This window comes from Rhizophagus irregularis, chromosome 22 (assembly GCF_026210795.1).
Source record: "Rhizophagus irregularis chromosome 22, complete sequence".
Taxonomy (NCBI): domain Eukaryota; kingdom Fungi; phylum Glomeromycota; class Glomeromycetes; order Glomerales; family Glomeraceae; genus Rhizophagus; species Rhizophagus irregularis.
In genome coordinates this window covers 3,103,414-3,247,592 of record NC_089450.1, presented here as the reverse complement: position 1 = coordinate 3,247,592, position 144,179 = coordinate 3,103,414, and the positions used below count along the sequence as shown (strand labels likewise).

Below are 144,179 nucleotides of genomic sequence, written 5' to 3'. Positions count from 1 at the left end.
CAAAAGATTGATTAGTAACTAAATATTTATTATTATAAATTAAAATACTGCTTACAGGACTTACCATCTAGACTACCCAATGGTTTGCCTTTCGAACAAGAAATTCGCAGTAACAAAATATCAATTTTAGCTACTGGACAAAAATGAACCGCAGATCCAGGTATATTTTTGCCACTAAAAAATCGCTCAAATATATCACTTTCATTACTAACGGTCAATGACATTCATCTTTTTCGAACTATAGAACCTATTGAATCAAAAAAGCGATTAAGATCTGTCATTAATCATCATTTAACTCAAGAACTTACTTTAAAATATATATAATACTTTTTAACGAGTTGTCAGATGAAATTTTGATAAATAAGTAATTGTTAATCAATTAATTTTTATTTAAATTTATATTATGATGAACTTAAAGATTTGATTGGGCAAATTGAATCAAAAAGCGATTAAGATCTGTCATTAACTTTGATGAATTTAAAGATTTGATTGCCGACATTAAAAATCATGTTACTATTGCAGAACTTTATCCCAAAACTGCAAAAGATATTGCTGGCCGTTTCTCCAAAGATAGATCCTGCATACCAAAATCAGTGGTGGAAACTTTTCGGACATGCGCTTGGATGAAACAATATCTACTGCAATGGGTTATAGGCTTATTAAATTATTTGAGAGAAAGCTTTCCATCTTCTTTATGCAGTTTCAGTGCTGGAAAGACAAGATCCATTTTCGAAATGGCCATGCACAACAAGATCTTCGTAATATATATGGAGTGTTGAAAATCGATGGATGAAAATAGAGCCTTTTTAGATCCAACACCTGATATTAACTTCGCGGAACTTGGCAAAAGAATAATCGAAATTCTATCCCTGATCCCAGCTAGTTAGAAGTGCAGAATATGACAAACTTGCAGATCAAGCATTGAAGTTTGGTTTTTTTATTCGTGAAAAGTTCTTTGACTGGATTTCATCCATTTCGGCGGAACTTTTATCAACTCAAACTCTCATCAATCTGATATTTCTTACCGAAATCGGGGTATAGGTAATTTGAAATATGAATAACTTTATAGTATAGTTACAGACTTACAGTACATGTATTTTAACAATATGTATGACGATATAAATCTGTCTGTATCCCTACAGGAACTGATGCTACACCTTCAGCTTTGATGACAGAATTAAAAAAAATTTATGATGATTTGCCCACAAGAGCGCATGTGTTTTGTGATACTCTTGCCACCAATGAAGCAAAAGCAGCTTATCTTGTGTCGATTAAAGTCCTTTATATTGTCCTCCTTCTTGAAAGAAATGAAGGTAATCTTACACCACGTGACTATCTTCTTATGCAGATTGACAGTAGACAAACATGCATTGCAATGATTAAAACGTATTAAAGTTCTTTGAAATGAATTAGAATCAGTTTTGAGGATTGCTTTAGAATATTACTTGGTAAATGATTTATTAATGTCTTTGCTTTTGCATTGTAGATATTCCACTAATCATGTTGTTCTCTAGAGTTAATTTCATACCACCTACGCAATATGGACACCAGCTTCCTTGTTGAATACCATTGGGAACAGCTTCCCATCTATGCTTATTTTCGCAAATCCATTCTAGCTTGGCACGCGAGTTATAATGGTAAGGCAATCCCATTTTTTATTTGCAAATATTACGTAATAACTAATTTTCTTAAACCAGAAATTTTATCATTGATTTATCTTGATGCAATCATAATAGTGGTCTATTAGCACCATTGGTAATATTTCTTGACAATTGCCAAGTTCCAATCGTAATTGCTGGCGCTTGAATATGGAAAAAGCATTTATAGTGACATTGGCAAGAGGAAAACTCCTGATTATCTTATTGAAATGTTAACAGATCTTACCTAGAACGTTTTTTAAATTTACCTGATTGTAATCTCAAGGATATTGTAGAGCTTAATACTTTATCGATATTGTATTCTTGCATTTGCGAGATAATAAAGACAATCTGAACGGCAATAAAGCTTCATCTTTTTTTTTCAGACAGTAGCTTGATCGTGACACTTTGTCACAGCCTTTCATAACCTAAAATTTTGTTGATAACACATAAAAAAAATTATTGTGCGCGGGAACAATTCACGCCGGAAAAAAAGATTCATCAATACATGCGAAAAATAAATACAAATGATCAGGACTTTACCCGGGATACATGACGATTTTTTTTTTACTATGCTAGTACTATCTTATTTATCTTCTGTTTTTACCTGCTTCAATGATACCTATCTGGCGATCAAATACCCACTTGATTTGCCCAAACGAATACTTTAAGTTTTTCAAGCATAAGACTTTTGTCGACCACACTCTCGTTGATGGGAAAAGTAAATTGTGTTTGCGAACTCAATAATACCTCAACATTCCCATTATCATTGTCATTGCATTTTGCCAGTAGTGACTAACTTAATTATGACCCACTCACTCGACCCCTGTCAAAACAATACCATACATTACATCTTCACGCAAAGCCTCATTGTATGGAGGCGAAGCTTGTAACTGAATTGCATTCCGGCCAACACCCTGGTTAATATCCTCCACTTTAACCTCGGTAACAAGGATAATCGTATCTCCAATCTTAATAACCCAATCCACTGACCCTTTAAGAGTCTTGTTGCTTCGTTTGCACTAGTAATGTGAATGCAGATCTTGTGCTTCATAGCTATATCTTCCAAAACGATCTCCAATATCTTTCGTAATTGCTGTGTCAGCTAACTCTCCATACCGAACCTGGGAGATCAATATAAATATCAGCTGTTAACCTGAATAACGTCTTTCTTTGGAGAAATGTCCACAACGAAAATGGCTGTTGTGATATAAAATACCCAAATTAATTTTTGTTAGCGGTATGCCACACCTATAGTAATTTATTCTCAAAAAATAGCCAAAAGACGCTTATCAATCATGCCAATGGTATAAGTATTTATGAGGAAATATAATTTCTATGCTAAAATAAAAGAACCATAAGTCAGCGGTCTGTTTGTTATATGATCCAAATAAATATATTATTTTTACACTTTTTATTAAATAAAAAATAATTTGGCATAAACTTAAGTTTATGCCATGAGAAAATTCTATCATCATAATACAGTAGTACAATTCCTTTTTTTATTTTAATTTTTTTCTCGCCGATATTCCTATATTATGCAATAAAGTTACTCGGCACCATAACTCGCTGTTTTGGTGCAACTCAAGACCAGACTTTTTTTATAATCGGAAGTACTTGTAGTGTAACCTTAATACAGCTTAATCAAAGGTCAATATTGTAAAAAAATTTTTTATTTTAAATTGAATACGGAGATAAACAACCTTACCTTCGTTATTTGTTCAATTGATTGTTTATAGTGTGTTTTTACTTGCTCAAAGAATACAATGGTTAGTTTTAATTTTGATTGTTTTCTCCATAATTTCGGCTTAAAAAGAGTAGATTAAGAAAAAAATTTTTATATTATTGACCATTGACGTGAATGATGTGCAAAATTTTTTTTTATAATTTCCGATAATTTCCGGAAAGTTCCGGCATATTTGAAATGAAATCCAACCAGTTCTTGGGAATTAATATCATATTGGTGCTTATCGGACAAGTAGCAGGTAAATTTTAGGGTATCCTAATATAATAATCTGATATATCTTTAATTCTTCGATAAATCAGGGTTTATATATGTACATATCGTATATAGTTGAAGCAGATATTTACATGAAAATTTTGTTTTATTTTATTTTATATACTTATTAATCTGTTTTTTTGTCATTATTACAAATATGCATTACATATACTAAAAATTACAAAAATAAAATTTAAAAGAACGAACAAAATTTTAAAATTAAAAACTGCAAAAAAAAGAAACAGATGTTAATCAACATGCATTTCTTTTAAATACGTTTTAGACTGAAATATGCCATCCAACATTGATCAAAATTAAAACTCTATAAAAGAAAAGAGAAAAGTATTAAGTCAAATAATCCGAAGTTGAATCCTGCAGAAAAAAAAAGGAATGAAATATTAATAGTATCTATTAAAATAAAAAATTTAAAAGTATTGAAACTTGCATACCATTACTCAGTAATCGTTAATGAAAAGCTTTAAATATCAAAACTTACCATATTACTGTTTCATTACCTAAGGTCCAAAGCCTAAAAGACCGAATTCTACAAAAAGAATGAAATATTAATAAGAACGAAACATTAATAAACCTCTCCTAAAAAAAGAGGAAGTATCAAAACTTACCACTATCACCCTAGAAATTAAAACTTTTAAAAAGTAAAAAGTAAATTTTCCTTAAGAATAATTATAAATATTTCCCTAAATAAAATAAAAAAAAAGAAGAAACTTGATATACCCGTGTCATAGAGGTGTCCAAGACACTGAAACCTACAGAAATTAAAAAAAGGAAACGATAGTAACTTCCTAAACTCCATTTTGGAATACTATTCCAAAAAAAAAAAATACTCGTGTCATAAAGTTTGAAATACTATTCCAAAGAAAAACAATATACCTACGTCATAAAAGCCTTAATGCTGAACCTACGAAAATTAAAAAAACATATTTTCTAAAGTCTATTTTGAAACACCGCGCTAAAGAAACAATATGTCTGCATAATAAAGCTGTGCGGAACACCGAAACATACAAAATTTAAAAAAAGGTAATGTTAGTCATTTCTTAAAGCTAATAGTGAACCCTCCTCCAAAAAATAACTTACCATCTGAAAGTTTCAGAAAAAACCTACAAAAATAAGAAAAAAGCATTAATATATTTTTTAAAAGTTAACGTTGAAACCATTTTCAGAAAAATAACCTACCATCCAAAGTTCCTTCTGAAAGTTGGCTATATTGTATGAAAATAACTGAACTATAAACATAAAAAAAACTTTTAAACTGATTTTAAGCAATACATTCAAATATCATGTAAGTTATTGGTAGGATAAATTAAAAAATTAACCGTTAAAAAGAAATATAAATATCAAATGGTGAAGGTAAAATCCATCTTGTCATAGAGAAGATAAAGATTTTTTAGATGATAAACGTTGGTATACGAATTTATTATATAAGAAAAAGAATTATTTACATAGATGGTATGGTTTCCTAGATCTATCTAAAAGTGGAACATTATGAACTTAATAGTTAGGGGTCTAGAAAAATAACAACTGAAGTTGAAAGTTATACGTGGAAATGGAAAATTGATGTTATTAGCAGCGATATTTAAAGATGAAAATAATTCATAAAAGTAATAGAGTTATCATTAAAACAAGAAACAAGTGCAGAATAAATACATTTGGATAGAAGCATAAGACAAATATTATAGATTAAGAAACACAAGAAATAGGAAACTCTGCTGTGGGCCAAGGATATATCGACAAGTGAGAATTCATTAATTAATAGAAGTGAATCTGGTGGGTCAAAGATACTGTAGCTTCAGTTCAATTAAAAAATTGGAGTATTCCTCATGAAGAATGGATAGAAATGGAAAAGAGAGACAATTATTAAAGAATATAATGTAAATTGTTCGTTAAATGTCAAAAAGAATTAAAAGATGGAAAAGATGTGGAAAAATTATTAGATAGAGAAGATAGAGAGAAATTTCAAAGAATAAATATAATATTCTAATGATGGTACTATGTTAATAGATCGCAAAAATCATTTAAAGTTTATTTATAGTTAAAGTTTAATACACGTGGCGTGGCGGAGCGGACGGACATTGCATGCTTTCGAGTAAAATGGAAAGTCCTTCGCTAATGCTTTGGACAATTATAAAAATCTAAATCTAAAATACAAATTTTATTCTCTTAATATACCATTACAATAAAATAATTATGTAATTTTTTTTTTTTTTGAATAAAAAAATCTGTACCACGAAGCACTGTATATTCTTTTTTAAAAAAAATCATGTAAGTCATGCTGTTCATGCTGTTAATAATTTAAATCATATGGACAATCCGTATGATCATATGATATTGAGTGTGATTTGTGCAATAAAAGGTAATTCGAGTTTCACTAACATTTTCTGTATACATATTAGGTTTATTTGAACCTGAAACTGCTGGGACTTACAGGGCTCTTGAGCTATACTTTTTTATATTTCGGGGAGAGGAACCGGATGATCCCCTTGCATTATTTATGCAAAAATTATGGATTATAAATACTAAAAATGGGAGTCGTCTAAAAGCCGTGTTCAGTCACGTGACGTAACATTTTATAAATAAGTCATTTTTTTATGAACTAAGATTAATGTAAATATGAAAGTCATAGAATAAGTGTATTTTGGCCTGCTCTACAAGTTTACTTAGTGAAAAATAGTTGATTTTAAACACTGCTTTTGATTTTAAAAAGTCAAATAAGTCAAAACGGTATTCAAAACCCCATGTTGAACTAAGTAAACTTGCACAGCAGGCTAAACTACACATACTATATGTAACTTGAAAGTTTTATATGTTGGCGAAAAGTTTTATCAAACCCGGCTTTAGACGATCTCTAAAAATGGAAGTTATGTAACATCATTGGCCATGATCTTTGACCCCCGCAATTTTTTAGATCGTAGATCATTTGAATTGCGTATCAGTACTAGTAAGGATGTTTATTATCAAATGTTTTTGCGTGGGCTGAGACTGGGACCTTTGATAAATTTACTATTTAATTTTATTTGTTTTTTTTTTTCTTTCTTTCTTTTTTTAAAAAAAAATAATAAATATCTTTCCTTGAATTTTATTTTTGAACAAGTGATAATGTTGTACAACGATTTCGATGATAACAAGAAAAAAAAAAGAAAGGCTAGTCTAAATTTATAGTTTAAATGGATCAACAAAAAACATTTTCAATTCGGGTTTTGTTAAAGCGATTTTAAATTTTTTAAATTATAATAATTTTACGCTCATTCTAAACTACTATTTTAAATTTTAAAATAAATTATATAAAACCCGTAAATGTAAAAAGCAAAAAAAAAAAAAAAAATTAAGAAATAAACAATAATATTAGGTTCATATCTCTTATGATATCATCCACCTTTATCCAAAGTCATCTCCGTTTCACAAACTAAAAAAATTTTTACTCATTAGTACAAGTGTCAACTCTCGAAGTAACTCCCGATACAACGAAATTTGTTCATCACGTGCTTTGTGCAATTTAACCAATCAAATCCATCAAAAATCCATCAAAAATCCTTGCAAAAAATCCTTGCAAAAAGATTATAACGAATTTGAAGCGCAGGACAACAACTTTGCTATATCGAGAGCATGAGTACATAATTAATTATTCTATTTTATAATTTTTATTTACCAGATTTACTAATTTTGTTTTATGGTTATTAAGATTAATGAAAAGAAAATCCGTTAAAGAATTGAGTAATCAATAAATCGTTCGTAATTTGTTGAGGAAGGTTTTTGATGAGTTTTAATGTGGTTTCATATTTCTTGAATCGAATAATTCTTCTATATGTTCGAATTAAAGTTCTTTGTCTTCTAATTCTTTGTTTTCTACCCCTATAAAAAATAAATGTCCGGAAAATGTCTACGAAAATGTCCGGAAATTGTCCAGAATAAATCTGGCATGTCCAGAAATTGTCCGGAAAATGTCTATTCTTTGCTACAAATTTGATACCTAAAATTTTGACATATCCGGACTTTGTCCAGAATATATCCAGAATTTGTCCAGTATAAAATTTTGGACAAATTCCGGACAGATAAACCTGGACAAATTCCGGACATGAAAAAATTCTGGACAAATTCTGGACGCTACTTCCAAAAAAGGATAAATTAATTTTGTAAAAAATTGCAAAAAGCACAAGACTGACATTCATAACCTTCTTTGTCATACTAATTAAATTTGCTGAGCAGGCAAAAATACTATATATCTATGATAAAAAACTTTAGGTTAAAAGCAATTATAATGATGGTTACCTGTTGATCATCTTTTGTGCCAAATTTTATGAAAAAATATTTCAGGTCAATTTCCGGACAAATTCTGGACAAAATGAGTGTCCGGAAACGAGTGTGTTTTCGGAACAATTTCCGGACATGGTACCTGGCATTTTCTGGACATTTTCTGGACAATTATTTAGACAAATTTTCCGGACAAATTCTGGACAATTTCCGGACACTTATTTTTTATAGGGTACTTTGAGAAGGCATTTTCGTTTGTATAATATATATATTAAAGGAAGATAAAAATAAAAAAAAATGATACAAAAAAAATGACGGTATTTATATATTGTAACGAGATAATAACAGATAGTGTGTATGTAATGTATATATAATCATTTATGTTCTGGTAGTGTCCATTCAAATTTGAAATTACTATCTCCTTTATCTCCTTTCTCCTTTGAAATGTTAAATTGAGTTAAAACAAAGAGAGAGACAAAAAAAAATTCATTATTATACTTTCTACATGATGCAACATAAAGTTCACAATTAAAAAACTGAGATAGATTATACGACTTGGCGTAAATTCGTTATTTAACCATATGATTATTTTTTTTTTTTTGCGTCGTTAACGAATTGAAAATCTTTTAAATTTTTTTTTAATGCATTCATCCTGAATTTGTTCTTTGTTATCTGTTAAAAAGTATTGATACGGGTTTCATAAAGTTATTTAATTTGATAAGCAAATTATTTACTTTTCTACTTCTTCTTTCTTTCCTTTCTTTATATATTTTATACATGATACAGTAGAAGATCGGACACAATCGTATTTAATTAATTTGGAACAATCAATCAGCCATGTTTCCATTTATAAAAAAAAAATTTTCTGTAAACGGACATTTCAGCCGTCGCCAGTTATATGGGATCAAATCATCAATCGTCAACAGCCCACATTTTTGTGATAGAAATTATAAGTGAATAAAAATTCTTTAGTTTTGTAATAAAGAGTTAAATTCTAATTTTTGTACTCAAAATTTCAAATCAAAAATAACATTATTTCTTTTTTACAATTGTATTTATACAATGATAGGACTTGTGTTACACTATTAAAGTGCGTATTCCGATCATCTAAAATTGTCCAATAAGATTACAACACATTTAATAACAGATTTATGTGCAAATTATAAATTCAAATTTATTGCAAATGCTAGAATAAAATGAATTATAATTTATTTATTTATTTTTTGTTTTTTTGAAAAAATAATGATGATTTTGATTAATTTTAGTATTAATACACATAAATATAATTTTCGTTATTAAGTGATATCCTCATAATTTCTCGATTTTCATTAATGTATAATCTCCAATTTCAATATTATATGGGGTTTTATATATCAGAAGGATAAAAAAAGAAATCCTGAAAGGTTTTTTTTTTGTAACTTAAATTGTAAATTGATTTGATGTTCATACTAACAATGATTTCGGTTTTCAGTTAGTTTGATTCCAAAAAAAATCATAGAAGCATATTCTCAGAAGCCACAAAAAACTACCAAACTATTTTTAGTAATCTAATGTTTATTATAATAAAAAAATGATTTTCTTCATTTAGGAACGTGGTTGTAAGTAAAATCCAGGGTCGTACAAATATTGCTGCAGTATACTATAATCGAAGAGATGTGAGAGAGATGTTATTCAAAATACTGATTATAATTAATAGAGCTATATATAATATATACATAAATTACAAGCAAATACATTTAACCAGATAAGTTAAAAGGCTATTTTTTTCCTAAATATTAATAAAATTTTTTTTTTACATTATATATACTGCTATATTGCATATGAGAAAGGTGTGCATAAGAAAGTCGTTCAATGTAAAGAGATTTTTGGCGAATTAACATATTTTCGTTTCATTTAAAAAAGTTCGGACTGCTCGAGCATTTATTTATAAATTTACCTAGATACTTTAATTAAAAGTCAAAAATTATTTAAACGTATTTATATTCATATGATCTCCCATTCTTGAAATCTACCAATAATGTTAACGTTTTACTAATTTTGCATAACAGTGCTATTTGTAATTCCGGCCGGTATTATGCCTTTACGACTCTGGTAAAATTACGGTCGTTTCGGCCCACGTGCCAAAAATAGAATAGACTTGTGCTTAAAAAAAAGTCCTGCAGAAGGAAAGATACATAGTTACATACATAACATCATATCACACGAATTCTTCGTTCACTTGTCAAATTATTTCATTTAATCGGTTATAATTGATATTGAAAGAAAATCCGTTTAAAATTGATCATGATCATTGAAGTTCACAGTGCGTTTCAATATGCCTTCATTAACTGGTATATATCCTACCTGTCTTTTTATTTTGAAAGGCATTTTGTTTGTGTAATATGTGCATATTAATGGAGGAGGAAAAAAGGATACAAAAAAATAGCTTCCTAAAAAATATTTTATGTTGAAAAATGGCGCCCTTATTCGAACAAATTCTTATAAAAAATATAAATTACTTTATTTAATACGGTTAAAAATAACATACAACAACAGATTCAAGAATAAATAAAATTAAACAAAAAATAACATATTTAAACAAGAAAGAATTTCAAGTTAATGTTGAGATCGAGTTAGTTATTGAATGATTCAAGTCTAATATTAATATCTGGATTGGTTGCTGGAATAATAAAAATGTTAATTTGAGGCGAATTAATAGTTATGTTAAGTGAATTAAGCGAAAGAATGGTATTGGATTGAGGCGGATTTTGTGGATTTTGATTAATATACTGTGGATAGAATTGCGGAAGCGATGAGTTATTGGTCATAGATGGTTGACAGTTATGACGAGGAATATTGTTTGATGCGTCATATTGTCGATGATTATGATCGGGAGAAATAGCGGAGTTAGCATAGTTAGCATAGTTGTTGTTTGAAGTGACATTGGGCATGAGTTGTTGATCAGAAATCGTAACGTTATTGCTATGCGCGACTGATGTAAATGTTTTATTCTCTATTTGCGATAGATTAGTATTGTCGTAAATATGATTACGAAAATTATTTTGTGAAGTATTATTATTATTCATAACTTTATCTTGAGTAACGTAACGTATTTATGAATTTATAATTTATTAAATTGATGTTAGAATTGTGAATATTTTTTCTGGTGTAGGGAAATTTCAGAGGTTTTTATAAGAAAAAAAATTCTCACACGGCGTATTCATTTCATTTTAGAGTAATACAAAAAGTCTGCAGCATTTTTATTTGTCATGAAATTCTTATGAATGTACCAATATTATTTCGCACATTTTCCCTGCATTTAGCGTGGTTTGTTTTAAAATTTTTACAGAAAAGATTGTTTAAATAATGTTTGCATGTATACAGCTGTATCACGTGCGCTATTTTCGATGAAAAAAATTTATTATTACTGAATCAAAATGTCATGATTATTCCCAACTCGTTATAAGATTAATAACGTATACAAATTTAAATTTTAAATTTCGTGGGCTCGCAAATATTCAAAATCCTTACCATAAAAACAAGAATATATTAAAATTTTTTTGAGATAATTACTGTATATCTTTCTCAAGCGTACTTTTCTTTTATAAAATAATGCATAACAATAATTTTGTTCACGATGACAATAAAATTTTCATTCTTTCAAGTTTAAAGCTCCTCTGAAAAAAAATGGGTGAGTGAAATACATATTTTTATCAGAACAAGATTGCAATCGAACGGAGCAAAATAACTAAAAATATCGGTTATTATGACAATCATGATTGTATTAAACTTATAACAGAAGATGAACGTGCGAAATATTTTTTTTTTTGAGAGAATGGAAAGAACCATTTTTAAATATAATATTCGATATCTTTCAAACTCTTTTTCGACTTGGCATATATTCGCCGAGGTTTCAATATTGGCAGCTCAATTATGCATTTTTGATAGAAATTTTAAAAATTATCTCCGCCGGTAACAAAAAATTATCTCTGGTAACAAAAGGATAATATTTTTTTTTTTCTGAATATACTGTATAGTATATAATGTTTTTTGTTTTTTCCCCTTTTTTTTAAAAAAATTTATGAAAGCGATGGCATTTTTATAAGCTTTTTTTCATTTACTCAGAATAAAGGTTTTGTTACAAATACATTTTACGAACGTCTAAGTGTGTAACAAATTTATTCCATTTTAGAGTTAAATTTTGAAAGAAGGATCATTTTTGCATAATATGTACTACTACTTTGAATGTTCTTTCTAAAAATATTACACAAAAAGTATCGTCCGTTAGTAATAGAAAGGTGTAATTCGTTCATATTATATACATATACGTATTCTATTGTAATTCAATAATTGATCCATATTTGTACAATAAATGCTTTTATTTACTTATTTATATCTGATATTTTTGAATGTGAGTGCACAATTTTGTTATTTATATTATTATTACAAAATACAGTATATGACCCCAAGAATCTAAATAACGCGATTAATAAAGAACAATAAATGTATATGAAGGTATAAAATAAAAATTCAGTTGTGTAGTAAGTAGTATAGTAGGACAACGAAATCACGTGCTCGTACATGTTTCAAATGCAAGTCTCGCATTTTAAGTCGTCATCACTAAAATTAACAAAATTTCGCCCAAATTATGAACAATTTTAGTCCATGTAATCCAATTTGAAACTTTCACCTTCTTTTTATTACTAATAAATCCGGAGATTTCACCTTTTTTTTCCTATTTCAAAGATACTATATTTAGTGTCAATCAGAGAAAATCTGTTTCTTTGTTCAAATACATTTAAAACAAATGATTGCGATTTTGGTGTGAATGAAATCTTTTTTGTGGATATTTTCTATTCAAATCATTACTACAAAAGTTTATTTTATTTTTTATTCAGTTAGAGAGGGGTCTGTGTCATCATTTTTCTATAAAGCGTAAATTATCCATTCATTTCATGCAGTGTGGCGGCATTATGTCATTTCATGCACACATAACCAATACTGCGCCACGATATTGTGTTATTTTCGGGCACATTTGCCATATTTTTTTTTCTTTTTTTTTCTCTTTTTAATTTAGTAATTTTTAAAAATTCAAGAATAATAATTACCGTATATAATTTTAAAAATGAACGGTTTTAATTGACTACCATCATGTAAGAAATAAAGAAATAAAATAAATAATGGATAAAATACTAGCGAAGGAAAATGTATGTAACGGAAATATTCAAGTAGATTTTTATAAAATATAAAGTATCGTTTTTATTTGAAGATCTCTACCGTCATAACTGTTAGTAGAATCATCATTAAAATTATTCTGTATTTCATATTTTTATCGAATAAAGTAATAATATACTGGTGAATTAATTGATAAGGTTTAACAATTCAATAGTTTAACTCCGCGAACAACTTTTTACTCATAAATGATATACTGTACATACACTACTCATATATAACAATATATAACAACCGGCAATCTAATCACTACACTTCGAACAATATTCCTCGCTATACTAACTATATCAGCAACCTAGCTATACCTATGTTGTTTCAAACAATAATGATATCGCTTCATCATAATTATCAACAATCTGTATCAAATAATAAGGCTTCCCTTCCCCTACACAATTTTACTTCGCAACATACTGTGATAATCAAAAACCATTTCAGTCTAACAAAATTCATAAAAATTTAAATAAACCCGTGTTTAATATTTCAACGTGTTTATGGAATTTATAACCTCAAATAATGGAAATTATTAAGCAGATTTATATCTCCAAACTAATTGCTTGTTATCAAAATAGAAAACATGCAAGTAAATATGTGGGTTATCAGACGTATATTCTTATTCTCAATTTCTTTACTAATAAAAAGTATTAGTACTGTAAGCATATTATATAAATTTTCCATGAATAATCCAAGGAAACCTGAGATTAAAATAAATCTGGTTTGAAACACTAAGTCTGACTCATTAATCCGTCAAGAGGTAATTCTGGCCAAATTCACATTACCAGTCAAAATTACAAATAAAATTTGTCACATGATTAATTTCATAATTTCCGGCCGAATTCAATAATGCCGGTCAAAGTCATGTGGATGAAAATTCAGGAATTTCAAAAGAAAATCCAAAAAAGGTTTCATTTTTCTATCAAGAAATAGTATCCATCCTATGCAACGTATATATTGATGTATAAGTAGTCTGATAATTCATTAGCTCAGATTAGAAAATAAGACAGATTGTTTAGGTTGGTTTAATAGATATTTTATATATAAGATACGAATCTTGGAATGTCCATTTAGAGAAGGGAAAACAATTTAAATCAAAATTATTGAACGGATCATCTATTTATTTTATTTAATTTATTTTATTTTATTACTAAAAGTAAGACTATTAAGACTATTTGAACGGATCATCTGACTGATGAACCGTTAACGGAGATAGATCACATGATTTTCGCCTTGTCACGGGAAACATATGTAGCCTGGGTCATAATATAATTTGGAAGAAGAGTAGGTAGTATAGTCTATGGCGTATAGACAGGTATTTGGAATAACTATTCCTAACTTTTAGCATGAAAGAACTTGTTATAATAAAATAGCCGAAGATAAAGTAGTGGCTCATGGGTTTCCGGTGTGCGTATAAACTCTTTACTGACAATTTTGGAGGGGATTCGTTATTTATTTATCGGTGAATAGCATTAGGATAGTATTAGGATATCCGATTTTGCATTTAATCCGGATAGGTTTTTTATTTTTGTGGAATGCTATCGCCAAAAAAGGAAATGATCGTCTTACCAAGTCATAATTCTGTTGGCCTGAATTATCCCCGCAAAAATATTTGGATATCTGGATAATTTAGGATATTCAGATAAATTTTCCTTAAGATATTGAATAAAATTTAACATTATTCTATAAAATTGGCCCGAATTACAGCTAACGGATAATAGTATCCGTTCTATCCGGGTATCCGGATATCCGTTGATATCCGGATAACGGATACGAACTCTAGTCCAACGAAATTTTTTGTTGGAAAATCTCACGTGATATGTAATTTACGTTACTTGGCCAATCTACGCTACTTACTTTCTATCTATTTACTTAGCTAATAAGTATTTTTTATTGGTAAATATATAATATTTAATGGGGAGTATCACCAACCCGATAAAAATGTTATCGTTCTGGCGCTTTTTGATCATGCATTATTACATCATAGATAATCTTTATTTAGCCTATAAATTAAAATTTAATCTACCTAATAATTTTCATTCAAACTTTTCCTATAAAATTTTCATTACATCGTACTTTTTTACTCTACTTTATTATATCAATTATGCATAATCTTGTGTTATATTAATGTACCGTAACCGTGTTATTGTTATGCTTAATAAAATATTGATCTATGAAAACCTGCATGATCTTTCTTATTTGGCTGAACGATAACACTTTTGGTTGGTATCGGGACATTTTGCTGAAAGCCATTTCGCCGAAAAAAATCTCTGGCCTGAGTTATTTATAATTCTGCATAATGTTGGCCCTATTTTTCGGAGAAACGTCTTTTCGGCGAAATGTACCGTAACCCTTTTGGTCACGTCATTTATCTTTATAAAAGTGTGTGACCTAATTTTTCTCACCCTTATCCAAGATATGTTAATGCCTTTATCATATTGTAAGTAATTAACTTTCATTCATTCTACCTTCGATTACACAATATGCAATTTTAGATGATATTTGATTATATACACTTTTACTTTCAAATTTCTTTTTTGAATCCATTTTGCGAATTTAGTTTTTATTATAAATATATTATTTCGTAAAGTATTTAATCTCGTAACAGTATAAATTTCATCCTTATGAACTCTTTACAAGGCAGTAACAGTAATAATCGCAATAATATGCAACAAGTAACAGATACAACTGCTATTCGAGCAATTGAACATTAATCGTGAACCCTCTTGCAGCTGCAATAATTGCATTTCTGGGATGCACATTAATAACAGCATAATTCCTACAGATACAAGCATTCCCTCTAATCAGAATAACTATGATCATCAAACTATGTTTATTAACACTTCAAACAATGGTGCTATTAATCTTACTGATAATCAGCAGTCAATTTTTAACGATACTTCGAACAATTACGTCAGTATTCAAAACCATCAGCAACAATCCATGTCTAATAACGTTTCGGCTCTACAGGCCAATCTACAATATACTAATCCAAGTCTGTCTCAGTCCGTCTTTCCTTTGCCTAATTCACTTGGCACGATTATTATAAATTCTCCTCAAACAAATATTTATTATTATTCGACAAGATAATAAGTCTGAGAACTGTATGTTCTTCAATTACTTTATCCCTTTTTTTTCTATGATTGTAAATTTATACAATTGCTGTATATTATTAAAACAAAATAAAGTAATTTTTGAATGTTCTAATATAAATTTAGACAATTACATTATAAATTCTTATATGAAATAACCGCAGAAAAAAGATGATAACTGATCACGTGATAAAAAATGCTTACTGCGATTTTTTCTTTTTCACATAATGTGACATATAAATTTTGTGTAACTTTTTTTATTTATTCCATACGTATTTATCTATTTTCTTCATTCCCATAAATGACACCTTAAGATTATCAAACAATGTATCCAAAGTAAATAAAATAATTTTACAATCGGAACATAAATGTTTTTCCGAATCTACGCATTTCCAAATTTGTGTTTCCGTATATTGTGATAATAAACCTTTGTCTTTATAATATAAGTTAATTACAATTGTTTGAGCATTCTCATAATACTTAATATATTCTGAATTATTTTCTATAACAAATAACAAAGCCTCCATAATGATTATACTGCATATCGCTTGCACAATCAGTGATATCAATCATCAGCCCATAAATTTCTTTATTGAAAGGAGAGAAAAAGGATATGTTTACTGTTGTGTTGATATGTTCAAACATTTTACTTTTTGTAGACAAATTATTTGTGATTTTGTAAAATAAAAAAAAAGTGGAAAAAAAATTTTACAATACACGTGAGAAGGTAGGACAAAGCATATGACTTATTGTTGCCACAGAAATTTTTTTACGAAGTTTCTCATTTAAAAATAGATCTATAAAGTAAAATTATGTATGAAGATGTATTATTACCAGTTCTTCAAGTTTACTTAGAGACAAAGGAAGCTTTTTATTTGACTTAAAAACGCTTTTTTTTAAAAAAAAAAAATGCGTCGATCATATATCATTAGTCATTACAGTATAAATTTCTTAATATTGTTTAAAATAGACAATATATGTGAATAATCATCCATTATTTCTAAAATAATATTATTTGTCAAGTAAAGAATCGTTATTACAAAATAAGCAAATATTGGAAAAGAACGCTGTTCCATGTGAAAAATAAGATTTTTCAAACCTCGAGCAGGATCGTATTCTTTGATGTGTATCGTAATATTGTAATAAATATGAGTATTTGTTGATATTCCATCAAATAAAATTAATGTAGCTATGATAATGGCTACTGGGTTATTAATTATTTAACAAATATAAAAAAACATTTAAATACGCCAAATATATTATATAAAACATCTGTAAGCGTGATTTGATATGTATCTGAAATTATAATGCATGACCTGCATACGCCAAAAAAATAATTTAGACAAATTTAAATTGTACGCCGGTAATTTTCTCACGATACATCGATCTACAAAAATTAAAATTTTTTATAAATTTAAAAATGTTTTTTTTAGGTTAATAAACACCCTTGATCGTCACGATTTTATGCAAATGCAGTTTATTGTAGTATACTAGGTAGCAAATTTTATTTATACGTTACCATTAATTATAATTAATTGAGAAAATTTTTCGTTTAATTTATCTATAATATCAAAATTATTTTTCAAGGAAGTTAAAATTTTAATATATAATGCAAATATATAAATAAATATAAGTTGCGATAATATCAATTAATTTCTATAACAGATAATATAATAATGATAATGCAAATGATTTTAATTTAGCAAAGCATTAATATGACATGATTTTGACTACCCATTATATATATTTATATATCATGTTCAATTAGATGTGCAGCTTTAACGATTCCGCATTTTGAGAAAAAAAGCATATAAAGATTGATACGATTTATTAACAAAGTTACGAGGCCATTTCTTGCATTAATAAAAACAAAATCAGACATCAAGATAGGCAAACTATTTAAAGTTCAAATTGAAAAATAACTTAGCTTCATAACTTTGTGAATATGGTTTGGAGAAACTAACAAGTGTCAAAATATTTGAGAAAGAAGAAGAGATCTTTTAGATAGTTGACCGTGCACCCCAATAAATATGTATAGTATACATATATAGTATATATCCTCGTCGGCATCACATATATTATACAATAAGTGTTGGAAATTAAAACGTGCTGCAGTATGGCGCATTATGTCATTTTCACGCACAAATTTTATGACTATCCCAGCGTAACCTGAAAAAAATGTCACGAAATGGCCGCCATTACGCAACTTAACTGAAATTAAGTGTGGCGCACATGTGACGGATAGTGCGTGACGAGTAGGATTTTATTACTAAAAAAATTTCTCTGTCTCCCAGATACTTATTAAAAATGGAAACAAGGAAGGGCGTGACGCCGGTGATGAAAAATCTCACGTAATTTTTCGTGACATTTTTTTCAGGTTAATTAAATTTTATTTACTGCGCCACAAACATTTGATATAAATTTAGTTTGTAGCGTTGTGTTCAAACTTTATTCATTTATGATAGATAAGTTATAGTACCTTGTGAAAAATTTTACCTAATTTAAATTTATAAAAATATTTACGGAAAAAAAATGGAATATAAACATGGATCAACTTTGTGTACAGGGACGTGCAGATATTTTTTAGAATAATATTATCATATGGGGCAGTAAATATGATTTGGTTTATTTATTTATATATCACAATTATTGGGATATGATTTATAATAATAATTTGTTTCTCTGCAGGATAATGATTGTGTATGTGAATACAAAAGTTCATTGATAATTTAAAGAAGATACAGCGCTTTAAGTTTACTCTATACAGTGTGACCGTGATCGACAACGGCTAATAATATTTGTTATACATATAAGGTAATTTTTTTATAACAAAGTAAATTTTGTTTAGTTTTTTTTATTATGTGAATGGCTAATAAATTGATTGTTACTTCATAAGGCTGATTTCCTTTCATTAGATTTCCATTATTTTATTCATTAAAAAAAAATAATCTTTTTTGGTTTAATAGCAGGCAAATCATTGCCATCAATTATTTAATTACGATAGAGATAAAATATAAACAATCTACCATAATAAAATGTTTATTTATTCATTTTAGTTTATTATTTATTTATAATTATTTTTTTATAATTGTATTACACTTAACTTACTATAAACGGCGGAGGGAATAGGCACTACCTATTTATAGATTAATAAAAATTATTAAAAAAAGATAATATCGGGGCCTATTTATACTGTATATCAAGTGATATATCATTTTATTAATGACTGTATGTCTGTATCAGGAGGTGAATTTTCTAATAAACACCTAATCCGCATTAATTGGATTAAGAAACAATTTTTTTCTTAAGTTACGAATTAAAGAACTCTAATTATCAAACGTTAAATAGTAAAAATAGTAACAACAATAATAAATTAAATAGGTTTTAATTCATCATAAAATTTCGCTTTTGAAAATCTTTTAGCAGTAAAAACTGGGTGAACGTGAGATTTTGGATTGATTTTCAACGTATAGCAAGCAGGTGTATAATGGAACACCAAAAAAAAATAAAACTGACATAAATTTTTGCTGGGCCAAATAGCGCAATCCGTATCCGCAAATATTTTGATCTCCGACGGACGATTCGCAGATATCCGACTCGGATTGTAATAATGATAGATATTCGAATCCGCAGATGATAGATATCCGCACTATAAAATAATGTGGAGAGGGGTATGTGGAGAGGGGTAAATGATAAAATGAGGTAAATAAAAAATAGTGTGAAGTAGGTAAGTTCTGTAATTTTTAAATTGATATACAGTTTACCCCTCTATAGTCACCCCAGATATAGTCACATCGCTCACATCCCCTTTAAGCACATTTAAGTTGGGGTCGACTGCATAATAAATTGAGATAAATTATCACGCTATCACCATGATATATGATAAATCATTTAAATCATTTAAATGATAATTTTAATTCACAATTTAAATTTTATATACGACAAATCATTCTAATAATAAAATGGGTGTATTCATTATACAGTAAATTATCAAACGCCTTCTGGTGATAGTACTTTAACTTGGATTTTTATTCCCAAATTAATTACTAATCTGGTATATAAAAGCTTGAGTAAATTTTTAATTTTTTCAGTAGTATGCATAAAAGTGAATACAAACAAAAATGTTGGGTAAATTTACTTTCTATATTCAGCTAACAATATTCTATTATTATAACGTTCCGGGTAAAAATATTTTTGATCTCGTCATTTATCGTTATAAAAATGTGTAACCTAAGATTTTTTCAATATATAACAATGCCGCTTACTAGCAAATATTGTTATTAACTTTTATTCATGTCTACTTTCGGACGAACAAAGTTAAATTTATTAAACAATATCCACGTTGAGTATATGCTTTTTTCTTTCAAAGTTTCCTTTTTGTCCTTCCCTATAAAAAAAAAGTTTATGCTAAATTTGTGCCAAATGGGTTAATCATACGATATTTATTTAGAATTTGTTCGAATTTTATATTATTTTTTAGTACAAATTTCGAATAAATGTTGTATGATTAGCCCGTTTGGCACAAATTTAGCACAAACTTTTTTATAGGGGCTTTAATTCATTGTGCGAATATGCGAATATTTATTATAAATACATGCAATTAAGAATCTAACAACTTTTTACAAGCTGTTCGAGAAATTGGTAAAAAAAATTCTTTTATCAGCAAAAGATACAAAATCCAGCTCATAATGAATTCGCAAGATAATAATAGCGATGCTGTTTACGATACTACTGGATTCACTAATAATAATTACAATAATCTTCCACAAGCGACAACTACAACTGCGAATATTAACTGTGATTATTCTTGCAGCTGCAATTCTGGATTTTCTGGAATGAACGACAATAACAATATGTTTTCGGGCACAAGCATTCCTTCTGACCACAATAACTATCATCAACATATCAACACTTCAAGCAATAGTTTACCTAATAATAATAACAATCAGCAGCCAATTTTTAACGACGCTTCGAACGATAACGCTAACACTCAAAATTATCAGCGACAGTCCATGCCTGGTAACATTTCGACTCCGCAATTCAACTTGCAATATGATAATCCTCAGTCTAATGTTTATCAGCAACAATCTATGCCTGGCAACGGTTCGACCCCAAAGTTCAATAATCCAAATCCGCCCCAGTCTAATGTTGGTGTGATTATTATAAATTCCTCTCAGATAAATATTAATAATAACATCTAATAAAGTTGAAAATTATATGTTGATATTTGAAGGAAGAAAATTATTATATTATTCAAATTTAAATACTTTTATTATCCTATAAAAATTTATTCCATGTTTTATTATTCCATGTTATTTCTGTAAATGCACGGAAGTTTACAGAAATTAGTGATATTATTTTTTACAGGATTATTATTATTTTTCTTGAATTACTATATTCTTATTCTTATTTATTAAAATAAAATACTGTTTTTAAATAATTTTGAATGCTTTAATATCAATATAGATATTACATTATAAACGCTTTAAATGAAATAACCGCAGTAACAATATCAGGTTACATATTTTATTTGTTTACGAAAAGAAAAAAAAATTATTGCCATCCCAAGATGTCTGGCATCATGTCATCATGTGATCATGTGATTCGTCTGCGAGATCATGTTCCGTCGTATATATAAATTTTTATTTTAATTATAATTTCGGATCAATAAAAAATGTTCCTTGTCCTTTTTCCTCTAAATATATCTATAAAAGTACGATGCTATTCATGTATAAATACAATATAAAAATGCATCCCTTTGATAAAAATGAATGTGCTATCACGTAATGTAACATATAAATTTTGCTAATATTTTTTGACTGATTTCTTTCATTCCTTCATTCCCATAATAAATGTCTCAAATCATCAGCTCATAAAAGTTTTTTTGTTGTTCGACTAAAATTGGGATCATTGCAGAAGAATAAAAAAAAAATGAGAAAAAAGATATTTTGATAGATAAATTATTTTGTAAAACCCCTTTTTTTTGCGCATGATTATTTATAAATTCTTATAAAAAATTTTTTCAAAATTTTACAATGGAATGGTCAACTTTATTTACACAAACACTAATATTACATATGAAATATTTCTTTTAAAAAATTATTATAGTAGCTAAATAAAATAATAGATGGGGATGAGAAAGCTTATTTTTGATTTTATGAAATAATTTCTTTCCAGTTCTGATACTATATGTATGTATGTATTATACAGTATAAAGTATTATACATGCATTATGCTTTTTATGCACATGCCAGATGATAATTTGTGTCAAATATGTCATTTCTATACAAAAGTATTTTTTTTTAAGTTTAATTGAATGACAAAGGAGGTTTTTGTTGTGAAATTTGACAGATTTTTTTTTTTAAAAAAAATAAAATTGCAGATATAAAATGGAAATAAATTTGTAAAAGGAAATATAATTTTTAATTTTAAATAAAATATCAAAATATATCATATATTTTGAACAATATAAAAAAAAATCTAATTTGTATTTAATTTATCTGTGATAAAACGAATATAATAACCAATATATGCTGTCATCCAAACATTATTATTTTACAAAATATGCTAGAACTCTCTAGCAGCTGCTGTTTCAAATCCGAAGATAAAAATGTTCTTTTTTTAAAGCCCGTGTGAAAGTAAAAATTTTTCAACTGATAAAAAATTATTTTCTTTGATGTGAAATACTGTAAAAAATTTCTTTGTCAAAAATTCATGTAAGTAAATGTGATTGGTAATTGGGTAGCCATTCCGCAAAAATGGCCAAATAAACGTTATTATTAGTATCCATATTTTGCTAAATTAAAATGATTATGTAAAACAATTACTATGGAGTAATAATAACAAAGTATCTGTGTTAATCAATCTATTTATAGGTCATGGTTCGATTACTGGCTTATTCAATCATTTTTAGATTTAATTAAGCTGTTTTTATTAAAATATCCCCTAATCTACACAAATAAAGTTGGATAAATTGGACGACTAAAATTGTGCATTTACTGTTTAAGTTCATATGATCATCTGTGAAACAAAATTTTACGATTTAAATAGCATAATAGTTTATCCATACTATTCTAATAAATATATTCATTTTTTCGATATGAAATGCACAACGGGTTATAATATAGGTAAATTGTATAGGATCAATATTTTTAGATAAAATTACAAATCTGACTTAAATCATAAATTATTTATTTTAGGAGCATTACATATATCGTATGGGCCGATATGACTCATTACATACATAGTAATGGGAAATCAAACAATATTAAATTATCATACAAACCAGCGCACAAAATCTATTCAAATTTTGCCGGATTTTCCGAAAGGTTTTTGAAAAATCCGGTAAAATCTTTTAAATCTTGAATGATTTTGGACATTTTACTGCAGATTTCAGTATTTTTCAGAAGATTTCCGGAATTTTTCTAAAAACTTTTTGTGCGAACATATCTAGGGATGCCAACGGTCGGTTCGGTTCGGTTTCGGTTTTAAAACTGCAGTTTTCAACCAAAACCGAACCGACCGCAAAACCGACCGATAAAACTGAACTACAAAACCGATTACAAAAATACCGCAAAATCGAATAAAATAATGCCATAAAGTATCAATTATAACTTTTTGAATAATATTCTTTGAATTTATGTAATTATTTACAACAATAACGCCGATGTTGTGATTTTTTCAGAGAAACGAAAAATCACGTGATCAACGCGTAAATTCGATAATTTCAAAAATGAGAATATTATACATAAAAACACTAAAACAATAGTTTTTAATGGTATTCTCAATAAACAAAATCATTTTTTTTTTCCGGAATATATTAAAATTTACAATTAACCGATCGGTTTTTTGATCGGTTTTTTTTTATATATAAAACTGACGGTTAACCGGTCGGTCTTGGACTGAAACCGAACCGATAACCGAACCGGTAAAAACCGGTTATGATCGGTTATAACCGAACTTTTGGCATCCCTACTCCTCATCATACAAGTAAATTATTGCCATTGAATTTTATAACTTCACAGCCATCATCTATCATGAGCTATACGACCATAATATTAATAACACTGAAAGAAAATGTGTTAGTATATCATATCATTAACGATTTTATAAAAAGAGAGAATTTTGTGTCTAATTTACTATTTCCACAATCATTATATGTGGCCGCTATCATGCTAAATGATGTTTTTGTATCAAATAAATGAAAAAATTTTATTAGAAAATTATATTAATATTAAATAGTAACTTACAGTAACATCATGACAAATTGTGAATTAATCAAAAAAATGTTAAGTTTTTTTCTTTCAATACATTGTATTTGTTACTTCATTAACGGTTAATGTAATGCATATTTTGAAGTACGATTTTATTTGTTTTATACTTATATTTGCAAATCCTCAAAACGCTGGCATCGACTCCTCACAATCACATTCGCATTCTCCCATTAATTAATTACGTATTGTGAAAACATTATAAATTATTTCTCATTTTTAAATACAGAAACTTGTAAATTGAGAGAAAAAAAAATCTAAGATACCGATACATGCAATGGAGAAAAAAATTGGAATTTTTTCTCGGTATCGGATTGCCGAAATCTATAAATAAAAAATATATATTTTTCCCCAATATGTGGAAATTCATGGAGCGATAAAAAAGTCTCAATGTTTAAGATTGTTAAACGGGGATGTGTTATCTTGTAGGGTTTACTCGCTTTTAGTCATCAATTATGCGTCTTGATGAAGCATCGTAAATACATCTTTTACTATCTCATACTAATGACATCTACTTAATAAAACAAATCTTTTTAATTATTAATAAGAAACATCATAGCTTATTACATTCCGTATATATGTTGAAAGAGTCTCAACTACAGATTTAATAAAGATTATTATTAATCTATATTAAATGAGTTAGATACTTAAAACTATGTTTTTGTACCAATACAATAATTTCTTCATTACTAAGAATGATGTTCATCAGCATTATTGAATACCGTTTCATTAAAGAAAAAAGATGATACGGATGGTGATGATCTAAAAATATATATATATAAAGAAATTCAAAAATAATAAATAAACAAGTTCTTCAAGCCTCACATGTATGCATTAAAATTAACTGACCATCTAATACAACGACACAAATAAATATCCATAGACTCGGTTTGTGAATGGATTCAGAATTTCTGTCACCAATCGTCATCATCATATAAAGATGCTAAATCTTCGACATCGCTATTTCCAAGATGACTTGCATCTTTGTCAAGACACTATACTTAGTCGTCACCATCTCAAGATACTTTACTCTGATCATCAACACATCATGACACTAAGGAATCGAACCAATGCTTTCATCATCCGTTTCGTCTATATAAAACAATATTGATTAATCAATTAAACAGATTCAAATGATTATTTTGCATTAGAAAGATATCTTACCGTCTAAAAAAACAAAGTTTTCGTAGTGTAAAACATACGATTATAGTTAACGTTAACAATTAATATTAAAGTAATACTATTTCAGTCGATACTGGCGGTTTTATTGGAAATTGATCACGTTGATGAACTCCACTACTTCATCACCACAACCATCATCAGCTGGTAATCTAATTTATTGCGCATCGTGCTATATTCATTATTTCTGAATGAAGTAGTATGTTAGAAGATAATGCGAAACTTACTATAGAAAATTCATGAATTATGATAGCAATTACAGCGTATGCGTATTAAATAATTGTGACATAAGATGGTTTTTTTACTATTACGACATTCAGTATGACATTACGGCAGTACGGCATATGCCATATATAGTTTTTAATCATATCGACAGCACTTACAAAATATATTGCTTAATATCATGAGGTAAAATTCTAACAAATATCTAACCCGATTAATTTAATTAAAAAAAACAATTCCTTCTTAAGTTATGGCATAACGAATTCAATGTAATGATGATAATCGCTTAAATTAGTTAATTCATCAATATAAAATTTCATTTTCGTAAAAAGAATTTTAAAAGTAAAGATTGGGCAGGCGTAGACTTTTGTATTTGTAGCAAACAGTACACTAACAAAAATTTGAAATATAAAAAGACAATATATTTTAAATCTTTATATAACCTTTGATGACGAAAATTACTTGTTTGGTTTTTTTAATTGTTATTTTTTTCTTTCTTAATATATTTGTTTTTCTTCTCATCTAGTTTCTTTTTATAAAACAACCATTTTTCTTCGATCGACCATTCATCACGCCACTCTAGGGCATTTTCTATTAATTCTTTTTCAAAGAATTCTTTATCTAAATCCTCAGATTTTTGATAATTAAAAACTATTCTCTTGTTTTTATAATTCAACAATTGTATTTCTTTGTATATCAAACCTATTATTAAAATTTAACGTCAATAACTTATGATCGAACCTTCTATCGAAGTTTTTGATCTTGGCGTTAATTAATTCTAAAAAAATATTTTCAGATACCCATATATAATCTATTCGTGTCATTGATGAAACGCCTGTAAATGTACATATTTCTCGAGTTTGATCCATATCATGTTCTTCTTTATGTACGTCCCACAAGTTTAGATCTTCTAGTTTTTGAAAGAACATCAAATCTTTTTTTAATAAAAATTCCTTTTTCATTTTTCTTTTTATATTGTGAGTATTGCTTAAAGTATCCAAAACATATGATTTCCATTTTTTTATTTTCGCTTCCTTGATTGCTTTAATTGCTTTAGCGTTAATTCTTTTTTCTCTTCCATAATCTTATTATTGTTCCCTACCACGTTATATATTAAAATGGCGCGCAATTTTTTGTTATTTTTGATTGACACATGTTTTTCAAGGCCTAACTTCATTATCAACATTACGCCTTTTCCTTTACTTTCGTGATAACGTGATTAATGTTATGACTTATAATTGCATACCCGTCTTTATCGACGTCCATATATTTGATTTCTTTATCTGACCTTTGGGTTTCTTTATACTCATACCCTATAAAAAAATTGGATACGTTTTTTATAAAGTTTTTATACGATTTTTTTCCTTAGAAATAACGTATCATAATAGGATACGGAAAAATGCACAATTCCGTATCACTAAAAATATGGTTTGGATACGGAATTTGCACGGAATTCATATGGAATTTACATGATTTGATCACTGATTTTATCACGAAATTTATACGATTTGGTCACTGAATTTACTATTTGTATTACAGTTTACTATAATTATATTTACATAAATCTAATTTTACTTTATTAAATTAAATAAAAAATAAAAAATAAACAAAATACAAATACATTATGAAAATTCCTCCTTATTAAAACCACCTATTGCAACCAAAATTATCTATAAGTTCAGGTTCATTTGGAGTCAAACAACCTAAAAAAACAAAAAAAAGAAACATAAGAACGTCTAACTTAATTGGAAACAAAACCCCCCCTTCATATAGTATCTGCAATCGTCCAAGTCACCAAAGGTCAGCATTCCTACAAAAAAAGAAAGAGAACTCCAGAATGTCTGACCTACATAAATGAAAAGAATTATGAAGCATCTGATGAAAAAGAAACCAAAACAACAAAATAAATCCAAAACTGACCTAAAAAAAAGAAGACTCTGAAGCAACAAAACTGAAACAACCTACAAAAAGAAAAGAATCTGAACCCAACTTACAAAAAAAAAAAAGAAAATTTGAACTGACCTAAAAAAAGAAAAAAAATCCTAAACAATCCTACAAAAAGGAAAGGACTCCCAAACTGATCTACAAAAAAGAAAAAAGAAACTGAATCTTCTCACAAAAAAAAATCTGCTGGCCTATGAAATAAAAAAAGAGATAAATATAAATAAAAAAGAAAGGGGAATAAAGAATAAATCAAAAAAAATATTTTTTTAAAAAGAGAGTAACGAAGTTAGGAAAGTTAAAAAAAATTCTTTTTTTAAAGGGAGGACGTCAAAGTTAGAAAAATAAAAAATTTTTTATAAAGAGGAAATAGAAATAGAAAGAAGAAAATTTTTTTTAAAAAAAAGAAGAGTGGGAATAAAAAAATAAAATCAAAAAAAAAATTTTTTTTTTAAGGGAGTGACGAAAAAAAATTTTTTTTTAAAGGAGTGATGAAAAAAAAAATTTTAGAAAAAAAAAATTCTTTTTTAAAAGGGGGGTGACGAAAAAAGAAGAAAAATTTAGAAAAAATAACAAAAATAAGACAAGAGAAAAGAGAAGGAAGGGAAAGACAGAAAGGAAGATCGGAAAGATCGGAAGATCAAACTCATCAAAGTAAGGGTTTATATATAAAAAACAAAAAACGTATAACAAAACAATAAACAATCACGTGATCTCGTGTTATGATATGAGATTTTTGTAAAATTATTTTCTAAAAATATTAAGTAAAAAAAAAAAACTCTTTCCCCTTTTTTTTTTATTTTGTTAGTTTTCCGCAGTAATTTTGCAAAGTTTGTTTTTTTTTTAGTTTCTATTTGAAACACCAAAGGGGAGGAGGCCCAAGCGGGCGCCTCAGTTGCATATGAGGTTTTGTTCCTTTAATATTACTTATACTTAAAAGGTTATATCATCCTCTTCAAACCAAGTTGAGATAGATTTTTCTTCAGTTTCATACGCATCTCTGAGACCATATTTACAGTTGGACACACGTTCCGATAGCGGCATAAAAATCTCTGAAGGCGGACTTGCTGAAAATATAGTATTAGATATGGATATACAACCACAGGATAATATACTCTCAACCAATATAACCAACTTTCCTTCACTTTTTTCATTACCTTCGTTTTCCTCAACTTTCGAATTTTCGCTCAGTACCAAGAAAATCAACCCATACGAGGTTAGGAACACACGTGGATGTGGCACTTTGTATAACACCAAAAAAGGGAGATATTTCCTTATTGAGTTAGATGATACCCGATATGTAGATCTAAGAAAGAAAATTTTTTCAACGTCTACACCAATGATATCCAAATGCCCGATGATCATCATAGGATCTTCAATTTGAATTGTAAAAAACTCAATCTGAATTACCTTATAGGGACTTACCTGACCTTCGTTTTCACCTTAAATAAACAATTTTCACCTGCTATTGTAGATAGATATTTTAATCGTTTACGCCAATTATTAATAGATAAAATATTGGCAGTTAAAAATAGAACTACTTCCGTATTAGATAAAAATAGGCAAACAAAGACCTTTATTTGATTTTGTTCTGGGCCCCACGTGATTTACCTGGGATACTACTTCGCCTGTGGATTTGTAGGAAATAATAATCGTTGTTGTCAACAACCAGCTGCTGTCGTACTTTCGCACAATTGACGAAAATGTAATAATCATCTCCTGAGTTTCATAATACATGGTAATAAGGGACGTAGAACTGGCAAATTACCTCAAAACCCTAGTTTTTATGTCCATAATCGTAGTTATATCCCTCATAATCACGCAAAAGAAGTTCATTCAACATGATTAGGTATCTCATATGACGTTATTACACGTAGATATAATGAATGGAAAGGAAAACATGATTTTTATCTTAAAAATGTAATGGAACCAACATCTACAAAAACGAAGAAAGGTGTGGCCACCTCGTGCATGTACTACAAAGAATATCATAACTTTGCACCTGATGCTAACCGTACACAACAACAAATTAAATGGTGGAATCGTTTAAAATTTTCAATCTTTAAATCGGAGAGATCCCTCGGTCAAGTCAAACCTTTTTTAATTAATGAGCACTCGTATGTGTACAAAAAAATTCAACATGCAGTTGAACGAAGTTCACAACATATTAAATGCAATTGGGAAATTGAAAACGATAAAACCCTTCGCAAAAGGATCAAAAACTGGAAACGCCGTGTCAAAATGCGCAACAAGAAAAAGAAAAGTTTACCTACTTTACCAGATAACTTTACTGGGAATGCTTTATCCTTTTACTTTAACACATACAATATTAATCTCTTTGCTTATAAAGTGCGACGACGCTTTGATTTATCTGGTATCCCTGATTTCAAACATGGTTACCTTAAAGCGAAAAGACGTTATCTTAAATATCAAAATAGTTTACGCCCACGCTCACCTCCAATAGTTGAGGACAAGGTCATTGAAACTAATAACAATAATCAAGCCACTTTTTTTTCAGATAAACTTATTATGGATTTCCATAGAGCTCATTTTGCTCCTATTACTCCTACTCCTCAACAACACTATCCTTCTACGCCCGAACCTGATTATTTTCAATCGATCAAAGATGGTGACGAAAGACCCATTAGGAAACCAAGAAAATGAAGAATCAATCTTCCACCCACACCTGGGTATGACCAATAAACGGAATATTTTTCCTCATTAGTTCACTCAGTTTTAGTTTTTTTTTTTTTTTTTACTATATGTAAAACAATCACGGATCTATGTAACCTATATTATTTTGTATATGACAGTATTTACATACAATAGCTAGTTTTAGTTAAAAGAAAAATACGAATGATAGATTAGAACTCCCTTTTTAGTTTTGTTCATCCTGGATGTTATTGGTTCCTGTTCTTCTTTCGGTAGTGGAGGGGGATCAGGCTGGTTCCAACGTTTTTAAAGAAGTTCAGGTCCGTCCTGGTGATGGATGATAGCTAGAAGTATGATAACTCACGTTTGGTATATGTCCTGTTTAATAGTCTGTCCGGCTTCACATAAAATAAAAAATAAATACTAAAAATATTAAGTTTAAAAATTCCGTATACATTCCGTGTGATTAATTTTTTCCGTATACATTTCATATACATCAGTTTTTTTAAAAAATGTTCAAAAATGAATTGCTTATTAAATATACGGAATTTGTATACGGAATCTATAGAAACGTACATAAAATGTATACAAAACGTATCCTTTCCGTATACATATTTCTTATAGGGATATCATGTTTTTCATATGATCAAGAATTAAATTAAATTTAATCTCTTTATTTTATTTATTTATTTATTTTATTACTAGAAGAGAAGTACATCCAAAACTATTACAAATAGAAGTGAGAAGACATTTTCATGTTTGACAACTAATATACGTGTATAGAATTTTGGATGTTAATCCCCTACGGGACCTCACCCTTCGGACTATCTATTCAAAAAGCTAGGACTATGCTAACCTTTCAAATGGGAACAAAGAAAAAAAAGAAAAAGAACCCCACCCATCCGAAAGTTAAAAGGAATCTAAAAATTAAAAGTTAATAAAAGTATGTCCTAGCTAAAATTGTACAACAATCTAAAAAAAAAATTAAAGATCCGGATTTTTCTTTCGACCATGGTCGCCACCTGTAAATCCTGTAAGAGGTGGAATGATTCACACTATTTTTAATTGTTTGTAAAATATTATTGTAAAATAAAAGGTAAAATAAAATGTAGATTAAACTACTCGAAAAAGGGTAATTGACTCCAAATATAATAATATATATATAAAATGAATTATTTCGAATTTGAAGGTCCCGCAACTACGGAGTCATTTTCTTCTATTGGTGCAGGATGAGAACGTTTTGATGGTGAGTCATTATTTAAGGACATAAAAATCCTACTGTTATCCATATTACGTTTGTTGGGGCGAGATTCTAGAGTAGCAGTGTCATCCAAGACAACCAAGGGATCATATATAGTGTCGAAAAAATTGAGATGATGTCTGAGGTTGTGGTTTTTGAGAAATTTCTTTAAATTACGATTGATATTTTGCCGTTTTTGACCGGCGTCTTTAAGCAACTTCTTTTTCTTCAAGTGATCAGGGATATAATTGTGGAAATCATTCGATGAATCCGTAAGAGATTTAATACTTTCTTTACGGGCCTTGAGATGTTTAACGCTAGTACCATAGTACATTACCTCTTGTCTTTCCTTTTCTTGCTCCTTTTCTAATAAGGTTATTCTGTTGAGATCATACTGTTTCCATCTCACTCGATTTGCTTCATAACCTGATTTGATTGATTGCGCCACTTCACGTTCAAATCTTTCTAATTTTTCATTTTCTTCTTGTTCAACTTTTTCTCTAATGGATATCTCCAAATTATACATATACGTAAACCATTCACGTGATCCTGGAATAATAAATCGATCATTAACGTAAATGGGGTCTTTGGGTATAATATTACGGTATTTCTCAGGTATAAACATATTAGGAACAGGGTTATAGGGTTCAATCGGTTGAGGAGAATCTATTACAATTGGAGGGGGAGTAGGTTGATTAAGATGTTTTGATAGACGTTTGATATTAGTCCAAATTTTGTTATCATTGGGGTGACGTTTAGCGTAAAAAGGAACCAAAAATGGATAATCTTCAGCATTTGGTTCAGTGAAAGCATGTTTGTAGACTAAATGACGAATAGAATTTTTGACATATTGATTTTTTAAGAATATAAATCGATATTTTCTGGCTATAAATTTAATCTCTGTTAGTCGTACATAATTTTTTTTTGATTATCGCTTAGATCACGTGATTGGTCATTAATTATATTATTCATATCTTTTTTTACTATTCCTTTTTTTCGTTTTTTCCTTTCTTTTTGTTTCCTAAATAATTCATTCTAATCGCTAAAGTTCTATAATGTTTTCCAGTTACATTATTTAGAATAGTTTTGTGATTTTCATTGTAATACTCCTTAGTTTTCATTGTAATTCTCTTTACTATCCATAAAATAAAAATAATAATAAATTAATTAAATTAAGTCAAATTGGAAACAGAGGGAAAAGCAGACTACCCAGTCCTTTTGTGTTTGTTTTTTTTCTACTTTTTCTTCAGTTCGTCATCCGAGGAGTCACAAATTTCATTCATATTCATTCGTGATTGCAGAATATAATGATCAACCGTACTGTACATACAGATTTGCAAAATTCGTACTAGTACTGAATCCCTACTATAAAAAATTTTATCTGTTATTTCTGTAAAAACTCTGTAAAATGAGCCTTTCACGGATCCATTCACAGAAAATGTAAACAATTCGATAAATTCCTTATTAATTCCAGAATTATGAGTCTTTTACGGAAAAAAGAAAAAAGACGGAATATACCTATATTTATAAATTATTTCGGGATTATCTTACGCGGGATTGTCCACCACACAGGATAATCACCTAGTATTTGTTACACCGCATAAATGGTGTGACATTTTATGCAAGTGACAAATAGAGATCAGACCACAAAAAAATTTCTAAAGTCGCTGAGATAAATGACCGCCGGTAAGATTTACAGGTTCACAGATGATTTGCGGACCATATACACTTTCATAATTCATAATTTTTGTCGCGACCATCAGAAAAAGAACTGAAGAATGAATAGAATAAATGCAAATTTTTTTTTTACATGTGGCACTTTTTTATCATTATCAATCAACAATGTAAGACAAAATAAACAAAATAAAAATTATTTGGGAGTGATTAGGACATGAAAATAAATAAATACAGAGAATGATTATGTTATAAAATTCAAGATAAATTCTCATAAACATTATCCTTCTACAAGAACAACTTAAAAACTTCCCATTTCCTTTTCTTTTTCTTTTGCATTCTAATAAAAAGAATATGTTTGCTAAATTGTGTATTTTTTTTTTGATTGCGATCACAACTATGGTCGTAGGAGTACCTCAAGAGGAATCAACAAAGAATGGAACTTTGATTTCCAAAAGAACAACAATTCCCGTCTGTAAAGATCATAACTACAGTGAGCTTGTAAGCGCCTGGTGCGCTACGAAGTCATCAATGACAGTTATATGCGCAAATAAAGATTTTCCAGGCACTTTTACATCAGATACTATTCAATGTAATGGCGCCGAAGTGTGTGTTGATTATTTTTTAACAGAAAAAGACGCACAAGCACAGTGTGCTAGCTCGTACTTGGAATGGAACAATGATAATAGTTACGTTCCCTGTTCAAGTACTTCTTCATTCGGAGGAGGACAAACATTAGATGTATTTGTCGGAGCGGCAACATATGATGTGGATGGGAATCTGATACAAGTAGAAGAATTTGCTATATATCTGAATAATAAAGAAATTGCAGCTACCTCGAATAAACACAATGTAAGCACAATACTCCGGGATTATAAAAGGAATGATGATGGAGATTTTGATTCATGTTTCGCATTTAGCGGTACTGCAAGAGTAACTGGTTATTTTGCTGCTTTTTGGGGCTGCAGCTTCAAAAAATAGTATTTTTTTTTATAGAGATAATATACTTAGTCAATTTCTCTGAGGCTCGTACATATATACATGCTACCCATATTAATGGGATGGCAAACCAATCCCCATTCCCTATCTCATTTCATTTTTCTATTAATATAATTTAATTCCAAATGCATCAAAAAATACAAATATACTAAAGAATTTCTTGGTATTTTTCACAAAATTTTCATCATGTTTTTAATTTTAAAAAAATATTTTATTAGTAAAAATAATATTTATTGGCTAAACTTTTTCAAACGAACAACTGTTATAAAAGAAAGCATGTAACCATTTCATCAACCAACCCATCAAAAAAATCACGATCATATGATATTTTGTGGCATATGTAGTATGTAAGGATCCGTACGAAATACCGAAACTCGAAAACCTGACAGTACATTATTCCGAACTCTAAATCTCGAAATGGTAAATCTCGAAATGCCATAATCCATTTCATAAGCCCGACACTTCATAATCCCGAAATTCAAAATACTGAAATGAAAAATCTTGAAATTTATTACAGCTGATTTCATAATGTGCGGGACACTTAGCAAATTTTAAAGAACTCAGAAGTATTCGGTAAAGCTTGATATAAAATAAAAATTATACGCTAATTTTGGAGTACTATTCCGAGAATGGTGGTATAATTTTATCTTATTTTGAACTTTTACCGAATATTTCTGAGTTCTTTAAATTTTGCCAAGTGTCCCGTACATTATGAAATCAGCTGTAAATATTATGGGGTATCAGGATTATAAAATTCGGGATTATGACAATTTGGGATTTCGACAATTCGGGATTATGGCATTTCGAAATTTTACCATTTCGAGATTTAGAGTTCGGGATAATGTACTATCGGGTTTTCGAGTTTCGGTATTTTGTACGGATTTCAGTATGGAAACCCGTAAACCCTACTAACGTTTTTAATTTAATTTTTTTAAATTTCTTCTTGTTCAACGTATAATCTCATATCATAAAATTGTTTATAAGCACTAATTGCTTAATGTATTTATTCTAAATAAAAAAAACTGAAATACTTAATATTTTAAAATAACACTCTTAACATTAAAATTAGTTATAAAAAATATTATTATTAGTGAAATGATTTTCGGTGAATTATTGATTTCGTTAAAATGATTCCTGTCGGTGAAATGGTTTTCGGTGAATTCTGTCAGTAAGTTGACTGTCGGTGAAATACTATAAACTGAATCCGATCTCTTACATACCCTATAAAAAATTTTTATCCGAATATTTTCATTATTATTTCTCCGTGTGTTCCGTAAAAATTCCGTGAAAATGATACATTCACGGATATCTGTGTTAGCGAGATGAAAATTTCCATGATTTTAAGGCTATTGAAAATGATACATTCACGGAAAAAACATGGAAAGATAAAACACGGAACAGACTTTTTTTACAGAGATAGTTGTAAAATTAAATAGCCATATAAACGAACGTGGTATGAATAATAAAATCGGAATTGTCTTATGCTATGTTGACAATTTGATATTTTTAATGACGTGCCATTGATAAATTTTCTGCGTCTTCTTGCTATATACATGTAATTATTCAGATGTTCTAGCTTGCTACCAGTTTAATGCATAAGAATCAAAGAAAACCAAATTGTCAAATCGATTTTACGAATGTTCTCTATAAAAAAATGTTCATATAAATCAAAGCCGAACACTCACCTATATTAAAAAATTAAGATTTAATATTAGTAGAAGCCCGAACACCCGAACAGGCAGTTCATGAATTTGATGATTGACGTCTTTCGTATTTTTTTTATTGGAGTGTGTCTTTCAGCAATTCAGTTTGAGTCGTCGTTCTCGTCCTTTGTACAACTTCTTAACATTTAGAACTGCCTGGAGAATATACATTAAGGCTTTGCCTGGTTTAGAATAAATAATTGGATGCTTCGTATACATGTCACCCATTTAAAATCCAATCCCATCCCAAATCCCATACCTATTCCAATCCCATATCAGTTCTAAATCCAATAGGACCTCGAGTTATATATATAGGTCAGGGGAGATCGGCACACATATACTATTAGCTCTACGCATTTCTTCAGGGCCGGCCGGCACTATGTAATGCTGGTCGGCATTGCCCAAAAATGGAAACGATCTACATGATTTGAGCAAATAACCAGGGACCTGCCTATCTATGTTTAGTTCGGGGTCCTAATCCCATCCCATTTCATCCCATCCCAAATCCCATTTAATTATATAGAAAATATTTATGGTTTTTGAATTTTTTTATATATAATATTATATTTTTATTCTTTAATATTTTTAGTAATATTTTGTCACTTCTTTACAATTTTTTTTTTTTGCATTAAATATCATTAAATACAGTATATATAATAAAAAATATTTTTTAATGATAATTTAGTCTCATGATCACCATCTCGAATTATCACCAGTAAATAAAATCTCACGTAAAATAAAATCTCACGTAAAAATTTCACGTAATGAAAGAAAAAAAATTTTTTAATATCGAAACGAAGTTCTTTGTTTTAAATGCAAATAAACATATTGTGATACGGATATATAGATTATATATTACGTCAACATATTGTTAAATAAATATGATGATCATCCCTTTTTTTAATTCTGGGCAAGATGCAGATCTAATGCAGGCCAGGTTGTTAAATTTTCTATTACCTTTTTGGTTTTTTAACGAAGAAAGGCAAAGAGATTCCATAAGTTTATTCTAGGATTCTAAAAAGGGAATTATGCAAACCATAAAAAGATAACAAGAGGATCGTCAAAATCGTATGATATGCGACTTATAGAATAATGAAATTCTGCAAAAAGACAAAGAATCAGGGGCAAAAAAACCTATTTTTGTGTCGTTATTATAAAAGTATATGAAATTTTTTTTTTTAAATCTATTTATAGAATTAGAAATAAACAATTATGTCATTTAAATTTAAACATATGTGAAACATGCCAAGAAATGTATTGCATAGTTCTACAAAATTTTTTTTAATACAAAAGAAAGGTGTCATGGGATACTTTGAAATATCTTTTTTTAATCGATTTTAGCTAGTTCAAAAATTACAATCTATTAATAATTTTTTCTTAAAGGAGATTGTTAAAATCGAAAATTCCAATGCATATTGGCGTTTTTTGGAATTAGTCATCCGTCATTCATCTCTTGTTTTTAAATAAATTTTTTTTTTTAAAAAAAAAAAAAATTAGCCCAAATAACCTAAATGAATCATTGAAAAAGTGTATCATTTTTTCTCTTTCCTCAAAAGAAAAGATATTAAAAAAAGAATTTCGGAAATTTCAGAAGTTATATCGCGGAATTTCGAAATTTTTTTCAATAAATTTTACTTTTGTGTGTCGTCATATGTCATAGTAGAAGCAATAAAATTAAAATGCAAACGTCACTGGCCAACTAAATATCGATCGTACTTTAATAAATCCCAAAATAGTATACATTATTATATATAATATTTTTATTTTTTTAATATTTTAGTAATATTTTGTCATTTCTTTACAATTTTTTTTTTTGCATATTTAATTAATAAACAAGAATTCATGTTTAAAAGGGAGTTAGAACTATAAAATGTAAAATATATGAAATGTGATTTATTTTGAATATGTTCATTTCTAATAAGATCATGAGTCATGACATTCGAATTTATAATAAATATTTTAACCATAATTGAGTTAATTATGCAAATTTTAGTATCTTAATTTTATCATACCTTCAGAATTGTTATTTTTTGTGCAGCAGTGAAAGGAGTTGTTTTTTATACGAAAAGTTATATATAAAATTTACATGCACTATTTTATATAATTTTAAGAACCCAATATGGATTTTATGTAAATGTGTAAAATATGTCTATGTAGATTTTTTATTTAAAATTCAAACATATTTCATATAGGTTTAAGTAAGTATTATTTAATATTATAAATTGTAAATTCAGTTCACTTTAGAAAATGTATTTATACAATATTTTATAGTAAAACTGTTTTAAACAAAATACAAATCACATCGGTAATCACATGAAATTATCAATATTATCATCTTGCTGATTTTTTGTTTTTCATTCTTGTATCGCCTAAAATCGGCCCTGCTAATTCTGGCCGAATTAGAGTATTTCGACCAGTGTTAATACCTCGTAATATTTTCAAGGGCTCCAATAATAATTCTTTATGGTCAAATGATTTTAGATATTATTCATTTTAATTCACTTTCTCTACATTTCAAAAAGTTATTAAAAGCCCATTGGGTGATACTAACAATAATTTTGTAAATTCTATTGCATGTTCCTCTTATGATTATAATTCTTTACCAATTAGTTTTTCTTATTCTAATATTTCTACAATTTTCTTATTTTCCTTTATGGAAAAATATTATTATTGAATACAACCTCAGAAAATTTATTACTAATGTTTCTTATGATATTGGTTTGAAAAATTTTGTTTATTTATACAGAAATTCTTGTTACATGAATATGGATGTGGATTGAGGAACTTCCTTTTTTATCCTAAATGATGATGAAAATTCTATTTCAACCTCTTTTTACAGGTAAAAATCCCATTGAACTAAATTCTCATTGGAAGAATTACCTATTGTTGAACATGTGAAACTACATCATCCTGACTTATATGCTGGATGGAATTGCCCTTCATGCAAAAAATAATCAAACTTTCAATCATACCTCTACATCAGGTGTTATTGCTACCATAATTTTCAATCAAAAGAAAGAACTTACATACTTAATTAAACATTTTAGTGATTTACCTAATTTTTTATCATGTAATCTCCATCATCCCACATTATGGACCTGCTGATATATTGATAACAATTTAATTTTATTGATTTAATTAAAGGAATAATTCCCTTTTCTTCTTTATTCATATTAATTCTTTTATTAATAATCCTTCTCTTACTAGACAAATTTTATATGGATGTCAACAAAGAAATTTGGAAACTACATTGCAATTGAATGTTGGTGGATGAATTACATGCAGGGATTAATAAAAAATTGAAATGACAAAAATATACTTCTTCTATTTCTCAATTACCACCAATTTACTTATTTAGGAATTATTAATAGTATAGAATTTGGAGGGAATTGTTTACAATATTATTCTCCAAATTTTTGGTTCGTGATTAACTGTTTCATAGTGTTCCTTTTGAGACCAATGTGAATACTTATGGCAAGGTTGGGTTCGTCTATCTGGGTAGTTTACTATGTATGGTAAATAGGGGAGCCAGTAGTTCTTTTTAGTTAGTATTTTTTATATCAATGGTTTTTGTACTGTTTACTTTTATACTTTAATAAATTGACTTACAATCTTAGCGCAAAAAAAAAAAATTATATTAATATGGAATAGTGTGATCAACAACGGCTTACTAATTAAATAATATTTGTTATACACATAAGGTAATTTTTTTATAACAAAGTAATTTTATAAAACACTTCCTTTGGGCGTACCCTTGCATTAAAGATATTCGGCGATATTAAAATTTTCAAGACCCGTAAATAAAAAGTTTTTTTTCATTATTATGTGTAATAATAATGGCCGATAAATTAATTATCTATAATCCAGATCATCTTAACCATCATCCAAACAAAATATTTTAAATATGTATTCATTATAACTTAATATATATTAAATTATCAAACGCCTTCTAGTTTTTACTAATCTGGTATGCAATAGTTTTTAATTTTTTCAGTAGTATGCATAAAAGTGAAAAATTTTAGGTAAATTTTATAAATATTCTTTCCGAGATCCTATTATAGCAAGTTAAAAAAAAAGTAAAGTACGTGGTTTACGTTACTCACGTCATATTCGGCTTAATAACATTCTATTATTATAACGTCCCGGGTAATAATATTTTTGATCTCGTCATTTATCGTTATAAAAATGTGTAACCTAAGATTTATATCGACGCCGCTTATTGGATAATAAAATATTGTAAATAATTACTTTTATTCATGTCTACTTTCGGACGAACGAAAGTTAAAATTCATTACACAATTATCCGATTTTAGATGACATTGAGTATATACTTTTTTCTTTCGAAGTTTCCTTTTTGTCCTTTTAATTCATTGTGCGAATATTCGAATATTTATTATAAATACATGCAAGAGTGCATAACTAAGAATCTAAGATACAAAATTCAGCTCATTATGAATTCTTCGCAAGCTAACAATAGCAATAATATTTACGAATCCAATATTACTACTACTGGATTTATTAATAATAATTACAATAATCTTCCACAAGCGACAACTACAACTGCGAATATTAACTGTGATCATTCTTGCAGCTGCAATATTGGATTTTCTGGAATGAACGACAATAACAATATTTTTTCTATGGGCACAAGCATTCCTTCTGATCAACATATCCCCAATAACACTCCAAGCAATAGTTTACCTAATAATAATAACAATCAGCAGCCAATTTTTAACGACGCTTCAAACGATAACGCTAACACTCAAAATTATCAGCGACAGTCCATGCCTAGTAACATTTCGACTCCGCAGTTCAACCCGCAATATAATAATCCAAATCCACCTCAGTCTAATGTTTATCAACAACAATCCATGCCTATCAACGGTTCGACTCCACAGGTCAACTCGCAATATAATAATTTTTATCAGCAACAATCCATGCCTAGCAACGGTTCGACTCCACAGTTCAACTCGCAATATAATAATCCAAATCCGCCTCAGTCTAACGTTTTTCCTCCGTCTAATTCTCTTGGTGCGATTATTATAAATTCCTCTCAGACAAATATTTATAATAACGCTTAATAAAGTTGAAAATTATATGTTGATATTAAATTATTATATTACTCAAATTTAAATATTTTTATTATCCTATAAAAATTTTATTCCATGTTTTATTAATGCACAGAAATTACGGATATAATTTTTTATGAATTACTTTATTCTTATTCTTATTTTTTTTTTGAAGATTGTAAATTTATATATAAAGGGTTTATCTTATTATTAAAATAAAATACTATTTTAAAATAATTTTGAATGCTCTAATATCAATATAGATAGTACGTTAACGCAGTAACAATATCAGTTTACATATTTTATTTGTTTACGAAAAGAAAAAAATTATGATCAAAAAAATTATTATTGCTATCCCAGATGTCTGTCATCATGTGCTCATGTGATCATGCATAACATTCGTGTTAACAGTGAGTTTCATGTGATTCGACTGCGAAATCATGTGCACGTTACGTCGTATATACTGTATAAATTTTAATTAAATAAAATAAATAATTTCGGATCAGTAAAAAATTTTCCATGTCCTTTTACCTCTAATATATCCATAAATGTCTCAATATTGATTATTCAATCAAACCTATTAAGGTGTATTCAAAGTAAATAAAATTTTTTGATCAAATAAAAAGATGATTTTACAATCGGAATTCGGAACCATAAAATAGTTTTCCGAGTCTACGCGTTCCCAAATTTGTGCTTTCGTATATTTTAATATTAAGCCTTTATCATTACAATAAAAATGTTAGGAGTATTTAACTAACAAAGTTTCCGTAATGGATTTTTTTTAAAAGGTTTGATTTATAATAAAAAGGCTAATTCTTTTTTGATTATATTGTATAGTCAAATCATCAGCCCATAAAAGTTTCTTTGTTGTTCGACTAAAATTGGGATCATTGCGGCGAAAGGATAAAAGATATTTTTGATAGATAAATTATTTTGTGAAACCTTTTTTTTTTTTGCGCATGATTATTTATAAATTCTTATAAAAATTTTTTTTCAAAATTTTAATTACATATGAAATATTGCTTTTTAAAAATTATTATAGTAGCTAAATAAATGATTTTACGAAACATAATTTCTTTCTGGTTCTGATGCATTTGTTGCATCAATAATAGTATCTGAATTTATATATACATTCATAATATATATATATATATTCTATGTCCATTTATGTCCATTTATGTACACGCTCAGCCACGCTTCTAAATGATGATAATGTGTGTGACAAATATGATAAACTTGACATTTTCTATACAAAAGTCGTTCTTTAAGTTTAATTGTATGACAAGGGAAAAAAAAAATTGCACCCCCGATCATAAAATGTTGTAAAATATAATTTTTAATTTCAAATGCTAATCTTAAATTAACCGGAAGGAATTGCGTTAATCTGGTACAATCCAGTTTTGAAGCTTGACTAGGAATTATGTAATTCTGTCCACCGGTTAATTTCCCCCGGTTAAATGTCTTAAGTGAATATCATAAATACAATATTAATTTTGTATTTAATTTATCCATGACAAAAGAAATATTATTTATAATAACAAATATGCAAGAACGTTCTAACAGCCACTGTTTCAGATTCAGAGATAAAAATGTCAAGCCCATGTGAAAGTAAAACATTTAAACCTCGAGCAGGTGATAAAACGTTGTTTCTTTGATGTGAAATACTGTAATAAATTTTCTTTATTCATGTTAGTAGATCAACTGACAGCCATTTCGCCAATAACGTGAAGATGACGTCATTGGTATAATGCACCCCGGTTTTGTGGGCGCGGCTTTATATGATCACGCGAAATTTATTTATACAGTTTACAGTAGAGATCGGCATCGAAACCGCGCCGACCTGCTCATATTTTGGCTAGTGAAACAATTACTAACTGCTAATGGAGTTATAATAACAAAGTATTGTAGGTCATGGTTCGATTACTGACTTATTCAATAATTTTTAATAAATAAATAAAAAAAAAAATTATGAGTTTTAAGCTGTTTTTATTAAAAATACCTCTTAATATACACACTACGATACAATAATTTATATAAATAGAAATTAATTGGATGACTAAATTGTGCATTAAATAAATGATTATCTAATCGTGGAGTCAAAATTTACCATAAAAGTTTTATTATCTTATTTAGAAGTGATTTTGAATATTCAGACGCCTGAAGCTCTACATAATATAATATTTCGTTTCATCAGGGACAAAAAATTTAATTATAAATATTTTTATAATAAAGCTATCATTTTATGCATACTTTTAGTTTATAGTCATCAATTATTCAATTATGCTAAATTACCTAACGATTTAAAACGATAGCATAATAATTCATTTTTTCGATATTAAATGCACAACTATAGCTAAATTGCATAGGATCAAATCTGACTTAAATTATAAATTATTTTATTTTAAGGGTATTACGAAGTACCCATGTATTAATTACGTTTAAATTTTTATAACTTGTGAATTTCCCCCGGTAATTTTCTTATTTTAGTTTATTTATAGTACAATATTGATCTACGAAAAAAAATATCCGTTCGTAAATTTTAATATATATATATATATAGTGATATTTTTTTTTAGGTTAAACATTTTATATATATTGGATTTAATAATAAAAAACCTGGTATTATCTCACCCCTAAATATTATTATTAAACTTAAGTTAAATAAATCAAAAAAAAATTGTTCTTTCAATATACGAAAAATTATATTTTAATCGCATGTCATATTATTTTCTGCATGGTGAAAATAGAGCGCGTGCCGGTAATTTTTGCTGTCAGATCGTGATTTTAGATGAATAATTCTATTAAACAAAAAAATTCTTGTCAATAATGAACTTATCATAAGCTGTCCATCATATTCATCTAAATTTAAAGATCGATAACCTAGCTTTATTGTATATGTTCTATGTAAGCACTGGACATTTGTCACGTATGTTATTGATCACTTTATAATAGTGATACACAAATTTTGGTCACTTTATAATTAGTGATATACAAAATTTTGATCACATTATTATAAAATAATAAATAAGATACGCGAAAAAGGTCTCAGTTTATTATCAGTCATGTTTATGATAACTGATTTACACTAGGATGCTACTCTATCATGTGGCCTTCGGCCATATGATATACATAGCAATCCTAGTGGTAAATCAGTTATCATCTACAACATGACCGATAACAATTACTTATTATTAAAATTTTATTTAAATGTCATCCAAGCTCCTCATTATACAAGTAAATTACTGCTTTTGAATTTTATAACTTCACATTCATCATCTATCATGAGTTATGAGTTATAAGACCATAATATTAATAACACTGAAAAAGATATCATTAACGATTATTATAAATAAAAAGAGAGAATTTTGTGTCTAATTTACTATTATTATTATATGGGCCGCTATGTTAAATGATGTTTTATATCAAATAAATGTAAATATTTTATTAGAAATTATATTAATATTAAATAGTAACTTACAGTAACAGTCCTGACATGTTGTGAATTAATCAAAAAAATGTTTCTTTCAATACATTGTATTTGTTACCTCATTAACGGTTAATATAATGCATATTTTGAAATATGGTTTTATTTGTTTTATTTGCAAAAATCACACTCGCATTCTATCATTAATTTAATTACTTATTGTAAAAACATTATAAAATATTTCTCATTTTTTAATACAGAAACTTGTAAATTGAGAAAAAATAAAATCTAAGATACTTATACATGCAAATAGAGAAAAAAAATTATAATTTTTTTTTTCTCAGTATCGGATTGCCGAAATCTATTATAAATAAATATAATTCATGGAGAGATATAAAAGTCTCAACATTTCAAGATTGTTAAACGGGTATGTATTATCTTGTAGGGTTCACTCGCTTTTAGTCGTCAATTATGCGTCTTCAGATTATCCAACAAATACATCTTTTTGTTATCTCATATTAATGACATCTAATTAGTAAAACAAATCTTCATTTAGTTATTAATAAGAAACATCATTTCCGTATATATGTTGAAAGATTCTCAACCACAAATTAATAAAGATTATTATAAATCCATATTAAATGAGTTAAATACTTAAAACTATGCTTTTCGTACCAATACAATTTCTTCATTACTAAGAATAATGCCCATCAGCATTATTGAATACCATTTCATCAAAGAAAAAAGATGATGATCTAAATAAATATATATATTTATATAAAGAAATTCAAAAAATAAATAAACAAGTTCTTCAAGCCTCACATGTATTAATGCATTAAATTAACTGACCACCTACTACTGAATATAAAGTAACACCATATTTAAATCTGCAGCGACACAATTAAATATCCATAGACTTGGTTTGTGAATGGTTTCAGAATTTCTGTCACCAATCGTCATCATCATTTCAAGATGCTAAATCTTCAACATTATTATTTCCAAGATGGCTTGCATTTTTGTCAAGTCACTTTTCTTAGCCGTCACCATCTCAAGGTACTTTACTTTGATCATCAACACATCAGGATACTAAGGAATCGAACTAATTCTTTCATCATCCGTTTCGTCTATATAAGACAATATTGATTAATCAATTAAAACAGATTCAAATGATTATGTTGCATTAGAAAGATATCTTATCATCTAAAAAAACAAAGTCTTCGTAGTGTAAAACATAAAATTAATATTAAAATAATACTATTTACTCGATACTGGCGGTTCTATTGGAAATTGATCACGTTGATGAACTCCACTACTTGCATCACCACAACCATCATATATAATATAATTTATTGCGCTTCGTGCTATATTCATTATTTCTGAATGAAGTAGTATGTTAGAAGATAATGCATTAATATGAACGATTAGATAGAAACTTACTATATAAAATTCATGAATTATGGTGGCAATTACAACGTATGCGTATTAAATAATTATAAGGTAAGATAGTTTTTTTTTACTATTACGACATTCAGTATGACATTACGGCATTACGGCATTATGCCATATATAGTTTTCAATCATGTCGACAGCACTTACAAAATATACTGCTTAATATCATGAGGTAAAAATTCTAACAAGGATCTACTGATTAATTTAATTAAAAATCAATTTACGAACTTCATTTTCGTAAAAAGAATTTTAAAAGTAAAGATTGGGCAGGGCGTAGACTTTTGTATTGGTAGCAAGCCTGTGTGTAACAGTACACTAACGAAAAATTTCGGTTCGGCAAAATTTTCCGTCGGTAACGGATTTCGGCTATACCAATTTTCGCCATGTGGAATTTTGTAATGACGGCAGAAGACATGGATCCGGATGATTACAAATGATTACGACCGGTTCACCAGCCAGAATCAATGGAACTAGTGGCAAAAATGGCTTCAGTGAAATGATCTTCGGCGAAATTTCTTCCGGTCGTAAGACGTTAACATACACAAAATTTTAGAATCTCATTGGAAAGTTGAATAAAACCTTTTTTCAATTTGGAGAATAATCCGTAAAAATTAAAATTTTCATGTGACCAGACTTGAATATTTTAGTTTCTTTAGTTATCTGGCATGAATCGTACGATAACCAAATGGTAAAAACCAGCATAATATCAATAAAAAAGTTAAAAAAAGTGAAATTTTTTTTAATGCAAAACTTAATCTATGTGACACAAATGTATGGTGCTGTTCTTATTAAAACCCGTCATTAAACATAATGTGCACATAACATATGGCGGATACTTGACGGGCCCTATAATTAACATCATACAGGAGTAACTCGCAATTAATTACAGCGAGAGCACGTATGTTTAATAAGGTCCTTTAGGACCTCGAAATATAAATAATTTCATAAAAGGTCAAAATTCTTGAAAATCTGGATAATGCCTGATGGAAAGCTATTGCCTTTTTTTGGATACTGCCCGAAATTATCATCTGAAAAAAATCCGGTAAAATATTTTTATAATAATATTTTTATATATATCGGGTCCCAGCCTTTTGACTAGGGCGGCTTTACCATAAATAACCTTGGAAGCGAGCTGAATCGATATGAATTATTAATCTCAAACGTCCGATTTATTTATAGACAATTAAATGTATTTCTCATATATATTTTACGCGTTTTTTTAGTAAATTTTACGATTATAACAAGACAAACAAATGATGATGATGATCATTTTTTTCCCATTAAAATAATTAAAATACGTTATTTCTTCGCTAAATCATTTATTTTTCTTTTTAGGATAATTTATGATGGGATTTCGATAGGGTTTCGTTTTTTTTTTGCTTTTTTTTGAAATTTATATTAACACTTTTCTTTTATGTGACGATCTTTATTTTTATTTGTGACACTTTTGTGACTTCATTTTCTGCTTTTTTTTTCATTTTTATGATTTTTTTTCGTCATTTTGTGGGGTTGTTTTTCTATTGTTATAATTTTTATGGTAGCTTTTTCATGATCGGATTTCTTTTATTATTTTATATGATCTTATTAAAGAATTTAATGATTTGGTTTAAATCCCATTTGGATGAAAATTCGAAATTATAAATATTCTCACTTTTTAAAACATAAATTTATCATTAAAATTGACCAATCAAATTTCAAGATATATCACGTGAATGATGCGTTAACGTCTAAATCAAACCGTAATAAATTTTATTTTATAAAAAAAAGGAATAAAAAAAAATTACAAATAAAAGGAAAATAATTTAAATTTTCATATACAGTCAACTCTGGATATAACGAACCTTCCGTTCCAGGAGGTTTAGTTCGGTATATAGTGAATTCGTTATATAATATACCGAACTAGTTTTCTTTATAGGTAATTTAGGACCCAGAAATATATATAAAAGGGTCAGGTTCGAGTTTGCGTATTTTGTACTAAAAAAATCATGAAAATCTTTCCTTTTTTAGATAATTTTTGATAATGCCGGTCAGAATTTTATTTCCTATTATAGTAGATGGCTAAAATTATCATAATTCCGGCTCTGAAAAAATGCGTACAGCTCATAGTAAAAAAATTTTTTCATCACCTGACCCCTATATACATATTTCTGGGTCCTGGTAATTTAGGCCAAATTTGTAATGCCGGCCAAAATTATAATTTCTTTTAACATAAATTTTCGAAAAAATTACTAGTAATTCTGGCCAGCACTATAAAATTGGCCTGGACTACTATATAGTCACATGACCGTTCGTTATAAAAAGTATAAAGTTATTATATAGCTGATATATAGGGGCTGGTTAAGTTTGGTTCGGATGCATTATATAGTGTTTTATTATAAAAGTTCGTTATATCCAGTGAAATTATTTATAAAAAATCGGTTCTGGAAATTATGATTCGGTATAGCGAGGTTTCGGTACAAACAAGTTCGTTATAACCAGAGTCGACTGTAATCAACAAAATTTTTTGAAATAGATGAAATATCAGAAAAATCAAAATTTCTCATTGAAGGTTCAATAAGTGCTGGAAGCAATATTAAATTAATAATTAGAAATAAGACCCATTTTAAAAATTTTTCAATCATAGTATTCTCATTTTTACTCTTATTACTAATAAATACAACTTCCCATAAGATAAATATTACACCATGAGTCATAAAGAAAAAGAAGTGTTCACCTGTCCAAGTATAAGCATTTGCAATTATAAGATATTCATGTAATGAAGCACTAATACCAAAAGCACTTAATACACCCATAATGTTTGCAATTTTCCTTGAAAATATTGAAACAAATAAATTTTTAACAGGTAAATAACCTAATTCTTTAAAACTTTCGTTAATCAATAATTGCCAACGAGTAGACCAAAAATCACGAGGACTTGATGAAATAAATGGTTCACTAAATAAATGTTTAGTGTTAAATAAGAATGTAATAATCCATTCTTTTATAGAAACATAAACAGAAGGGGTAAGGATACCAGATCAAATTAAAATGGAGTTGTGATCATTTTTCTCTGATGTGGAATGAAAAGATGATCGCGGCAATAATAGTAACAATATCATAATTTAATGAAAGCCATAAATACATTGTTCCAAGGAAATTCAAATATAATATCGTTGAAGAAATTGTAAAAGGAGGAATTCCATTAGTAAAAAATTCTATTAAACGAATTTGATAAGCTTTTTTTTTGGAATTTCTATTTTACAATCGGTGGAAATTAAAAGTGCAAAAATACAAAGATCAGAAATTAAATATTTTGTGATAATAATTAATAAACGATTGATTAATTTCTTGTTAATTTGTGGAGTTGTTGGTGATTTAATAATTGAAGGATTTTCTTTTTTCATCTGAATTTTTTGATACTGGAGGAATTATATAAGGATTAGGACACCAATTAAATAATGTCGAGATGTATGATTTAAATTCTTTCTTTTGATCCAAATTTTTTTGATCTAAATATGATGTTCTATTAAATTTTAAGAATAATAACATTTTTAATCCAAAAAATGTAGTAATAGCTACAAGATTACTTTGAAGTGAAGGAGGATAACCTTTTTCACGGTAAATTATTGGAATTAAAATAACTGAAAGTGTTAAAGATAATAATGTGTAAAAAGCAAAACGTTTCCTTGTTCGAATTGGTTCAAATGTAAGTGATATAAATAATAATAATGGAGTATAAAATACTGAAGAATAAACTGAATTAGATAATTTTGGTGGAAATTCTTTCCATGTTGATAAAGGTGAATTAACGATGAAATTTAATATATGAGCAATTGTTATTGACAATGGTATATAGACCAGATTTGATTTTGTAAAAATGTTTGATTGAGAATCAAATAACATTTTAGTAATTTTATTAATGTTATTTGTATGTGAAGAAAATGAAAGATATATGAGATTTTATATGTGAATTTATTTATCTATTTTAATGAATTTCTTGTTGGAAAAACCTTTATTCTATCGCTCTATATACTTTTTTTTTTACTTATTTTTCAGAGAATACTGTATGTCAAATATGGGATATTGGCGTTCCGCAGAAATCTCTTGGTACAATGTGTAAATAAATTTCTTTGATAGAGCATTATACGTTTACAAATAACGTACTATGATTCACTTGAAGAATCAAAGAATGAAAAAAAATTTCTATATGGAGAGTTTACTACGCAACGAATTTTTAATACAATAAATACAATAAGAATACGTCATATAATTAGAGCTTGCAAGCTGGCTCAAACTTTTCAAGCTAGGCCAAGCCAAGCCAGGATGGCTCACTTGATGATCGGAATGTCGATCATCAAGTGAGTCAAATCCGCCAAAACTCAATCCTAGTCAGCATTAAAATTCGGCCAAGATTAGCATCCGGCCAAAATTAGGCCAGACCAACACTCGAAATCCTGAAGGTACATTATCCTGACACCCTCCATAATACTGATTTTCTTTTATTAATAAATTAGGATTATGATCATTTACTTGGGCATCAAAATAAAGACTTAATAATGAAAAAAATCATACTATCTATAAAAAATCCGTTATTAATTTTTTTAGCTCTGAGATTTAGTAACCAATTTTTACTTAAGTAAAGTTTTGACACTCATTTTATGTATAGTACCTATAAAGGAGATCTCTTGGCTTATTCCTATGATATTTTTAGCAAATATAACTTAGAATGAGCCTTGCATAAATTTGATAATTCAAAACACAATCAAAAATTATGAAAAAATAAAAGGAAAAATATAATATAATTGAAATTTCCCAAATATGTATTTTATTTGGTAAAAAATTTGAGGAAAATGTGTAGTAACTCTTGAAATTAATATGTTCAAAAAAAAAATTTATATATTTAGAAGACTAAGGCGTGAAATAATAAAGGAATGAAAATATGTGTAAAAAAAAATAAAATTTTTGGAGACACAAAATTTACTGATCATCTAACTCCTAAAATATACATCATACAAACTTAATATTTTACACACGATCAAGGTTAGTCCCAAAAAATTTTAGTGGGTGTTATTATTTGATTTCAGAAATTATGAGGGGTGGGGTACTTATGACCACTACTGTAATTTGACGTGATAAGGACCATCCATATCGGTATTGGCGCTTGATCCCTCGATTGGAATCAAATCGAAAATCGCATAAAAAAATCGAATTATTGCAGCATGACTTTTGCAGATCATTGCCATTAGTTTCCTTCTAAACTTAACCATATGATTTTTTATAAAGTATTTATTTTCTTTATATGGATTTCTTTATAACGATTATAATTATTATTGAATTAATTAATGGTATTAATTTTCTTTATTTGATTTGCTTTATAATGAAAATAACCACTATTACACAAAATCATTGTGATACATTAGAATAGATTATGGTACTTCTGAATATTCATTAAAAAAGAGATGGAATTTTTCTTATATATACTCTTCATTAAAATTACAAGAAAATTGCCGCAAAATTGTATTTTGGCCGATAAAGAGTTATAGTAGAAAAATAATAAATAAAATAATAAATAAATAGAAGATATGTGACGACTTACTACGCCACAAATCATATTTTTCATGATTAGAATCGATTAATCGAAACTGAAAATCGAATCTCAGAATCGAATTTTGAGAAATGATTAATCGCGATTAGTCGATTCCAATCCCTACTCTGGGTATGTCTGGAAATTTACCGCATGGATTGAGCCAGTGATCGTGAACTTACGGTACATTTCGCCGAAGCCATTTCGCCGAAAATGATAGAAATGATAGCGATTATAACTTTTATAAAAATATTAATCGAGCAATGAAATTAAAATATTTTTTTTATTTATTTATTAAATTACATCAGGAACCTTAATAGATATTTGACCAATGTATAAAATTAAACTTAGACATTGAATAATATCTTCGATTCTTGATTGAGTACTTTAATATTTTCATTTTTTAGTTTATATTTTACATTCTTTTGCCACGTAACCTATTTTTGCAATAAAAATAAAAATCAAATAAACGTTTAAACAAAAAATTCTTTTTATTTTTAAGTGTCTTTTCTTCTATGAAATTATCACTTTAAAATTCAAGTAACTGATATTAATTGTTAAGCAATAAATAAATAACTTTATTTCCTGAAAACATTTATTCAGTAAAAAATGACTAATATATTATAAACAACAAGACAAATTTAATAAAAATTGGCCAATTCAAAAAAAATTTCTAGTAAAGATTTCTTCATGTATTTAGTATAAAAACAACAAAATAAAAAATGTAATAAATAATGTTTCGACAAATGTCCATTCGGCGAAGCATCCCTTCGGCGAAACATCCCTTCGGCGAAATATACCGTATCCGTTAAAGGTTAATATATATATATATATGTTAAAGGGTTAAAGTTAAAAATAACTGTTGTGCATATATACTTACTGCGCCTTGTTCATATCAAATCGAAAATCGATTCTCCACAAGTCACGTTTCCATGGGACAATATTCCGAATATACAGGCCCTTTTTAATAATAGGAGGAAAAGGGAAAGTCGTTCTCCAACTCAACTGTACAACATTTTATCAACTGAAATCTGCCTTACCCTGTAAAAAATCTGATCCGTGTTTTATCTTTCCATATTTTTTTCCGTGAATGTATCATTTTAATGGAATTTATAGCCTTAAATCATGGAAATTTTCATCTCGCTAACACGGATATCCGTGAATGTATCATTTTCACAGAATTTTTACGGAAGACACGGAGAAATAATGGAAATATTCGGATAAAAATTTTTTATAGGGTTAGCGCCAACATGTTAGCTAGTTTTTATCGACATCAAAAATCACCAAGAACAACTTCTGTGTAGACTGTAGAATGGGTTGAAAAGGAGGAAAATAAGAAATCAGTTAGTTAATATATATATATATTAGTTTTTCCAATAATAGCAATAGTAATAACAGTAGTAGTAGCGGTAACGTTAGCGGTAGTATCAGTGGAAGTAGTAGTGGGAAATAAAACTGATGCTGGGACTATCATTTATGGCCTAGGATCCGAGAACTTCCTCCCCCTTAGAGCGTTTATGACTCTTGTGCATCATTTATTTCAAACGCTATCTTCCTAGCCATTTCTTTTTATACCTCTTAGCCGGCCGGCCTTTTCTCAATTACTTTACAAAATATAATAAAGATTTTATTTTAAATTTTTTTAAACATGTGTATATGTATACCCGTTAGTTGCTTCTAGCAACGTTAAACTGTATTTTACCTGAAGGATATATGAATCTGCATATATTAATTTCCTCGTTTAGAAATAAAGTTTTGCAATTAGGACGATCGTTAAATAAAGATATTCATAATAAGGTTAAGAGTATGAAGATCCTTAATTTCGGGAAAACTTAAAACGAGATTGTGATTCCGAGATTTACACCTATTCAATTTAGTTAAAAAAAGCATAAAATCGGCACTCTTACTAATTTTCACAATCTCGAAACGTGAAAGCACTATTGTCCAAACATGTACATACGTGATCATATGCTTCATTTTTGATGTTCACTTTTTAAATTAAAAAGAAAAGATTGCTTTTTTACGATTAATTCGAGATACGTAATATCCTTATAGGAAGAATAAAGATATAAATGCAGTCAAATTTTTATCATTATCCACTTCATCATTCCATTAAAAAATCAACTTAAATACTTCTCTTGGCAAAAAATTGTCGTATTAAGAAACAGCATCATGAAATTCACAACCACGAAAGTCGCAATCACTATTTTCATGCTTTTGGCATACATTGCCATCGTATCTCAGGCTATTGGTATCAAAAATGGAGGAGGATACGTTCAGGAGTTCCAAGCTAAACATAAGAAACTTATGCACGATTTGAGAAAAACCGTTGACGAGTTGGACCATAGAATGGAGGTATTCAAAAAAAGAATGGAGTTTTATCATGAAGTTGGAGCCACCGTTTGAAGATATTTTATGTAATTTCTTTTATAATAATTTAATTTATCGTTTTACTTTTATTACATTCTTATAATAATATAAATGGTTCATTTTATTTTGACAGAAATCTTATAATTTTATAATTGCTTTTTTTCTTAATAATGATAATTTTTTTTATAATTATTTAATTTATCCATTCGTTTTATTATCGTTTTTTATTACATCCTTGCAATAAGTATTGTTTACAATTGCATTTTTTCTTAATATATTTCTTAGTATAATAGTTTTCATATGTTCGTTTATTGAATTAGTTTTTTTATTTTATTAATAAAGAAATGATATATATGACATAAATTTCGTGGGCCTGAGCATGTTTATAATGTTCTCGATTATATCGTGGTTCCTCCCTTTAAATGTCCACTTTTACTTATAATCGTTTTTTTTTTGCCAATGGCATTTTTTTACAATATATTATAGTTATCAATTACAAAAAAATACAATAAAGTTTCGTTCACATTGGGACTTGTGATTTATAACTCGTGCATATTTATAGACCCCGTGGTCGTTCGGGACCGGTCGTTCGAAGTACTGTAACGGGAAAATAAAAAATAAAGTTTACGTGTACGTATTATGTTAGTTAAGCCATTCTAATATATAAGAATTTGTTTAAACATTTTCATTAGCGATCCACCCAGTCTGGAAGCTTTTCTTGTACTATTTAAAGCTCATCCGGACTATATAGAAAAGTAAGTGCTCGTACAAATTGTTGTACCGTCAAGGATTACGGTACATTTCGCCGAAAATGATAATAGAAATGATAGAGATTATCACTTTTATAAAAACATTAATTGCGCAATGAAAATAAAAGTTTTTTTTATTTATTTACCTTAATAAGATATTAAATCATTTAATATTAATTTACTTTTTTCAGAAAGTTTATATGTTATTATTGTTTATTTATATTAAGATCATAGTTAAATAAAATTACACGGATTTATGATGAAATCCCGACAATCAGAATTAGCAATTGAAATATAATAATGACATAATATAGAAATTCAAAAAATGATTTATTAAAATCTTTAATCAGTATATTGAAAAAATAAAAAAATTATTATATCTTTATGGCGCAATAATTTAAATTTTTATTGAATTTAAAAACAAGATAAAAAAAAAAATCAATCAAAATAAATAAAATTTACAAAAATTTATGTTTTGCATTTTTACAATAAATCATTAATATTTGCGAAGTGATTCTTAATTTTTGCGATGTATTATTAAATATTAATTGCCGATTCGCCACTCAGCGATACAAAATGATCGGCAATCTATAATTAATCTCGTCGGACATTTTTATATTAAATACTATTGCTTCTGAATGGTGTTTGCACAAGTTTGAAAACGTTTTGTTGTAATATAAATGCCCTAAAAATACATTAAAAAAAGGTGTTACATTACTTAGGTATAGTTTTATAAAACTGGTAAAACTAAAACATTGCCAAAAAAAAAAAAAAATTTTTTATTTTCTTTTTTTCTAAAACATTATTTTGTTAATCTAAGCAAGAATATACCATATATTATATAATAGTACAAAAAAAACCTTGTAAAATTTGCAAAATTCGCGAATAATTGGTGTAAAGTTACCTAAAATATGAGCTGGAATGGTGACTTCCTCCAAAGTAAACTCTTTAAATTTTATAGCAAACGAAAAAAAATTTTTTTTTGACATATCCACGTTTTGCATTATTGATTGGTAAAGTATGGTTACATTAAGCATGACTTATGTAGGACAAAATCAGAGTCGATCGACGTCATTCATATAAGAACTGGTCTACTAATCAATTTTGTATCGTTGAGTGGCGGATTGGCAATTAATAAAAAAAAAAAATTTTAATTGAACTAATAATTATTTTCGTCTATAATTTTTATTTTTTCTATGTTAACTTAATATTTATTTAATGTAAATTTTTTGCGTGAAAATTTTTAATAAAAAGAATATGATAAATTGTACATAAATTTCAAATATGTTTGTTATATGTGATTTTATATTGGTGAAGATTGATCAACCTTGGGATCACCCCAAAATCCCGATAAATGCAAATCCCGATCGAATCAAAACCCTGATAGAATAAGCCCTGAGATTCGATCAGATTAATTTGAGATAACTTTAATTTTTTTAATGCAAATTAGGAATAGTTTAACTATTATAATATAATAACGTTAGTTAATTTGCATTAATATTAATAAAATTTGCAAACAATTTACATTTTGGTATTAATAAAATTTACAGATTATATTTTAATTATATTGAATAAATTAGCCCGTTACTGCGTTAAAATTATGGAAAATTTATATAATTTTTTTTTTTAAAAAAAAAATTTTGGGATTTTGACTGTCAAGATTTTTAACTCAGAATTTGTGACTATCGGAATTTTATTTCAACGGGATTTGGGTTTGACAGGATCTTGGTTGTAGACTGTCGATTTTATGGTTGTCAGGATTTTGTGGTAAACCCATGCGGTACTACTTTATTAATTTCCCTAAATTCTTTGTGGTAGAAAGCGTAAAAATGCATAGATTACGACATTATAAAACAATACAATTCATTATTCTTTGTAATCGTATGATTGTCTAAATTTTATTACTTAAATTATGTGTCATCTTTCTTTCTTTTCCTCATTTATATACATGTCGATAATTTTGGATGAGATCTTTGACCAATTACAAGTCATTGCATGAAACGTTCTTTTTTTAGTAATCATTCTTTGTTGTAGAGACCTGAACTATTCGAATTTCAGATCGTGTAACTTTCTTTAACGGAATAATTCATAAAGATTTTTTTTACTCGCTAATGATCAGCTAAAAAAGGTGAACTCTTTTTTTTCAAATGAAAGTTAACTGCATACTGTGTTCTGAAAGAAACTCAGATAAATGAAAATTTTATTCTGAAAATCTCAGACATGAGATCAATTTCCTAATAATTATTAGCTTGGTTTATAATCAATAGAATAATTTTTCATATTTTAATACAATTTTGGTGTAACAAAAAAAAAATATAGTAAAATTGGTTGTGAAAATTTAAGAACTTTTTTTTCGGTAACCCGAAAAATTTTTGTGGCAGGTTCGACCGAAATATAAAAAATTTTTTCATTACATTCCAAACCTCCAAATAATGCAATTTTTTGTGATTGTATGAAAATTATGAAACTCACCTCACTCACCATATATATATATATATATATACACCCTATGAAAAAGGAATTCCGGAATTTGTTTTTATTGTCCATATTATGTCTAGAATCTTTCACATTTCGGTACATTAACCGGACGTCCGGAACCTTCATATTTCGATACATTTTCTGGACGTTTTGGACACTTCCGGACATTTTAGACGTTTCTAGACATGCTCCGTCGGACACTCACGCTAAACATCTCTTTTGTAGGGAATGACTATTCTATAAAATAAAATTCTGGAAAAAAATTCCGATAAATGATCATTTTTCTAGTTTTTATTCCGAAGAAACTCAGACACGTGATCACTTTTCTGAAAAAAATTTTATGGGGCTAAATAAAAATATTGACAGTCCTACTATAAAATTGAAATATATAAAAAGAATATTAAATAAAATGTTTTTATCTTGTTTTTCAAATAAATTTGTATTAAATAACTTTGAAAGATTATTTGTTACTTCGATCGTTATTTATCAATAAGATACATCTCGTGAAATAGATATTCATGAGATCGTCATAATAAACGTTCATTCCGGCATGAATGGAGCGAACGTCAATAAGTTTCATATGGCCATAATTGTAAGTGTGAGAGTAATAATGAATGGAATTAATGATATTACATACCGTAAACAATTATCTTTGACAAACTTTTGATGAAATACAATTAAACCTTAAAACTCTAATAAATGGTAAGTTTTTCGATGAATATTTATGAGGAAAGTTGTCTTACTAAATTTTATATATTTTTCACAAAAATATGTAGGCTTAAAAAATAATCTTAAAATATAAAAACCGTTTGTAACATCTATAGAAACAAATTAAAATCAACATATTCACCGTACATAATGGTAATTTTTAACTATTGTGCAAAAAAAGGTGATGATAAACATTTTATTCATGCTGACAATGCTGTCTAACGAAAACATCATTTTTGTGTACATAACAGGTTTAAACGAAAAATTTAAAACTTAAAACTAGCTGGGATTTGGCTATTAATATGATAAGATAATGATTCTATAAATTACTTATTAGTCATCATTTCTAACCTTATTTTATTAGTTAATGCAAAAAGAAACTTGTGAAAAATCAATCATTAATTTATAAAATAATATTTATCAAAAATAATAAGGTTTTCATTTATTTTTCATGCAATTAATTTTTATTATCGCAGTTTTCAGAATTCTGTGTACGTTGTGATGATTGAGTGATTATGATTGCAGGACGATTACAGGACGATTACAGGACAACATTGTCCGATTTTTGTCCGGTAATTGTCCTGTAATCTAATAATTTTTTTATTAGATGATCTATAGGGGGTAGCACAATTTTGAAAAGTGCGATAATGCTTTTGTGCTGATTGAAATTTCTAGATTCTTCTGATGAAGTACTAATCGTAGTTTTTTCTTATTTCCTTGATTTATTCTAAGAATATTATTGTATGCGCTATAACTGTTAAATAAGGAAAAGAATCTTTTTTAAGATTAATACAATTTATCTTAAATAATTTTTTTTTTTAATTGTAAATTCTTCGATTCTTTCTTAGATGATGCTAATAATCTAAAGATTGATTAACAATTATTATTTGCAATATGTTGTTGAAAAACATTAAAGGGTGTAAAATAATTATTTAAAGAATGTTTCCGAATTTTCTTTATGTTCTTTAAAAAATCTTCTTGTTGATGTTCATTAAGATGATTCGATGACGTAATTTTGTTCAACATACAAATAATGTAACCATACGCTCGCTATACGAGACTAATTCTCAAATAAATTTATAAATTTTCTTATCATCAAATACATAAAAAATATGTAAATTATTTGGTTGAACATAAACAATTTTATAACTTAAACGATGTCAAATGAAATTTTTTTAACAAGCAAATAATATAAATAATATGATAAATTTGAAAATACGTATATGCCTTATAAAAAAAGATGAAAATTCTGTCATAATAATAATTTCCTGAGGCTGAGTTCTAGCGCGCTTGTAGACGCGCCCAGCAGGTTTAGTAATAGATGATGAAATTTTGAGATGAATGTATTTGATTTACAGTCATCGGATGAGCATTACGAGAGTTTTGACGACGGATTATGTTTATGTTGCAAAATTAAAAACTTGATTGATCGAAACGACATCAGCGATTTAATTAATCGAGTATAATAATTGGATGCGGAATAATCTTATATTTATTAATTAATAACTAAAGGGTTAACACAGATAAATGAATGAATGAATTTAATTAGCCAGTGATATAAACATGTAAAACAAAAAAAAATAAATAAAGTGCTTCTTTTTTCGACTTCAGTATTTTCTTTCTGTCAATGGAAAATAAATGGAATAAAATGATTTTAGTAGGTTTATTTTGATTTCTAATAAAAACATTTAATGCCGTTTTGTTTATTTTTGGCGGGAAATACTAGTATGTACACATTTTTGCATTAATAAAAAAAAATTTTTAATCACTTTTAAAATTTGAAGAGAGCCACTTGTAACCTAAACGAATCTTATGACCTACTTGTGTACTACTTCCAGTGATGTACATTTGTACTAATAGTATAAAAATTTGGTTGTAAGCTTCAATCCAAATGGTTTATTAGAAAATTGTGCTTCCAATCTTTCCAATGGTGCTTCCAATATTCTAAGAGCACATCACTGCTTGTGTACTTTTAATAAGTTTTACAAGGTAAAACATATGCATAAGCGCCCATAGGAAGTAGATCGTCAGAAAATTTTTTTAATAAATGCATATTCTATGAAACTTTATTTTAACAATCATTAACTGAACATCCTATTATTGTAAAATAGTTATGAGTACCATGAATTTTTTTAGGAGAAAATTTTTAAGAAAATCTGATTCACGAAACATTATATGTTTCTTAGAGAATATTTAGGCCATGCTATGAAAAGATAGTTTTAAGAATATGAAAAAAAAAATGAAGATAAAAAATAAAAAAGTACAAGGATGATTTGCACAACCTAACCCATGTGATATTAGATCTGATTGTCGGAGTAACACTAGTGCCAAACGGCATCATTTTTGTGTACATATTAGGTTAATTTGATTAAAATCTTTGCTAAAATGGGACTTAACAAGATTCTTGGTAGTAAAAATGGAAATTTTCAATACTGCCAGTGTGAATAAAAACTTGTTTAAAAATTAATTTGGTTTCGTATAAAATAATGTGATTTATTTATTATATTTATTATAAAATGATTTTGTGTGTGGACCTTTATTGATAAATTTTATCTAATTTTTTTTTAAATGATAATAATTAAATATTATAGAGTACATATATTTGAAATTTTAAAAAAAAATTTAAATATATTAGTAAAATAAATGATCATCAATAAATTCAGGTTTTTAGCCGTCGTTATGAAATGTTCATTTATAATTACTTTTTTAATACAAGGCTTAAAAAGCCTGTTAAAGAAATAGTAGATTTGTATTTCAGATGGATTTATTGTCCGCCTTCTTCCAAAAATCGTTGCATTATCCGTTCCATGAAACTAAAAAATTTTTTCATTAGTACAGTTGACCTTCGATGTGACGAACCCACGATATAACGAATTTTTTACGCGCATTGCCATCAAAAAATCCTTGTAAGATTAGAGGTACAATACAACAACTTCGTTATATCGAGAGTATGAATACATAATTGATTATTCTTATCTTACTTTTTTGCTTTCCAAATTTATTATTTTAGTTAAAAAATGATTCCGTTAAAAAATTGGTCCGCTGGTGAATTATTTGTAATTTGTTGAAGAGGAAGGTTTTCGATTCTTCTCAATGTTTCTTCATTATTAAACGGTATATTGGGTTGAGTACGTCTTCCATATATTTCTTCATTATTAAACGGTATATTTGGTTGAAAACGTCTTCTATATATCCTATTTGAAATTCTTTGTCTTCTGGGTCTTCGTATTCTCATTGTAATAACTATATATAGGAAAAACAAAGATATGGGACCTATTTATATTTCAAATGTTTATAACAAGCGAAATTGGACCTTTATTTGATTAAAATTTTTTAAAAAAAAATGAAAAAGATTTCTTTTTCATTGAAATGTTTCTTCTAGAAAAAAGATATATATATATATACACATATTAAAATAATTTTCTTTGTTCATTAATTTTTTTTTTCTTTGTTCATTGAAATTTTTTTTTAGGAAAAAGATAACTATACTTGGTCATATAATATAATAGTCATTATTCATTATTGAACTATAAAGCTATAAAGCGTAAATTTTTTTAAATTTGCTTTTTTTGTCGCGTTGAAAGTACTGTACGTGAACAATCATGTTTTAATAATCTTTAATTTGGTAATAAAGGATTATATTGTACTCATAAATTTTTTAAATAAATGTAATTAGTTATAAATAAACTCATTTATATAATCCCCAAATTTTTTTTTTTATTTCAACGCCACGGTGCAAAAGTAATCCTATAAAACCGTACGCCAAACCTCCAAAAATGACAGTGTCACCTTACTGAATAAATAATTTAAAAATTACATTAATTCTTTATATTATCCGGTATCATGTGATTTTTATAATTAAAGGGTTATATATAATTTTTTTTTTTTTTTTGATAAGGGTTATATATAATTCGTGTATCAGCCAAAAATCGTATTTCAAATATTTCAAATCACGTGATACCGGATAGAATAACTTGTTATAATGGGATCATTTGATCTCCGGATCAACCAATCATGTATAACAGTTATTCGCCGAATAACTATTAATTCAAGACGAAATTACAGGTAAAAAATACAGATTATTTTATTAATATATGTCTACTACTTTTTTTTGATCAGTTAGTACAAAGTCAAGTTATTGAAAATTTTTTGGTGGGTAGTTTTTTTTTTATCGGAAAGCATGTGTCTAAGTTTCAATGTTTATTATAGAAATATTAAACGTAATAAAATTCGTTGTTTATATGATTCAAAAAAAAATTAAAAAAAAACTCAAAAAAAGAAAAAACTATTTAAAAAAAATTTCACAAAAAAAAAAGTTGCCCACCGAAAAATGGTAGCCGGATTTGCCTTTTACACGTACCGGTTACATGTGATCACTTTATTGTAGTAGAATTGTAGAATTAACCGATTTATCGTTATTATTATTTTTTACAAATATTTATTTTTTATAGTTATAGTTTTGAATAATATACTGCGATGTGCAATATTTTAACTTTATATTCTTTATACTTCTAATATAATTATTCCCAATACATTGTATTATTAAAACCCATCCAGGCACTATAATATCTTTTCATTTTCTCTAATTACTTAAAATTTGAACGAACATTTTTTTAACCATAAATATCGTTTTAGATTATTAAGAGACTCTTCTTTTAAATATGAGTTTATAAAATATTATAGTGAAGAAAAAGAAAAAAAAATAATTATCTAATATATATATATATATATCTGATATATAAAATCATATGTAACCGGCATGTGTAACCGGCAAGTAAATCCGACTACCATTTTTCGGTGGCGAAGTTAATTTGCTGGCGATTAATCACGTAATCGAAAAATTAGCTAGTTTTAATCTACTAAGTTAGATAAATTTTTTTGTGTTCACCTCAGTGAGGATGGGGGATGCTGCCAGATGGTTCAAAAGTTCCTGCAAGATATATCTTGGTGCCCGAATGAGGCCTGTATGGGATATAAAGGTGTCGGCGACGCACCTACCACCGTATAGTGGTCTATCAATTTGTATGGAGTTTTGAATACATTTCGGTCGACTCTAACCTTAGGCGTTGTAGACTGGAAGCATAGACGACCAATACAGTGCACCTACCGGATAGGTAGGGTAGGTTAGAGAGGATTTAGGGTGGTACCTGCCCTGTAAAAAAAGTCGATCTGTTTTTTATATTCCATTTTTTTCCGTAAAAGGCTCATATTTCCATCCTTATATCACGGAATTTATCGAATTATTTACATTTTCCGTGAATGGATCCGTGAAAGGCTCATTTTTACGGAGTTTTTACAGAAATAACGGATAAAATTTTTTATAGGGCTGTACGGTGCCACCCTAAATCTCGGACGGTTCCAAATTAGGGTCCAACTTTAGATTGTTAGTTTTACTGCTTTATTTCAGAGCAATTGCTACATGTCGTTGTATCTTCGTTTCTGTCGTTATGTTAAAAATAAAAAATAAAAAATAAATAAAAATAAAAATAAAAATATTTTTTCGTGTTCATTTGCAGATCACGATATTAACTAGTAGATACAGTAACATATCATAATACGATTAATTATTCAATCAAAGCCAATATCTTTATACTGTCTAAAATAAACCTAGGCTAACATTCTCATTAAAAATTGATCACATTACTTTTAATAAGATGATCGTAAAAGCTTTGTGGCGCCTCGACTACCTTTAATAATAGTTTAACGTTGGTGAAATCCACTAGCGACACCTGTATCTCCACTACGATCATTAGTTGAATTGATAAATGTTTAATTTATTATACTTCTTGCATTACTGATGTAACATTGAATAGAATAGTATATTAGCTAGAAGATAATGTAATTAATGTATGATCTGCTGAAAGTTGTGATAAAAACTTGATAATGGATGTCGTTTAAAATCCATGAAATAATTATTGACACATGAATTTTTTTTACTATTACGGTATTCAACATGACATCACGGCATTATGGCATATGTTTCGACAGCACCCATATCGTACCTAATCCACATTAATTAGATTAAGAAACAATTTTTTCTTAAATTACGAATTAAAGAACTCTAATTATCAAACTAATAGTAATAACAATAATAAATAAATAAATTTAATTCATCAATATAAAATTTTGCTTTTGATAATAGATAACTTTAAAAAAAAAAATCTTTTAATAGTAAATGTGGGATTTTGAATTGATTTTCAACGTAGGGCCAAATAGTGATACAATCCGCGGATATCCTCCATCCATCAATCCGTATCCGCAGATATTTTGATCCGGATATCCGAGATATCCGAGAATTTTATCCTCGGATTATAATAAAGTACTAACGGATACCCTATAAAAAATTTTTATCCGAATATTTCCATTATTTCTCCGTGTCTTCCGTAAAAATTCCGTGAAAATGATACATTCACGGATATCCGTGTTAGCGAGATGAAAATTTCCATGATTTGAGGTTATTAATTCCATGAAAATGATACATTCACGGAAAAGATAAAACACGGATCAGATTTTTTACAGGGATATCCGAATCCGCGGATGATAGATATCTGCACTATATGAGACGAACTGTATCACTATTACCGAATCCATTTCATCGACAGGGAATTGATGTTAAAAATAATAAAACGGTCAATTAATTTGATTTATTACGCATAATGATTTTTTTTATTTGAATTTGATCAGATATTAATCACTAAACAATTAATCTCTATAAAAAAAAATCCTTTTTTATTTTTTTATCTTGTATACTATAAGAAATTGTGTTTATATTAATATAGATAAATCCTACACGAACTGAAATCATACATAAATCTTGATACAACATGAAGATTCATTAATGTTGAAACGAGTTTACGGTGCTAAAAAGGTGTTGAATACGTTACACTAGTAATACATTTTACTCAATAGTACGTACTATGTAGTACGCAATATAAGAATTTTCTTGTTAAATTAAAATAAGAAAAATTTTTTAATTAAAAAAAGAGTTACAATCCAATTATGTATGTTATTTATGCATCTTCGCAAACAAAGTTAGTATCGTTAAAAAAATGCAAAAAATTCAGCTCAATAATTTAAAGAACAATTTGAGAACGAAAAAATGCGTTTCAAGCTTTAATAAACATAAGGTATGATTACAATTTATAATTTAACAATTATAGCATATTGTTAACAAATATAGCACGTACAATAGCTTTTTTTATATATTACATAACAGGTAATAGTAGGTTCACAAATCGCATTTTTGTAATACTTCGCATGACTGTACTCCACTCATTTGACCTACCGGACTCCACAACTTTCTGTATCACTCGTTTACGAGTTAGTTTTTGAGGAAGAATGATTTAGATCTTGCAGGAGTCGATTTTGAATTTCCGAACTACTCACTGGTATAATAATAATAGTTGTCTGAGGAGAATTAATATTTATGCCAAGTGAGTTAAGCAGAGGAGAAACATTATATTGAGGTTGAGGTACTAGATTTTATGGATTTTGATTGTGGTAAAATTGCGGAGGTGAAACGTTGTCGGATGTGGATTGTTGATGATTACGATCAGGAGTATTATTTGAGGTGTTATTTTGCTGATGAAAAGTATCGTTATTATTAGTGGAAATACATTGCTGATATTGATTATTAGGAATATTGTTTGAAACGTCACATTGTTGATAATTATTATTAGAGGGAATAAAAACGCCGTTATTATTCGGCATAGAATTGTTATATGTGACTGGGGTAGGTGTAGCTTGAGTAACAGCTATTTGAGATAAATTATTAAAATTATTATTCATATTTTTGTTTATATGATGAAGAATAAACATTTCATCGCATTTTTATTTGTATATTTTCATGTTGTGTAACCAGAACCAACTTCTATAAAGGTTAAAAAAAGAATTATTCGTTTAATAATTATTTACCTATTTCATTTACTTATTCTATTTTTCCGATGTACAGTACGTATAATATATTATATATTTTATTATAAAAATCGTATCGATTGTAAGATTAAGGTTCTACCAATTACAATTTTTTCGGGAATAAGCTTTCAAGCTTTCAGGGCTTTCATTAGTTTCCATAAATGAAATTATTCACGAAAATTTTTTTTAATTGTTCGTAGGTTTATTGTATTTGAAATTGTAATTAAAAAGTTTTATTTTTTTCCGGGTTACATTTAGGCAAGACTGTTTATCCGCAAATAATGACCAACAGCAGCAGGCATGGCGTAAAACCAATAAACTATTTATAATTTATTTTAGTACGACTATAAAAACATATAATAGTAAATAACGCACTAACTTTGGAAAATTATGTGTTGCTTCATTATTATTCGAAATCGATAGTGAGAATATTTCGTGAATTGTGACAATCATTGTCGTAATTAACGTAATTAACATATGACCATAATTAAAAGTGTGACAGAACTAATGAATGAAATTAATGAAATTACAGTACACAATGCTTTCTGACAATTTTAGCATAATTTTATTAATGAATAAAAACGTCCAAAACGTCTTTTTCTCCAAATATTATATAACGGCTTAACTTTTGAAGTTAAGCGTTTCGATCTAAAAACTCTAAAGTTAGATAAATAAACAAAACTTAACTTTCTTAATAATATAATTTTACGTAAGATAATTACTGTAATACGTTAATTTTTTTTTTTTAAAGAAAAATTCGATAAATATTTATGAGAAAATCTGTTTTATGTACTGTAAGTATGCTACAATAAAAATAATTATATGTGGCGGGTTCTCACATTCCATGCGTGATTGTGTAATAAAGGCGGTGATAAACATGATTCAAAACCTTATTAGATCTCTATGTAACAAGATCATGCATTTATGAGTAATGAGAACTAAAATGGACTTTACTAATAGGATTCCTGAGCTATTCTATTAATAAATGCAGATCTGCCGGGGAGGTTTGATTTTAAATGATACATTTACTAGTTAAAAATTTATATATGCAGGCGTGCAAATTGTGTTTCTAATTAATTTATTCGACTTATTTAGTCAATTTAATAATAATAATTAAGTTTAGAAAATTAATTTGACTCGTTCTTTGATTTATATTTTTCAGAAACAAGCATTGCCATTTTATAATAATAATTATTAAATAAACCCGTTTTTGTGTCAAAAAAGGTTTACTCAAGATTAATTTATAATGAGCCCTTAAAAGTGCGGTTAAGAGATGATCATCTCATTAGCATCAATGAATTCCCAAATTCAGGTTCTCTTAACAATACGATAATTGAACCTATATTATAAATATTTTCTCTTGTCATATAAACCTGTTTAGCCTGCTGCAAAGCACTTCAGAGAAATAATATTAGGAAGTTCGTTACGCACAATTCTTCCTCTTTTTTGCCATTCGATGATATTTCATTTCAATTAAGCTAAAAAAAAATTTATCAATAAAAGCTAAGATGTATGAGGGTATAATTATTTAATCTAAATTGGTTAGTAAACAGTAAGTACAGATTTCACAAAGAAAATGTTTATCACGTGTGGCGCAGTTCGTCCGGCACGTGACGATGTACAGCCACTCAAACTAGAATTAAAATTGACCAAAGAATTTTTATGTATTTTTTTTTAGAATTTAATGTTTTATTTGTATAATTATGTATTTTTATTGTTATTTTTATTTTCTTTAATTTGTTTAATTCTTTTTTTTATTTATTTATAAATATTTTGGCTGAATGATTTTAAGTAATACGACAAAATTTACTTCAGTAAAGTAGAATTCGGTGAAACGTATCGTAACCATGTAAATGTATTTTTGAAAAACTGTAATAATAAAAGAGGTTAAAGTTTAATTTTGCATAAAACTCTATTTAATTTATAAAGTTATACTGACGTTTTTAAAGTAATTTATATATGACCATTTTTTCTTTCCTCGTCATTTATGATTCATTGAGTTTCTTTAGAGTGTCAAGTGTCAACCACCTTTCATATCTAAATAGTTATTCACTCTATTAAAGGAACGTGCATAAAAAAAAAGAAAAAAATTTACGTAGAAAAAGTATTTATTATATATATAAAATTTTATATTTTGTGCACACTGGCATGTAAACTTTACCTTTACTTAATTTCTTACAAAATTTACGGACTAAAATAATCAAAAATTTTTAAGAAATATATTTAATTAATGTAAGAAATAAAGCACAGAATATGTAAATAAAAAAAAAATAAAATAAATTTGAAAACAAACAAAGAATAATATAGAATATAGAATATAGAATATGGATAAATCTTAACTATAACATCATATTGATTTATTAAAAAATAAAAGAATATAATGTTGAAATCAAGTTTGCGAATTATAGTAAGTTTCGAATTTGATATTAATATCTGGATTAGTTACTGGAATAACAATAATATTTGTTTGAGGAGAATTAATAGTTATGTTAAATGAATTAAGTGGAGGAAAAATATTGAACTGAGGTGGTGGATTTGGTGGATTTTGATTAATGTATCGTGGGTAAAATTGCGAAGGTGTAGTATTATTAGGAATGGATTGACAATAGTTATGGTGAGGAATATTGTTTGAAACGTCATATTGCTGATGATTATAATCAGGAGAAATAGTATCGTTATTGTTTGAAATGACATTAGATACGGGTTGTTGGTCAGAGGTCGTAACGTTCTTGCAGTGTGTGACTGGTGTGACTGGCACATACATGTTCTCTATTTGTTGTAAATTATTGAAATCGGATTCATAAATAATCTTATTTGAATTATTTTGTGAAATGTCCTTATTATTCATGATTAATGTAACGTATTCGTGTTTATGATTTATAAATTATTGAATTGACGAAAATGATAAATATTTTTTTTCAGTGGAGGAGGTTTTCAGGGGTTTTTATAAGAAAACATCATATATCTATTTTTATGGCGTAACACAAGCCTGCAGCGGTTTAGAATTCTAAAATATTATTATTGGCATATATACGAGCTTTAAATACATACAAAAAAAAAGTGATTAAAAAAGATGATTGAATTACAATTTAAAGTTAGCGAACGTGATAAATCATGTACATTCAAATTACGCGTGATTAATTATATTCTTATAATTAATAAAATATGTTAATAATTTTTTATGGATAATATTATTCCTTCTCATCGTAATTTTGCATATTTTTTTCTTTATAAAAAACTTGATTTACAACTCGTTAACGACAATCGAATTTTAACAGGTTGTTATTTTTTCATATTTAAAGCTTTTCTGAAAAATTTGAGGGTGAGTGAAATACATATATTTCAACAGAACAGTTCGCAAGAAAGCATATTTAAACGTAGAAAGAACATTTATGATAACGCTTGGTTCCGGAAATAATAATTATTATTGCCGTATTGACGAATCGAACACACCCAATAATGAAAAAAAAAATTCCTACAAAATTCAAACTTAGTAATATATTTTAGTAGTATGCAATAAATATATATATATATATATATATTAAATTTTATATTATTTACATATATGCTATTACTTGTATTTGCTCGTGTTCGCTTGTTCAGTGTGTTGTGTTTGATGTGTGTTCGCATAAATATCTCCATTTTCAATTTATTTTTTCTTACTCAAAAATGACAAAAATAGTTTTTATAAAAAATTATACATGCATATTTCAAGTTCGTGAAATTCTTTATATATATGTTCATGGTGTGTTCGATGTGTTCGGTGTAAAATAATCAAAACTTTCGATTGCTAACATTTCTGAAAGCAATAAAGTATCGGTCACTACGTTCTCACGATTGCATAAAGTTATATGTCATATTAATATTAAATAAATTGAAATGCTTTTTGGTCAAGAAAAAAATGGAACAAATCATTTTTTAAATCAAATCATTGATATTCTTTTTAGACCTGGAAATAATTTATTCACGCGAAGACAAGTCGTAAAAGTAGTTCTTAATCGTTTGCCGGGAAGTTTCAATTTGGCTTAAAATTGTGAGTAGTCGACCGATAATCTTAGGCTCAAATACGAAATTATCACAGTTAACGAAAGGTAATTAATAATAATTTTCTGCCCTTATTTAACAAAGTTAAGAACGATATATATATTTTTTTATTTAAAAAAAAAATAACAAGAAAACAATTCGATACTCAGGAATAACTCAGAGTTTGCACCCTTTCCAATATAGTATGATCGTCCACATTCAAGTATTTCCATATATAGGAGCAGTTTGAAAGCTGTAAATAAATAAGTTTTCTTTCTAAAAAATATTACACAAAAAAATTCACCAATAAAGGAAAGAATTTTCGAATTAAAAGTCGATAGAAATATTTTAAATGTAAAAGCTAATAAAAGGTATTTAAATTCCTTCTATATCAGGTTCTTATATTTCTTCAAGCAATCGAAGAAATTGTCATTTTAACTTTTTTTTCGGTTGGAAATTGAGGAATAGTAAAAAGATCAAGGATTTAAAAGTAGCGCGATAAGTAAATAATTATGCAAAGAAAATTTTACTTAAAATAAATGTATAATATGTTTCCGAACTTAAAAAGTTGTTTCATATGATATTTCATAAATTACGGTAAAATCTTTTGCTTTTAATAATTAAATATTATTAATTCATATATTATATTATCTCAGAAATCCAAACAACGCAGACTAATAAGTATTCTTTAATTAAAATAAATATTAAAGGGAAGGGTTTAAACCTTATACGCATCTACGCTGCAAGGCACACACATATATATAAATTAAGTGTTACAAAATACGTATAGAACATGCCTTTAAAAGTTAGACATAGACAACGGATTTCGGAAGATATTACATTACTATAAAAGTAAACTATATATTCTATTTGTTAAGGCTAAGTTATTTGTTATTTGAAGCCACTGACTGATGATTTACAGCATAAAAATTTACGCCCAAATGGTATTATATAATAAAAAACTATTGGCATACAAACAAAATGAAATGGAGTACGTAAGGATGTCCTTCCGAAACTTAAATGAATTTTATTACTTTTTTTCATATTATTTGTTTACATGTAACCAATCAAACGTCGCATGATCGATCAATTAGTTAGATGAAGTTCAAAGCACATATCAGAGCACATAACATTATAACCAATTTAACCAAAATCAGTTCAACCAAGCAAATTACGACATAATCTCAAAATCTGAGATTATTATAATTTAAATAACATAAATAAAACACATGCTTTTTCGGATTATTTTACATTTCATCCGTATTTGACAGTGAAAACTCACAAACACATACCGATCTGGGACCATGTCACTTATTGTGATTATTATCATACATGTTTGCAAAAAGTTAATGTAATGGTATATAAAAAAGAATTGTATATGGTTAGTCTGGAAAATAAATCTAATTAGGCTTTGCAAAACGACGACAACCATTATAAATAAATCCGGAGATTTGCATCTTACAATTTTTTTTTCTGCTTGGAAGGGAACAAATCCATTGTGATAAATCCGTTTTGTATGAAACTTGGCTATATTTGGTATAAATATATCCTTTTTCATGTCAGTATATATTATTTGATATTTGTTTCTTTGTTCAGATAAATCATATGCGAATTGTGTAAATGAGAAAGTTTTTTTTTTTGTGTACTTAAAAATATTTATTATTAATAAAAAAAAATTTTTTTTTTTTTTTTATTATTATTATTATTGTTGTTACATATTGTATACGCCTTAAAAACTTAAAATCCTTAAAAAAATTTTTTCTATAAATGTAATTTACCCATTCAAAGTAAACCGAAATTTATGCAAGTTATGCAATATGGCGCATATTCACATGTTTTGGCTTGTTTGAGTTACAATTACTATTTATAGTAGATCAATAGTATGTAATCTACTGCGCCATCAAACGTGTGTAAAAAAATCGTGATATGTTTCTTAAAATAATTTTATGTAAATAATTTTTTTAAATAAAAATTATTCAAAATTCAAAAATCATAATCATAAATAAAAAATATAGTGTTAACCATAATTATGTAAGAAAATAAAGAAAATAAAGAACGAAAGAAATAAAGAATGTTATAGTATGTCACAGTATCATAATGATTCATGCAAATATGAAAACTTTAGGATAAACCCTACAGTATTATAGGATAAACCCTACAGTATTATATGATAAACACAAGTTATATATATATATATCGTAAATTAAGAATTTATTGTTGAGATTGAGACGAGTTATTTGTCGAAGGAGGAGTATTATTATTTAGAGCAGTACAAATTTGCTGAAGCGTATCTGGATTAATTGTTGATAAGTTAAAAACAAATGTTCGTTGGGAACTAATACTAAAGTTATTATACTGAAGTGGATTTTGAACATCTGGGAAAAGTTGTTGAGGCGAAATGTTTTCAGATGTAGATTGTTGATAATTACGAGTTTGTTCGCTACCATATGGCTGATTATTATTATTATTAGGGGGAATATTGTCATTATTATTATTTGGGGCGACATTAATTATAGGTTGATGATAAATGCTTGAAGGGTGGTGATTTTGATCAGTAGTAATACCGTTATTATTCAACATGGTTTGCTGATTGCTATATGTATCGTTTAGGTTTGGTTGGTCAAACCTGTTAGTAGATTCGGGTTCGTAAACATCATCAAAATTATTTTGGGAAGCCATAGTTTTGTTTCGGTTAATATATTGTTGTATCGATGAATTTATTGAATTGAAGAAAATAATAAACTTGGGGATTTTGAGTGTATTTATAAAAAAAAAAATTTGGCGTAGCAACACAACTTCTCTCTGTGTTTGAGAGTAGTAACGTAGCAAAAAACCTTAAAAAAAGTCAATCCGCGATTGATACTCCGTAAATACTATAGAACTGCGGAAAATTGTTCGGACTTTGTAACATATAGACGATTCACGGAGTTTTTACAGAAAATATGAAGGTTATAACGGAAACATCCGCCGAATAAAATTTTTTATAGGTAAGCGTTTTTGCGAGGATCTCCAATTTGTCATAAGATAACATTAAATACAAAAAAATTTATAATTGTTGATTTTCATGAAATCATTGAGTATTGCATGAAAACAATAAATTTCTTACATTTACAAGTTATATTTTTGAGAACATTCACGTTCTTAACATCTTTTTTGTAATTATTTTGTCATTGTTTGATCATAACTTAATTTGGCTCATCCATTCCTAATTTGGTAGTTCCTAATATGATATTCAATAGTTGTATCACTATTACTATTGATCGTGGAGAAAGTTTAGGACTGTCAATTAATTTTAAGCATAAAAAGTAAAATTAAAATTTCAATTTTTTTTTCACTTATAGACCAATCAAATCATCTGTTGGCTTTCTAGTTTTGGGATTATTGTATTCCTGCTTTTGATTTTATATTTTGCTTTGTAAACTTAATTATTTTAAAATTAGTAAGAAAAAAAAAAAAGTCAATTATTTCCAGACTAATTGCATTTTTTTATTTATGAATCAAAATTGGAAATGATGAATCACACACATGTAGCAAGTAAATTTCGTGAGAGGTAAATCAACGAATTTATAGATTATTTATCTTAATTTTATATTCGAAACTTTGAGCATTTATATATATATATATATTAAAAATAATAAATTATGGGAATTAAACAATAATAAGAAGGTAGAATTTTTTAAAAATTTCTTGAATACAATTTATAGAACCTCGAGAAAAATTGATCTTCAATTAGAATTCTTTTTTTGCTACGACATTCAACGTATACTAAAATAGGTTAGATCTAGTTATCGAATTATGGATCTTGACCTGAGTCAATACTGAGTTCGTGTTACCTTTATTCGTTTCTGAAAAGGTAAATTTACAAAGTAATGAAAATGAAAGTAAAAAGTGACAATATGGATAAATGCTATCTATTTATAGTTTTCAAGTATAAAATGAGTAGAAGAATTATTTATAAATTCCACCATTTATATGTACTTTATAAACCAAAAGCTAAATATATATTTTTAAAAATAAATTACTTTGAACATCATAAACATATCGTAAATATAATTTAACATTTCCAAATACTAATTATAAATACAGTTTCTTTAATATACTCATAATGAGTCTTCTTTGACAAACTGTGAAGAATTTGAATTTATTTATAATTGCAACCAAAATTAAATTAATTTTTGACGTATCCAAATATGTACTGTACACAGCATTTATAATAAAAAAAAATTTTGTTTTATCAAGGAAATTTTTTTTATTTATACAAAATCTTAAAAAAAGATCTGTAAACATATTCTATCTTATCTGGCATGTAAATGAATATTAAGAAATTGATCAGTAAACCTGAGCTTAGTCAAACATGTGACGAATATTTATAACTATAACTCCCCCAGCGTAACCAACAAAAAAGCTCGGGCACGTGATATAAAGTGTGGTGTCTAAATTTTGATTGGTTGATCTTGTGTAACATTTACTTCGAAAAAAAATAAAATAAAACCATTCGCGAAAAATTCAAAGACTTTTAATATTTTTAAAGTGACTTTATAGTAAAAAAATCAATAAATTTTTAAGTTTTAAATATTTTTATTGAATAATACTGTAAACAATACAGAAAATTTTTACTTTATATATTTATGAAATAAAAAATTTTTTCTGTTTCTGTATAACTGATAAAGTAACTTATACCTAACTAAAAGTATACAAGTTTGTGCTATTTATACAAAAAAGTCAAAATATATAAAATTAATATATATAAATACTTTAATACTTGCTAAAACAAACTTTAAAAATTTCAAAAGAAACGTAAAATATTATTTCCAAGGTTTCCAAAAAATAAAATGTATAAGAAATAGGTGAACGGGCAAGTTAATAATTGACGCGAGAAAAAAAATATTTTTTTATATCGCATCAAACACAGCCACATCACAGATCACGTGCGCGAGCTTTTTTTTTTGTTGGTTACTTGGTTACATGATTTGCGCACATGATCCGGATGATTATTTTCGGTAATTATTATACTATGATTATGATCTTTATTGATTAAAAACCATCTAGCTATGATTTGCATATGAAAATATAGATATACAAATTTATATTAACTAAATTTACGTTACTCTAGAATAAAAATATATAAGTAAGTCGCTATTTTCAAAATGTTGTGGGCAGTTTATCTGTGATTCAGGTTTTCTAATGAATCCTCGATATTTTTTATGTCCTCACAGTTTTTGTCGATAATTTCTTTATCTACTCTTGTTAATATTTGAAACATTTTCAACCGCCCGGAATCAACTCCTTCAAATAAGCCAGCTATTTCTTCGAGTTTCAAGCCGTATTCTTCTTTGGGTTTCACATCATCTTTTAGTTTCAAGATGACTTCTTTTAGTTTCATATCATCTTTTAGTTTCAAGATGTCGTCTTTTAATATAAGATAACTCCTAATATTTTCAAGTTTTCTTCGATTATATCTTTAACCCATTCTCGACTTCCCCATATTTGCTCTCCTTGAATTAATTTCATTAGATATGTTTTCTTTAGATTTATTTTTTGAATTTCATTAAATTTGTCATTAATTATATGATCTATACGTTATTGATGATTGTTTTGAACATTCGGTGCCTGTTAATGTATTATGAAAAAAAAGTGTGTACATCTCTTTTTATATAGTGCTCTATACAAGCAGGTATCGAAAAACCTGTGGAAATCTTGTACAAGTAGTAGCTCTCGTCCGAAAGTAAAACTCCAAATACAATGCCCGGCGCTATAGTGATGATAAACATCCACAATAAGTGAACCAAAGGTAACAATATTAATGAAAAGAGACGGCGCTTTAAGAAGAAAAGACCAGAATATATATAGTCAATTAGCCAAATGAACAAGGATCCCCATTCGATATAAATTTTGACATAAGAAGAGACTTTACATATTAAATAATGGGTTTTGCTATTGCAAATTAGATTAATAGCTTCAGGGTACTAGTGGGTGAATTTGAATTCTTTGCTTTCATTTTTTCCTGCATTTCAACTGAATAGGGAAGGAAGAAGATATATGCGCTTATAAGTAAAGGGATACGGGGCGGTTTATTATTATACTATTAAGATGACTGGTTTTGTTCCTTATGAATGATCTAGTTTTTTTCGTCAAAAACTTCAGAAAATTTATTGCTCACAACTCACAAGTACTATATATACTAAGTATGTTTACACCTTGGTTGAAGTAAGTATCAAATATTTCTTTTCCATAATCCATCGCCATTTTGGTTAAAGAAGCAAATAATCTTTCTTAGAATTTTTACATATTAGGGAAATTAATGATTTATTTTAAAAATAAAGAGAATGCTTTTTTTATATTTGAGATAGGCTACATAGACAGATCATACAAAATTGCCTTTTGTAATTATTTTGAAATTGGGTGATATTGTATTATGTATCATAACGGTGCAATCGACGTAAAAAAAAAAAATTTTTTTATCAATCACCGCACATGTAACATGTAGATCATAATCGAGTTACTTTCATTTTATAAATTTTACTATGCAACTCCTGTAATTACCGTAGTATAAAAATGTGATCAAATGTGATAGGCGACATATATTTTGCCAGTGATTTGATATGATGGCGTTCAATTGGATTAAATATTATGGTGGTAAGGATAATGGCCAAAAATATAGATGGAAATCGGTGTTGAATTTTTACATTGAAGAAAATCTCAGCAATCGTGAACCCTGTCATGAGAAATATGCTAGAATAGCATTTCTGTCAAAGGTTCAAGCAAACCCACTACCTTGAAATTAATGGAAATAATTGCTGCCACACTCAGGATTGCTTTGCCTTTACCATTCACAAAACCCCTCGTCTTACCAAGAGTATGCCTCTCGCCTGCCTGCTTTCAGCAGCTGTTCTTGGGATAATATTGAGATATCTCACCTTGACAGATCCACGTTCATGATTAACCAGGATGTTGTTTTAACATACCAGAGATTGTCTGATATCTCCAATATGAATCTGTATTTTATTACATAAAATCCCTAATAAATTAAATAAATTGACACTTAATTCTGGCCGAAAATTATAATTTTGGCAAGAGTTATTAGACCACCACAAGATCCTAGTAAATGTTTGCTGGCCGGCATTAAAATTCTGGGCCAGAGTTAAAATCTTAATTCTGATATTATTTCTTGTTATCAGCTATTAAATGAATTACTATTCTAAGATTGATGCAATTCCCACTTTAATAACTCTGGATTATTTTCATTATTTTCTTTCAAAATTCTGCAGAAGTATCATAAATAATTACATCCTTCATGTAATAGAATGCTATTTTCAATAAAAAAAGGTATTCGAGTTTCGACAATAAATAAGTATTCATTCTTGGATACATTTCTGTAAGAAAAAACTATTTTTCTTTAGTATTATTCAAAATAGCGAGGTGTTATATTATTCTTTAAGTTATTGTATATTCTTTAAATTTTACATACTCCATTTGCTTATAAGAAACGTACTAAACGTTTCTTTTTGAATACTAATCAAATGCAAAGTTATTGAATTTAAAAACTTGAGGTTTAGATAAGAAAATTCCCAAATTTGATATCATAATTGATCATAAAAATCTATTATTAAATTTATGATGAAAAAAATTTCAATTTTCGTATATTATTATAGTGAGACGTAATAAACTTGTAACTTTACGTTACTCACTTGCTACTCACTTTCTATATATGCTCTTGGCTTACCATCCGAATCAAATCATGCACCTGGAACAGTTTATTCCAGGTAAAATTGGTAAAAACATTGTTGATTATGGGTGACGGAAACCGTTATTAAATCCGAAGCGCTATTAATATTGTTTAGGTTACGAAAAAAATATATTAGTTATTAAACTATCTTATAAGTACCTAGCAAAGCGTAATTATGACATCGAGTTTGGGCATTACAAACCTACTATAGTTATTGGTTAAGTTTAGATGCTGATAAAATAGCATACTAAAAAAAAAAATATGAAAACTTTGAACATAGTAATCTCTGCGAAATTTATGAATTTTGACAGAGGTCGGTTCCGAACCATTATGCATGGCGTATAAACATATAAATAATTTAAATTTATTTTATAATCCATAATATTTCTTTGAAATATTGGTATATAATTTTTGGAAGTAAAGGCGAAATAAAAGAAAATAGCATTATTTGTTACTTTAAGCAAGAAAGATATCAAAAATACGTGAGAATACGAAGAATTTTTAATTAATTATTTATTAGTTTTTTTTACATATGAATCTTAATTATCTTCCTTATATATTTAATTATTTTTTATATGAATAATTAGTATCCTTATATATTTATTGTTTTTTTTATATATGAATAATTAGTCTCCTCATATATTTAATTATTTTTTATATATGAATATTTAATATATATATTTATATATATATGAATCTTAATTAGTGTCTCCTTATATTCTTTTCAAAACAAAACAGGTATCATATTTAATCTTAAACTATACTTAATATAATCGGAATATCGAAATAAAGAATAAAATGCGAAGAGAATTTATTATCGAAATTTTTTTTTTTTGATCATGAAAATTCAATGAAAATAATAATAATTTTCTTCAAAGAAAGTTGGATCAATTGGTCCGTAAATTGGATAATACGATTGTTGAATGTAACCCTGGTTCACGTCTAAAGAATCGAGAGTGCTTGGAACGATTGACTGAGTTTCTTGTTGTCTTTCCATATCATCAAAGTATTTCAAATGATTATCCATCTCCGATTGTAATAATTGTGATGGAGGAAACATTTGTCTTTCCATATCATCAAAGCATTTCAAATGATTATCCATCTCCGATTGTAATAATTGAGATGGAGGAAACATTTGTCTTTCCATATCATCAAAGCATTTCAAATGTTTATCCATCTCCGATTGCAATAATTGTGATGGAGGAAGCATTTGTCTTTCCATATCATCAAAACATTTCAAATGTTTATCCATCTCCGATTGTAATAATTGTGATGGAGGAAGCATTTGTTGTGGCGGAAGTGGGAGATGTAATTGAGGTGATTGCGAATGGTTTTGTAAATCTTGTAGGAATATTTTATCTGCATCGTGCGCTAATCTACGATAACCCTGTTTTACATTTTCTGGCTCCTGTTTCCACGAAATACTACAAAGAGTAGATATTTTCTTTTGTTGAAAACGAAGATTTTTTTTAGCCAGTTCTCTAGAAAAGACCTTTCGATAGATCATAAACGCGTTCGGAGGTTTTTTAGCTTTCTTGCCATTTTTTTTGTCCGAAATTACTTCACGAGCAGTAATTTTGGGGGGAAAGGGTAATCGAACTTCTGGCTCGTCGGGAACTTGCGATCGTTTATTTTTTGACATTTTAATTAAATATTATAAAATATTAATTAATTTTTCCCGCCTGTTAATGATTTGGAAACTCATTCTATTTATAAGTTTTTTTCAACTTATTGTCGTATTTTTCGCTTATTACGCGTAAACATATGGATACACAATGTTATTCTTCTTTGTGGCGAAAAAAATACAACCTTTCTTTTAGTGTGTGTTTTGAATTTTTTCTTTTTAAACCCAAAATAGATAAAATTATGTTCTTTCTGTATTCAGATTGCTAATATTTTCCCCTTCTTTATTGATAGCTTATATTGTAGATGTTAAAAATGCACATAACAATATCATGCATCATATGATAATATGCTGACTAAAAAAAAATCCTTATACATTGTGAACGATTAAAAGGAATGAAAGAAATTATTTTTCTTACAAAAAAAAAACTATGTATTTCTAGAATAATATTTAAAAGAAATATCATCATAACTATATTTTTTATAACGTTAATTAATTTTTATTAGGATAACAATTTCGGACGAAAGGATCCGATATAAAGTAACAAATTTATATCAAAATAAAAATTAATATTATGGGATTTTAACACAAAGCGAATACACTTGATGTCATTTTTCTAGATAAGTAATTGAATGAAAAAAATAAATTTATTAATTTACAAAATTAATCAAGAGAAACAGCCAATTGAATGAATTCTTTCCTTTGTTTTCCTTGAATAAAAACTAATAAATTTTTTGTTTTTTTTCATTATCCGCAGTAAATTGATCAAAAAATTAGATTCATTATCTAATACTATACTCTATTGAAGATCGACATCGCCGAGGTACAAAGGTACAAAATATTATCGACTTTGTTATGACGTTTCACCAATTATGTAGCAAATATTTTTAAATAATTTTTTTTATTTTTAGCCCAATTTAAATAGTCAATAAGTATTATTCTAAAGCAATTTAATTGGGTCTAAAATTTAAAATATTTGAAACCAAACGTCATATTACTCCTAACTTATTAAACTTACTAAGTAAAACATAATACCTTTGTTATTAAATAGAATTATTATTAAATTGTGCGGCCATACTCGTATCGATAGTTTCATAATGGCGCAGTAATAAAATAGACGAATTAAAAAATTTCACATTTTTCACATTTTTCCAGAATTTACCGCAATTTGCAAATTATATAACTGTATGTAATTTGTAAACTGAAATTAGTGAAAACGATTCTTTTTTTGGTTTCAAAATGGTGTGTTTGTGATTGTATATTCGGATATCAATATTTACCCGGGTTTCATCCATTTTTTTCGTCCGGTTATCGTCCGGTTTTTTAGTTTTCTTTTTTTTTTTATTCAAATATAACTGCATACACCATTTTGAAAACTGCGATAAATAATTCTAATGATAAAATATTTTTGCAATAATTACTTGGTAACAATGCTATAAAATAAAAAAAAAAACAGCTCATAACGTCAAAAGTAGAAAAATAAATATTATAATCTCAAGCATTTATATCATGAACATAAAATAAATCCGCAGTAAAATTTAATTTAATAAACGTTAAAGCGAGAACGTATAACCTGTACTGTATATTTTACTAGTAAATTGCGTAAATACGATAACAGTTAACGGAGTTATCAAATGCTGAAAATTTCGATTAGTCTACAGTGCGCAACGTCTATACCCGACTAGCACCTTATAATAACAATTGGTCGGCAGGGGATCCTGAAAAAATTTTTTTATATAATAACAATATAAATTAACCGATGACTTTTATAGTTCATGACTTCAGATTTAAATATTATCGGCTAGAATTTTTTAAAAAAAAATTGGTCGAGTTTTATTCTTTTAAAAATCATTAACTTTATATACAATTAAATTTTGAATTTTATTATTTATGAAGAAAAGTAATTTTCGTATCATGTGACTTATAAATTCTGAAATATGATTGGCTATTATTAGTGTCACGTGATGCATACATTGAAACAAAGGTCTAAAATTTTAAAAAATGATTCCTTTTTAATGAATAGAATTTTTTATTATTTTACTAAAATCGGATCATTGGATCAATTATTCAAGATTTTCTAAGTGTCGGGTATAGACGTTGCGCACTGTAATATTTTGAAAAGCCTAAAATTTTATCATTCATGAGAAAAAAAAAATCTGGAAGAATTCAAATATAAAAGAACTTTCTAAAAATAAAAGTTAAGGACAGAAAACTAAAAAAAATTAAAAAAAAATGGCATTTGTATTTGAGGTTGGTGTATTTGAAGTGGTAGTTGACAATGATGATCATTTCAACTGGAGCTTTGAACCCGGCCGGTTAAGACTGTTATTATCATTTCGGTAAATTTTTTTTAACACCGGTCAGAATTATATTTAGTCAGTTAATTAACCGGCCTAAAAATTGGTTAACCGGCTAATAGGTTAGGGTTTTTTTTGGACCAGTTTCAATTACAGATGATGAATAATGTAGATTTTGCATTACAGGACTATGATATATGCTAGTACAGTATTTAGATATATGAACTTGCGTAGTTTTGCTTACAATATGAAAAATGTTGATTGTTTAAAAAACCGATGTAAGTTTTTGTCCATAAAAATTTTTAAAACTTCAAATAATTTTAATTGGATATGCAACCCTAAGGTGACTAATTAAGTAATATGGCGTAATTAAGTTAGCCTTAAAGTTAATTAGCCATAAAATCTCATACATACCCAATAATTTTTTATGAATAAAAAAACCATAAATTATAAATGCAAAGGAGTTTGGCGAACTAGATGGTTCTAAACGATTCGTTAAAAAGTGAAAAAAAAATTATCTTTCCTCAACTTTTTAATCTTGTCATATGAAAAATCAGAGCATACATACTCAAAATGTTGTTCTATTATCTCAATTATTTCTAATTAAGTTTTTTTTTAATTCTTGAATACGAGCGGTAAATGCATATGTAAGAAGGTAAATCATAATGTAAAAGTGTTCTATCTGGAATTACTTGCATTCAATAAAATAATTTTGAGTGTGGCACAACGCCACCAGTGACGCATTTGGTAATTTCTTCATTGTTAATGTTAAACCCGACATATAACTTACTTATAATCACTACAAAAAAATTGTTCTTTATAAAAATTATGTATATATGGAAAATGCTTGATAAGTAATTTATGGTTATTGATTGTTTATTATCCTTATTTAATTTTATTCATAGACTTAAATTAATTATTTCAAAAAATATTACATGCATTGACAGGATTTTTTAATAATAAATTAGGAATTTTATAATGAAAAAAAAAAAATTATTGCGTTGCCTTTTTTTAAATGTGCAATAAAAATTGTATTGTACATCCTACACAAGTTTCCGTCAATTTGCGTGGCATGATTTGTGATAACAATTAGATAAATTTATAATGTCTATCTTATTCGCCTTAAAAGGATGTTACAATAGAAAAAAAAATTAAAAAAATTTTCAATCCAAAACCCTAATCTGGAATGATGAGCATGATATAATACTGCATTATTTAAAAACTTGTAAGCAGTAATTTTTGACACCAAATAAATAATGAAATATATTATGTTCAACGAAAAAATTTAGAACACAAACTTTCGAAAAAAAAAAAAGATTTCATTACGACGATATGAAATATATGAATTAAGTACAATAACGAAGAATATTGTTCTTAATAATACGAATTTTGTCGAAAAAAAATAAAATTTCGAATACTATACGCGATTATTAAAATTCGAACGAATTATTCGATTCAATACGATGGTGGAAAGTTGGTCATAAGGTTGGTGAGAAGGATCGAACAAAAAGATTGGAATGTAATTTGGATTATCAGATGATGAGCGTTGATGTTGTTGTGGGGTCGTGAATATTGAGGTCGTGTGGTGGCGGGATTAATGTCGTCAATATCTCAATTATTCAACCGATTTTCTGCTCGGTCGGATACTTTTCCTTATAAGCATCCCTTACTGCAGTTGTAAAGGATGAATTTCGCTCCTTTTCAAATTATCGAAATGATTTTTTTATAAAAAAGAAAATAAAATTGAATATGGGTGGGCAGAGGTGAAACGGTAATATTTATATTCGTTTTTTTTAATAAGCATCATTCTCTTTTAAGATTTAAAGTCCGATAATATATAAATAATTAAATGTAAAAAGTTTATTAAGCATGAATTATATAGATAAAATAATTTTATGAAATAAATTATATGAAGAATTATGATAGGCAACAATCAAGCCATTTATTTTTTTATGTACATAATTGAACAATACAAATAATTATTTAAAGTATTTATTTTAATATTTGTTAAGTGTATAAAATGAATTATTACAATACTTAAATAAGTAGTAATAATAGATATTTATTATTATTGATTTCTTTTTTTCTTCTTTTTTGAGTTAAATTAATTTTATGAATAAAAAGAATTGTTATTTTTAAAATCTAAAAGAAGAAAAAATAAATAATCGCAGTATATTTTGTATATTGTTCTTTCCGGCAAATTCATCTTTGATTTTTTAATCTTGGCGTTGCGTTTATTGATGTCGTGTATAAAGGAATTTCAGTTGGAGGTTTAAAGGTAAGTACATATGAAATTATCAAAGATTTCTAAATGTAAATTTATTGTCATAAAGAAATAGAAAATACTATTGGCAATATTGTGTCATATTACGAGAATTTTTGGTTAGATTTATCGCTGCTTGTATATATATTTTAAAAACATTCCTGAACAAAGTATATGCATATGCATGTGCCCATACCTACCCTATCCTACCCTATGCTTATTTATGCTTTATTCATGTGCTTTGTTTATGCTTTCAACAATAAAATAATTTTGGGATATAATCTACAATATCCATTGCGTAAATAATTTTTTTTTTTAATTTTAACTAATTTCGGTATACTAGATCTTAAAAAGTGAATTTGAGATGGCGCGCAAAATCAACAAAATTCTATTGGCTGAACCGCTTTTTGTTCGATTTTTCTTTTTCTTTAATTTTATTTTCTTGGTTTATTATAGAAAATCCAAAATTATGTGAACTGTTATTAATTTACAACAAGTTTAACTAGAATTTGCGTCTTGCAAGGGACTTCGCCTCATTAACGTAATGTTTTTATTATATGATTTAAATATATACGGTAGACTGATTTTTTAAATTGACAAATAATTGATTGAACTAATCTTTCTTAATCACAATTATAAAAGAAAAGACGATAAAGAATAACAATAATTCACAAATTAATTCCAAGTGCTCGATGTCCTGAAACTATAAAGAAATAAAAAAAAATATTATTAAACATTTCTATTAAAAAAGTTTCGTAATTTTTGTAAAACATTTCTTAGAAAAAAAAATGTAAGTTTCGTTGAAACCCAACATACTCAATTTGAAGAGTCTGAAGATAGATAATATAATCGGTGCTTAAAACTGGATCTAATAAAAAATTTGTATTACTACAATACAATCAGCCTCCAAAGAACCGAAACCTAGAAACTACTAAGAGAATGAATCCCAATTTTTCCTAAAAATGAAAAAAAATCATATTGAAACTTAGAAAATAGAAGTTTTAATAGTATCGAAACTTACACTTTCACTCAAAGAATAGAAGACTGGAACTTACAAAAAAGAAAGAAGGAAAGTGTTTCTTAAAAAAGAAAAAAATAAAAATGTTCGAAAGTACTGAAACTTACACTTATTGTCCAATCGAAGGAGCTCATGATCCACTGTACTATGTTATCAGATATCGATGCGTTTTAAAGCCATGGAACATATTATTGAGTAAAATGAGTGAGGACTTCTATTGCGTGGGAGTTTTGCCTGATTTTAAAGATTAACGGGAATTTCTTTATGACTCTGTAGTCCACTGCTGCTGATTTTGATTTTGAGTTTTTTTCAATATGAATGTTTATTCCTCTACGATGGCATCTAAGTGGAGCGATGTCATAATTTCGGTATAAATGCCTTTGGGTGTGTATATCAATTTCCAGAAGTGACATGTTCTGTAGTGTGGCGTTTCATTTTTTAAAAAATTTTTCCAAAGTTTCAAAAGTATTTCGGTAATGATCTTGAAACCGAAATTCTACAAAAAAAAAAAAAATTTTTTAAAAAAAAATCAAGAAAAATACAAGAGCTTTCACAGAGACTTACAAAAAAAAATGAAAAAAATTAATAAAATAAATAATTTTTTTCCAAGTTTTCGAAGGTGAAAATTTGCCTAGGATTCCGGTAACATTCTTGGAACCGGAGTTCTATAAGAAAAAAAAATAATAAATAGGACATCTTCCACTTCTTAGATGCAGAACCCTAAGGGAGAATATTGCTGAAAAGGTCCTGAACGGATTCGCGAAAATTTACAGACGAGGACGCATCCGCTCACATACTCACCGGCTAAAGACAGACTAGGACAACCTATATAAAGTAAAATATTGTTAATTATTTGAAATTATTCCACATTCCGAATTTCAAATGTGTTACTATACCTTTGGAAGGATTGAAAACTCTTCTTCGAGACATTATTGCAATTTCTCATAGCTATCTGATGTAAATTTCTTGTTAAAAACTGCTTTCATAGTCTTTGCAACATGTATCCAACAAGATATAATAATTTTTGGAACTGAATTAATTCGAGATGCATCAATTCTTTGTTGAATTATGGCTGTTTCATTACGGACTTAGGGTCAGAGAATCATACCATTAACAAGCACGCCCCGAAATAAATTTTTTTCACTGTTTTATTTTGATATCGGTCAAAATGATAATGACGCTACAAAATTTAAAAAAGCTATACGGCACTACTACAAATCAAATGTGATACTGTAAACACAAATTGGAGAGAAAGCAGTTAAAAATAAAACTTCTTAAATTAAATTAAAAAAATAGAGAAGTAGTATTGAATCTACCGACTAATCATTTTTTTATCCTGGATCTGCAGATAAAGCATAAAAAGCGGCTTTTACATTAAATTCAAGAAAAGACGCAGTAATTTTTTTTTTTGGTCTAAATATTTTTTTTATCGCTAGATAAATTTGTTTTTTAAATTTAATAAAAAAAAAGTAAATTTCTTAATTTTATATAAAAAAAAATTATTCTATTGTAACGGATAAATTGAATAAATTATTTTTTCGTTATATTTTTTTTTTTTTTTTTTCGTTATATATATAAATTTGAATCCTGAAAGTCACGTTGTGCGTTTCCGAATTTATGAAAAAATTTTCACAACAAATTCCAAATTAGGACGTGCATCATGAAATTTTTTAGGTAACGTAATTCCGTATGGATTAGTTCAGAAATATGTGGATCCTTCCACGTGGATTTTACGTGGAAGAAATTTTCTGATGTTGGGCGTTCCGACAGTCTATTGAGCGACATTGAAATGTATTTAAAATTTCTATTGATTTTGATTAAGAAAATAAATTGCTACCTAAAATTTTAAATTACAAGATTCTTTTGCGAAGTGATTTGGCATATATAATCTATAATTGATTTATAAAATCGGTTAAGAAAATTTAAGTTTTTACTGTAAAGCCAAGTTAAGGAGTACATTTCGATTCAGAACTTGTGCGTTTAATAATTGTGATTTAGCCATGAACAATCTAGCAACCTCTAGTTCCAGATGATATCTAGTTGAGTCTGCATAAATGATGCGTAGAAAAGTTTGGAGATAAAATCTTATAAGAATAATAATTCTGTTGGTGACTTGGTGACATGCATAGAATTACCATTGAATGTCGTGATATTTTATCTTAGTATTTTATTTTTAAATATTATTGTTTTCTTTTCATAGAATATTTATGAATGAAAGAGTTTATATAAATAACGTAAGAAAGTCCAGTAACAACTAGAGAAGATACAAATTGATCCACAATATATTTTGATTGACCGCAAATGAACGATTCTATCAACCAATAGTATATAGTAATTATTGTCATCATTATAACTAACTTGATCTAATATTGAAATTTATCATTAATGCTGGAATTTATTTAATCAATAATTATAAAAAAAATTGATTATATGTATAAAATATTCACACGTCAACTCGTCAAGATTGCTTAGTTTGAATCATTGTTACACTTTACATGAATTATGGCAAACTTTCATATACAAACTTTGGTATAAACAGTAATATAGAAAGAACTTTTTTCCTTTTTCTTATTCACTGCATTGATTACTGAATACACGTTTCAATTAATTCCTTACCTAACTTTGATCGGCAAAACTTCAAACTTCAAACAAATGTTTTCTTACCCTAATTCCTGATTTCTTCCTTCCCTTATTCTAATTCCCTTCCTTTCCACTTACCCTAGTAATCCCCTTATTTTGAGATGAAGGTTTAACAATGAAATTCATCTGTTATTGTCCTATAATGACCGGACCAGACTACATCGCCCGAATCCCGTGATCGGCCATATCGTTCAAAACAGTCAAGTGTAGGATTGGATTTTAATACGCATAATGTTATAAACATCACATAATTCCACATAGCTTTGTATCGGAACATGTGTACATTCCCATATTACGAGCTTCATCGCCACCTAATAAATCGTGGGTAGGAATAAATTCCTGTCTGACAGTTACTGCGGCATTAGCAGGTAGCTGCGTGGGCCTGTGCTCTAGATCCAGGTACATAAGTACCATCAAGCATCCTACACGGATTCACATCGAATTTTGTTGATCCGCCGAAAATACCACATGCTTTTGTCACAGGGTATTTGGAAAATATTAGAACTATTCAGATTTCCACATATTTGATGTGGATTTCCGCGTGAATTTTAAGTGGAAAACATTTCCTGATGAAGCTCCATATAGTCTGATAGAATATGCTATCTGAACAATATTTAGATTGATTAACAGTTGAAAATAAAGCGAGATGGTTCATTGAATATATCGAACATTTCATTTAATAATTCTTATATATTTTTTCCTTGTAAGGTTACATTATACTGTATTTTCAGTTGATAATCTTATAGTATTAATTTAAATAATATACTATCGTTATCACGCTGAATGACTCCATTAATGTAGAACAAAAAAAATTGTAGTTTCAAATTTTGCACGAATGGGTACAAATAAAGTTAATTTGATATTGATGTACGTCGACGCCTTAGGAAAAAAGTTTTCTTAGCCAAAAATTTTGATTAGACGGTCGATATGCATACGGCGGAAATGGCGCATGAAATGGATTCAAAAAATGATTGACCTACAGATCTTTAAATAATTTCTAAAAATGGATATATGCTCTTTAAAATTTCGAAACTTCAAGGGTGAATAGGACCCCGAGCAATATATAAATAGGTCATAGGAAATTAGCAAAAATTTACTATTAGCTCTAAGCATTTTTTCAGGGCCGGAATTATTATAATGTCAGTCAGATATTAAAAATAAGTAATAAAATTCTGACCAACATTATCTAAAATTATCTAAAAAAGGAAAGATTTTCGTGGTTATTTTGGCCCATTCTACGCGTTTATTTCTTGTTACCTATTTCAGTATTTTATTTCTTGGGGTCCTGGTGGATATTAAAAGTGAAACAATTGCAATACATGAGGAAGAAGATGATGGTGAAGGGTAGGTATATAACAATATATAACAAGAAAACAATGTAAAATTATGTAAAATTTTCCTATGATGATGATCGACAATTTAAACGCCCAAAATTTTATTTGTTCGATATATTTATCATGAATACGCCTTTATTTCTCCTTGTAAAATTTCCTTATCAAAACAATAAAGTTCAGAACGAAAGACAAATCAAATAAATCAAGCAAACAAATAAATTAGACAAATCAATTCTCGAGAAACTATTTCTCATATATATACAAATTTAATCAAAAATGGATCAACAGCCATTGTTATAGTTAACCGCTACAAAAAAACTTTTTCTTTGCTATTACTGTATGAAAGTTTAAATTCTCCTAATGGTTTATGATATCAAGCAATTAAATAAATAGCTTTATAAAAACTTATTTTATTTTATTTTTAAAAAGATTTTGTAAAAGAATTCTTGTAATTTTAAAATTTTTATTTGTATTTTGAATATCGGTTTGATTTTAATATGTATATAATATTATTTTGTAATTAAACGATAAATTGATTTTTTAATTTTACGTAAAAATAAATTTCGATTAATTATTAAAATTTTTATAAATTATCCAATTATCCTTCACTTCATTTTTTTAAAAATTCGAAAGACGAGATAAAATAATTTTACAAAAATCAACTGAAAATCGGCAAAAATTTCAATGTAGAAATATTCTGTACGTACGCATCCGGCGCAGGTTTCAAATAAATAAATAAATAAAATATTGGTGATATTTTCATTATTTTCGTTGTTTATTTTCGTATGATTGATTTAAGGAAAATAAAATTTGATCTTATTCTTTCAAAAAGTCAATAATGTAAAAGAAAAATTCCCAAAAATTTCCCCTGAAGAATTCCCCTAAATAATTCAGGCGTCTTGTAAAATCAATTAACCAATATCACAAATAGACTAATTGAGTAATCGGAATTATTCATGTATAAGTAATATGACATCAACGCACAATGTCCGCCGAATAGTAAAATAAACTATTATTTTTGAAACACTAAGAGGAGAATATCAAAATGAAACAATACATTATGCGTAGGAAAAGAGATAATAGTGATAAATAGGGTACATAAGGAAAGCCACAATTTCTATAATAAGCAATGGCGGATATAATAACTTTATTTTTCTTTTTTGCGACTGATTTCTCTAATCGAACACCATCGGAACAAATGAATTTTACATGCTTAAAAATACCGTATCATATTAAATCGAACGAATCAAGCAAGTTAAATCAAATTCTCAAATCTTTTCTTGAATAAATATACAAATTCTAATCAAAATGAATCCAATAACTATCACTTTTAAACCGGACATCGTTGTTGCCATGAGGATTCAATCCTCTTAAAGGTCTATGGGACCATTCATTTTATATATTTTCTTGTAAAAAATGTTAAAATCATTAAAATGAAAATTTGAAAATTTTTTATTTACAACGATAAATTCCAATTCTTCCATGGTAATGATCTTATTTGTGATATAGTAAATATTGCATGATTAAGAACACAACCACGCCTGTGTCAAAATACACTTTGTTGAATGTGACAAATTCTATTTTGTAATGAGATGCTTGTGTTTTCCTGATAAGTTACCTCGACAAGATATCCTGGTGCAGACTGTCATGTCCATTCGGTCCATTCGATCTACTCATGTGTCAGGGTTGTGTTTGCTTATGTGTCAGAGGTGTGGATTGTCACTCGCTTCCTTCGGTCACTCAGCCCAAGGGGTACTTTTAGAATAGTGCTTCTTTTGTATTATATAGACCATAATTATCAAGTAACATGCTTTTAATTGCAAGACCTTTGTATCTAAATTTGAAAGATAGGCATGTAGACGAACCAATCTTATTGTGGACTTACTGAAATACAGTTACATTTAATGTTGGAACACAATAAAAATGGTAACGCAAAAAGTAGTTATAGTAGGATCGGTTTGCTGAGTGTAGTATGACGCTAAAATTGATATTGAGTGGACATCCTAACAGACAAATCCATAAGTAAACCCTTCTGAGTAATCCTTTGGAATTATTAGGAGACGTCGTAAGTTTAATTCTTCATTTGTTAAGCCATCATGCGGTTTTGCTGCACCTACTCCCAACCGTTTCATTTCTTTAAAGAACCATCAAGTGTAGCATGGATTTTGGGAAAATTATTCTCGTCCAATAGATTATGATTCCATCCACCGCATTCTTGAGTGAATTAATTAGCCATGATTATAATAATATGAAAATTTTTTTATTAAAATGAATTTATTAATTAATCATCATCAATTTCCCAAATTGCCAGGCTTGACTGACTAGCCTGGCTTGAACCTTCTCCTTCTTCTAATTCATCAAATATTTGGACTGTTGACTTCGTAATCTCTTGAATACTGTTCACCTTTTTTTTGATCGGAAGCCATAAATTCACACATCTCTTTTTCAATTTATTCTTTAGAAGTAAGTGATTCTAATGAATATGTATAGTCAACATTTGGATGACTTCTCCAAGAGTCCATAATTTTAACACATTTTTCAGTACATTTGACAGTATTTGATAGAATACGATTTTTTGCTGTGCTCTTGCAAGTTCATCAGCTGTGGGCTTAAAATAAGACTGAATATATTATATTTGACAAAAATTAGTATTGAAAAATACCATATAAAAGTTGCAATTTAATAAATTTATAAAAACACATTAAAATTATGAGTTTCCATTGAAATTTATTTAAAAATATTTAATGTTTAGTAGAGAAAATTACGTGAGAAAGAAATTGTTTCGTAAAAAAAAAATGGTTAAAAATAGTTTGATTAATAAACATAAAAGTATAAAAATAGTTTAATTTATTTATTATAAATTACTAATCATAAATCACGTGATAATATCGGAATCAGTTGATCTTGGGCTCCTTCTGATCAACCAATCAAATTTGATTTACCCAATATATAGCACTTCGTGCCGAATAACTATTATTTATATCATCAAATTATATCTAATAACTGGATGGATAATGGGAATTGGTTAATATGGCCTGTTCAATCGAAATTTTGATCGGGTTTTGAGTTGATAATTATTGGCTGATGAAATTGCGTGACCTGATCAACAACCCGAACTTTCCGAACAACAAAAATGTTTGATCGCTTGTTTAACGTATCTGGTGCCTAGTAAAGTTTTAATATGCGCCCTCAAAAAGTTTACTATACTTTTATGGTATTGCTTACTTGCCAAGAAAATTATTTTATTGTACGAAAAATAAGGTGACCAAGGTTAACCGTTCAATAAGCCGATCAAAGTACTCAATTTTGATTTTGATCACATGATAATTTAATTGAGTGATGCCGGATATTTTATCTGGCAAAACATTTTGCTCATTTAAGTTCCCAAAAAGTGATCAATTAACAATTTAAAATTTTATAATATTAATTAACACTTTAATTAAATGAAACAGGACTTGAGAGATTGAATAGAGTTATTTAAAAAGTATGAAAAAAACCAAATATTATTGTAATAATAATTTTTTATTAATATTGCTTAAATATTTGAAAACAATGAATATTTTTTTAATGAACTTACTGTGCCGCATTTGTTTTATAATTTTATGGCTTAATTTTAGTACTTTGACTAAATAAAATAACTAGGCTAAGTAAAATTGTTCAGAAAATATAGAATTACTTAAATATCAGTGTTTTATCAAGTTAGTTTGAATATTTATGAAATAGTAAGTACTTTTTTATAAGTGTATATCAAGAATGATAAGCAAATCGTGTTTATTTTTCTTTTTGTTTCTTCTTAGAAAATAAATGTACGGTCATATGATTTTTAAACAGTACGCGCGTACATTTTATTATATAATAGATAAAGTCATAATGTAATATGTACGTATGCGAGTATCGGAACATTTTGCCGAAAGCCATTTCGCCGAAAAATAATCTCTGGCCTGAGTGACGATAATTATGAAGAAGGCAATAACTATAAACAACCTATACAACTTTCGATTATGCAATATCCTTGGATAGTATTGTGGATATTGAAATCGTCTGGAAAGAAAATGTCACGCACCAGGCTGACCTCGCCTGAGTTATTCATAATGCTGCGTAATATTGGCCCTATTTTTCGGTGAAACGTCCTTTGGTGAAATGGCTTTCTGCAAAATGTCCATAACCACGTATCCGGCGTATACATAACATGTTTTCTATATACCGAACGGATGAATAATGTATAAAATTGACATCTTATTTAATTTTTTACTTTTAGTTACTTTAAAATAAACAAAAATGAAGTAATTAAACTAAGTTTTTAAAAAATACGTTAAGAAAAATTGGCTTGTTCGCCGATAGTAAACTTATTTCCGACTAAATGATAAGTTTATACAAAAATAGTTAATTTAAAAAGGTTAATTAAGTTTTAGATATACCATTCCTGAAATAAGCAACAACCAAGCCTTTGTTATTGTGAATGATCGTGTAACTGTCAAATTATAAAATTCAAATGATAATACAAAATTGATTTTCATTTTAAAATCGTAATGCACTTTTTGCGATTTACATAATTTAAATTCCGCTATATATAAGGATATCGCTGGCTTTTATTCTGGTCCTTTTACTTTGTTCTAAGCCAACAAAACTTACTCAGATTAATTTTGAGTAAGTCTAAAAATAGAAAAACTTTATAGATACCTGTTGCTGACAAAACGTTGAAGTATCATTTATAGTATCATTTATAAAAATAAGAGCTTAAAAAATTGTGCCAAAAGCTTAAAGGTACAAGAAAAACTTAAAGACCGCCTATTGACGAAAACTTTAAAGAAGCATAAGTTTCTAGTTAAAAGAAATCCAAATAACGACTCCGAACCAGCTATCAAAAGAGGAATAGCCAAATTCAGTCCTGTAAACCCAAAAAGGAGAAGAATTTCGAAAGAACTTTCGAAACACAATGGTTTTTTTTTTCGCACGGTCTATTCCCAAAAAGGGAATCTTTTGACCGGAAGAAATGAGAATATTCTGTTGCGCAATCTGATTAATATTCGATATTCATTATACAGTTCCTACTCAAAGATTATCGTCATTATGACCATCAGGATTTTAAGATTCTTTTTGAAATTGGATCTGGAGGATCTGCTGCAGTTTACGCTGCGTATTGGAAAAATACTACATCAAAATTTGCAATTAAGAAAATTACTAAACTTTCTGCAGGAAAAGAAATTATTAATGAGGTCTGTTTTTAGACTAATAATTTAGAAAATTATAAACCAATTTATCATCTTTTCTTTTTTTTTTTAGATTAATCTAATGAAAATAGTTGACTTTCACCCAAATATAATTAAATTTTTTGGAGTCATAAAAGGCAAGTGATAAATATATGTTAATAGTATTATAGGTAATAGTTTATTTAAGTACTTGTATATATACTTTTTTTATCTTTTAGGTGAAATAAATTATTTGCTTGTTCTTGAGTATGCGGATGGCGGAACATTAGGAGAATATTTAAACAACGCTATAACGTTTAAGCCGGAAATTCAATTGAAATTTGCTAAAGAAATTGCAAGTGCAATCTTATGTTTACATGACAATGATATCATTCATCGAGATATTGTAAGTTTGAATAATTATATTATTTCACAATTTATCTATTATAATAATTAATTATTTGAACATTCCTCTTTATATTTAGCATCCCAATAATATCTTAATTCATGGGCATACAATAAAATTAGCAGATTTTGGACGTTCATGTCTACAAGAATCGGATGTTGATACCGAAGTATTTGGTGTAATACCTTATGTGGATCCTAAATTTCTTGATCCAAAAATTCCATATAATTTAACGAAAAAATCCGACATATTTAGTATGGGAGTAATATTCTGGCAATTAACAAGTTGTTCCTCTCCTTACAATTTTGAAAAAAGAAAAGATTATGCTTCTATTACGTTAGACATTCTTAATGGCTTAAGAGAAGAACCTATTTCAAACACAAATGTTAAATTTATTAGACTTTATCAACGTAAGTATAAAATTATTTTATCATTTTTATTTCTTCAATTATGGTTAACAAATTTATTCTAGAATGTTGGCGACATGAACCTGACGAAAGACCAGATGCTAGTCAAGTAATTTTAGAGCTTAATAATATCGATAATTCTAATTCTGAAGAAAGTGAAAATGAAGAAACTAAAATAGCAGAAGAATTAAAAAATGAAGAAAATGAAGATGACTTTGCGGATTGTCACTTGTCAAATTATTGAATTATATCGTATTTTATTTGTTTATTCATATATTTTATATTTTATGTATTTCATTTTTGTTTTTGTTTTTATTTTATTTTATTTTATCTTATTTTACTTTTTTGATATGTTAAGTCTCTTTTTTTTTATATTCACGTTTGGCCCAAAATTTGTCTAGTTCGTATGAAAAAATCTTATGTAGTTTGTAAGTGTGTTGAATTTAATAAATTCGGTTATTTTAATTTGGCTAATTTCTTTAACTTTCGGGATTACTATAATTTTGTGCCGATCATATTGTATCCGAACCTGCAGTTAAAGTTAAAATGATTAAGGACAATCCTATCATATAATTTATTTATTAAATGGCTCCGAAAATGTCAATACTGTAAATAGTTTCATTATAACTTTAACTTTGTTGAATAGAAATGCTATATTTGGTGCCATTTGATTTTCATTATTTTCATTCATAACTTTCCTTTTTCGGTAAACTAAATAAGACCCATTATGAGGCTTAATTTGGTACTATCATTTTCATTCATTTTCATTTACTTACTTACTCTTTTCAAAATGTTCCTTTTAAGTATTAACCCCTTATTTTGGCGAAGCTATTTTTTTTTTCCATTCATAAAATTCTTTTGTTCTTTTTTTCTTTGTGAAAATGTATTTTAATTTAAAGAAGTGTAAATATTTGTGTACAATTTTTTAATATTCCTAATTAAGACTTATTTCGTATAACGATTATTTCTGTATTACAGCCTTAATTAATTATTTAATTTTTTTTTTTTGAAAAAAAAAAATGCAATAAATCTGGCGTTAATATTCATTTCAGAATTTGTCTATCATTCAAAAAGACGCTTATGATAGACCTGTTGTTAGGTAGAGCCCATGCAATTCCAAGTTGTGCCCAGTTTCCGTCAAGTTTAGATACTTTTATTCAAGAGTATGACTATAAAGTTAAAATTGAGGTTGAAGACCGCAGCTTCACGTGATAAATTACGTCATGAATGCTTTTCTATCACTTCCTATTGAATATCCTTATAATCCGTTAATCAGCTATTGTAAGATTTTTAAGGTTATGCATCAAACTCTCGCATCCAATTTTGATCATCCCCTTTAGGGAATTATTTTTATAGTGATATAATCAATATAGTACTTTTAAACATCATTCATCATTACTTAATAAAAATTAACCATTGACGATGTAATGTAATTCCAATTACAGAGACAGAGTTCCATCTTTTTGCCACATATATAATTCAAATTAACCAATAAAAGCGTGAGTCAAAAAAACACTGAACTTTTAAATATATTTATTTTTGGCATTTGATGGTTTATTTCTAAACCTCACCGGTGGTGATCACCACTTAATTCTGACCAAAAATTATAATTTAGTTGGAATTTAAAATGCCGGTTTATAATTTTGACCAGAGTTAAAAAATACTGATCACTAAAATTTAAATAATAAATATGTTAACAAATATTGATTTGATGTTAACCATGACAAATTTTAAAATTTTTGTCAAAAAAAAAAAAAAAAATTAAAATAAAGTGAAAAAATTAAAATATCAAAATTTTTATGTTTTCTCAAAAATTATCTGAAAAACAGCCTTTTTGACCTTAGACAAATCTCGTAAATTTACATATAGGATACTGTTTAATATGTGTAATTAATTAAATTAATTATTTAATATAATATTAATCTTATAAAATTTAAAAAATCGGAATGGTGAAAATCGCAATCACCACTGGTGAAATTTTGACATTCTCTATCATAATATATCATGATAATAAATTAATAATTATTCAATAATAGTTAATAATAATATATTATTAATATTTTCATAAAAAAAATTAGAAACAGTTTGGATTTTATTCAGTTCTTTTCAAAAAATTTAATGAATTTCTTCGAAAAATGAGTAACTCAGTTAATTAACCAAAGCGGTTAAATAATCAACCCTTAAAAAATAAGATTGTTTACGTCGAAAATCAATCATTAAATTACTTTTATTTTCATCTTCATTTTAAAATAAATAAATTTTTATGTTTATAAAATTGGATCATTTTCTAAGAATTTTCAATTATCGACATGTATCACTCATGTGCTCATTTTACTATTACAAGTAACTAGTGAAATATCTTTGATTTTTCGTCTTTACAATTTAGAATATAGAGTAGATACCAGTAATATTGTATTTGAGTTCAATAATAATCATTAAATAATATTAGTAAAGTATGTTGAATTTATAAGATCTATCTAGAAATTCTAACCTTTATAATTTAGATGACTTGGATCTTATCACTTGATTAAAACTTGAACAATATTAAGGGTGGCATTGTTACATATATTTGCTTAAAAGCTACTTATACTCGTCTCAAATTACTATTTTAGTTACATATTTTTTTACAAAAAGTTTTATTAAACAAAGGTTTTAGCCGCATGGTGCTCATTGGACTTTCCAATTGCTCATTATTTGCTGTAGCTCAGTCAGTTTATACTTTCATTTCGTCAAACTCAGGAATAAACAGCCTGGCTTATTTCTTAACAAATTTACTATACAATATAGTAATCTAGACGCTATATTTTGAAATTTGGATTTTCATAGTATTCTGTTTTTAATCATTTCTGAATAAATAGTATTTCAATATAATAATAATTGAGAGAAATATCTTTTAACTAACAATATTGAAACTTTAAATCGGAGTTTGCGTTACAAGTAAATGCTTATTGTGTTATAATGAAATTGAATATCATAACGAAAGACCAGAAGATGATTTTTCCAAATATTTTGCAGATACTGCTTTGGTTTGAGGTGTTAATAGAGAAGAATTGCGATCTATGTTAACATTGTTAGGAATTACAAGACAAAGTGGACCTCAGCAATATTTTAATAAACAGGAAGAATTTTTCAAGGTTTTATGGCAGGCAGCAAATATTAGTGTTGAAAATACTTTGTAAGCAGCGTGTGAGAAACTTCAAAATAGTGGTCAAGAAACACTAGAAATATCATTTGACTGTGAAGTCGCACCCAAGTTTTGTGGGCGTGGTTTTTTGTGTCATGGGGTGACAAATAAATTTTTGGCACTAAAAAAAACTATTTTATTTTTATTTTTAATTTTTAAAAAACAGAAAAGCGAAACGGTAGATTCAATTACGCTGACAGCATAAAAATGAGTCTATATGTAATTCTATCACTACACGTCAAGCCACCCCGAAGCGTGACGAATTCTGTCCTCTATGGATATAGGTGAACACGAGTCAGATCCAAGAACTTTCCCAAGAACACCCGCCTAATAGCACTAGTGGAAACGTAAAAAAAAATAAAAATAAACTATCTAATGTCAAAGACATATGTTTATAGAACTATTGTATATCTATATAAAAACAAAAAAAACAAATAAGAAAAAAAATAAAAAAATAAATCTATTGACGCAAATAGCGCTGATTTTAAATTTGGTAATGTCTATCTTAGGGCTAGGTGGTAAGTAGCAGCAAGTCACGTTCAGTTAATTTGATTTCTTAAAACCGAAGATGAGATTGATGATACGTCCTTCGAGAAATTCTGTATGTTGTAAATCTTTTGCTATTTTGTCAGTAATCATGATGGTAACTCCTGAGCCTTTATTTAAACCAGAAGTGTCATGAAATAATAACCAACGCCATAAGGAATATATATCATCCTTAGAAAAAATTTTATCTATATCACGTGACTGTCTTGCCCAAATATCTGGAAGATTCTTGTCAACGTGAAGGTTAATCCCGATAAGGAAAATTTTGGTTAGTGTAGCGTGAGTTTTAATTGGTGTAGTTTGGATATCTTTGTAATTAAAATACACGTTGCATGTATCCAAAAAAGGAAAATTGTCTTGCTGAGCACGAGACCATGCCAACGCCAAGAATTCGAAGCAAGAGTGGTCGTCAGTTTGGACGAAAGAGTCTTCTATCCAAAGTTCCAAGTGGTGTAAAGAGACTTGGTGTAAAGAAGTTATCTTCTTTTTAAGAATATTTTCTGGGTTGGAGAACCTTAGTTGAAAGACAAAAAATTTGTTGTGTAAAAGACGCTCTTCTCTAAAGCCGAAAAGAATCTTTTCGTAGTTGGGAGGGTTGAGAATAAGGTTGAAGTCCGAGTTTTTTTCGTTCATAAGGGTGTAAAAGAGTGTAGTCTGGTAAGGTATCAAACCTCGCCTTTCCGCCGAGCCCAGAAAGGGCTCACCTATGTACGCTCTTTAGCATATAAAGGTTTTTAAGGGTTAATCTTTATAATATTACTGCGGAATATAAAATTCCAGACGGAAAGGAGAAAGAGTTTTTCTCATATATTCGGCACTAAAAAAAACTAAGTCCCTCAGATACTTAATGTTTTTGAACTCGTGACTGCACGTGATCAGTGACACTTAAATGTCACTTATTCCTTATATGGTGAAGATCGACACAAACCGCGCCCACGAAACTAACCAGCTAGCAGAGAATTTATTTTTAACGGAGAACAAGAAACTTAAAAAAATTCACTGTTTAATAATTTTAACTTTTTTTTAAAAAATAATTTTGCTATTAAATGATTATTATTTGTTATTAATTTGTACATAGTAATTAATTAAATATCATTTTTAATAAACTTAATTGAATATTTTATGGCAATGAAGCAATAATATTTTGTCAATTCCATGTCATTTTATTATTTAATTTCGTCTTACATAATTTATTTCATACTTCAAAGCTAGGGATTGGAATCGATTCCCCATAATTAGAATCGATTTTAGAATCGACTAATCGCGATTAATCGTTTCTCAAATTTCGATCCTAAAATTCGATTTTCGATTTCGATTAATTGATTGTGCATCATTAAATTTGTGGCAGGAAAATTTCCAATGATCACAAATTTAACATATGAACAATTTGTTTGTTAAATTTTATGATTTTGCATTTAAAATAAAACGTTTATTGCACGAATAATCAGTGATCGACGAATACTCTGGCCAAGATTATAATTCCGGTCGGAATTAAAACTTTATAAAGATCCGATGTCACGTAATTTATAATTTCGTAATTCTGGCTGGCACTATAATTTCGAATTTTTTATTCGATAATCGGATTTTCGATTAATTCGATTTTTAGAATCGATTCCAATCCCTATCAAAGCAATTCTTTTGTGTAAAATAATTTGAGCTTTGAATTTGTAGTATAGATAATAGATGAATAGATTGATTAAATCTGAAAAACAAACGATACAACTTTATTGTTTTACATTTTGTGCTAAATCAACGGAGTTCAAAGAAAACGCCTTAAAATAATAAATGACGCATGAAAACTCTATTTACAATTAAAAATAATTTTATTTATTCTGGAGTATACGTGTCGTGTTATGTTTTGATTAAAATATTATCTTTGATTTTATTTGCAATAACTAAATTATATATTATTTTTAAAATGAATATTTGTTATGTACACCGAAAAACCTTCCTTTTAATAAAAAAAAAAGCATAATAGCATAATAACGAAGAAAAAAAATAATAATATTATGAGTCAAACTCCTCTAAACATAATAATTCAGCATTGGTTTGAATTAAAGGGTTTAAATAAATGTTAAACTATTGAATAAAAATCAATAAATATTGAAGGATTATTTGTATTAAAGGATGGAAAGTCTAGTAATAATTCTCTTCAACAAATTTTTATCTATTTTCTTCCGTTTCTTTAATTGATTTGTATCAAAAGTAAGTTATTAAATTGCAAAGTCGGTTTATGTATATTTGTATTTTTCTTTATCATCTGGTCTCGTATTCTTCAAAATCCATTTATTTGATTACATATTAACGTTAAATTTTGGTCATGTGCACAATCAGCAGCAAAATATCATGCATGAAAATTTCAAATATATTTATTGTACAACTTTTAATGATATACTATTCACTCGTTCAATAATTCAATTGGCTAATTAAAATTTATATTTGTCCAGAATATGCATGGATTGCATTACCTGTTAAATAAGTCAAATTTTAAACTATAATAGACTTCTTGTATTGATCGAAATTATGTGTGTATTCTGCGTAAAAAGTAATACAAAGAAATAAGAAGGTGTCTTATTAAAAAAAATTACGCTTGTTAAATGTAACATTTTTCTGTGAAACTCAGATTAATGTTTAACAGAAGATGTGTATCGTTAAATTACCGCTTTTAATACGGAGTTCAAGGTGGACATTCGGTATCTAAGTTTACTTCAAACTCCTCAATAATGCATTACAAAGAAGTTTATATTTTGAGTTCCATTAATATCAATGATGTTATTTATCAATATTTTCTTGACCATTCATTATTTCGTCCTCTTTAACGTGTATAATGTGTAGAAGTTTTTTTTTTGAAAGTTTTTTTTTTCCTATTTTCTTTGTTTAAAAATAGAAATTATTTTTAATTATTTTACATTTCAATTTTGACAATTTGTATTTTTTAATTAAACTAGCCATTAACCAGAAATAATATGGCGCCAGCTTTTTTTAAGTTTCATTTGAAGGGTTCTCAAAATTTTTTTTCGAATAAATATTTTAAATTAAAAAAAAATTAAGTTCAGAACAATGGCTTCTAACCATATAATTTTATCCCTTTATGTTTATTATTACAGGATTTCATATTTTGCTGAAAATTGGTATTATGAAACTTTGGACATTTTGCATATATGATGAAGTAATACTCTACCCTTAACGTTAGATTCTAGAGTTACCAAAGACGCTAAACCTTTTTTTTTTTTAATTAAACGGTGTGAAAAAAAATTATCATAACAAATAAACAACTTACATATTTGGATTTTGATTAACGTATAATATTTGTATTATATGTATTATAGCCACATCATCTGATCATGTATTGCCTTTTTGTAATTATTCATTTATACCTTTATGGAAATTGGAACAGCCAAATAAAATTTGCGAAACAAAAATTTTTTTGCATAGATTTATTCCAGTTTTTTATTTTCATTACAAATTCCAGAAACCAAATTTATTTGATTCATTTATTTTATGTAAATTATGAAATTTGATTGAGTAAAGCGAAAATATTGCAAAATATATTGATTGAGTAACGCGTAAAATTTTTATGAAAAAAATTGCGAAATATATTAATTTTGAGTAACGCGTAAAATTTTTATGAAAAAAATAAATTTTATATTGCGGTAACACGTTTTTTTTTTATTTTTTATAAATTGATAAATTTTATATTATGTAATACAGTATATTTTGAGTAATACGTAAAATTTTTTAATTTTATTTTTGCGTAAATATATTATATATTGAGCAACACATAAAAAAAAAAATTTTTTTATAATTTTTATTTTTTGCGTAAATATTGCGTAATATGTTGAGTGCATGAAAAAAATGAAAATATAGGCCATCGATTCATAAGGAGGGAGTTATACTCTTAGATTTAGGATTCATTATTCTTATTCCTAAATCTATAATTTACAACCAAAAAGAGTACACTTTACTAGTGTGTTGATGATCGTTTAACTGGGAGTCTATGGGTCATAAAAAAAAATTGTAACACTATTTTAGAGAGTACGACAGATAGGAAAAGGCTATTTGTCTGTTATTCGTGATCGTCATAGAACTAAAGTAGTATAGTATATTCATTGATGATATTCCAAAGTCCAAACTCAGTATTAATTTTTTTTTTTCTTTTTTGAGTTAGTGAAATTTTACAATTACCAATACCTGAATAATACTTTATTGGAATAAATCAACAATCATGCACATCATTACAAACATTACACCTGCACAACTGTACTATCTTTCTCGAAAGAATTCTCGTATTTCTAAAATAAAATTCTAGATTAGTTTTTTAGAATTTTCTTTCATGGGAACTTTGTGCGAAATTCTTAGAATTCGAAAAAGAATTCTTTAGCCAATTTTTTTCACACGATTTTTACTATTGAAAATATATATATATATATGGATAATTTTCTTAAGCTAACGATTAAAAAAAATTGATATATAGTAATCAACGGACTATATACATAAATTTGAGTTTTAATATCAGAAAACATGTATTTAAATCAACCGGCGCTAATTGCTCAACGCAATAAATATATATATAAAAAATGTAATGAGTGTAAGAGAAAAAGAAGAACTTTAGATGAAAGTCACCAGATTTGCCACATATGCTACAAAATAAAGATGCTGTTTAAGTCAAGTGGAAACAAAGTTATCGATGATTTTATCACACATACACAGAGAAATTATGTTGATGATGAGGGAAACTGGAGGTTATTCATTATGATCAATTCAAAAATATAGAATTTATTGCCGAAGGGGGATTTAGTAAAGTTTATAAAGCTACTTGGACTGATGGTCCAATTAATTGGCGGGATATTGTAGGTTATAGTTTTAGTAATTGGAATATTGCTCGTAAGAAGAACTATTCAGTTGTTCTTAAACATCTTAATAATTCTAAAAACATTACACCAAAGGAACTGAATGAGGTATGATACATGTAATATTTTTAATCTTCGATGTAATGGATGTAATGACAATGGTAAACTAATTATTCTTTTTTTAGCTCAAGGTATTTTATCAGATTTTTTCAAATAATGACGTTTCTTGCATCTGTACTTATTTAGGAATATCACAAGATCCTATTACCAAAGATGTTATGATTATTATGCCATATTATAGTTCGGGTGATTTGTCACATTATTTAAGTAATGAATTTTATAATATTGATTGGCATACAAAATCTAAAAGATTATGGGAAATAGCACAAGGGCTTTTTTATATACATGTAAAAGATATTATTCATAGAGATTTACATAGTGGAAATATCTTTCTTAAAGATATTATTAATAGAGATTTACATAGTGGAAATATCTTGCTTGAAGATATGCTTGCATATATAGGTGATCTGGGAATAAGTAAATCGGCAATTGAATATACAGAAAATAATGATGAGAGATATGGTATTATTCCTTATATGGCGCCAGAGATTTTTCAAGGACGAAAATATACTACAGCCTCAGATATATACAGTTTTGGGATGATTATGTGGGAATTTATGACAGGTAGAAGACCTTTTTGGGATAGAATTCATGATACAGAACTTATAATTGAAATATGTGATGGTTTAAGACCACCAATTGTTACAAATGCACCCGAAGGATATATTGAATTAATGAAAGAATGCTGGAATTCTGATCCAAATAAAAGACCGAAAGCTACTGTTTTAAGAGACAAAATGCAGGAAATATTCAATATTGAAGGCAAAAATATGAATCCAACTAAAATTATAAAATCGTCAGATATTGGGCCAGTAGCAACAAATAATCCAGGTGCAATTTATAAGAGTAGACATTTAAGTGGTATGATTCAATCTGCAATGTCAACAAGAAGTTTAAGAGGCAAGTCTATAACTGCAGAAGTTGGTAAATATAATGAAACAATTGGTTCTATATGATACTATCCCAAACTAATTATAGTAACGGCCAGAATTGAAAATTGTAAGACCGTATTTGATTACTATTTAGATTTATTTTTATTGAATTATTTTTATATATTTAAAGGTAAAAGGAAGTTTGAAGATAACCAAGCTAAAAACTGTTTTGATGGAGGTACGGTAAAGTCAAAAATTATACAGTATATAAGTGCAAATACATTCAATATTTACTAAAATGAAATATTTTCAGATAAATTTATTAAAAAGATTAGATCAATTGAAACTGAGGATAATGGTAAAATAATACTTTTGTATCTTTGTATTAATTCCTAATAAAATTTATTTATTTTCATTTATTTAGATTATATTACGCAAGAATTTGAATTGGACATTGATATAAATTATTCTAAAAAATATATTGATGATGAAAGTAAGCAAATATTATTTTATAATTTTACAAATAATTTTATTATTTTAATCTTGATTTCTTTAATTTGAAAAATAGGATATATTTCACAGGAAATTGATTTTGATATTTGAATATTATATTTAAATTATCTTAAAGAATATAAGTCTTTATTCATTCTTTTTTTCATTCTTTTTATTTTATTCGTGTTTAGTCAATTAATTATATACATATTAAATATGAATCATATAATAAATAAAATTATTATTAAGTCCCGATTCAACTATTAAATAACAAGTTTGAAAAGTTTTAATTTGGAGAATATGTTTACAAAAAAGTAAGTCATAATAGACATCAATTATAAGGCCGTTCCAAATTAATAATTAGTTTAACGTCCTTTCTGGCCAAAAATTTTGAGGGGGGGGGGGAGGGAATAATTTAAACAAACATGAAAATTAAACATATTAAAAATTTCGGAAATTTTCGGTAAAATCGGAAATTCTCGGTACTATTAAATTTTAGTAAAGGAGGGGGTGTTTTAAGCATATTTAAACATATCAAACATATATGTTTAAATCACCCTTGAATTTTTCAAAAATAGGGGGGGGGGGGAGGACGTTAAACTAAAGATTAAATTGGAACGGCCTAACTCTAATATAGAATGTATATTGTCTTATATTGTCTAACATGATTTTTTACCAATTAGTAATAACAAGATAAAAAAAATGTAATAATTCGAATTTTGCATCATCCATTGTATTATATTAAATATATTATTAAATATTATTTAATGAAGTTATTTACTCAAAACATCTGACCTAAGGAAATCTCATAAATTGCGTACGTTTGAAATTTTAAAATTTAATTATTGAATTTAATTGTCGTAATAATTGATCACACGTAATTTATCTAATTGGATAGCTATCACGTGATTGATGATTCAAATCAATTATTGGCTCGATCAAATTCACTAAATTCAATACGTTAAAAATCTTAATATTTTTTTCAACGTATGGCTTTTTTTTTTGGAAAAAATATACTTAAAGAAATTATGAATATGGAGTTTCTTTACCTATAAAAAAAAATGTCCGGAAATTGTCATCGAAAATGTCCAGAAAATGTCCAGGTGCCTGAAAAATGTGAAAATTGCAATATTCCGGACGCTGAGATATTGTGAATTTCCGTAAAATACCCAGAAAATGTTTAGGAGGGCACGAGCCTGGTGTCCAGTAAGTGTCTGGAATATTGCAATTTTCCAGACATTTTTTATTTTCCGGATATTTTTGATGACAATTTCCGGACATTCTTTTTTATAGGACGCAATATGTACTAGCTATAATGAAGCCTTTAATAGCGTAAAATTAAATTATACAGAAAGAAAACAGATTATCCAAAATCTTATCGGGCTCGTCATGCACTTTCAGTTATTCATAATAATAATGGTTTTGTGAAACTTCAACGTACAGTTCGTACTGCAGGTAATTTGGTTGGCTTTTCTGATCAAGATGAGAAAATTTTATTCAATATCTGGAAACAAAGGGAGCAAAAGAAAGAAGTAAATATACCAGCAATTAAGATGCATAACAAAATACAAGCAGAAAAAATTATCAATCAAAAAAAGCATTAAAGGGTTTGATCACAGGTATTGTAATAATTTATATTCTAATTTGAATTTGTTAAAATATAATAATTATTAAATTATATAGGATTTGATTCCATATGGTCTGCAAATTCAAGAAGAGTTTAATAATAGTAAATTTGAAATTTGAATTATCCTTTGCTCCATTTATTACAATTATCTCTCAAATGCGTAGCCTGTTAATCTTTCCAAAAAAAAGTATGTTAATGGATTATGTGCGTTATGTGGATATTTAAGGAAGCATAATTTATCAAACCATATACCAAATGTGCAATACCATGAACAATCAACATCTAAATCAAGTACGGAAAGTATGGAGTCTAGCAAGATAGGTCCGATTTTTTTGAATATCGTGAAAAGCAACGGGAAAACATTATGTCATTTTCATAGGGTCAAATACACTGATTATATTAAAAACTGGTGGTGGCAAGAGTTTAATATATGCAGTTGCAAGCGTACTATCATGATGATTAACTGTAGTATTTACTCCTCAAAAAGTCTTAATGAATGATCAAGTTGTAACTTGTAAGTAATAAACTAATTTTTTTTCTTAGAGTAAAAGTCAACGTTGAAATTTGTTGAACCAAGTTTATCTTTATTAATTCTTTATTTTGCAAAGAGAAAAAATGATAGGAATGGAAAAACCAGCAGCAATGTTGTATGCTTCCTCAGCGCAAAAACCCCTAGTACAGGTAATGATCTATCTTTGCTGAAATTGCAAATGGATTGATATGTATATTATTTGTCACACCAGAAAAATATATAGCGAATTCACAATTTCGTGTTATGCTAGTGTTATACTACATATTGCTTACAATACTTGAGGTCTTCAATTTGTTTTAGATGAAGCACATTGCATAGTTTCCTATGAAGGATTTCGGTAAATTTCATTTATTATTATGTTAATAATTTAATTAAATAGTTTGAAAATCATAATAGAGATACTGGAAGAAACTAAGAATTTTAAAACGTGACTTTCCAACGATTCCTATTCTGGCATTATCTCACCATTTGATGCAAAGTCATTAAATCAATTTTAGAAAGACCCGATATGAAAATTATTGAAACTTCAATTATTTACCGTCCATAAATTGAATTCGAAGTCAGATCCAAGCCAAAAAACAAAAGGAAAACTGTTTCAAACAGTAATTAAATTGCTAAATAATCTTGAGGGACGTGCAATTATTTATGGAGGCACAGTTGGAGAGTGCGATGATATGACAAAAGCACTTAAAAAATCTTTCAATTCAAATACTACAGGAATGTATCATGGAAAACTTAAAAGTACGGAACAAACTGCTTTATCTACAAATTGGAAGAATGGGGCCATTAAAATAAAATGATAGCAACTTCAGCCTTTAGTATGAACATAAACGTAAATAATGTTACCTTAATAATTCACACAACTTTGCCAATATCTCAAGATAGATGTATACAAGAGATTGGGCGAGCTGGACGAACTGGGCAACAATCTAAAGTAATATTATCTTCTCAGAGGTGATATCCGTACACTATTAACAATCTTGAGTTGTGGGCAGGAATAATAAGTATACCATTGTAAAATTGATATTTTTTTATTAATCTTTTATATTAGCTTTCCATTTCCACAAATTTATATCACTTAAATACTATTATGGATAAAAAAAGCAAAAAATTATGTCAATGATACTATTTACAGATGCAGTTTATAAATACCGTCAACAACTGGCATATTATCCTTTTCTCTGGCCTGAGAATCTAATAATTCCGGAGTGAAAATTGTAAAGAACGGGAAAAGGACAAACCTGATATGTGTAATGTAACAGTAAAGGTGACCCGTGATAACGTGGATGTGTTCTATAGAAAAAAATAATAATGTAACCAAAAAGAATCTCAATCAAGTATCAGAATACCACTCAACCCGTTTTCAAACAAGATTACATTCAAAAAAAATGTGCTTTTATCTGTTGGATTCTTTAATTGATAATTGAATTATAATTCAAACTGTTACCTTCAAAGTATCCGACCTGAATCTTCGATATTAACTATCAGTTATAAATTATAGGAGTTTGTGAAAATGCCGAGGGTATCGTTTCTACAAAAGTTTGGCAGCTGTTTTTGAAATAAAACAATAGAAACAATAAAAATGTGTAGATATTTGCGTATAATAAATTAATTTTATTGGCTAAAAAAAACGCGGTATGGTGATACCAATTTTTATCTATTTTTATCTTGTTACACATGTCGATCCCGGAGTCAAAGTATTTTTTTATAAATTGCTATATACAGTCAGACCTCTATAATTGCACTCTCCATAATTGCACCCACTATGTATACCCTCTCTAAATGCACCCTCTGGTTCGGTCCCAAGCTTATATGATCTCTAATTATTTTACCTCTATAAATGCACACCCTCTTTAAATGCACTATTTTGAAAATTATGCATATGGTCCCAAGGGGTGTGCAATTATGGAGGTCTGACTGTAATACTAAGTGGTAGTACAAATTTGTGTATAAAATCTAATTAATAAATAGGTACTGCTTTTTCTCTTTTATTTTTTCCTGTTTTTTTTTTATTTCTGCCACATTTTTATTCTTCATCCAATTGTTCATTTTGATATTTTTTTTTCTATTATAATATAATTGAGATTAAATATAAAATTATAATTCATATCTGATATTATTCAAATTAATTAGTATGAAAGAAAGGCCAAAGAATTTATGGAAATATATTGATACCAAGAAATATAAATATCAGGTAATATAAATAAATTCACATTATTATTAATAATTAGAGAAATGTTGAATTTATATGGTTAAAAAATGATAATTTTTTGATATTCAACAGTATCATGCTACAATTCCTACTACCAATTTAACTAATGAATTAAACGATGATGATGAAAAAATAGTTTATATGTATGATTTAGAAAAAAGAAAACAAGTGTATGGAATATGTGGAGAATGTAATGAACCTGGTACAGGACGGAGATGGTATCAACCTTGTAATGCTAAAAGGTTTAAGGAAAACTTTAAAAATTGGACTAGTGGAAATAAAGATATTGATGAATTTATACAACAATCACAACTTAATACTGTATATTATAGAAATTGTCTTGAATGGATTCCTTATGAAAATTTTCAAAATATTACTTATATGGCAGAAGGTGGTTTTAGTAAAATTTACTCTGCTGAAAGACTTGAAGGTCATATTAAATATTGGAATATTGAAGATCAGAAATAGCATAGGGTAGTTAATTACAAATATGCATTGAAAAGTTTGAATAATTCTTCTGATATAAGTTCAGATTTTTTTAATGAGGTAATTTAAATTTACTTTATCTTATATTTAATATTGTTACTTTCATTCATTCATTGAAAAATTTTCCTTTTATCAATTAGATTAAATCTCATCTTCAGATTTATCTTTATGATATTGTTCGATGTTTTGGAATAACTCAGGATCCAAATACTAAAGAGTATATAATGGTTTTGAAATATTGTAAAAAAGGAGATTTGAGAAATTATATAAATAAATCTGAAAATTATATAGACTATGGATCAAAAGTTGAGGACTTTTAGATGTTCACAATTCTGGAAATATTCATAAAGATCTTCACTCTGGCAATATATTATTTAATAATAATGATCCATATATAAGTGATTTAGGAATGTGTCAACCAGCAAATAAAAAGCAATTAGTTAAAGGAATTTATGGAGTAATACCATATATGGCACCAGAAATTTTACGTGGTCATCAATATACAAAATCAGCAGATATTTACTCTTTTGGAATAATAATGAATGAGTTTCTTTCTGAAGAAATTCAACTTAATAATATTCTTCATGATGAATTTTTAGTTATTAAAATATGTAAAGGATTCAGACCAAAAATTTCTAAAGATGTACCAAAATTACTTGCAAATTTAATAATAAAATGTTGGGATGCTGAAATAGAAAATAGACCAACCACTAAAGAATTATATCAGATATTAAAAAAATGGAATGACGAGATTATTTATGATGAAAATAGTGAAATTTATTTTCAGATAAAAAAATGTAATATTATTGGAAGAAAAATTTCGAAAACAGAGAAAACAGACAAAGCAAAGATAAATCCAAAAACATCGCCACACATCCACAAGCAATTTATACTAGTAGAGCTTTAAATTTTAAAAATCTTCCAAAACCAGTAAATTCTTCAGATTTATCATCTTTTCAATTTAATTCAGGTAATTTAATTTACTTATTTTAGTTATGAAAATCCATTTTTTTATTTTATTTTTTTCTGATTAGATGCTAATTGTGATATTCAACCAACGAATCCAAGTAAGTATCTTTTTAATTATCATTATTATAAATCATTGTATTAATACTTATTAATTGGTCAAATAATATTTTATGAAACTTATAGTTTCAGAATGTTTAGATGTTCAATTAAATGAATCAGGTAAGTTTATCATTTATTTGTAATTTTTTCTGATTTATGTATTTATTTATTTTAGAACTAAATGAAATTTATCAAGATGGTGAAAATAATATTGAATGAAATCAATGGATTAAATAACAATAACTAAGGAGCATATTTAATAAGTTAGTGTTTCATCAGGAAATTTTTTATGTGTAGAAAATATGTAAAATTTCGTGCCACCATCCGTCCATTAACTCTAGTATTACCATCTAAATTAAAATATTATAATGCTATTTTTGTCATCAATTTTACTTTCTATCAATTTCAAATAACAGGACTCAATTTAACCAACCAAAAATCCATTATCTAAATCTAATTAACATTTATGAATTTGTGAATAACATTTTCTTGCAATTTTATCAAATCTTTCAAGCAAGAGTAACTTTAGGAATTCTACACCTGAAATATATTTTATGGCTAAAATATGATTTAACCATATCTAATAGATGACTTGATAGCATTGAAAGAATTTAAATATAATTCTATTACTGTCCTATTTGCTTTTAGGTTTTTTGGTCAGTTACAAAATTATAGAATTAATCAATAAATTTGTTTCTCCAGAAATCTTGTACCATGTTGTTATCTTTATTTGTGAATGGTCTTTTATTTTTAGAAATATAATTTGTAACATTAATATTGTCAATTCGGTAGTTATACAGTAATGGAAAATATCAAACAGCTAATTCATCCAGGAAATTTTTTTTTACTATTTTATATAATTAAAAAAAAAATGATTTATTTTATGTATAGTTTGATGATAATATGTGAATTGCTTATCAAGTTGCAACAAATACAATTCTATTTTATACAAAATTCAGTTTCTTTTTTTTTTCAAAAATGAAGTATTTTAACAATTAATTGTTATAAAGATGTAAGCTAAAAGATGCATAATAAATTTATAGAGAATATAGCATTTTTGTTATTGAGAATTTTTCTCAGTTAATTACAAAAATTTGATGTCACGTTTAATATTTTAGAAAGAGATTACACATTTCTACAGTATGCACGTTTAAGAGTTCATAAATTAAAAATATTAAAAATATTAGAAATTTATTTTCCCATATTCTCAAATAACAAAGGATTTTTGAAATGGTGGTGGGATAGAAACAATTCAATACTTACCAATTAAAAAATAATGAATATAAAAGTTTTTAATGTGAATTATTGTTGATTTTATTCATAAAATTGTATTTCCATTATCAGAGAATCATTATTATTAATAAATCTTTTTTCTTATATATTTCAATTTGTAATTTTTAAATTTTAAAAAAGTGATAATTTTTGATTATTAAGCTAAAGAATACTTAATAACTACAATACCATAAAATTCTATAAAAATCATAATTCTGCAAACTATTTATTAATATATGGTAAGAATAATATTTAAGTTTAGAAAAGTAAAATATATATAGATTAAGTGATTAACTATACATAATAAAAATAAACTGATTCTAGTAAATTGGATAGCATTGTAAGAAGATTAATTGATAAAAAAAGTGGCTAGAGATAGTACAACAGAAGCTTATAATGAAAATTTGATTAGATTCTATAATGGTAATATGATATCTATGATATCTAAACTACGGTAAAATTTGTCACGTGATTGAAGAATTTCTGGTGACGAAATCACACGTTCATTGAATCACGTGCTTGGGCTTTTTTTGACGGTTACACCGTGGAAATTAATAAGTTTATTAATATTTTTATCAGGGATGTGCTTGAGGTTTTTTAATATGGTACTGCGCCCACATTTAATAATTTATTAGGTAAATTCCGGCATTACAATATCCACAGTACAAAGCGCAGTTTATACTAACGTGAAAATCAATGATTTACAAAATATACTAGAGACTTCCCGTTATTTATAGTAATATATTTATATCAAAATTTGATTTGCGAAAATGACACAATATCTCAAATGGAGACTCTACTAAACATTGTTCATATTGTAAACCTTTTATTGAAGAATCATGGTGTAAAAATTGTGACTCACTTAGAATGATGGAAGGATGTATCAGTAGCGTTGACAAGTTTATAAAAGATACAATATATAATGCAAGAAAAGATGATTATAAATTTCTTGAACGGTTTCATTTGATAATTTAACAAATATAAAAGAAATTGAAATATATTCTGCAATATGGACATATGGTAAATCAAAATTAGTATATTTTTTATAATGTTATTATTAATTTAATTCATTATATCTTTATTAATGATAATTTATTTAAAAGTTATAGCTTAAAATACATTGGAATGCGTTTAAAGAATATGGATTAACATTGTACGGAATAACTAAAGATCCAGAAACTAAAGAATTTATGATGATTATACAATTTATTGATAAGGAAATTTGTGAAATCGTCTTTCAAATAATTTTGACAATATTTTTATGGATAGATAAAATTGGATTACTGCATCAAATATCAATAAAATTAATGCAATTACATGAATTAGAATACTTTAAGATTTTCATAGTGAAAATATCTTACAAGCTGATGAGGATATATCTTATATTTCAGATTTTGAACTATCGGGACTAGCAAATGAACAAAGATCAGATGATAAAGTATATGGAGTAATGCTATCCATATATTGCACCAGAAGTCTTAAATAGAGAACCATATACATCACCATCTGATATTTATAGTCTAGGTGTAGTTATGACTGAATTATTATCATCAGGAAAACTATCTTTTTACAATAAAAACTTAGTCATATGTAGTGGAATTTGCTTATAAATGTATGAATTCTAATTCAATTGAAAGACCACCAGCTAAGGATTAAAATAAATATTAACGAATTTATTCTGATTTTTTAACGAATATAATGAAGAATTATTGTTTATACCGATTTTGAGTTTTCATTAATTTATGAATATACCAAAGAATTTTTGCGAAATAACTTACTAAAACAACACATAAAATTAATAAGTAATGAATACGCGCTGTTTTTTTACTCTAGCTATTTTTAAAAATGCTGTAAGTAATAAACAACTCAAAAATATTCATATAGTGGCATAATAAATTTCATGTTAAAATTTTAAATTCGCGTAATTTACCAAATATTTCGTCAAATTTTTGAAAATTTTAAACTATTTCACAGTTACCATATAGTAAGTAATACAAATATCGGGGTTGACCTTGTACCGTACTGCACTGTACATAATATCTCGGTTATTATCGTATACAAAATACCTGATTTAAACATTATATTTTACCTGTGAGTACTTTGTGTGATAATGGGTATTGTGGATGGTAGGATATTATAAAGGGGAGTATTATATCATGGGGTATTTTATGAAGGAGTACAAATCATCATCTTAAATATTACATTGTGTTTTGAAATATTTAATTATTTTATAATGCTTTTATTTATCTTCATGAAACCTGTAGTCCGTTAGATTGTCCTTTTTTAAAAACATTTATTAATATTTTTATCGTAGAAATGGATTTGTTAATACAAGAGCTATTTACTACTTGACCATAATTTTCACACTTTAGTCATTCTTAATTTTTTACGCCTCATCAAATATTAATATGATTAATGCAAAGGTAATATGGAAGATATGGTCTCAATTCAAAAAATATATCTCTTGATACATAATTAAATAAATATCGTTTTTCTTTTTGCTTAAAATTTACTCAATTTAAAATTGCATAATAAACTTTTCAAAATTATTATATATTGTATCTTCCTCACTAGCGTAAAGACAAAAAAAGCTCATGTAATCTGTATCCAATGATTTTTGTTAATTAAAATACAGTATATTAATTAAAATTTTTTTCCAAACCAATTTATTTTTGATATATAATTTGGCAATGATTTTTCTATTATAGGCTTATTGCTATTTATTTTTTTGAAAAAATTTATATGATCAACATTACCGAAATAATTTTACTTCGCATTTTTCATTTTAACCATTTCGGGTTAGATTTATTTTTATGATGATCAGCTGAATGAGCTGATTTTCTTTGTTACAAAAATAGTAATACAAATAAATAATACAAATGTGCGCAATTTACTGAACTTCGTTCAATTCATAATTTTTTTCTTTTGCCTATAATAATTCTGAAATTTATTTTGAGTAACGTAGTTATTTATTTATATAACTAAAATTAAAATTATAATCCACAGCTCAATTAATATGGATGAAACCCCTAAAGATTTATGGAAGAGTACTGATTTAAGTAAATATCGGGTAATGGCAATTTAATAATTATAATTATTTTGTTGAATTTTTGTAGTTAAAAATATTAATAATTTTTTGTCTATTAAAAGTTCCATGTTACATTTCCTACTATTGATTCAACTATTGAATCAGAAAAAGTAAATGAAAGAGTAGTTTATATAGGAGATTTAGAAAAAAGAAAACAAGCGTATGGAATATGTGGAGAATGTAGAGAACCTGGCACAGGAGAAAGATGGTGTCAATCTTGTAATGCTAAAAGATTTAAAGATAACTTTAAAAATTGGACTAGTGGAAATAAAGTTATTGATGAATTTATACAGCAATCACAACTTAATGCTGTACATTATTTGAAATATCTTGAATGGATACCTTTTGAGAAATTTCAAAATATCTCTTATATTGCGGAAGGTGGTTTTGGTAAGATTTATTCGGCTGAATGGCCTGAAGGATATATTTATTGTTGGGATATTGAAAATCAAAAATGGAATAGAAATTCATATAGTAAATATGCATTGAAAAGTTTGAATAATTCTTCTGATATATGTTCAGATTTTTTAAATGAGGTAATTTAAACTTACTTTTTCTTATATATAAAGATTGTTATTTGCATTTATTTATTAATAAAATTTTTCCTTTTTGATGATAATTAGATTAAATTTCAACTTCAGATTTATCTTGTAGATATTGTTCAATGTTTTGGAATTACTCAAGATCCAAATAATAAAGAGTATATGATGGTTATAGAATATTGTAAAGATGGAAATTTGAGAAATTATTTAAATGAATCTAAAAATTATATAGATTATAAATCAAAAATTAATGAATTACAACAAATTGCAAGAGGACTTTTAGATATTCATAATGCTGAAAAAGTTCACAAAGATTTTCATTCAGGTAATATATTATTTTATGGTGATGTTCCATTTATAAGTGATTTTGGAATGTGCCAACCAGCAAATATAAAACAAACAGATAAAGAAGAAGGAATTTATGGAGTATTACCATATATGGCACCAGAAGTTTTACGTGGACAACAATATACAAAAGCAGCAGATATTTACTCATTCGGAATAATAATGAATGAATTTCTTTCTGAAGAAATTCCTTTTAATGATATTCCTCATGATGAATTTTTATCTATTAAAATATGTAAAGGACTTAGACCAACAATTTCTAATGACATACCAAAGTTACTTGCAGATTTGATAATAAAATGTTGGGATGCTGAAATAAAAAATAGACCAACCACTAAAGAGTTGTATCAAACACTAAATGAATGGAATGATGAAATTAAAGATAGTGAAGATAGTGAATATAGTGAATATAGTAAATATAGTGATGATGAAGAAGATGGCGAAGATAGTGAAGATGGTGAAGATAATGAAGATGAAGATAGTAAAAATGGTAGCAATAGTCAAAATAGTGAAATATATTTTCAAATAAAAGAATGTGATAAAATTAGAAAAGAAAAATTCAAAAACAGGTCAAATGAAGATAAATCCAAAAGCTTCAAAACGCATCCACAAGCAATTTATACTAGTAGACTTTTAAATTTCAAAAATCTTCCAAAACCAGTAAATTCTTCAGATTTATCATCTTTTCAATTCAGTTCAGGTAACTGAATTTAATTTTGTTTTATCATATAATCCATTTTACATTATTAATGTTATTTTTATTTTTTAATAGACACTAGTTATACTACTCAATCAACATCAGCAAATCCAAGTAAGTATTCCCTTTTATTATTATAATTATTTTATTTAAATTTATTAACGTCTAAATACTATAAATACATAATATACAGTTTCAGAATGCTTAGATGTTCAATTAAGTGAATCAGGTAATTTATTATTATTATATATAATTTTATTGATATTCTATATCTAATTTATTCTTTTTATAGAATTAAATGAAATTTGTCAAGATATTGAACATAGTAATATTGAATGAAATTTCTTTTTATGTGAAAGTTAAAGTCAAATAGTTTAAATATTAATTCGTGTATTGAAGTTAGTTTACTTCTATTTTTCTTTCATTTATACTTTATAAATTTTTATAATATATAGTGCATATAGATTTATTTGATTTTATATTTAAGAATATTCTATATAAATGAAGATTTTAAACACAGTAAGTATCAAATATTCTGCTCAATGTATCTTCGCTCAATGATAATTGTTACAAATTCTTGGTGAAATTTCATTTGATTATATCATTTTATGTATAATTAAATAAATAAATGGTTTTGGTTAATACTTAAGGTACAGTAGTTAGATTAGGTTAATTAAAATTCTTTTTTCTTTTTGAGATGAAAAGGATTACAATTAATAAGATGATATTCTATCAAATTATATAAGCGTAATAAGCAGACATGTTATTTTTCCTTCACTTTCTTTTGATTTTCTCAATTAACCTAATTGATTTTTATTTCATAATGTAAATCCTAATCTTTCACAATAAATTAAATAATTTACGTTTATTTTATCAATGATTATTAAATATCAACTACCTCCATTCAAATCATTCCACCATTTGCATTTAAAAAAAGAATTTTTTAAACGGAGTAGCCCTTTAGAAAAGTAACAACAAATAAATAATAGTTATTGGATGGAGGAGCTATATCAGTCACAGGACCTAATTATTTGATGAAAATGGGCATGTAGTAGCCATTTTCGCCAATCAATAAAAATCTTTGTGACCGATATAGCCCCACATCTAATAATGGTGTTATCGTTTGACGTTTTTGATCATGCAATAATTAATAACATCATAAATAAGTTTTATTTAGCTTTCTATAAATTTCATTTCTATGCTATTTTTAATCCACTTTATTAGCTTTATTTAAACTTTTCTCATTTACACCATATTTTTTACTTCACTTTATTATATCAATCATGCGTTATTGCTATGCCTAATAAAAATATTGGTCTATGAAAATCTGCATGGATCCTATTGGACTGAACATAATATTATTTATCCCTTAAATGGTAATGCTGGCAAATTTGCCTGCAATTTTTTAAAATAAATTATATCCAAACACAAACTTTGTCAATATGATTTGGATTATCCTATAATTCCGCAGTTATATTGATCTGCATTCTTAGCATCAATTGTATGGTTCGATATGTGGCTAATCACCAAAATTAGACACAAATAAACCTCGAAAAAATAACGTCAGAATTTTTATATAATAAATTAATTTTCTTTATCATAATATTCTGCTTCATTACAAAGCATTTTAATATACAGTACTTATTTATTTTTATTATGAAACTTCAAACCCTAATGAACAAAATAAAGATGATAAAATTTAACTTATGCATTTTTTTACAAGTTCACAAAAATAAACCATTTTTTAGGGTTCTATATAAAGTCAAATTGCCACATCTAAACATTAAAAATCATAATAATAAACAAGATGAACTGGAAATTCCAGATGTTAAGCTCTTAAATAAATAAGATTTCTTTTTAAAGCAATCAACTAATTTACTAATTTGTTATTTTTTATCTTTAGATGGATTTTAAATTGAAATAATTGAAATCAAATTAACAATATTTATTATATTTTAAATTATTATCATTTATTTATCTATTTTTTTTTTATTTTGAATTATTTAAACACTAAGACTAAGAGTAGTAAAATGGTTTACAAAATTCTTAGTTTGTAATTTAAATAATTTTAATAAATTTATTCAAATTATTAAATGTAGTAAATTAACAATAAAAATACTTAGTGGCCGTTACAACCATACAGTGCTGGCAAAAAGTACACCTCTGTGCTTGTCTTATAATAAAAATAAAAATAACTTGTTTTATCGATATGTGTTACTGAAATTATAACAGATAACGATAATTTATTTAATTATTTGTATCCAATAAATTAAATAGAATTTTACTTTTATGGGAAAATTGATATGCTGAAAATAAATTATGAAAAATTATAAAGATTTAATATATTTTTGTATAAAAAGTAATTATAAATCATTTTTTTTTCCAGGTGAGTTTAATTGAGTAAAAATATTCATCCCAATTTCTAGTTAGAATTAATTTTTTCAGCTAGAATTGAGTAGAAGTTTGTTAATTTTAGCTAAATGTTTATTACTCGCCTCGTGAATAATGAGTAAACGGTTCCAACCTAAAATATCAAGACTTTATGTGCTAATTTACTTGATATTCATTAATTTATAAACAATTTCTATTTTTCCCCACATAAAAAAAGAAATATTCTACAAATTTCATATTTTTAAAAAAAATTTTTTTTTTCGTAAATCTGGCGAAACTTGGCGTAAAAATTTCACGACCGTTAGAATACATAGTATGTTTTCATTAGTATAGCTCTTACACTTGCTGATAAAATTTCTTCGTTTAAAAGGTAATGAAGGATTATTTTTCGCCTACTTTTTGTTTAAAGGTAATAATTGATTAACATAAATTTGTTACGAAATAATGCAGTTTAATTACCAAATCCCTTTTGCTTGTTAAGAAAATCTTTAAATACGTTTTCGATACTTATAGCAAAATATCCATATAAAAGGTACAGTATGTAATAATTCCAGCATTATTAACGTGATAGCTAGACCAATAAAACTTCTCCAAAATGTGCTATTTCTGCTTTTGGTTTTAACATGGTACAATGTTTCACGTCATTGCTATCAGTTTAAACAACTTTGAAAGTTCTTTTAATTATTTGCCGGTAATGAAATCGAATCCCACCTTAATTACTAAATTAAATAAAAAAAATAATATTATAATATTGTAAGTAAGAAATTGGCTGATAATAAAAGCGTGATCATTATTATAAGGTTGTAGGTAAAAATTATTTAATCATTGGTGCATTTTTAACAACTTGGAAAATTTACAAAAAACTTGTGAACCATTGGGATATTCTTCAAAAATTTTACACAAATGATGAGTATAATTTTCTAATGGCCTGAAGTCCTAGTAAATGATTTTTTGCATTGAAAAGCGAATAAAAACGATGTTTAAAATAAGGTTCATTTTATAGAGTCACTCACCAAATAGATATAGTCATCAATAATATCATACAGATATATTTAAAAAATGGATAGTATGTATTGTCTTATACTCTTAAATGTTTAATGAAATCTATAATAATTCTTTTTTTCTGCAACAAAAAATTATTAAGAGATGATCTCTGAATTTTTTTTTGAAAAAAAGTTTTATTGATTAGAAAAATTATCTAAAACATGGTTAACTTTTAATTTTTATAAGCTCATTATGTTACGAAAAAGGGAATAAAATTTACCTGAAAATATGTTACTATATTACATTAAATATCGAAATATTATGCACTTTATAATCAAAATTGAATTTTTGATTTCGCCTTTTCATTCGAAACTTCAAATTTGGCTCATTAAACATCAATTGCCAATAATAAAAAAAAAATTATCCTAATTAATAACTAAAATAGATATTATTAAAAAAAAAAAGAAAGAAATTAATCCATTATTAAATATTTAATATTTTTTTATTACCATTGAAATTTATTAATAATAGACACAAATATGGCAATTAAATTTTATTTTACTATGAATTTAAAGTTTCCATTTTTTGAATTCTATGATGATTTAATAAAATAAGTTTTTTTCCAAAAATATCAAAATTAAAATAATTCTAGCCTACAAAAGCTTAACCTTAACGTCATTTGTACCTTTGTAGTTTTTACATCAAATATGTACAATAAAAAAAATAATAAAAGATCCAAGTTGCGGATTATTTTGTCTATATTGTATGATCAGATGATCATTATTTTGTTTACAATGCAGCACATGACAGGACTGACAGGTAGACAATATTAAAATTTTGGTGGTTGTACAACTTATTTATTTCTTAAAAAATTATAATTTAGAAAAAGATTATCGTCATTATTTTATAGAAAAATAAAATTATCAATTGTAAAGTATATTAGGATTTATTATCAGTAAGTAAACATATCGGATAAGTGGATATTAATCATACCGTATATTTTTACTTAGGGTAATTTTTATTTTCTAGAAAAGTAAAGTTGATTTTTTATAAGAAATTATTACCCATCAAGTTACACAAATTAAGCCAATTAAATACAGTATCTCAAATTTATCCTCATATCTAACATGTTTTATTATATTATTACCCATAATTTCTGATAAAATATTTCATACCACGATAATTTATGGCTATTTGCGACTTTAAAATGAATATTGTATACATTAATGGATTTTTTTTATAAATTACTCTCATACAAAATGAGATAACAAGTATATTTTCTATTATTACATTATTATTTTACTATTATTTTTACTTGTTTTTATTGGCCTATGATAAGTCATCCTTAATAAAGAACCATTACTATTATTATTATAGCCCAAAATAAATCGTCAAAAGTTTCTGTAGATTTTACTTCCACTGCATCTTCATTCAATAATTTTTTTTTCTTTATAGACGGCTACTAAAAAACCACATTTTTTTTAAAAAAAAATAATCGAAAAAAAAGATTAAGATTAATTAAAAAAAAAGATTGATAAAAAAAATCAGCATTTTTATCTAATTTGGGAAACAATATTAGATCGACTCAATCAAGTTGGGAACGACCTTATTATTATCATTGTTATAAGTCATACTTCAGCGTCACCATAAAAAATCCCTATCATGTGATTATTTAGTGACACCTAATTTTTTTTATGATCCTGTGATAGTAAATAATTTTTATGGTGTCGTAATAATCATTGGCAAGATGATAAGTGTTCAAGGACCCAGTAAGAAAATTTTTCGCCACCTGACCCTTAATTATGCGTACTACACATATAAAAAATCTCTGCGTATAGCTCATAGAAATAATAGAAATATATATACAGTATATGACATCTGATATTGAAAATCCTGCAAAAATACGCAAATAAAATTTCAGACATTAAGTTATTAATTATTTTATCATGACTTCTATATTATTATAAAACCAAATACTAATGAATTTATCCTAATTTACCATTTTTTTCAATAATATTTTTCTAAAATTTCACTTTTTAACCCTTAGAAATTTCTTTCAATTAATACTAAATATTACAATGCGGTTAACGTACAGTAAATATATTATATATATTAGATTAGCCAAATTTAGGCCAAAAATACGCAAACTAATTTTTTACATATAAAAATTTTGATAAAAAACACGCAATCTTGATGACCTAACTATTCTTAAATTGTACGCAAATCAAAACTTTACTCCGTCTAATTCCACTATGATTGCGATGCATCTGTGTACCCTACCTCTGTATTTCTGGGTCCTAGTGCTCAAGCAAAATTTCTATATTCACCTATTAATACTTGTTTACATAGTTATATGTTTATTGTGTGTATTGCAAGTGTTAAACATAATACGGTATATCACGTGTACACACATTTATGAAAACATCTGTAACCGATTATTATTCGATTATGAAGATTCGATATTATTAATAGAGTCGTGATATTTACTTTTAGCAAATAAGTATTAATTATTTACTATGATTAGTAATAAACAAATGGGGGATGATAACCCATTTGTTTATTACTAAGCATAGTAATTATCATCCTGGACGCGGGCATCTAGTTGATCAGTGATCAACATATAAGCTAAACTATTTTAGACTTTTGTGTATTTGTGTATTTGTCAGCTTGACGACTTCAGTCGTGACTCTTTGATTTCACTAATTGTAATGTAGCTATAAATATTAGTGAATGTATTAGCAAACCAATAAAAATCAATAAATTATAACTATTTCTATTAAACTATAACTACTATAATACTAGATGCCCATTAGTGACCAAATATATCGTTATGTGATGAATTTTTTTAAGTTTATTTTAGCATAAATAAAAAAAAATTGTCCAAATTTACAATCATTTTTATATTATGAAAAATTGTTCTCATTTGTCAGGTTATAAACTTTATAATATTCCATGATTTATGTAAAAATTAAGATGAAATTTCAAACTTGAAACTTCATATATTTTAATTATTCATAGTTGTTTAATTATTAATTATTATGCAGCCTTACAAGAGTTTGATTTGTGTGACATAAAGTTTTATAAAATGCCGTAAAAATGACATCAAAAAAATTCTAGAACAGTGTTACCAAGTCCAAAAATTTTTATTAATAATTATAATATTCAATAAAAATTGTATTTTTTCGCATACATGATCTTGATAAAACCGTTAGAAACTGCGTCTAAGTGTGACGCCTAATTTAAGACGAGTTCTTATAATTCCATCTGTTTATCAATATTTAGGATACAATATTATTGAATTTATTATCATATTACTAAAGCCAAGATGATTTCTTAATTATTATCATAATTTTATCTTGAAAATATAGAAACGTTCTTTTTAAAAAAGTTAAAAGAATACATGGTAACCTAAATAAAAAAAGCACGATACGTAAATTATCTTGATATTTTGCTATCAGATTATAAGGTTCGTCAGTTGAACACATCTTAATTTTTTTTTACTATTGCTTTGGTCTTCTCTCTACTGAGAAATACACGAGCTTTTAAAGGTTGTACGGGAAAGGATTTTATTTTTATTTTTATTTTATTTTTAGACGAATTTTAAGTCAGCAGTTTTTTGATTCGTTGCCTTTGCCGAATTTTATTAATAGTTTCTTCGGTATTAAAGGACTTACGTAAACTAAATCACTCACGAATCTCTCTATATCAAACACTTTCATAATATCAAGCTGACAAATACACAAATACAAAAATAGTTTATTTTATATGGTGATCACTGATCAACTAGGTGCCCGTGTCCAGGATGATAAAAAAGTTATTTATTATGCTTAGTAATAAACAAATGGGTTATCATCCTTCTACTAGCATAATATACTTAGGAGGTATCGATTATTTAATAAATATCCTTTTAGAAACGTTTTCTCTAAGTCAATCCGCTGCAAATACATACTTTAATATTGTATGCATATTATTAATTAAATTTGGCGCAAAACATATAAATGATTTTCCAGATTAAATCCGGTTTATTAAAAATTTGGGTTTATCAGTTATCTGTTATTAAAATTAAATAAAAGCACTTGGAATTTTATTGATTTGCTTCAAAGAAATTTATTTTTTTGATTTTTTTTCTTCCTTTTCTTTTCTTTTGAGATGACTTTTCTTCGTGAACTTGGTAAAACTGGTGTAAAAATCCCTGCAATCGGTTTGGGATGCATGGTATACTCTGCACTTTATACTTCATAATTATAATTACTTGCCTATTACGTGATTCTGATATTTTGTTTGGTAGGGCATGAGTGAATTTTACGGTTCAGCTGATGAACAGGAAAATATTAAAGTATTAAATCGAGCAATTGATATAGGATGACCTTTTGGGATACTGCTGTTTGTATTTAAACTCTTCAAATAAATTTAAAATTTTAATATTATTTTAAATAATAAATAATGGTGTATTACTTTTTTTTAAAAAAAATGTAAAGGATATGTATGGATCCGGAGCCAATGAAATCCTTCTTTCAAAAGTTCTTAAAGAACGTCGTAATGAAGTTTTTCTTTGTACAAAGTTTGCATTCTCTCGAGGACCAAATGGCGAATATAATATATCAGGCAAACCTGAATATGTTCGTCAAGCTTGCGAAAATTCTTTAAGAAGATTGGGAGTAAATTATATCGATCTTTATTATCAACATCGTGTAGATCCCAATACGTAAGTAAAGAAAATTTTTTATTCCTACTGAAAATTTCATAATAAATTAATTATTCATTTTAAATTTTTTATAGACCAATTGAAGACACTGTCGGCGCTTTAGCAGAACTTGTTAAAGAAGGAAAAATCAAATATATTGGTCTTTCTGAATGTTCCGCAGAAAGTCTTCGACGTGCTTACAAAGTTCATCCTATTGCCGCAGTTCAAGTAATAATATCAATCTTTTATTATATCAACATTATTATTTAATTATTAAATTATTAAGCATCATTTTTTTTTAAGATGGAATATAGTCCTTGGACTCTTGATATTGAGACAAATGGAGTTTTGGAAGCTTGTCGTGAATTAGGTGTTACTATAGTAGCTTATAGTCCACTCGGACGTGGCTTTCTAACAGTAATTATCTCTTAAATTATTTGTATATATACTGCATGTAAAAAAAAAAGAAAATCAAGAATACTTTTCTAACTACAATGAATTTTAAATTACTTTTTTTAGGGAAAATATAAATCTCTTGATGATTTCGAACCTGATGATTTTAGAAGAGATGTTCCACGTTTTCAAGGTGAAAATTTCAATAAAAATTTGGAAATTGTACATAAATTCGATGAATTTGGTAGTAAGAAAGGCGTAACTGCGGGTCAACTTTGTCTGGCTTGGGTTATAGCTCAGGTTAATATACTTAATATCTTAAAAAATATTATATAATATAATATTCATAATATTTTTTTTTTTCTTTTTTATATTTTATAGGGTAATGACTTTGTTACTATACCTGGTACAAGAAAAATCAAATATTTGGAAGAAAATTTTGAAGCAAGAAAAATTCATCTTAGTTCTGAAGAATTATCAGAAATTAGAAAAATTATTGATTCTATTGAAATTATTGGTACTAGATATAGTGAAGATAGTATGAAGGTAAGGAAATAATAATTATCTATATATGTTAACTTTTTTTTACTTAATATTAACAGTTTTGTCAAACAAAAAAACAGTTTTTGAATGTTTAAAAAAAAAAGCCATCCCGATAATAAATAATTATATTAATCGCTGATCCGTCTAAGAAACGGCACTATCGTATATATAAAATACATATAGAGATTGAAATCTGACGCGCGTACAATGTAAAGTCATTCTTAGTTATAATTATTTAACATATTATGTTTTTGGGTTTTTTTTATAAATATCATAAGATTTTTAATAAAAATATTGAGTTATCAATTTTAGTATTTGTGAATTTATTGTCAACTATGCAATTTTCGTTAAATTCGCCCTGAACATATAATGTTAAAAAAGTAAAATCTTAAACGAATTAACAATTAAATAATTAATAAATATTTTTTTCTTAAGTGATTTGGAGTTGATTGATTATTACTATAAGGTATTATGTTCGGGTTTCCATCCTGCAATCAATATCCATCTGGTAACCCATTTCAATCAAATCTCCATTTTTGAGAATATTATTTGAAAGTACTGATATTTTAAAAAAAAAATCGTATGTAATGGAGAGTTTTAGATGAATAATTTTGAATTTGCGATGACGTGTTGATTCGCTTGCGCCTTATCTATTCCATAATTATTATGATGATTTAATTGCTGTCGGGTCATGTGTACATTCATAGTGATTACCATTGTTAATACATTTCCGGATAATGAGTTTTTAATCGATATTTTTTTTTTCTAATTAACGAAAAAAAGCTTAATTTATTTATTTATTTTAAGTAACGCATACTTCTTTATTACATTAAATGTAAAATATATACAAAAAATAAGGTTAGAAATAATATAGTAGTATATACAATATTTTTATTTTATTTTTTATTTTTAAAACCACGTGAACAAGATTACAGAAAGATAGACAAGAACAAAAGATAAAACAAAAGTCGAACGCTATCTAATACTAAGCTATAATCAAACCGCCCGAGGACAGCGCCACTCTGGTACTTTCAACGAACTTGGAGGAGTCCCTAACACGACATCACATCCCAATAAACCAAAGTAAAGGCTTTAGCACTATTGGTAGCCCAGGATAGGATTACTCCCCCTGGGTGTCGACTACCGAGGTAGTCTACCATTGGTTGATACCACGGTTGTGACCGAAGTCGGTGTGATACCATGATCTACGCACTTTCCCACCACTAGGGCTACGATCTACACCTTCTAGGCCTATGGTATAGGCCCACGCAGTATAATTCATAGAGCATCCGTTGGCTGGACGGATCGAACCTGCGTCCTCCATTCCTGTCTTAGACAATCATAGGAGGGGTACACCATGCCAGTGCACTAGGTCAGCCACGACCTTTAGTAGTATATACAATAAATATACACTATTTGCTAATTCCATAATCAGTCGTAATCATGTGATCGGCCACAGCAAAACGTTGATTTTAAAACCTTTTTTTCGGTCTCTTTGTTTAGACAACTTTCACTTAAAAAATCTTTTAAAAGCATGCCAAGCTCCACCATGAAAATGACCTCTTGTTAATATTGAATACAACCTTGACCATAATCTACCAACATTTTTCTTTGGAATTGTCATTCTTAACGTTAAAATAACTCCATAAGTTAAAATTAAAAGAATTAACGATAACAAAATTACAAATAAATGTAATAAAAAAAAAAAGTATAAAATAACAGATTTCATTTAATTTAATTTGAAAATTATTTTTTTTATCTTTTTAAATTGAAGGGAAAACCTTTTTTAAATAAGAAATTTTTCTATGCTTAAATTAAACTTTGGAAACTTAAAATTTTGGAAATTTTGGAAACTTTGATTATTATTTAAGTGTACAGTTTATTTGTATTAAGTCCTTTATTCGTGATTGAATGTATATGCTGATGTAAAGTGCTATACTACACGTTTGATTGGATATTTTCGATATACCAGTTGATTATATACTGTTTAATATATACAAACCTTCTGCTTACATAATTAAATTAATATTTTTAGGTGTTAAAGAACTGACCCAACAATATCTAGGAACAAATTAACAAAATAATTAATATAGAAATTTGCAAGAATTATAGAAAAGTGTGAATTTTAATTTAACTTTTAATATATCCTCAATTCCTCATAACAAATAAATTTCTTAAAGAATATTGACATTACTTAACATCTCATTTACGTATTTGCATAACGCTTCGATATTATCAGCTTTTTTTCTTAAGTGGCTCATTTTGATCTGTCAAAACCAGAAAAAAAATAAATATTATTTTTTTCTTTTTTCCTTTTTATCTCCCATATAAAATTATTACTTTCCGTTCCAGAAAAAATCTACTGACAAATTTTCGTAAGGTAAAGATTAGGTAAAGTTTATTGTGGCTGAAAAAAAAATATTGAGCCAACTTTTCAGGATTCTGTAAAGCCTTGCGTGGTTGTTTTCAACGAAATGGATGCATTGAAATGACTTGTATAACGACTGACCTTTAATAAGCTAGTATTCTGTGACCTGTAAAACCTTGTGTAATTACGATTGTCATGGTGTTAACAGTTGATTATTCTGATTTCATATTCGAATAAGGTTATTAATTCTATCTTCTTTTTTACATTTCGTCCGAAAGTTTTTACTGTTGAAGTATTATACTTTATATGAAATTACGTGAAACTTAAAGAAACAGATAATAAATTAATTTTTTTTTTAGTTGTAGCTTGTTGCGTTGCAACAGTATTAAATGAGTTTAAATCAATATAACAATTAGATAAATTAGATCTTATAAATATTAACACGTTTTTTATTTTTAAGTAAAAAAATATACTTATCCTGACTAATATCATACAAAGCATATTTATTCAACAAAAAAAGTAGTTTATTTTAAGTAGTTTATTTTGATTATATTGTCAAACCTTAGAGGTGAAAAATGAAAAAAAAGAAAAAATAGAAAAAACAAAATAAAAAAAAAGATCTATCCACAAGCAATAAGCCTTATTTGATTTTTCTGGAATGTTCTTTATATTCTCAAAATTTCAGAATATGGTAAATGTGTTAAAAATAAACATAATTTATTATACAGCTCCAGTCATAAAGTCCCAGCAACTCCAAAAATTAAGGTGCCAAATTTTACTTTAAAATCACGTGATAATTTGGCCAGCATTAAGAAAATTTTTTTTTATTTGAGATGTCTTTTATATTATAAAATTTTCTTTAATTTGTAACTAGAAGTAGCCCGCGGGATATATTCAATTTCTTTCGTAGAATTAATATATTTAATATATTTACAACTATTCAAGATTTTTTTAATTTTTTTATTAAATAAATTGACAATTTTTTTTTGCAAACTTAATGCATTTTTAATAATAAATCTATCTAATATCTTTTTTCTTTATTAAAGGGCATAACCACTTTTTTTTGTCAGAAATAAACTAAAAATGATCACCAGTTATGGAAGGTGAATGATGTGAATAATTAAATAAAATTTTTCAGTTATAATATATTATATTAATGATAATAAAATTTCACTATTCATTAATACAGTGCTCTGCTATGTTAGAGAGTAAATCAACATCATTTTCTCTACATGAACTTTTGTTAATGTTATTCTTTTTTGGGAATTATTTATTTATTTTTTTTTTGTATTTATCTTATAATTATTTTATTTATCTTATTATTTTTATTTATTATTTATTTTATCACTATTTCATAAATTATCAAATACTATTCGCAAATCGTCATATAATTACATTTACTATTTTGAAACAAAATCATTTTTACTCAATTACTATAGTAATTTCTTTTTATATATCTATTTGTGACAAATTATTATTGTATATTAATGTTTACTTGTTCATATTGACTATGATTGACTATAATAGACTTTGACGTCTATATGTCAATTTGAGTCATACTTATCACAAATACTAACTGTATGGTAAAATATTGACTCATATAATTAACAAAGAATATGTAATATGACTTTGATTGATATATTGATACTTTATACAGTCATAACTAATATGATGGATAATTACAAAAAATATATATTTGAAATGTATTAAATGTTCTTTATTCATTACTGTTAAAAATTATTCCAAATTATACTGCCTATAAGAAATATTTTTTATATATAAATACCCTTTCTATATTTATTCTACTACAATCAATCTACTACTACTTTTTTTTATTTAAATTCTTTAATTATTTTCTTTGTTTACTTCCAACAAAGAACGTCTAAGAACTATTTTGGTTAAAATGGTAATACTCTTTAAAGAAGGCAGATAAATTATCATATTGGTGAATATTATTATAATATTATTGTTAATTCAATATTTCAGATAACTGGAAAGACATTAATAATGCATGGACACTCATTTCATAGAGAAAGTGAAAATATTGAACTTTGAATAAGATTTTAAAGAAAGGTGTGTTTTAATTTTTATTTTGCATTGTTGGGGTAACTCCTAAGCGAGTCGAGGAATTCCTTGTTGATTTAGAAGAGTTATTGACTATACAACCTTAAAGAATCCTGAATTGACAACATTGGTAAGTTAACATTGGTTTAGAAGATTACAATTTTGTAGTAAATTAAGAATTTGATTTAGGAGAATTAATCTTGGTAGTGAGATAAAGAATTTTTGGATTGATTTAAAGAATTACATCATTGACAACTTTGGTAGTAAGTTAAGGAATTACTGGTTTGATTTAGGAGAATTACTGTGTTGACAACCTTGGTAACCAATCCAAGCTCTCAATTCAGGCGCCCCAACTTTGTTGTTGATAAAAGTCTGCTAATTCTGGAGGAGGAATTGGCTATGTACCTTCTTTTATTACTAAATAGAAATTTTGGCACACTACTAATAATCTTTTTTTTTAACAGACAAATATAGAATATTTAAGGCTATTTAATAAGTATGTGAAAAAATTAAAATCCAATAAGTTAAAGAAATTTGTTATATTAGTAATTAGCTTTTATTATATATTTTATAAAAATCTGTTAATAAAGTAGATACTAACTATGTATAATAAGATTTAGATTATTTTGGTTTATATATATATACTGTATATTAAACTTAGTAAACTAATTTGAGGTAAAATAATGAATTTTTATTAATGCGATTGTTATTTTCTCTAATCATGTTGTTATTTTTGTAAATTTTAATATTATTTTTACTATTTTTATTGTTATTTGCATAAATCTTATTGTTATTTTATGTTATTTTATTGTCATTTTTCTTTATAGTATTGTTTTTTATATTTTTTACAATTATTATCTTATTATTTTTAATTTTATTATTTTTTTTTATCTTTTTTGCATGGTAATTTCCTTTAAATAAAGTATATCTCAAAAAATGACTTTATATAAGAGATGTTAAAGAAGTGCTTAGAAAAACCTAAAAAAAGGTGAATTGTAATGTATTTATACTGTATATGCATAACAAAGTTAACAAATTATCAAAATTATGTCACATATTCACATGATCATAAGTAGTTGCTTATATATATATATATTGATCTCAGTATTATTAAAATTTAAAAATACTAAACTAAGCAACATTTTAAAATTTTATTTTTCATCCAATGTGTGGTAAGCAGTATTAGATTGGATGGTTGTTAACATCCTATGAAAAAAATTTGATATGATAAAACAAACAAAACATTGGTATGATGTGGAATAGTATAGCAAAATCATGCTTTATTCAAAACATAAAAACATAATTTAAATACAAATTATATTTAAAAGAATTTTTCTAACTATCACCGGATCACCGGTGACTGAAATTATGACGATCGACCAGCATTAAAAAAATATAGTGCCGGTAAAAATTGATAATTCTGGCCAACGGTGATGATTTGAAGTAAAAAACTATTTGAAATACTCTCAAATTTCAAATCCTTTTTGTTATAGATATTTAATATGTTCACATTTACTAATAAAATTAATATCCTAATAAATACTCATGACTAATTTTTTTTAAAAAAAAAAATTTAGTAAAATATCACTTAAATTTAGTTTAAACATATTTGAAATTTCTATGATATACTTGTATTTGAGGATTAACAATAATAATCACTTAGCGGAAAAGATGAAATAGCCTTATAAAACTTTTTTATGTGTTCGAATTTTTTTTTTTTTTTTTTTTGGAATAAACCTTAAAAAACTGATCATTTATCAGAGATTTTTTCATAAAATTTATATAGCATAGTGTTTATAATTTATATATTTAAATACTAAGTCACTAAGACAAGATAAAATAGTAACGAATTAAAGACAAAAAATAAAGTATATAGAAATCAAAAAAAATATATCATTAAATGATTCATTCAAAGAATTTATCATAATCTTCGTTGTGAATTAGACGTTGAAGAAAAATGATTCAGAATTTGTTGAAGTTGATTTTGATTGTCCAAATTAGTTCCTGGCATAATAATAATAGTTGGTTGAGAAGAATTAATATTAATGCTGAATGGAGGATATATATTAGCATGAGATGGACTAGGCAGTTTCTGATCAATATGATGTGGTGGAGTGAAAAGTTATTAGCAGTAGTGAATTGCTGATAGTTATGGTTAGGAACACTATTCGGAACGTTATACTGATGATTAGAATTAGCGTTAATAGATTCTTAGGAGAATTAGTAGTGTCATTGTTTAAAGGGTCGTTCGTATGTATGGGAGAAATATTGTCATTTTTTGCAGTCATTGATGTAATTAGGGGAAACATTGTCATTTTTGCCAGTCACGGGGAAGTCATTGATGTAATTAGGAGAAATATTGTCATTTTCGCCAGTTACGTGGTCATTGATGTAATTAGGAGAAATATTGTCGTTTTCGCCCATCATGGGAAAGTCATTGATGTAATTGCAAGGAGCATCATGTTTCCCTCTTGGATATCAACAGTTTGTGATAAATAATCGAGGTGACTATTGAGTCCATTTAAGGAATCATCATTGTTGAGATTATTTTGTGAAGGGCTATTATTATTATCCATGAAATAACATGCTAGAAAATTTACGGATTTCTTTCAATATAGAAAATTTTCAATAAGACCAGATGTTTTTTATGAAAAAAAAAAAGTTATTTCAAGAGAAATTTGGTTAATTTATTTATTTATTCATATCCGCCGATCTGCGGAATTAACAAAATTCGTCTAAATTAAGGAATTTGACAATAATTTAATAAATTAGGTTAATTAAGTTTCGCAAAAATGATCACACTTATGCCACATGATCATATGACAGATATCAAGAAATTACTTCAACAAAAAAGTAGCGTTAAAAATTTTTTTCTTTCGCAAACTCCCTATTAAATTCCCCCATCAACTCCTCCCCTGTAAAAAATCTGATCCGTGTTTTATCTTTCCATGTTTTTTCCGTGAATGTATCATTTTAATGGAATTTATAGCCTTAAATCATGGAAATTTTCATCTCGCTAACACGGATATCCGTGAATGTATCATTTTCACGGAATTTTTACAGAAGACACGGAGAAATAATGGAAATATCCAGATAAAAATTTTTTATAGGGCTCCATCAACTTTTCAACTAGTTTTTACATCAAGTAAGTTGAAGTATATTAGTAATTATTTTACATTAGATACAATTCGGAGCTGTTTTTTTATTTATTTTTATAGATTATAAAAAAAATTTATTTAGAAAGCAAAATTATTCAAAAAAAATCTAAATAACTCTAAATGTTAATAACGATGTTTTATTAAATTATGTATTGATTAGTTGTTTAATTAAAATCTATTTGATATTTATTATTAATTATTTTTCAGTTAGTTAAATCATTAAATATTCTGGATTTTTGAAAATTTTTCTATTTTTTTTTAATAAACTTTATAATATTTTTTTCCTTTTTTTTCTAGAAACTCCTTCTACTGGTTTCGGGTTAAAGAGGTGAATTTTTTGGAAGAGGTCTTAAAAAGTTTTTTTTATATATTTTTGACTTATTTTTTCTTACGTAGGAACGGTTTTAATCAGTACTGCGCCACATAACTGACGATCGGATATGTTAAAATGAATATATTTTAATAGATAAATGTTGAGAGGGGATATTTAACGAGATTGAAAATTGATTTTTTTTAAACAGGAATAGATGTATATATATATGAAAAGTATCAAAGTAATAGATTCGGGAAACTTGAATTTGATTGGTGTGATGTCATTGGTGCGTTTTTATATGCCATGACTAGTTTTACCGACTAGTCATTTTGGATGATACACCCAATCAACAAATTTTTTTATAGTAATGTTTTAACTGGCGCGTGAACATGCAAACTGCTGATATTTAATTTAGTTATTTGAAAATTAAATGTTAAAAAAGGCGGAAAAAGTAACGACATTTGTCAGCGTCGATATAGCAAAATTATTACGCCAAGAAATCAAGTTTGACGCACGTAGGTCGCTCACTACAAAATGAAAGTGAAATTTCTTTTTGTAACAAAAAATTAAATGCAAAAGTTATTTACTTTACACAAAAAATAAAAAAAAAAATTCTAATCCCCCCATTATTCCTATTAAAGTAAAAAATAAATTATAATATTTTCGGTGAGATCTCTTTTTTATATCTAGTAAATTTGCATTGAAACTAAAAGTAGAAATTAATTTAGATTTTAGATCTTTGCAATTGGTGAATCAATCATAAAATTATTATTATTAATTGAATTTAAAAATATTGAACATTATTTATAAAATTCTTCTTTGTAAAAATTTATAAAACAGTTACAATGGATTAATATTCACCAATCATTATCATACATATAAAATTAACTATATGTATATATCAAAATTACATTAGAAGTACGAATAAAAAATTTATCTTTGAAACAGAATCCTTGTCGCACAACACTCGCACTAATTGCTCCGATTTTCGGTTGCATGTTTACACAAGATATAACATATGCATAATTAATTTATTGGATTTACACTGAAACAAAACAGTAGCGATCAAAGAGAAACCGTTCGTGTGATTCGTTATTTGATTTATGTTCGTTTCAGATCAATCGATCAATAACATTTGTAAGTATTCCGGGAAAACATCAATATTTTGTAACATTTATGCATTCTGTTACTTTTGCATATGAAAGCAATGCATTTATTGATAAATGAAATATAAAATGAGTAAGTAACAAACAATGTTTAATTATCTTTAAAATTTGTTTTACTCGGAAATTTTGGGAATTTGGGATAATCTATTTTGAAGAATATTCCGCTAATTTGCTTAACATTACATTGTAAAATTCATGTGCTTTATTTTGTTAAAATTAAAAAAATAATTATTTTATTAAAATAATATGTTAAAAAAAACATTAAAATTTGTAGAGATAAAAAAAAAAGCATTCGAAATAAATTGAATAATTAGTCATATTCTCTTCAATTATAAATTTCAACCATTTTAACCACTTTGAATACATATTATACTTAAAGAATTAAATCGAATTTTAAATATATGAAAAAACATTCGAAGAAGTATACATATAAAATGTAAGAAAATAAAAATGTAAGAAATTTTTCTTTCAATTGAAGTTTAAACAACTGAAATATAAAACATATTAAATCGTATCTAAAATTAAACTTGTAAACTTTTACATATCGATATAAAGTAGGTGGATTTTGATAATAAAAAGTTTTTCATAGATAATATTTTATTTATCAAAATACTTATTAAAGTATATATAAGGAATCATAAATCATATTCATCATCTTAATTGAGAAATTAAATGAGTTCAATAATGGCATATAAAAATAAAGTCAAAGATGGCCGGGTTAAGAACTTTCAAAATGAAAAAAAAAGATTTAAGGAAATTTTACGGAATGAAATAAAAAATTTTGAATGAATTTTGTTGAAGTTAATGAAAAGAGAATCCACCAAAGAATTGAGCCGTCAACGGATCATTTGTAATTTGCTGAGGAAGGTTTGCAATGCGTCTCAATGTATCTCTATTATTAATAATAGGTACGTTAAGTCGAATACGTCTTCTATATATTCTACTTATAATTCTTTGTCTTCTTAGTTGTTTTTGACTTTTTTGAGAAGGCATTTTCGTTTATAAGATATACAGTAAAAAAAGGATACAAAAAAAAAAATTATTTTTCAACCCGACGTATTTATAATTTTAACAAATTTTTCTGAAAAATGAATCACGTGCCTGAGATTCTTCGGAATAATAGAGAGTTTTTCCGGAATTTTTTTATAGGGACATTATTTATCCTAGTATCTTATGATATTTTTTAAATAAAATATGTATACTACTCACTCGAGTATATACCATTATCGATAGTTATTAGAGTTTTAAGTATAAACATTATAATTTGATCACAAAATTTTTAATATTTGCATTTTAAACAAAATTTTCCGAAACAGGATCTGACATGTTATTAAATATGCAACACATTCAAAGTTTTTATTTATTGGTTATGTACATGACATATGAATCAATGTCTCACTACATACTAAATTTAATATTAAGAATAAACACGCATCTGTACGAACACTGATTACGGGCGGGCATTAGCGTCTTTTCCATCTTCCTTTGAGAATAAAATAAGGAACTCATTTTTATTAATTGATTTTTTATTCCTCTTCATTGGTATCATATTTGTGTCTCAATTGATTACAAAAAAAAAAATTTATTCTTTGACGCCTGAATAATGAAAATTCATTTTACACCAGTGGTCGATCCTATGTGATAATATAGATTAGGTTTGAAATTTTATATAAAAAAGGAAATAAATGCATCCGGACCTGCCCGCCACGAATAATTCTTTAATTCTTTTTCTAGAATAATAAAAGAAAATAATAATTTTTACTAGAAAATTTTGTTTCAAATTATATTTAGAAATTTATAGTCAAGTTCATATACTAAAAAGATCGCTTAAAGAAAAAATTTCCTCTTATATAAATAACGCCACTTTTATGAGATTTAAGTGGTTATCGTATAAATATAATATGAATAATCATAATTAATTTATCATGCGACATTGTTACAAATCATACATGCATATCCAACTTACAAATATAGAATATTAAAAAGCTAAATTTGAACCGTGGTTTGATATATATAAATCGTATTCTGATTCGTCTAATTCACTACTTAAAAAGATTTTATTAAAGAAATAAACAAAATATTTGAAAATTTTTTTTTTAACAATCTTTTAACATGTTCATATTATTTTCTTAACATTAATATTAATAAAAAAAAATAAAAAAATAAAAATCAATTTCTAAAGTTTATTTAACGAGGGAAAAAATGAATTTTGTTTTTTTTCAAATAACGTAATATGGTAACACAAACATTTCATCATTCGGATTTGTAGCGCTATGTTACACACCTGCTTTGTCATACATTAAACTGACATCATAATTTTTATAATCAGTAACATTTATAGTATTTTTATAAAGATAAATTAAATTAATGCAGATTAATTCATTTAATTGCTTAAGTTTGCAAGTTAGATACTCCCTGCTTCTGCGTATCAGAATTAATATACGGCGTTCTTAAGCACCTCAATTGAAAGACTGATGAGTGATCTGATTGGTCAAAAAGTTTCAAAGAATTTCGGAGGTTTTCTTATTTTGATGATCAACAAAGCAGCGAGCTGAAAACCACCTTTTTTCCTCAATGATCTTCAATTGATAGAAGACGCTCAATCACTTCAATTTATTTTATTTTTTTATAACAAAAAATGAGTTCTCAGAAAGTTCTTTCACAATATAAAAAAAATTATCATTTTATTCTTAATGCAAGAAAATTTAAAAGAAATAATAGAAACTTTGACCTTTTAACTTTTACTCAAATTATAGAAAATACCCCTATTCCATATTTTACTTATCTGAACTCAAAAATTTCCCTGCAAAAAAAGACCTAAAACTGAAACTGAAGGATTTTGGGTAGATGTTTTCCTATATTTAACAGATGATGACCACAATTCTTTTCGAAAACATTTTCCTACATTTAACGCAATTATTACATGATTGGAAAGAAAAGCAAATTGTCATTGTATTATGGCGTTTGGCAAATGGAGTAGGAATAAGAACATTAGAACAAACTTTAGGGATAAGTCAAAGTTCAGTTAGTCATTTTACTGATAAATTTATAGAAACTTTATTGCTTGGACTTGGAATGTAACAGAATTGCATGGCCACGAGGAGCAAGTTTGGCAACTATAATGCAAGGATTTGAACGTGAAGAAATATAATCAGGAAATCGCTCTTTAATATCTATATTTTTGAAAAACCGCATCCCACTTTTGTTGAATAGAAGCTTTAGAGCGTTCTTTTAAAACAGGGCTTGCAGCATTAGAAGTTTGTATATTAGAAACAATATTATCCCAAATTCGGCCCTTTTCCCTTGGTTTGCTAGTACGAATTGGTGTAGGTGAAAGTGAAAGTGAAGTTGCATGTTCAGGAGAGAATTATCACAATAAACAGAAGAAGAATCCTTAGTATAAAAAGAAATTAATAAAGACCTCTATTGCAGTTTAAAAAAATGTGTATTTACTTTTTCTTGTCGTATAGCTTCATTTAGAGCCAATATTTGACTTTGTTGTTGCAATAAGTTGCATAAAAGTTGCAAGTTCATAAATCATTTAAGGGATTGCGTTAAAAATCGGGTTTGAAACTATTGAGGTTTTTTATTGAATTTTTTTATTAGGCATGACGAAAACTATAAAATTAGCTTAAAAAATTTATGTAAAGTTGTAAACTATAAAAGAGGCATGCTCAAGCTAAACCAAGCTTATAATTCTATTGATCTCGTTATTGATTGTGATACTTGAACACAATGACATCACTATCAGATTTAATTGGAGAACAGCCATGGTCAATTTTTATGAGAACGCTAGAATTTAATAACATTGATTATATTACCAATGGTTTTATTTGGACGGTATGCTATTTTTTTTTAGTGTTAAATAAATAATTATTTTAGGCTATTTTATTGTTAAACTTATTTTTCTTATATATAAATGAAAGAATCGATGCATTTTTTGGTGAAACACATTCAAAACTTGCGCTTATGGATATTTTTTACCAGCGCCACTGTAAACTGAAATGTTGCGCGATCTTCATATTCAATAGTCAACGTTTTTGTATTGATAAAGTAAAGAATTTTGAGATTTGGAAAGCACTTGACGAATTTCGTTGATACATACATTTCCATAATTTTTGTTATATTATCATAGTTTAACATATTCGATAATTATATGAATTCATCTTTGATAATTCGATAACACTAATTTGATTGATTGTGGATGAGAGAAGATGAGCGGTTGACTAACGTTTCTATTATTTTCTTTTTTTTTAGGTTTTGCTCTCCGGTTTCCGTATGTCTAGATGGAATTTTGAAGATACTCTTCGAAATTCCGCATTTTTTCTTTTTTTTTTATTTGAACGAAACGTTGACTAACGTTTCGATTTTCTTTTATTTTAGGCTTTATGTGATGAGGATAGAAAATAGGACATTGAGAAATTTGTTGGTACGACATAGTTCAAATAATATTCCTTTTAATATAATAATAAACTAATTATATTTATTGAAGAACAGAGATATTTTACTCTTTTGTACGATGAACGGATACAATAAATTTTATTCAACGCGAAAGGTCATTGGAGTTGACCATTCAATAATTCAATAATACTAACCCTGTAAAAAAAAAAATGTCCGGAAATTGTAGCTAAAAACATCCGGAAAATGTCCGTGTGTCCGGAAAACGTCCAGAAAATTGCAATATTCCGGACACTTTCTGGACGCTGGTCTGAACCCTCCTAGACATTTTCTGGACATTTTCTGGAAAATGGAAATTTTCCAACGTCCGGAATATTGCAATATTCCGGACATATTCCAGACAAATAAACATTTTCCGGACGTTTTTAGCTACAATTTCCGGACATTCTTTTTTTATAGGGTAAATAACAATCTGGTTCAATAACAATGATTTTTACATTACTTTTTCGCATAACTAATTAATTAGAAGCGTTAATGTCAGCCGTTGAGGTTTGCAAACTATATACCATTCGATTAATTACCAATAATATAATAACAAATATGATGAGAATTCCTCAAAGAGTCGCAAGCCTCGGAGATGACATATTCGTTGTGAATTTAATATTTTAAAACTCATTAATGAATTAACTGAAAAAATAGTAAGTTTTACACAAATCAATCTCTTTTTATTAAGGTTTACAATAACAGTTAATGATGGATTACTAACACTTTCCTTTAATATTATTAAGTATTATTAATATAGATGTAAAATACGCAAGAATCCAAGTTATAAAATTGACTATAAATTTTCACCAAAAGCAACAATTTATTTAAATAATGAAAAGGTCTTGCAGTTATGATAAAATTTAGCAAAATTTATTATCAGTTATTCTGTAACGCTTACGGTCCGAGGACCAGGGATCGATTCAATCGAAATCGAAACCTGAGAATCGATTTAAGAATCGATTAATCGTTTCTCAGTAATTTTACAAAAAAATCATTTGTTAAACATTTTTGTGATGCAACGCTTTCGATGATCCCACAAAATTTGATTAAAAAGTATAATGATTTTATTTTTGCACTGAATAAAAACCCTGAAAATTTATTAGCTAAAGTAATTATTATATAAAAAGTCAAAAATTTGTTATAATTATAATAAAAAATATATGTATAAATATGCAGTAGACATTTTTGGCCCGCATTATAGAATTATCTTTAATTCCGGCCAAAAGATGATCCAGGCACCTGAACTAAAAATTTTTTTTTTTAATTATCATAATTAAAACATTAGCCGCAATTAACTTGATTGGATAATGTTTGATTAAATTCTCAATTGTCTAATTGTCCAATATCCAATTATTATTGGTCAAAACTGAAGCCATCACAATTGTTGAATTTTTTCAATTTTTTTTTTTGTTAATTCTGAGATTTTTTTTCATTGTGGCGTGGTTATAGAAACAGCAAGATTATATTTTCTGCGTCAAAATATAAAAAAAATCGATTTATTGGGATTCGATTTATTGGGATTCGATTTTTAGATTCGATTAATCGATTCTATTAGATACGATTCGATTTTCGATTAAATCAATTTTAGTCGAATCGATTCTAATCCCTACTGAGGACATTTTCCCGACAGCCTAACGCCGGCCATTTGATCACGTGTTCGTGCATAACTCTGTATAACTCTGGCCAAACCTGCCGGGCAAATGTCCTGTCGGGAAATCGTGCAATTAAACATGAAGCTAGTATTAAATTTATTTGTTTCACGTAATATTATAAAGTCTTAATCTATGGATAATGTAGAGGGTTTGCATACTTAATTTCCGTCATTACCTACGGTATGTATGATAGGTATCAGGTAAAAATAAAATTAAACAATGACAAAGAATTTCTGAAAAAAAAAAATAAGAAAACCGGCATGGTGTTTAAATTATTGATAAAAAACACTACAATCGCATGTGCGGTAAGACGAAAGGAGTAGTGTCAAGTCAAGTTAACCAAAAAAGTATAGTATGGTGTGAAATCGATATTGAATTGAGTATGATTTAGATAATAAAACTGTAATAGTGTTATTATCAAACGAAAAAAGTATTGTATTTACTGTATATTTTTTTATTTATAATTATACCCAACTTTAAATTGAAAAAAATTTTATTGTGAATTTTTTATTAAAATCTTTAAAATCTTCAAAATATTTTTAATTAATACTAATTCTTAATTAGCCAACTTCAATTGACGCTCCTTTTCACAAATCACAATTACTGTATTTTTGTTTCACGTTTCCTTAAAGCAAGTTCATGTTCTTTTAATGCTAAAAGCTAAATCTTTTTCCCGAGTGGAGATAATATTTTTCTTTTGAGTGAGTAATTTTATAAGCGAAATATTTTACGTGGAACGAGAAAGTCTTTTTTATTTTATCAGAAGAGTTTAATAAATTATACAATAATTATTTACTATACATAGTATTTTATTGTTGAGTTACTAGGTCCACTCCTTTTCGTATTACTCTGGCATGTGCCGTATGGATAAAAATATGTACATGTACTACATTGATACTGCATTCTTATGCAATTTACGACGAGTTGCATATTTTATAAACTACTATATATAAGGTTATCGCTGACTTTTATTTCGGTCCTTTTACTTTCGTTCTAAGTAACGAAACTTACTCAAATTAATTTTGAGTAGGTATAATTTCTCTAAAAATAGAAAAACTTTTATAGAACCCACCTGCTGACAAATATCTTTTATAGTATCATTTATAGAAATAAGAGTTTAAAAAAATTGTGTTAAAAGCTTAAGGGTACAAGAGAAACTTAAAGACCGCCTGTTGGCGAAAACTTTAAGAAGCATCGGTTTCTAGTTAAAAAAAATCCAAAGAACGTATATTGGGACTCGCGAGAATTCTCCGCTTGAAGAAAACAAGCTACACCAAAAGAGGAATAGCCGAATTCAGCCCAACCCAAAAAAGGAAGAAAGAATTTCGAAAGAACTTTCGAAACACAATGGTTTTTTTTTTCGCACAGTCTATTCCAAAAGTAGTATTATTGAATAAAAATTTTGGTTGATCAACAAAATTTGTATTACTATATTGGGAATATGCTGTCATAATCCGTTGTGCAACTCGATTGATATTCGATCTCATTATAACAGTTGCTACTCAAAGATTATCGTCAATATGACCATCAGGATTTTAAGATTCTTTCTGAAATTGGATCTGGAGGATCTGCTGCAGTTTACGCTGCATATTGGAAAAATACTACATCAAAATTTGCAATTAAGAAAATAACTAAACTTTCGGCGAGAAAAGAAATTATTAATGAGGTCTGTTCTTTAGACTCTAATAATTTAGAAAATTATAAACTAATTTATCATCTTTTTCTTTTTTTTTTTAGATTGATATAATTAAAAAAGTTGACTTTCACCCGAACATAATTAAATTTATTGGAATTATAAAAAGTACGTGATAAATATATGTAGATAATAAATATGTATTAATTTATTCGAGTATTAATATTTTTTTTTTTATTTTTTTCATTTTTAGATGAAATAAACTATTCTCTTGTTCTTGAGTATGCAGATGGTGGAACATTAGGAAAATATCTAGAAAACGCACGAACTCTTAAACCAGAGATTCAATTAAAATTTGCTAAAGAAATCGCAAGTGCAATCTATTGTTTACATAATTATGATATCATCCATCGAGATATTGTAAGTTTGAATAATTATATTATTTCATAATTTATCTATTATAATAATTAATTATTTGAACATTCCTCTTTATATTTAGCATCCCAATAATATCTTATTACATGGACATACAATAAAATTAGCAGATTTTGGACGTTCATGTCTACAAGAATCGGATGTTGATACCGAAGTATTTGGTGTAATACCTTATGTGGATCCTAAATTTCTTGATCCAAAAATTCCATATAATTTAACGAAAAAATCCGACATATTTAGTATGGGAGTAATATTCTGGCAATTAACAAGTTGTTCCTCTCCTTACAATTTTGAAAAAAGAAAAGATTATGCTTCTATTACGTTAGACATTCTTAATGGCTTAAGAGAAGAACTTATTTCAAACACAAATGTTAAATTTATTAGACTTTATCAACGTAAGTATAAAATTATTTTATCATTTTTATTTTTTCAATTAGGGTTAACAAATTTAATCTAGAATGTTGGCGACACGAACCTGACGAAAGACCAGATGCTAGTCAAGTAATTTTAGAGCTTAACGAAATTGATTCTGAAAATAATTTTAATTTTGAAGAAAATGAAAATGAAAAAATTAAAATAGTAGCAGAATTAAAAAGCGAAGAAATTAAAGATGATTTTTCGGATTGTCACTTGTCAAATTATTAAATTATTTTATATTTTTATTTATTTTGTATTTATTGTTTTTATTTTACTTTTTGATTTATTAAATAAATAATAGACAAAAATCGTTTCTTTATTTGGGATTACTAAATATTGGATTTTTTTTAGAGTATAAATTAAAATTTTAGTGTGGCGGTATATTATATATGGCATACTTCGCTATAATGTTCAATAAATGTATAAAAATAATGAAACGGAGAGGATACTAATAAATTTGTGTTCTTTTGATTTATTATTTCATATTTTCTTTGTACAAAATAAAAAAAATTTAATCGTAAAAAAAAAAAATATTCATGCGGCTAAAGTCGGGAAAAAATGGTGTTTTAATTGGGAAAATGGACGACTACAGAACTATTAACCTTAATTAGCGCTGATCATAGCCTTATCATAAGACTATAAATACTTGATAGTCACTATAACTTCATAATAGGTTAAATAGTAATATAGCTATTTCTGTGTGGGTCATTTTACTCATTTAATTCATTCATAACTTTCCTTTTTTGGAAAGTTAATAAAGAACTAGTTTCTGAGTTAGTGTTATATCATATGTTTACTTTGTTTACTTATTCCTTTCAAATAATGTCCCTTTTAAGTATTTGCTGGCGGTGCAAAATGTATATTACTTCCGTACT

The 144,179-nt window shown here is 27.1% G+C and overlaps 25 protein-coding genes across 25 annotated transcripts; 14 read left to right on the top strand and 11 right to left on the bottom strand.

Annotated features, from left to right (window-relative positions):
• Window positions 1-10,514: 10,514 nt before the first annotated feature.
• On the bottom strand, window positions 10,515-10,967 carry OCT59_014872 (uncharacterized protein; the record flags this gene model as incomplete). Its single annotated transcript, XM_025313675.2, has 1 exon — window positions 10,515-10,967. The coding sequence occupies one exon, from the start codon at window positions 10,965-10,967 to the stop codon at window positions 10,515-10,517; it is 453 nt and encodes a 150-aa protein (XP_025186836.1).
• Window positions 10,968-15,858: 4,891 nt separating this feature from the next.
• Window positions 15,859-16,194, top strand: OCT59_014871 (uncharacterized protein; the record flags this gene model as incomplete). Its single annotated transcript, XM_066150301.1, has 1 exon — window positions 15,859-16,194. One exon carries the CDS (start codon window positions 15,859-15,861, stop codon window positions 16,192-16,194), a length of 336 nt encoding a protein of 111 aa, XP_066002480.1.
• Window positions 16,195-20,884: 4,690 nt separating this feature from the next.
• Window positions 20,885-21,649, top strand: OCT59_014870 (uncharacterized protein; the record flags this gene model as incomplete). Its single annotated transcript, XM_025313674.2, has 1 exon — window positions 20,885-21,649. The coding sequence occupies one exon, from the start codon at window positions 20,885-20,887 to the stop codon at window positions 21,395-21,397; it is 513 nt and encodes a 170-aa protein (XP_025186835.1). The 3' UTR covers window positions 21,398-21,649.
• An 8,082-nt stretch (window positions 21,650-29,731) lies between these two features.
• OCT59_014869 (uncharacterized protein) lies at window positions 29,732-30,472 on the top strand (the record flags this gene model as incomplete). Its single annotated transcript, XM_066150300.1, has 2 exons — window positions 29,732-29,925; window positions 30,247-30,472. The coding sequence occupies 2 exons, from the start codon at window positions 29,732-29,734 to the stop codon at window positions 30,470-30,472; spliced, it is 420 nt and encodes a 139-aa protein (XP_066002479.1).
• A 3,301-nt stretch (window positions 30,473-33,773) lies between these two features.
• Window positions 33,774-34,355, top strand: OCT59_014868 (uncharacterized protein; the record flags this gene model as incomplete). The annotated part of the gene is made up of 1 exon (XM_025329328.2): window positions 33,774-34,355. One exon carries the CDS (start codon window positions 33,774-33,776, stop codon window positions 34,353-34,355), a length of 582 nt encoding a protein of 193 aa, XP_025186832.2.
• Window positions 34,356-40,527: 6,172 nt separating this feature from the next.
• Window positions 40,528-41,157, top strand: OCT59_014867 (uncharacterized protein; the record flags this gene model as incomplete). The annotated part of the gene is made up of 1 exon (XM_066150299.1): window positions 40,528-41,157. The coding sequence occupies one exon, from the start codon at window positions 40,528-40,530 to the stop codon at window positions 41,155-41,157; it is 630 nt and encodes a 209-aa protein (XP_066002478.1).
• A 7,329-nt stretch (window positions 41,158-48,486) lies between these two features.
• Window positions 48,487-48,810, bottom strand: OCT59_014866 (uncharacterized protein; the record flags this gene model as incomplete). Its single annotated transcript, XM_066150298.1, has 1 exon — window positions 48,487-48,810. The coding sequence occupies one exon, from the start codon at window positions 48,808-48,810 to the stop codon at window positions 48,487-48,489; it is 324 nt and encodes a 107-aa protein (XP_066002477.1).
• Window positions 48,811-49,372: 562 nt separating this feature from the next.
• OCT59_014865 (uncharacterized protein) lies at window positions 49,373-49,900 on the bottom strand (the record flags this gene model as incomplete). Its single annotated transcript, XM_025324317.2, has 1 exon — window positions 49,373-49,900. The coding sequence occupies one exon, from the start codon at window positions 49,898-49,900 to the stop codon at window positions 49,373-49,375; it is 528 nt and encodes a 175-aa protein (XP_025186830.2).
• Window positions 49,901-53,753: 3,853 nt separating this feature from the next.
• OCT59_014864 (uncharacterized protein) lies at window positions 53,754-53,987 on the top strand (the record flags this gene model as incomplete). The annotated part of the gene is made up of 1 exon (XM_066150297.1): window positions 53,754-53,987. The coding sequence occupies one exon, from the start codon at window positions 53,754-53,756 to the stop codon at window positions 53,985-53,987; it is 234 nt and encodes a 77-aa protein (XP_066002476.1).
• A 1,097-nt stretch (window positions 53,988-55,084) lies between these two features.
• OCT59_014863 (uncharacterized protein) lies at window positions 55,085-55,704 on the bottom strand (the record flags this gene model as incomplete). Its single annotated transcript, XM_066150296.1, has 2 exons — window positions 55,085-55,385; window positions 55,605-55,704. The coding sequence occupies 2 exons, from the start codon at window positions 55,702-55,704 to the stop codon at window positions 55,264-55,266; spliced, it is 222 nt and encodes a 73-aa protein (XP_066002475.1). The 3' UTR covers window positions 55,085-55,263.
• A 5,192-nt stretch (window positions 55,705-60,896) lies between these two features.
• On the bottom strand, window positions 60,897-61,121 carry OCT59_014862 (uncharacterized protein; the record flags this gene model as incomplete). The annotated part of the gene is made up of 1 exon (XM_066150295.1): window positions 60,897-61,121. One exon carries the CDS (start codon window positions 61,119-61,121, stop codon window positions 60,897-60,899), a length of 225 nt encoding a protein of 74 aa, XP_066002474.1.
• Window positions 61,122-65,368: 4,247 nt separating this feature from the next.
• Window positions 65,369-65,674, bottom strand: OCT59_014861 (uncharacterized protein; the record flags this gene model as incomplete). Its single annotated transcript, XM_066150294.1, has 1 exon — window positions 65,369-65,674. The coding sequence occupies one exon, from the start codon at window positions 65,672-65,674 to the stop codon at window positions 65,369-65,371; it is 306 nt and encodes a 101-aa protein (XP_066002473.1).
• A 2,515-nt stretch (window positions 65,675-68,189) lies between these two features.
• Window positions 68,190-68,648, bottom strand: OCT59_014860 (uncharacterized protein; the record flags this gene model as incomplete). The annotated part of the gene is made up of 1 exon (XM_025313672.2): window positions 68,190-68,648. One exon carries the CDS (start codon window positions 68,646-68,648, stop codon window positions 68,190-68,192), a length of 459 nt encoding a protein of 152 aa, XP_025186829.1.
• Window positions 68,649-72,034: 3,386 nt separating this feature from the next.
• Window positions 72,035-72,502, bottom strand: OCT59_014859 (uncharacterized protein; the record flags this gene model as incomplete). Its single annotated transcript, XM_025330013.2, has 1 exon — window positions 72,035-72,502. One exon carries the CDS (start codon window positions 72,500-72,502, stop codon window positions 72,035-72,037), a length of 468 nt encoding a protein of 155 aa, XP_025186827.1.
• Window positions 72,503-74,984: 2,482 nt separating this feature from the next.
• OCT59_014858 (uncharacterized protein) lies at window positions 74,985-75,206 on the bottom strand (the record flags this gene model as incomplete). The annotated part of the gene is made up of 1 exon (XM_066150293.1): window positions 74,985-75,206. The coding sequence occupies one exon, from the start codon at window positions 75,204-75,206 to the stop codon at window positions 74,985-74,987; it is 222 nt and encodes a 73-aa protein (XP_066002472.1).
• Window positions 75,207-78,396: 3,190 nt separating this feature from the next.
• OCT59_014857 (uncharacterized protein) lies at window positions 78,397-79,191 on the bottom strand (the record flags this gene model as incomplete). The annotated part of the gene is made up of 1 exon (XM_025331499.2): window positions 78,397-79,191. The coding sequence occupies one exon, from the start codon at window positions 79,189-79,191 to the stop codon at window positions 78,397-78,399; it is 795 nt and encodes a 264-aa protein (XP_025186826.1).
• A 14,470-nt stretch (window positions 79,192-93,661) lies between these two features.
• On the top strand, window positions 93,662-94,971 carry OCT59_014856 (uncharacterized protein; the record flags this gene model as incomplete). The annotated part of the gene is made up of 5 exons (XM_066150292.1): window positions 93,662-93,664; window positions 93,771-93,941; window positions 94,237-94,320; window positions 94,400-94,730; window positions 94,793-94,971. 5 exons carry the CDS (start codon window positions 93,662-93,664, stop codon window positions 94,969-94,971), a joined length of 768 nt encoding a protein of 255 aa, XP_066002471.1.
• A 3,030-nt stretch (window positions 94,972-98,001) lies between these two features.
• On the bottom strand, window positions 98,002-99,273 carry OCT59_014855 (uncharacterized protein). The gene has a single exon (XM_066150291.1). The coding sequence runs from the start codon at window positions 99,088-99,090 to the stop codon at window positions 98,455-98,457; it is 636 nt and encodes a 211-aa protein (XP_066002470.1). The 5' UTR covers window positions 99,091-99,273; the 3' UTR covers window positions 98,002-98,454.
• Window positions 99,274-103,410: 4,137 nt separating this feature from the next.
• On the top strand, window positions 103,411-104,902 carry OCT59_014854 (uncharacterized protein; the record flags this gene model as incomplete). The annotated part of the gene is made up of 7 exons (XM_066150289.1): window positions 103,411-103,468; window positions 103,554-103,844; window positions 103,992-104,351; window positions 104,490-104,537; window positions 104,613-104,657; window positions 104,724-104,792; window positions 104,868-104,902. The coding sequence occupies 7 exons, from the start codon at window positions 103,411-103,413 to the stop codon at window positions 104,900-104,902; spliced, it is 906 nt and encodes a 301-aa protein (XP_066002469.1).
• Window positions 104,903-107,033: 2,131 nt separating this feature from the next.
• Window positions 107,034-107,750, top strand: OCT59_014853 (uncharacterized protein; the record flags this gene model as incomplete). The annotated part of the gene is made up of 3 exons (XM_066150288.1): window positions 107,034-107,099; window positions 107,347-107,428; window positions 107,515-107,750. 3 exons carry the CDS (start codon window positions 107,034-107,036, stop codon window positions 107,748-107,750), a joined length of 384 nt encoding a protein of 127 aa, XP_066002468.1.
• Window positions 107,751-109,084: 1,334 nt separating this feature from the next.
• Window positions 109,085-109,630, top strand: OCT59_014852 (uncharacterized protein; the record flags this gene model as incomplete). The annotated part of the gene is made up of 3 exons (XM_066150287.1): window positions 109,085-109,144; window positions 109,235-109,404; window positions 109,495-109,630. 3 exons carry the CDS (start codon window positions 109,085-109,087, stop codon window positions 109,628-109,630), a joined length of 366 nt encoding a protein of 121 aa, XP_066002467.1.
• Window positions 109,631-110,186: 556 nt separating this feature from the next.
• On the top strand, window positions 110,187-110,935 carry OCT59_014851 (uncharacterized protein; the record flags this gene model as incomplete). Its single annotated transcript, XM_025310043.2, has 4 exons — window positions 110,187-110,445; window positions 110,683-110,715; window positions 110,801-110,836; window positions 110,892-110,935. 4 exons carry the CDS (start codon window positions 110,187-110,189, stop codon window positions 110,933-110,935), a joined length of 372 nt encoding a protein of 123 aa, XP_025186821.2.
• Window positions 110,936-115,004: 4,069 nt separating this feature from the next.
• On the top strand, window positions 115,005-116,999 carry OCT59_014850 (uncharacterized protein; the record flags this gene model as incomplete). The annotated part of the gene is made up of 6 exons (XM_066150286.1): window positions 115,005-115,058; window positions 115,139-115,348; window positions 115,700-116,663; window positions 116,736-116,774; window positions 116,854-116,889; window positions 116,953-116,999. The coding sequence occupies 6 exons, from the start codon at window positions 115,005-115,007 to the stop codon at window positions 116,997-116,999; spliced, it is 1,350 nt and encodes a 449-aa protein (XP_066002466.1).
• Window positions 117,000-124,184: 7,185 nt separating this feature from the next.
• On the top strand, window positions 124,185-125,750 carry OCT59_014849 (uncharacterized protein; the record flags this gene model as incomplete). The annotated part of the gene is made up of 8 exons (XM_025313670.2): window positions 124,185-124,250; window positions 124,324-124,371; window positions 124,514-124,740; window positions 124,815-124,947; window positions 125,023-125,136; window positions 125,239-125,412; window positions 125,494-125,658; window positions 125,715-125,750. 8 exons carry the CDS (start codon window positions 124,185-124,187, stop codon window positions 125,748-125,750), a joined length of 963 nt encoding a protein of 320 aa, XP_025186819.1.
• Window positions 125,751-142,166: 16,416 nt separating this feature from the next.
• OCT59_014848 (uncharacterized protein) lies at window positions 142,167-143,532 on the top strand (the record flags this gene model as incomplete). The annotated part of the gene is made up of 6 exons (XM_066150285.1): window positions 142,167-142,199; window positions 142,315-142,485; window positions 142,557-142,620; window positions 142,706-142,872; window positions 142,952-143,282; window positions 143,345-143,532. 6 exons carry the CDS (start codon window positions 142,167-142,169, stop codon window positions 143,530-143,532), a joined length of 954 nt encoding a protein of 317 aa, XP_066002465.1.
• Window positions 143,533-144,179: the final 647 nt, after the last annotated feature.

Bases quoted from the DNA above. Each gene is read 5' to 3' on its own strand.
- OCT59_014855 (XM_066150291.1), bottom strand. From the start codon at position 99,090: ATGAACGAAAAAAACTCGGACTTCAACCTTATTCTCAACCCTCCCAAC.